This window comes from Notechis scutatus, chromosome 2 (assembly GCF_049901735.1).
Source record: "Notechis scutatus isolate UNSWTSFEM ecotype Mainland chromosome 2, rNotScu1.2, whole genome shotgun sequence".
Taxonomy (NCBI): domain Eukaryota; kingdom Metazoa; phylum Chordata; class Lepidosauria; order Squamata; family Elapidae; genus Notechis; species Notechis scutatus.
In genome coordinates, this window is record NC_142010.1 from 64183453 (window position 1) to 64327631 (window position 144179).

Here is a 144179-nt window from a genome sequence, read left to right on the forward strand (position 1 = left end):
AAGAAAGAAAGAAAGAAAGAAAGAAAGAAAGAAAGAAAGAAAGAAAGAAAGAAAGAAAGAAAGAAAGAAAGAAAGAAAGAAAAAAACTGCATATGAAAAAAGATGGTGTGGAACCTGCTAGGCAAAAAAAATGAAAATGATTATGTTACAAAGTACACATAGAATATTGTACAGAATATACCATATATAGAGAGGAAAATTTGCAAAGGATGCCGTCAAAGAGGAGCAATTAAGCAAAGGAAATGCACAATGGTTTTCATGGAAATTAAAATGGTTAAAAAAGTAGATGAAGATGAATTGAATTAAAAATAAAAGTGTTGCAAGGAATTAATGCTTCTCCAAAAAAAGGCAAAAATGGCTGTTTATTAAGATATACATCTGCCCACTGTTAGAAAGACGGATTGATTGATTCTGAAATTAAGAGAGAAACTTTTAATGATTGTAAGCTGTCCAAAGTTACCTTGAGGTAAAATGGGTGGCCTATAAATTTTATAAATAAAATAAATAATAAGCTTTAAAATAAGTTGAATAAAACAAGAATGGAGTACTTAAGTGTGGTAAAATAAGAGAGATCAAGAATAGATAGATATTCAATGGAAGTGAGCAGAACACAAAAGTGAGTTACCAAAATGAAATGTTAAGGAAGTTTCATCATACAGTGAGGATCAAATAAAAGACAAATATATAGAGGGAGACTAAACGGGGTGAGAAGAAAAATGATAACCGAAAAAGCCAAAAAAGAAGTTGATGATACACTCAAATAGAAAAAGATGAAATGTGTGAAGATGAAAAGACAATGTATGAAATGGTAGAAGCAGAAATGGTTTGCAAACAGAATGGTCCAAAGTGGTACAGTAAATGGTTTTGCTATATAATGATATAACTAGAATTCATTATAACTATTATAACTAGAATTAGTTATATTTCCTGATTTGTAATCACAAACCTTCGGAAAAAATATTTTGACTTAGTATTTATTTCCTTTATGCACTTTTAATCACATTGCTTATCCTGAAAGTGAAAGGAAAGACAGGTATATATGCCATATTCCCAGGAGCTTGCAAAAAGGAAAGATTAACATAGACATGAAGCTTTTATAGAAATCTAAGGGTTTCATAAAAGGGGTATTTCAAGGTACTTAGCAATCAGGTTCAAATAAGATAGGTGGGTCTCGCTTATTGTATCACCTGAGAGACTTCTTAGCTATTAGATTTCACATGAAGAATACAGAGCGATGCTTTCCATCACTCATATCATTATGACAATTAAGCTTCTTATTAAATTGATATTTTGGATCCAATTTATTTTGATTTTGCAGCAAATAGTAGTTAATATGCAGCATGCATGCAGGCAACAAGGCCAGCCAGCATTAGCATTCTTATCAGATAGCCCACATAACATGGCTTTTGTGGTAGCAAATTAAAGGATTAGTGGACATGCTTTTAATGAGAGAAATAACCAGCCATAGCTTTTGAAGCAAATTATTTGAAATGATTTGCAAATGCTAAGAGAATGTGTATGTGTGTATTCAATAAAATATCAGTAATAAAATGTTACATTCTGCGGAGATCCTAGTATTTCACATCCATAAATGCTTACTTGCTTTAGTAATCTAGGCCAAAAGGAAAATTAGTCCAAAACCAACTTTTATTGCATACAAAATGTAAGAGTTGGACTTTGTACGTGCTGCATTGTGCACAAGTAATTATTACCTAACTAGCCTTTCAATAATTATCTTGAGCATCTAACTGTGCAATTTAGCCTCCCTCTGGATTTTGTACTATTGTACTGTAGGTCAGCCTCCCCAACTCAATGCCTTTACAATGGGCTGGATACTGTCATAATATTCAATTAGCTGGAAATCATTTGAGTAACAGGCCAAGGAATGCTGCTTTAAAATGTTAACATGCTTTCCAATATTAATTCGTTATCTATGAAAAAGAGAACTAAAGCATAAGCCTAGTCTTTTTCCCTCTTATTCTATAACTAAGCAGCAGAGTCACCAAACGTGTAACACAGGTCACTGTAAGCCAGGGGTGTCAAACTTGATTTCATTGAAGACTGCATCAGGGTTGTGTCTGACCTCAGGAGGATGGGGAGTGTGGCCAGGGGGCGTGGCCAGCTCAATTTCACTCACTGAGGCTCCATTTTCGGCCACAACAGCCGCCATTAAATGAGAACCTTAAAATATAGGCAGTTAATTTCTATAAAAGCAGTAGAATGTATCAGGTATTTTCACTCTAGCATTTAGTTTCAAAAGGTAGCTAGAAGGAACATACATTTACAAACTTTCTGTTCTACTCTAAAACTATCATTCATCAAGATAAGCTACAAAACCCTCAAACCTCTTAAATAGAAGAAATTAGAAATTTCTGAATACCAGAATTCAGACAAAAAGTTTTATCTCTTCTAATAAATTCATAACTTTGTTTTGAAATCACAAGAAAGCAGAAGTTCTTAGCTTCATTTATGATGGAAGAAAATGAATTATCATTTTTTCTTATTCATCTAATGATTGAAAATACCCTAGCAATTCAGTGTGGAACAGAATATATAAAGAAACTCACTTGAACATATTTAGAGGGAATTTAGTAATTGAGTGAAAACTCAAAGTAGGAGTCTGTGCATTAAAGTTGGAAAACCTGTTTGGAAAATACAAAATTAGATTATAGGTAGGTAGGTAATCATGGGCATAGTTCTTATTATAGATTATAAATAAAATACCAAACATAGAATCTTATTCCATAAGGCATGGGGGTCAAACTTGATTTTATTGAGGGCTGCATCAAGGTTGTGTTTGACCTCGCGGGGGGGCATGGGACGTGGGCCAGGATGATGGCCAACTCAGCGTCACTTGTGTTAGGGGCGCTTGAGCGCTCTGCCAGCAAAAATGGACTCCTGAGGTCTGTTTTGGGCTGTGACGGCCTCCTGCAACCCTCTGCCAGCAAAAACAGTTTTCATTGGCAGAGGCACCACGGGCCGGTCCTTCACTGTTTCCAGGGCAGCCCCATAGGTCAGATCTAAGCACCCCATGGGCCAGATCTGGCCCAAGGGCCTTGAGTTTGACACCCTCTGCCATAAGGCTTTAACAAGTCAATGTTCTAAGCTGTCAGCCATGACTTCATAGCTTGATCTCTAGCATAGTCTCTGTCCAGCATTGTATTGTTTGTACATAGACACATACACCAAATACCAGTATAAACAATTTATTAACCCTTAAACAGTTTGCACACTCAAAAACCTAGATAATGTATGACCTAATGAGTAGGAAAAATTATTCCCCTTCTAACATGTGGAATATGCTTCTCCAAAAGGTTGGCTCATTCTCCTTATGTCTTCCATATTCTCCTGGTCAGGTGAGTCTGGATGACACATTCTAACTACTTCATTCACAGAGAGTCAGCATGTTACAGCTGGGCAACCAATGGATTACAGTGGTCATCAAGGTTAAAGGAAAAATACACTTTAAAATGTGTCATTTTTCCCCCCAACGTTTTTCTTCAAATTTCCCAAATGTCTGTTGGGCAATTTCAAATATTACCTGCTCCTAGCAAGGACAAGCACATCGATTTTGTCTCCTTCCACTGCTAAAAATAATTGAAGCAGACCCTCCAAACCACAACAGTAGAATTAAGATAAAAAGTACAAGAAAACACACTCAAAACAGAAGTATGCACACTAAAAGTAGTAGATGGTAGTTAATGAAAAAAATTATCAATCTTGAGATAATATCTGTGGCCCAGGTTCCTGAAATAAGATATTAGAGTAGAGGTTGTACCTTTCTCTGGAGAGATCAGCTCTTAAAAGGAATGAATATTGAATAGTGATGTGCAGATCCAAGTTCTTCAGTCTTTTCACAAGCATGTTGTGAAAATGCTACCTTGCTCTGTATGTCCTTGATCCAATACTTCTGCCATTTTGTAGGATTCTGGCAATTATACCTTGAGCACTTGTAAAAGAAATAACCCCACAAAAAAGTAGAGATAAATTCTTCTATCAACAGTCAAGCTCTATAGCCCTTGAAGTATAAAGAACCAGATTTATATGCACATCATATCCAGGTTATGTAACAGACATTCAGTCTTCCCTTTTTCCCTGGGAAAAGGAAAATGAGATTCAGTAGAGCAAACTGAGAAGGGATACCACAGTCACTTCAACTCACTGAGGAAGCTCAGCAGTGCTTTGTGGAACTCCTGAGGTTTATCAAGATAGCAGGCATGGCCAGCTCCCAACAACATGACAACTCTGGATCTGGGAATCTGCTGAAGATTTTGCAGAGACTGTACACCCAAGTCAGTATCACGCTGTCCATAAATTATCAATGTTGGTATCTAGAAACATTAAAACATAAATAAATGAGCAATGGTCCACAAGAATTATGTAAATTAACACTAACATCGCTTCCCAGTCACTGCTAAACAATTGCCATTCTTTTCCATGCAACTTGCAAAAAGGTCCTGTAAAATACATCAGCATAACATATCTAGATGCCCTTTCCAAAAGAAGCACTTGAGACAGTGATCGGAATCTGGATACAATGGTCTACTGCAGGGGTCTCCAAACTTGGCAACTTTAAGACTTGTGGACTTCAACTCCCAGAATTCTCTAGCCAGCATAGCTGGCTAGCATAGCTGGCTAGAGAATTCTTGGAATTGAAGTCCACAAGTCTTAAAGCTGCCAAATTTGGGGACCCCTGGTCTACTGCATGGGAATGACCTTGGGAGACAGGAGGAAGAACTGCAAACTATTCAACGGTCAGACAAATAGCAGCTAAATCCATGGAAGCAATGAGGGTGTGGCAAGCATGTCAGAAGGCACCTTTCCTAGTTTCTTAGATTGGCAAAGTGAGGTGGGAAGAGATGTACTGTACTTTCAGACTCTCAACATTCTGTTAATATAACTTTAAAATAAAAGTTAGAGCTAGTACTCTGCAGCCGTCTTGCCTGCAGTACTCCCAAGACTGACATTAATACAGCAGATAAAAAGGGCCAATTATTCTTATCAATTCTAGAAGATGGGATCTTCAATTATTATGGGCCCTTCATCCAGTTGCTCTTGGCTACTCACATCAAGGGACAGAACATAAGGATCTACAAAGGGTATTGATTTCCATCTGTATTTTATTTATGCAATGCATATAGACCATCTTTTACACTCTAAGCAGCTTAGAATAAAGCAAAAAATGAGAAATGGGGAAAAAAACACCACAGCAGCCAGGCACCGTCTAATCTATCATCCATATAACCAGGAGATAAACTATAACCAGTGCTTAGGCACAAAGGCAAGTTCTCAAGATCTTACAAAAGGCCAACAGGGACAGGGACAATTTAATCTCAGGAGGCATGATGCTCCAAAGGGCAGCTGCCGTGGCAGGAATAAAAAGAAATAAATGGTAGGGATTGGTGATGAAATGATATCTGGAGTACTGCAATCCTATGTGTACCATTAACACATGCTTGCTGTATCTGTCATAAGAATTGTACAAATCCAGCAAGTGTCTAGAACAGTCTTTCTTAAGTGGGGTTCCAAAAGAGGTCATAAATGAAAAAAAATGTGTTTTTTTATTACATACTTTGTGCAGTGCTGGTGCTCACTGGGAAGGAAATTTTACATCCTGCCTCTTAGCTGCTGGCCTGTTGCTTTACTGTTGTTGTGAACAGTGTAAAATGAGGATTGTGTGGGTTAGAAGTAAATTGCATTGTGATCTTGGTTGTTTGATCTTTTTTACCATTTTTATGCACAAGTTCCCTGAGGCCTGAAATTACTTCAAGGATTTCTCCGGGCTATAAAGTTTGGGAAAGACTGGTCTATACCATACTGACACAATGATCATGCTACCTAATATCTGCATAGTAGAACTTCTTTCCCCCAGCTTCTTTCAGGCACATAAAACTAGAGAGATTGTCCTTCCTGGCATCACTGTCTACACAACTTTCTCCAAGTTCTGTCTCTCTTTCCTATTTCTGCATTTCAACATACATGAGACATCTATATTATGGGGCCCTATGAGTTTGTATAAAAAGCCCTCTACGCCAGACATCAGATTCTACACCCCCTATGTGTCCTTGAAAGGTTCTGTTCATCCCCCTGTTCCACTTCCTTACTAAAATCTCAAGGAAAATTTAAAACATCTTTTCTTAATAAACTCTAGACCAGGAACTGTACTGTCTGCATTCCCAGGGAGACACATGTTGCTGCAAAACATCTGTAAAACTCACACAGCCCGCAACCCAAGAGTGACTATTTCCTTGGGATGTTAGGAAATAAGGGTTACATATATTGAAAAAGGCCACACTAACTTAATGGAATTAAAGTTTATATTAAATCAAATGAATTGTATTTGCTTGAAATGAATACATGTATTTTTCCCCCCAAACCATTTGTCTTTAAAATAGAAGATCCTCTTAGATTCACTAAGAGACTTCCCCCCCTGCTTTGGGAAGGGAGATGTCGTCTTCCATGCAAATAAATATAATTAGCTTTTCCAGTCCATTGATCTCTTACCTCGACCTGCTGGTATTGTTGAGCTGTAAAATCTTTTGTACCCACTGGTGCAATAGGCACAAAGCCCTTTAGCTGTTCTCCACTAGAAAAGAGGAATGGAATGGAATATCGGCCACTCATAGATGAGCTGATCAAAATGGGCTTCTGAAGACCCAGGTCCTTGAAGACTTGCTCCAGAAAGGAAATGCGGCCTTTTGTGGTCCCGACAGAGGCTGAGCGTGGGGAGCTCCCATAACCTGTTCGGAAACAAACAAAAATTGGAACAACTAAAATAAATAGAATTGGGTAATAATTTTAAGCAAACAATGAGAATCATTAAAACAATTCTAATTAATAGCTTTAGTCATTGACACCAAATCTAGAAATCAAGACATGTATTCTAATTCAGGAGTGTCAAACACGTTTTCATTGAGGGCCACTTCTGTTTGACCTGGGGGGGGGCACATGGCCAAGGTGGGCGTGGCCAGCTCATCACTCAATGAGGCTGTTTTCGGCCATGATGGCCTCCTGCCTCCCAGCAAAAACAGAGCCCGGGGAGGCATGTGTGGCCCACATTGGCTCTAGTTTTGGCCACAACAGTCTCCTGCAGCCCTCTGCTAGGGGTAACGGAGCCGGGCGGGCTGCATGCAGCCTCCCCAAGCTGTTTTCGCTGGCAAAGGATTGCAGGAGGCTATCGTGGTTGAAAACGGGGTCCAAAAGGACTGTGCATGACCCACCCGAACTCCATTTTCGCTGGCAGAGACACCACGGGCCAGTCCTTTGCTATTTCCAGAGTGGGCCTGCGGGCCAGATCTAAGCACCTCGCGGGCTGCCTTGAGTTTGACACCCCTGTTTTAATTCATATCATTCTGATCTTTATAGAGGAGGACCTTTTTTTTTAACCTCCCTCCAGATATGCTGAAATTACAGCTCCTAGAATTCCTCAGGCCACAGATCTGGAGGGTACCAGGTTCAGGAAGACTGTCATAACCAGCAATGTACCACTATCCTCCAACTTTCAAGGGAAAATCTGGCTCTTCTTTCTGATCCTCTAGTCAAATACAACTTAAGAGAAGCTGTGACAAATTTATGTCCTTTCAAAGTAGCATTATTTATTTAAAGCATGTTTAAGCTCCACTACGCACTCCTGTGAGACTGAAATATGCAATAAAATACAGCACTGAATTTTTGCAGAGGTCAAAGTATTCTCAAAGAGAAAAAACTGCATGGCTATGCAGTTATCCCAGCAATCTCTATAGCCTAACTATTACTTCTGGCTTTCTTTTGACTAGTTAAGCAAGTTTCCTCACCCTAGAGCAGCAGCCATTAGAAATTCTTCTAAAATATGAATCATTTATAATGCAAGCTAAACTTTTATAAATTAGCCCTCCAAAGTGATAGTTATAACTCTGGCCTTTGGAACATCTTGCCCCCAGGGGTGAGATCCTCCTCCAATCTTCTGGTCTTCTGGAATGGCTTTAAAACCTGGCTCTGCTGGTTGACTTGGAACCCCGATGGGGGTACACTATACTGGAGGTGGCTGAATGAATGAGAGACAAAAGCCTACCCAGTGCTTTTGGTTTTAACCTTCTGTTTAATTGCTGTTAATTTTAATTTTAAAGCTATTAATGTTTTCGTATTTATGCTTTTCATTAGGCTTAAGGCTACCCAACTCCAGAGAGACATTGAGGCTTACATTATTATAAAGAATAAAAAACAAGGACATCATACATAGCCAGACACCAATTCCAAGCACTGTACAAAATGTACTCAATAGGGACTCAACAGTCACCTTATTCCCAAAGCCTAGAAGAGCCAGGTTTTTAGGGACTTTTCAAAACTATTAGAATGGGAGCTAAAAAGACTTGAGGTGGGGAGGGGGATGCTAAACAAACACAAACCAAACATTTTTCTCCAGGAAAGACAATAAAATACAATAGTATTTGAAAGGGGAAATAAAACTGGCAAATATACTTGGCAATGAAATCTTCAGTGCATGCCATTCATACAAACCTGGCTCACCCTTCTACTTAACAGATGCCAATAACTTTTTCCCCTTATTAAGTAATAAATTACATTCTCCCTGTTATGAAAATAGAACAGACACATTACAAGAGCCTCTACAACTGCTGGCATTTACTCCAGAGAGAGGCAGAGGGATTACTTCCAATGGAACATGCAGATGGAAACGATTTACTAAATAATGCTCATCCCTCTACTTTGGTTTGCTACCCTCATCCAAAATGTTTTCCAAAGCAAGCCCCCCAGAAATGTATATTATTACTGAATATCAGCCCATAAGAAAAAATGAAGCCAAAACTGAAAAGTCAAAATGTTTTGTTTTTTTTAAATGGTTTCACTGCTTACTCTTACCAGGCAAATCAATAGCTATTGCACGATAGCCATTCTCTGCAAGCAAAGCCAGTGTTCCTAGAGTCTCCCATGTCTTGGATGTGAAGGACTGGCCATGCAAGAAGATCACTGCCAGCCTGTTAAGAAAAAGAACTAGCAGCTCATTTCATCTTTTTTTAGTATTCTGATATGAGTAATGTATTAAATATACTTAAGTCCCACAATATTTTATTTACATAGTAAAACAAAATCCCTAAACTAATCTCAAAAAAGGAAAAGAAAAAAAAAGATCATTTCAAAACACCAAATATCTTTCAGGAAAATTAAGAGAATTGGGGTTTTTTTTTAGCACCAAAGTAACACTTGCCTGAAGTGTGGTTGGGGAAAGTTACATGAGATACATGAGCAGTGTAATGAATAAATACAGGTGGGGAAAATAGAAGTCTATTCCATTGTTTATGACAATATTGCTTGGTGGATATGTTGCAATACATCAGATATGTTGCAATACAATCAGTAGAGATCTGGTAATGATTATTTCAATACATCCAATTGCCATCAAGTTAAAGAAGACTAATCTCAAACAATTTGAAGATTTGAAAAAGAGTTAATAAAACAACATGGTATATTATCAAAGAAATGAGATATTTGGCAATCTTTGCAATATTTATTTTCCAATCTTTAAAAGGTTATACACTATAGATACCAGTACAGAAGGAAATACTCAAATTATCAAATAGAAAACATATTCTTAAATAGCTTGGATAATTACAATAATCACTTAATAATAGAAGTGTATGGCAGTCATAGAATAGACAAAACATTTGACGCTCGTAATTACAAATAATTGCGAATTAAGAGAAAGCCATTTTTTATAGATGAAAAGTGATGCTTTTACAAACTTAGAAAATGAGATTGCTTTGTGGCAAATGTGATGAGAAAAATGTATTTAGGCCCCCTGCAATATCCGAGTAATAGTTCTTTCTCTTACTTTATATCCCAAAAAAGCCACAGATTAACACAACAAATGCACAGTAGAAAAGAAAATTCCAGCATCAGCAAGCATGATTCAGCCATGGATTACCAATGCTGAATTACTCTGCACAATGCGGGAAATAAGCTGTATTCTCTCTATGGATCCAGGATCTAGTTACAAATAATAATTGGTTTTTTTGAAAGCTGCACGGTCATAGAAATAGGAGCAGTTTAAGAATCAAATGAGTAATATGACATCCATCTAGGAAGTGCCAAGGAAAATAGATCAGTAAATATATATTTCATCATCTGTTCACTGAAATACAGTAATACCAAAACGGTAACTTTTACTGGAGCAAAATAAATCAACCATTCAAGAGAACGATTCACTTTAAAAACTAAATCACCCAATACTCATCATACTTTTGGTACTCTTTAAACCAACCAGAATTGCTGCCAGTAGCTCAAACTCAAGGTAATGTTTCTATGTACTATTAGAATAGATAACAGATGCTTGAGTGTTATTTGTTATGTGAAGGAGATTTAACTCTTTGAAGTCTCAAAAATCAGGAAGGTAACTTACCTTTCAGTGGAGGAAGCCACATCTTTTTGTACCAACACAGCTTCTCTGAAGAAAACGGAAGAGTGCAAAATTGTCCCTGTTGCGATGGTGACATTTCCAGCATTCTTCACCTCTTCCTCCATGGCCCGTGGTTTAGGGATGTCTACTGAAGCAGTAAATTTTTCTTGCTGGATTGCAGGAAGCAACAGGTAGAGGACAAAAGTGACAAGGATTCCTAGGACCAGCAGCGCCAGCCTGTTGCGGATCAAAGTCATAGTCATCTTTTCTGAAAGGATTTAAAAGAAAAAAAAAAGATCCACTAGGATCAGAGAGTTTGCTATGGTAAGGCAATGAGCTAACAAATACCACACACCACAAAACTGCAGGATTACTGCTGTAGCTTTGCTGGCCGAGGAATTCTGGGAGTTGAAGTCCACAAGACTTAAAGTTGCCACGGTTGGAGACCCCTGGTATATAAGACATGTTTTCTTTCCTCCTCAACCTTTATGCCTTTTTTGGGGAGGGAGGGAAATAATTATGGCTTTATTTGATACAAGAAATCAAGTTTATGGTTGAGTGATTAGGATAATCATATTTCAAGTTCATCTTGCTTATTGTTAGCTATGTTAACTTGTCCTTGCACCAGGGCTTAAATCTTTCAATCTCCATTGTAACCACTGAATTTGGAGATGGTGGGTAGCACTGCACAGTATGACTTAGGGTTAAGAACTAAAACTATTGGTACGCCTCAATAACAGTGCCATATTGAATTGCTATTTAAGATTCAAATTTCTTTTTTAAGCAATAACCAGCTTTGGAAAAATATAGGCAATCACCAGGGCTTCTGGGATGTAAAAGTTAAGAATGTTGGAGTATGATTGGAGAAAGCCAGATTAAAATCCACACTCAACCATTAAGATTACTCGGTGATTCTGATCAGCAACCAAGGGCTACTACAAGAATCAAATTGCATGCAGAACTAATTATAGAACTAAGTACATCATTTTAAAGATGGAGAAAGTAGAGGGTATATACAAACTATAAACTAGAACCAGTTTGGTATAGTGTGGATAGGTCATGGCCACAGGAGACTCTGACTTCTAGTCCCAACTTAGACAGGAAAACCGGCTAGGTGACTTTGGGCCAGCCACTTTCTCTCAGCCCAACTCACCTCACAGGGTTGTTGTTGTGGGAAAAATAGCGAAGGAAAGAGTACTGGTAATTTTGCTGCCTTGAGTTGTATATGAAAAGGGCAGGTTAAAAATAATTTTTAAAAGCCCATCTGTGTCATTTCATGTATCCCACCTGCCTGTTCTTTTTCCTGGTACTCGATGGCAATAGACAAAAACAGCTGCCAATATTAAATCCCACCTTTCTCTTTAGCAAGTAAGTATAAGCTATAAATCTTTTGGAAGGTGGGATATTTCTACCCGCCTTGCACAAATGATCTCTAAAGCCCAGAAGTTGTATTAGTAGGATCCAATTCATAATCAGAAGGTAGTTGTAGAAATTGTCTCATTTCCTATAATGGTTGATGTTTTTATCAGCTGGCTGATTTAAAGAGAAATGCATTCTACTATTTATTGCCAATACTTACTTTCTGCATATCCATGCCAGTGAAAACAATTTTAGTACAAGAATATGAAATAAATCTTAACTATAAAACAGCAACTATTTTCCCTTGTCTCCTTTACAGTTTTAAGACCTACCCATTGCTACAGGAAGGAAGACTCCTACTTTACTATACTTTCCTTTCTCTAAACTACTTAGGCCTCACTGAAGCTCAAAAAGATCTGTCTTTTCTTTTATTTTGCTACTGAAACAAAATTCTGCTAAGTTTACTCAGTACAGAATTAAAATGGCTATGTCTCCGATATTGGTGCTACACATCAGACCAGGTTTTGCAAAACATTTGCCCGTCCTTTCCTTCTAAACCCTTAGGTTTTGCTCCTCCTCTGAGTTTTTCTTTCAATCTTTGTTAATGATACCTATGTCCAACATGTCAAATAAGGCCTTTATCCAAACACAAAAGATAATTAGATTCAATTCACAAATAGTGGAGTCTATGGCCTTTTCCCATCAAAAATATACTGTATTAAACTTTTTACTAACAGAGCAAATTTCACTTTCAAAAGTGAAAGGAAAGCTGTCGAATATCTCACCCAGATTATAAATATCCATGCAAAAGTGCTTACAAAGGAACAATTATTTCTGTGATTTTAAGGAAAATAATTCAGTTTCCAATACGTGAGACTGCCTTAGGTAAATATTTAGGTACCCCTTCTTCTAGCTGACCTCACAATAATTGGGGTTTTGTATTCAAATAGTTCAGAATTCATCATTTTGATGCACAACAGATTTAAAATAGTTTTCCCACCCTTTTAGAATCAGCCAGGCCAAATGTAAGCAATAACCAGGCTAATTATTAATATATCCAATCATCACTACAATTGGGAGATGAATTATTTTCCAGATCTCCTAAACATACTGATCTACATCTACACAAAAGTTGAGTATGCAGCTTTGTGACTTTGTTACTTGCCCTAGATGAATTTGCCAAATCCCACAAGTGAGGTTGCCATTAAAAGATGGACACTACTCTCTCTGAAAGCAATTCCTGCTGGGTCCTATAACAACAATTAGGTAACTAAACGGTGAAAAATATACTGCAAGAATGGCCATACATCTTTGAAGAGATTATCAGTGAGGAAAATGTATTTTTAAAAATCATAGCAAACTAATCATTATGCTTATTATGTACAAACTTGGTAAATATTTCATAAAATCAGTTTTAGGCAAAGCCCATTTGCAGACAAAGTTGAGTATGTATGCAAAGAAGAAACACCAGTCCATTATTTTCTAGCACTATAGGCTATAAGAGTTCTGTATACTTGAAAACACAGTAATGCAAACAAATCTTTGCTAGCAGAATGCCATTTCAAAATCCTTTGTAAATATGGTAGAATTTGGGTACTTAAAGCAAAAAAAAAAAAAAAACCTCTTGTAAATGATGTAATTCTCTAGTTGATTACAACGGTTGGAAGCACCTTTTCCACCGCTGTATCAATAGCAGAATCTTGCAAATGAGTATAAAAATATCTCTCAACCTTTTATGCTTACTAATAAGAGATAAAAGAATCACTGAGGAAGTAAACTCAAAAGGAATCAATACCTCTCTTTCATTAAATAGATTCCGTTAAAGACCCTAAGTCATATATTGGTATTTGCCTATTCAGGCATATGCAATGTGTGCTGAGGAAGATGAAGGCCTTCCAAGAGTACAAGCTTTTCCCAGTGTCTCAGGATATCACTGTCTGAAGTGAAAGCTTGGTTTGCATGCCTGCATATTATGGCACACCTAAACTAGATTTCATTCCACTGAATCTGCTACTATTCATTATCCTTACTTCAAAATAACAGTCAAAGATTTCAAAAGTAATCCTGTCAATACTATACCCAAAAGGAGCAAAGACTTTCTTCTCAAAGTCTGTACTAATTTTTCTCCATTTACCTTTTCGGATTTCATCCAGTAGGTGATCTGCAGACTGAACATCCTTGAAGATGTACATTTTCTCCTGGTACAGAACTTTTAACTTTGAAGGGTACAATACATAGGCCTGAACTCCTTCCTTTAGGAACTGTTGCTTGAGAGCCACAAAACGTTTCCGTCGGGCATATGTCAGTGGGCTGAGATCAGGAAAGAAGGATATCTTGTGTCCATGGAAGTTTGTTGTCCAGGATGTCTTCAGTATTTTCTCCCGATGCCGCAAATCAGAAAGAGTGATTAATACAGTACTACCTTTACCCACCTGGGCATTATTTGCTGGGAGACGGTAAGCACTTTCTATACAGATGGGAACCTGTTTGTCATTTAAATCTAAGGCAGCCGGTAACAGATTTTCTATGAATGGGATAAGGTTCACATTTCTAATGGCTGCTGGGATACCTGTGACCCTCAAGTTCCGAGCTCGCAATTTGTTTTCTAGTGTCTCCAGCTTGTAGTCAGCCACCAACTTTCCTACTGCCAATTCCTTCATTAAAGTAGCATGTTTGACAACGCAGCCTTGAGTAGATACCATCTTTGCTTCCAGGGCTCCCACGCGGTGATCTGTGTCTTCCAGGCGTTTCTCAAGCTTTGCTAAACCAGCCTTGAGAGATGCCAAGGCCTGGCATATGGCATCGCGTTCTGATATTATTTGCTCCAACAACTCCTGAACGGAATTTGCCACATGAGGAGAGAAGTCCGCATCCTGAATTCTTCTAAGATCCATCGTAACCTTTCTTCGACTTTCTTTTTGGATTCTTTGGAGCTATTAGTTAATTCCCACTCAGAACAGACACAACATGTATGCAGAAAACAGCAAAAGCAGCACCATTCCTGCTGAGACAAACTGAAGCTTTCTACTGCCTTTGCTTGGTTTAAGTATAGGAGGACACACCCTTGTTTACCAGGTGATATTTGTTTTTAACCTCAGACTGCGCACACCTACTCATACAAACCCTGTTTCTATTCAAGCAGTTTCACTGGCATGTAACTGTGAGAGAAAGGCATTGTTTAATGGGGTGGGAAAATATAAATTTTACTGGGCGCTTACAAATTCACCAAGGCCTATGAGAGCAAGCAAGAGTTTCACAGTCGACACCATCTTCTCCCTCTCTCTAACTCCCCACAGACTTCTTCCATTGACCCAGCAAGCCTTTCAAAATCCCAACCTCCCATGTTTCAGGCACTTCCGAGAGCCCCAACGCGTCAACCTCTTATTTCTCTCCTCCCGTTTCGAAGGATCTGTCGCACCTGTCGGGCTCCCGCTCTACTCCAACGCCCGGCACCTCGGCCCATGAAAAACACACACACACACACACACACACACCACCTTTTGCATTGGGAACTGGAGGAGGGCAACCCGTTCTGCGTGAGAAGGGAACCAGCCTCGGCTTCAAGGGGAACCGTAAAAAAAAAAAAAAAATGCCCGCTGTTTTTCCCCTTTGACCGCGCGCTTCTCGCAAAATGACCTGACATGCAACACGCGCGCAACCGAGCTTTAATCTCTGCCACGAAAACTTCGGTAGGCCGGAAAGAGACTCCCGCAAATTCTTCCCGACTACCCAGGCGAGGCACGACTCCCTCCCCGGGAGGGAAGGGCGCACATAGGCCGACAGCCACCCTCCCCAAGGGTCTTTCCCCGGCCCGCCCAATGCGGGAGGGCCTTTGTCAGCCGCCGGTCATGGACCCTGCGAACCGAGCGAGACGCCGTGGGAACAAAACGCTCCTCCCTCCGCGGGGCAGGCCGACTGGCCGGCCGACAGTACCTGCGCTTCGCAGCCGCTGCGTCTTCTCTCTCGCTGTCGCTTCTCCCCCCCACGAGCGGGCGCTGCGCGAGCTGGTGACGCGAACTCTTTTCCCTCCGCGACCCGCCAGCCCGGCTCCCCGCCTCTACGCGCCGGGCCCCATCTAGCGGCCAAGGGGAGCCCTGCCACCAGTCCAGGATCGGGAGGCGCAGCTGAAGGGAGGGGGGGGGTGTCTGTCCGCGTGGGAGGCTGGTCCTTGTGTCTTCCTTGGACCCTTCGCACCTCCTCCCAGAGAGTCCCCCGACCCCTCGCCTGATTTGGCAGCGGGCGGGATCGGAGCGCTTTCGCGTTTGAGGCGAGGAAAAATCAGGGCACTTTATTTAAATTAGAGGAGCGAGACTCTTAAGGCGGAGGGCCCCAGCCCCAGGCCCTAGGCATGCCAGAAACCGGGCCACGCAAAGAAGCCCCGAACAAGCAGCGCGCGAAATCATCTCTCTCCACGGAACTGGTGCCTCCCGCCCAAAAGGTTGGGGGTCGCTGCTCTACGATAAGGGGGACCCAAACGGGAAGGAGCAATCTATTCCCATACTTGTTCTCCGTTTATGCCCCTCCATTTTATGAAGGAGCCTGACCTTTTCTTTCTGGTCAGGCTCCTTCTGGTTTTCCAAGTTTTTGAACTTCAGACACCCATTATCCCCAACGATAATCATGCTCTTTCCAATGTAGGCTGGGTAAGGGGCTATCAGAATAGAAATCCAAACTCACCTGTGGACTAACAAGCAAAGAATGCGCACTGCCCTCTGATCGAAACCTAATCAATAAATTATGCTAAGCCATGGTTTGTTCAAAAAGCATAGTGTGCTATTCACACACGCACGCGCGCGCACACACACAAAGCGATGGCTTAAAATCATGGTGGCAGGTTTCATGCAATACACGAAGCCAAAAGCAAATCATATTCAGCATGTTGTATGAACAAACTGTTCACACCAGGAAAAACATCGTTTGGGGGAAAAGAATGTCCAGATGGTGAATATTGGCTGCTTAATATGTGTTTAGGTTGTATCTCCACTTCCACTCCGTCTTTGTATGGCTGTTTTTTCACATCAGGCTAAAACCATATGTAATAAGGTTTGTTTACAGCAATCAGATTGCAGCTGCAAAATTAACATGATCACTAGATGCAGCGAAAATGTCCATAAAACTGGGTATTGTTTAGTACTTGGCTGCACTACAGTGGGTTTATTTGGTTTTAGCTTAACGAAGGTAAAGTAGGGTATGGAAATATAGTTCTAACCAATTGTGATTTATTTAAGATACAATAATGGCTTATTGTGATAAGCAAATTCAGCCTATTTGTAAATAGATACAAGGCCACAAAATACTGTTAGTAGTTTGAACCTTTTCTAATTCTGCACAAATCCAGGTCAGTTTTGTGCCAGGTATGAGAGAAATGGGAAGAGACTGTTTGATTCTATTTTGTTCACTTGCTTAGCAGGTGTTGATGTTATTTTCGAATTTTGATGTATAATAAGGAATAGTATTCCCCAAGGAAAACTTGAACAGTTTTAATGAGATATTGCAATGGAAAAAAGGAGCTGCTCTTAGTATAACTCTTTTCCCCCCTGGAATTTTCTTAGTCATCAGATCAAAGCCTGACTTGGTTACTGAAAATGTTGCTTCTATGCTTGTTGGCAGAAAAAGCATAGATTAGCTAATAGTAAAGATAGATTACCAGTAATTTCTGATATTAACCCAATCTATTTTTTTTTAATGAAACCTGCCCTGAACGCCAGTATATGATTGCCTAAAAATTTTATGCAATACAAATTTCCCAACCAATTGCTTCTTTTTTTCTTCCTTTGACAAGAAACACAAGACAGTCTTTTTCTCTTTCACTCAAAAAAAAAATCACGTAATTCTTACAAAACCCCAGACATTTGCACTTTTATTTAACTTGTGCTTTGCACCACGCAAGAAGGAAGGACTAACAATACAAGCTGTTCTTCAAACATAGCTGAAAAAAACACAGAATGAGCTTAACCTGGCACCAAGTTTGGATATCTATAAGTATTTATAAATTAAGCCACAAGAACTGAGTTGGTTCAGATAAAGAGAATATCTGGTTGCAGTGTTTGTCAATTTATCAATTTTGAGACGTTTGGACTTTGAGCACAGCATGGACCGACTACCAGAAAGTTCATGCCTCAGTGCCACACACATGGTTCTGTGATTGCTTCACATTATACAAAGTCAACAGGATACTAAGGACCTACTTGCTGGCAGTATGCTGCAGCTGCTAGAAAAGCCAACATAGTCCTAAACTGGATTAACAGAATCAAGATCATATGTAGTGTTAGTACCATTTTATAATGTCTTGATAAGACCACACTTGGAATATTGCATCCAGTTTTGGTCACCATAATATATATAAAAAAAAGATGTCAAGACTCCAGAAAGAGTGCAGAGAGAAGCAACAAAGTTGATTAGGGGACTGGAGGCTAAAACATGTGAAGAACCGTTGCAGGAATTGGTTATGTGTAGTTTAATGAAAAGAAGGACAAGAGGTGACATGAGAGCAGTGTTCCAATATCTAAGGGAGTCAACCTATTCTCCAAAGCACCTGAAGGCAGAACAAGGAGCAATGGATGGAAACTAATCAGGGAGAGAACACAGCTAGAAATAAGAAATTTCTTGATAGTTAAAACTAGCAGCTTGCCATCCGAAGTTGTGGGTTCCATCACTGGAGGTTTTTAAGAAGAGATTGGACAACCACTTAGCAATAGCAATAGCACTTCGACTTATATACTGCTTCACAGTGCTTTTCACAGCCCTGTCTAAGCAGTCAGCATATTGCCCCCAGCAATCTGGGCCCTCATTTTACTGACCTCGGAAGGATGGAAGGCTAAGTCAACCTTGAGCTGGTGAGACCCGAACTGCCAAACTGCTGTGCAGCCAGTGATCAGCAGAAGTAGCCTGCAGTACTGCATTCTAACCACTGCATTACTGCAGCTCTGGAAACCACTTGTCTGGATTCGTATAGGTCTCCTGCTTGAGCAGGGGTTTGGACTAGAAGACTTCCAAGGTCCCTTCTAATTCTGTTAGTCTCTTATTTGACCTTGCTCAAGAAAGGGTGTGGAAGACAACTTTGGAAGTCAGTTCAAGGTAACGCCATAAGTGTCCATTAAGTATGGCATATACCAAGGTAATACTCTGTCCCTGCTGCTATTCAGTATAGGCTTGAACCCCCTCAGCTAGGTAATTACAAGGATCGGATACAGACACAAGTTCAAGAGTGGAACTACCATCAACCACCTCTTCTACACAGATGACATTAAGCTGTATGCAAAGAGTGAAGAAGACATCGACCTGTTGATCCACCTGACAGGGATCTACAGTAAGAGCACCTGGATGTCATTCAGACTGGAAAAATGTGGCAGGATGGGAGTCAAGAGAGGGAAAGTTGTTAAGAGTAATAGAGTGAAACTACCAGTGAGTCACATAACATAGACCAGCTAACAAGTACTTTGGTATCCCACCACCATGTAGGAACCAGGATGAGGAAGCAAGGAAGACAACAACTACCACCACCAAAGGATAAGACAAGTCCTGAAGAGACAGTCAGTGAAGATCCTTGCCATGAACACATATGACCTGCCAGTCATCAGCTATCCTACCAGTATAATGAGCTGACCAAAGCAGGACATGAAGACTGCCAATGTGAAGACATGGACATTTCCACTCCCAAATCCAAACACCCAGAATTTAGACTAGGCATACCCAGTTCCTTTAACTGTTCATCATATGTTTTAGTCTCCAGCCCCTATTTCTTATTTCACTCATATGTAAAGATATTAATGATTAAGTTGTTTAACCCAAAGAGAATAGCATGATAGGTATTTGTGTATCTACAAAACATTTATAAATTCAATAGCAATAATTATTTTGATGACAATCATTTCTTTATTACAGCATATTTAAATATTTGACTATGCACATAAAATTATACTTATTTGATTTCTATAACTAGCAATTCATATATACAGCTTTAAAGACTTAATATATTATACGTAAGCTAGCAGTGGTAACATAATGGTACATTATGGAATATCCTTTGATTTCTTCCCACTCAAATGAATTAGAGAGTTTTTAGAAGAAACCTGTGCAGATACTTACAGTCACAAACAGTAGCAATTTGTATACATGTAAAAACGGGCATCTTGGGATACATAAAAGTTCTAAAAATGGCATAAAGGTGCATCCAAACCGACAGAGAACTCTGAGATTTCCTCCCTCGTCTTCCTCTATGAACTAAGATAAGCCAGTATAATGAACTGGCCAAAGCAGGACACAAAGGCTGCCAATGTGCTGTTCTGTCAGCTATCCTTCTGAACCAAATGGATAATTTTATTACTGTATTACTTTTCATTTCTAACCTTAAGCTACAAGTGTTAATACTTATTTACAGTAAAATAAAAATTTCCTATTTCCTAATGTAGACCTAAGTCAAAATATGCAAGCTTTAGCAGCACAGATTCATCCTTGCTGTCCAAATGATCAAAAGGTCAGATACTCATTTTGTGGTCATTAGCTATAACTGGAAGCTGGAGTATTCTTCCAAAATAGTTGGTTTCTGGAGCATCCAAAAATTAATGTTTCAAGCTTTCCGTATAGATTTGGCTTACTCATCCCGTTTAAGGTCTCTGTTTGGATTTCGAATAGCAGCTCACTCAACACATCAAAACTAAATACTAATCTGCAAGTAAAAAGTAATTTTACGATCATGCACTGTATTAAGTTTGGTTTAATTTTCATTGCTTGAATAATTTATGCTAGGTTCACATATCACACTTAGCCATAACATCAGTTAATCCAATGTATGAATCTTCCCTACTTATCCATCAAGCCCAAAACTTTATATTTCAATTGTTAGTTGTTCTTCAAGATATCAAGCAAAACACTTTGTATTTATTTATTATAAATTATTGTATAAAATTATTTGAATTACGTCTGTTTGGAAACAACTTACTCAGACATTGCTTACAAGATTGTTTGAGATGTATGGCAGAGGAACTGGAAGAACAACAGATTTTATTTGCTAAAATAGAGATGGAGAATGATTTGCATATAGATTAGGAGTTTTAAAATTATTAAAAAAAAGTGATATGAAAAAAAGATGTTGTGGAAACAGATTTTAAAGTGCCAGAGTATGATATGGAAAATAATGCCAAAATGGATTTACAAATGAAATCAGTTGATGTCTTAATAATTAAAGAGGACATACAAATAATAAATTGGAAGAGTGATTTAGAAAGCTTTCTTATTTTGGATTTATAAAAGGAATATGGAATCAAGGAAATTCTTTCTGAAACGAAAGGCAGAGGTGTTGTTCAAGTACTTGGAAGGAGACAAAGAAAAATGATAATGAATTAATTTGTGAGTTACCACTTAATAGATCTAAAGATTAAGCTTTTTAAAATAACAATAATATTTATAAATTAATCTGCTTGATTAGGGTTAAAATATACATGTTATGGTCTCTGGTAGCTGTTAATGGAATTTCTTTTGGACTAAGATTAAATGATAAGGCTTTAAAGATTTACTTATAAGTGTTTTATTTATTAAAGTGCTAGGGTTTGATTATAAATTGAATTTTTTTTATTAAGATTAAATTATATGTTAATATTCCTGGTCTTAATAGGCAAGATTAATTTCTTTTGTAATGACTATTGATAAGAGATAAGATATGGGATTAAAAGAGTTTTTTAATTGAAATATTAGAGAAGCTGTTAAATTATCCAAATTGTTTAGCCTTGTCTGAGGGCAAAAATCACTTTTATGTATCTTCTTTTTATTTTTTTTCTTTTCTACCTCCTTTCACTTTTCTTTTTATATTTTTAATAGTTTTTATTCACTTTTATCTTTGTATTTGTAAGTATTAATAACATTATTGTAAAAATAAGAATGACAGAGAGAGGGAAGGAGGGAGAGAGGAAGAAACCCTGGAAGGAAAGATGTGGGGGGGAGGAAAAGGAAAGATGGAAAGGAAGGAAGGGAAAGGAAGGAAGGAAGGAAGGAAGGAAGGAAGGAAGGAAGGAAGGAAGGAAGGAAGGAAGGAAGGAAAGAAAGAAAGAAAGAAAAAAAGAAAGAAAGAAAGAAAGAAAGAAAGAAAGAAAGAAAGAAAGAAAGAAAGAAAGAAAGAAAGAATTTCTGATACTCCCTGCCATTTTTCCACAAGAAATTTAGAAGTCACTCCTGTTCCCATTTCCGCCCCAAGCTGCGGTCATTCTGTGTCTCTATTTAGGTAAAGAAATATCTTTGAAATGATGGCATGGGTTGTTTAGGACTACTTTACAATATTTAAAATTTGTAATATTTATTTGGATTTGAGCTTTTTAAAAAATGACTTAAGCCTGCCTTAGTCACAAAGCCAGCTGAGTGACTTGAGCCAGTCACACACTTTCAGTCCTAAAGAATGAGGCAATAACAAACTACTTCCCAAAACTCTTGCCAAGAAAACTGCAGGTACTTGTCCAAGCACTTGTCAGGGATCAAAAATTAACTTGGGTGTGGGGGGGTGCGCAAGCGCACTCACAACCACATACAAAACCACACACACAAATGTTTCTGTTACAAATAAATATTGGAATCAGAGGTGATATTCAGCAGGTTCTGACCAGTTCTGGGGAAATTTTGAGTAGTTCGGAGAACCAGCAAATACCACCTCTGACTGGAGATTTTACAGTATCCTTCCCCTGCCACGCTCACCAAGCCATGCCCACAGAACCAGTAGTAAAAAAAAATTGAATCCCACCACTGATTGGAAGACATTGTAAAATAATGCAAATACCATATTTACATAGTAAGTGATAATACTAGAACCACTTACCTGCACATTTTATTGAATTATTGTTGAAATAAACGTATTCTGTTCATGACCACTAGGTGTCCCTAGTGTTTGTTTGAACTTTTGCTTAGAAAATGTTGCAACTTTCACAGTATTACTACCTTTTCCCCTCCTTCCTCAAACTTCCTCTAAAAACCTTTGGACCCGGAAGTTCTGGAGAGTGTTAAATCTTTCAGCGATCGGTTTGCATGCCTCTTGCAAGTTAGCCTGTTCTCGAAACTTCACCATTTTGGTTAATTAAGGCAATAACTTGGTAAGTTTTACAGATACCTCATTTGTTGTTTTTTTTCCTCAGCTGCTCCAAAACAGCCGGTTCACGCTTGACAATGGATCATTGCATATATTGTGAAGTAGGTTGCATTGAGAAAAAAATCTTCATTTTATTTGTATAGTTTACTTTATTTTGGACTCCCTATTACAATGCAGTTTATATTAAAAAAAACTGTAGCAAAGAACCCAGGCATGTATGGCAAATTTAAAAAGTTACTGGCTGATGAAGATTGATTTGGTTCTTGAATCTTTCCTTATTACTTTCTTAAAAGAAAAAAAAAGTTCCTAGCTGCTTGCAACAAAACCCAAAATGTCAATGGGAATCCTGTCACACTAACTGCAAGTTTCAGGCAAACGTCTTTATTTCTAATTATTTATTACTTGTTTAACCCAGTTTTGAGATTGCTGATTCCTCAGTGATTCTGAACAGCTTACAGATAAGAGGAAAATACAGATAAAAGGAAAGTACAGATAAGAGGGAAAATACAGATAAGAGGGAAAATACTGCATGTTAAAGGAGAACACTGGTGACCAGAAGAGCTAAAGCGAGCTAAATGTAAAGGGGACCCCCTGTCCTGAGATTGCTTGTATGAAGGTTTATTTGCCCAGCTGGGAAATTGACATTTCTTGTTCTGTCTCTTTGCGGGGGCTTTAGGGGATTTTAGCAGGATTGGAAAAAAATGCTCTTAAAAAATGTTCTTAAATATTTTTATATCTTAATTCCATCCCATTGTTTATAGCATCAGTGTCCATTCTGACCAGTTCAGGCATTTATCTATAACAAGAATCCTGCAGTTGTTCCGTCTATAGGCAATACACATAATACAACCTACAATCCAGTCATTATCAGTACATCTAGGAGCCCTATCCTCTACTTATTTTCTCAGTCCAGGGTTCTTGTATTCTGCAAACAAAAAAGTATTGGCAAAGCTTTGTCATACTTCTTGCCTATTCTTCACTGGCTAGGCAGGTGTCTTGGACATTGCAGCCAGACAGTTATAAAGGCATGTTTATGTCAATTTTGTGTCAGAGTGCCTTGTTGTTGGCTGCACTGGCATCCATCTTGTTTCATTCTCGGACCAAGTGGCTCAAATCTGAACACTGTTACTCACTTGACTGGATTTTCAGAATTACATAACAGCTCAGCAGGTAACTACATGTGAGTAACAGATTTGAATTAAATCCTATTAAATAGAGGTCAGTAGTTCACATGACATGTAATGTATTAATTACCTAGAGCAGACCCAGCTCTATTTTTATAGCAATTTTAAAAATAGAATTGCAGAGGAAACTTTATACAAAACATTTTTGAAAACCAGAAACATACTTAGAACTAACAATTTAATTACTAACTATAATATCAAACAGGTAAAATAATAAAAAAAATGTAAATATCAGACCAGCAAAGGGGAAGAGACTATTCAGAGTGAACATACCGAATCAGTTAAGTATGTCATGTATACATTTAATAACAAAAATTAATCTATTCTTACAATATATTATAAAAATCAATGCCGAAGGCAATCATTGAATCTTTTTTCTGCTCACTTCATGTCTTCAGGCTTCCCCGGAGATCCCAGGGTGATGGCTGCAGTACAGGTGACCGAGGAAACCATCATAGTGGGTGGGCAGACTCTGTTCTCCCGCCAGGCTAAACCTACACAACAGGCTCCTCGCCTTTCCCTCCTGCTGCTCCATGGCATTCGTTTTTCATCAGAGACGTGGCTCAACCTGCAGACTTTGTCTAAGTTGGCAGAAGCTGGATACCATGCTGTAGCTATTGACCTGCCAGGTGGGCTTGATTCTCAGTGGGCAATGGAGATTTGGGCAAAAGAAAGGCAGGTTATACAATTTGATATTTAAGAAGACTGTCACTTTTGCTTCTGTGTCACCAGAAGCAAAAATAAGGCAGAATATATAAAATCTGATTCCAACAAATTATGGTTAAAAATGAGGCTTTGTGTGATACAGCAATACCAAAGTAAAAGAATTATTCTTTATCAGACTAATTATTATATTAACATAATAAATCATGTTTTAGGCTAATTTATTTAATAAATAACTATACACACACATATATATACATTTTATATATATACATATATACACACACACACACACACATATATATATATATATACACACACACGTACCTATATATACACATGTGTATACATATACACACTGTGTGTGTGTGTGTTTTGTTACAATTGCCATAAAATATGCACACTAATTCTAAAATATGATTTAGCTCAGTTGCAACATCAAGCCAACAAATGGATTGTTTTAGGCTAACTTAAAAATGTATATCATGCTTGAACTTCCAGAGATGCAACAGGAAAGTTAAGGTTTAGAGAGACTTCTGATTTTTTTCTGGTCTCATTGTCATGGTATTCAACTTTGTAAGTTCATTTCCATCTTTATGGCGGTCTTATATTATAAAATGGGCAAAATATAGTATGTAAGAAAACATATGAAAGCTGTTCCTTATGTGTAAACCATGTTATATGTTTTTTGGGGTTCAAGGGAAGACATAGATCTCCAACACCCCCCAATGCTTTTTTACATGCAAGGGATATTTGCAATAAAATGCATCTGTTAATAATTCTTTTCTCCAAAGATACAATTTGCTGGTTGTGACTTTTCCTGGATACTCAAGTTCATTCCCTTTTTCTATCTGCAGTCAGTAGCTTATACACACAATAAGCATCCTCATCTCTCAGTGTACTAATTTTGGGTGTCCTCTTATGTTTTTTTCTCCTTAACTTTTCTTAAATTGTGAAATCAGGGACTACCTTCCTTTTATGCTATATTGGTTACCTTATAATAAATATTTAAAGATTGTATAAATATGTGGGAATGTAGGTTTATATAATCAGTAATAGGAGTTTGCAATAGTGGTGAATATCTGTAGCTCAGGTGAGGGTGATAGTAAAAACAGCAATCGGGACCAGCAATTTGGCTGATGCACAACATAGCTGCTTAAGCCCAAAATCAAGTGATTGTGACGGGTTTACCACCTTATTTTGCCTTTGTTTTTAAGCAAAGTAATGGAGTCACTAAGCAAAAAATAATGCCACTTAAGATTTCATTTCTGCATTCTCTATTAATTACTTGTCATAAGCATGAATGGTGATCATGTAACTGCAGGATACTGAGACAATTGTAAATGCAAGGATTGGTTGCATTTTTTTTAATGCTGTCATAACTTCAGTTGGTTGCAATCAGTAACCAAGGACCACAAGCAATGACAAGTGGTAAAATATATGGAAGAACTTAGTTGTTTTCTCTTCTGTCTTGAAGAGAAAAATCTAGTGAGTCAATCCACATAGTAACAAAGCATGGTCTTTGTGTCTTCCAGTTGCAGGGACACATACCTTCACAAAGCCAAGACTTGCAATAGGATGGGGTAGTGAAATAGAACCAGAGGGTCTGGAACAGGATTTTGGAGGTGCTTTCCATCTGAATCTACCTAGCCACAGTTCTCTGTCCACTGAAAGGGATAGACAAAAACATCTTACTGAATGATTTACCACAATTTTGATGGTATATTACTGGGGCTTCAAGTGTCACAAAAATGAAACTTGGGGATTTATAATTTAAATGCTTATATATGGCTCAATCCTCAAACAGAATTCCTAGCCAAATGGAGCAGTTGTCTTTCTGAGCTGGGAATGCTAGGAGTTGTAATCACCCAGCTGAGGATGCTTGGTTGGAGAGGGCTACACATACAGAATATGTGTGATGCAGGATGTCTTGTTTCTTGTGATCCAGGATTCGGCCGCTCTAAAGATGCTGTTGCTCCAGCTCCTGTTGGAGAACCAGCCCCAGGCAGTTTCTTGAAGGATGTCTTGGAGGCCCTGAAATTTGACCAAGCAGTGGTGATCAGTCCATCTCTCAGTGGAATGTATTCACTCCCGTTCCTTTTTCAGCACAATCACCTTTTGAAAGCCTACATCCCAGTGGCACCCATCTGCACAGAGAAGTTCCCTCCAGCCCAATATGCCAGTGTCAAGGTATGTTCGTCTAAAGAAGAAGGGAATTCTGGAGCAGAATCTTCTTTGGTACAAGACATAATTAGAAGGGCTGGGTTATCTCAGTTATGCAACTGGCATTTCACAACTATGCGAGGAAAATGTGGATGGAAGTGGATTTACAGATGTATTGTCAACCTTGCAGGAGTTCATCAGTTGTCCATTAGGGGGCAATGCACACTGCCTTACCCTCAAATACAATACTAATAAGGAAAAGCAGACCTATATTCAATTTGGGGAATATTTATAGCTTTGTGAAGATGTACCAAGAAAATGGGCAATACCATTCTAAAAGAATACTCAGATGGGTTCGGGAGATTCTCTCTGGGTTCCGTTTCATTTTATGCATGTTTTATTACATTAGTTGAATAAGTCCCACATCTGCATCAACAGTAAGAATCTGGTACACCTAAAATGAATTGTAGTTTTGAATGTAGAAGAATTACAATTACTGCGATAAATTTCTGTGAACATTCTCTGACTTTTATCATGTCTCTTGTGAGCGTAGAGCATTTAATTTGACCCCTTTCCAGATTGCTCCCTTTTGGGGATTTTAGTCTTTTCTAGCATGTACCTTTGCCCTTGCGAATCTGATCTGCACATTTTTTTTAGTTAGGGTGATGGTGGGTTTTTGATAATAATGGGAATTCCCTGTAGTCCTGCTGAAAATGTCTGCTGCAGTTACTCTGTTTTGCAAATGTAGAAGAGGTTTGTTTTTGCTGAAGATTTGCATTTCTATCACCACCAGGAAAGGATCATCCTCTTGCTAATACTGATTGGATATATTTATAGCCTGAAAACTGGGCTAAGAGCATGCCATTATAAAACACAGAGAGCAAGTACAAATTAGCTACATGGTTAATGTAGCCACATAAATTGAACAGCAATACGGGAAGGATTTTTTTCCCGGAAGAGAGCACCTGTCTCTATTTTTCATCTGAACTAATTTTTCATTATTAGGATCTAAGACAGGCAAGAACGTTCATTCGTTGATTGAACCAGGCTTGATTTTTTTTCCCTCTCTCCTGCATTACAGACACCAACTCTCATTGTATATGGGGATCAAGATGTCGAACTGGGTGAAGTGAGCCTGAACAACTTGAAGAATTTATCTAATCACAAGTTAATGATGATGAAAGGGGCAGGCCATGCCTGTTATCTTGACAAGCCAGATGAATGGCACCAAAGGCTGCTGGATTTCCTGAAGAACATAGAGTAAACAGCAAATCAGTCAGCACTGGCCTAGTCAACCCATAATCAATGAGAACCTCACCAGTTTTTCTGGCATACACATGTAAGGAGCTGGAATTTCTTCCTGCAGTTCTGTCAGTAACCTGTGTGGGGGGCAGGTTGTTTGTGGACTGTCTAACCATAGTAGACCTAAAACTATCAGAAAGTGTTACATCCAGAATGCATTCACTGATTCATGATTCATTAATTGCATAATTAAAATGACCAGGTATGGTTTTTCTTGCTTGGGTCATGAGATATTTGAAGTCAAATTTACATAAAATAATCATTCATAGAAATGTATTAGGATCTGTGCCTGGATATATTAGGAATTGGTCCTCAGTATCACGAGCCCTTTTGCCAAGATTTTAATCATGAACAATTGTTTTCTAAAAGCTGATTGAGTGCCGGCTGAGATAGATGTAATAAAGGTAAGGCAATGGCTGGGTTTAAGTAACTTATAAACATATGATGATTTAATTGTTTTGACTTAGCACACCGAATAATCTATCCATTATAACATCATGTATGACATGGGAGTGGTATTAAAATTAAAATTCTGGTTTGTTAGCAGCAGTGGCTATGGCTGATTTACTATATGAAAACCAAAATGTCACAATATATTTTTCTAACCCATAGATTCTTCTATAAAGCTAACTTTCATTGACCGCTATTATGTTCTTGTCCTTGTTATCTTTGTTAACAGGATACTTTTTGTTTTGATGACTGGACATAGCGTTCTCCAATTTGATGGATTACATGTATGTTGGGTTATAATTTCCATAATTCTCAGCAGGCTTGGAAACCATGCATGGGAATTGTGCTAGTCAGAATGTATGTGAGTTGGTGTCCATTACATCTGGACATTGAGTAGCAGGTTTGAAGAAAGCTATACTGCAATTTATGCTATTTGAACCACATATTTTTGCATCTGAGTTTGCTTCTTTAGGATGGAAGAACCACATACAGTATTCTGTTACCAGAATCCATAATGGCATTAGAGACTTTGTGAAGAGCACTTGTATTGGGGAAGAATGTATGTTGGCACCATCCTCTGACTTCAATGAATGTTATATTGGGGGATAAATTCTTACTGTCTCCGGCTGTTTTTCAAAGAAAATTGACAAGGTCTATACATAGGTTACATGACACCTCCACTCTTGGAAGCTTGATTTCTTCAAGAATGTACAAGTATTCATAGTGGTAAACTTCTCTTCCACAGATAGTGTGTTCTTGGGCAGATATTTTTTAAAAGTTTTTTAAAAGGTTAGAGGGGCTATTTAATTAGAACTGTGCTTGACCATAGATGTAGAACTAACAGGATTTCTTGGATAGCACCTGTAGTCATTTTAAGGAGAAACTGATCACACTTTTTGAACAAGTGAGTGTGAGCATTCTGTTGCACTTTCATACTTATTCATTTGCTCTCAAAAATAATCAAAGGAAATGAGGACTTCTGAGAATAAGATTGGAGCAGGAAAATTAATAACAATACTTGTACAGGTTCTGCCTGTATTTCAGGTGAACTCCTGCTGTACCAATTTTGATTATCAAAATGTATTCATTTGTAATCAAATAAATCTGATCTATATCTGTTTTTATAATGATTCCTTTTTTTAAAAAAAAAATCTAAATATACCATACTTCTGTAAATTATATTTGGAGTACTGTAGATTTACAACAAAGGTGTGAAAAACTGGTAATAATATTTGGTCTGTGTGGAACTGGTTTTAGTATAACTTGATAGCCATACTATTTTACTTTTTTCAATACTAAATTAAATATGGCCTATAAGAGTATAAATCAGAGGTCTTCAAACTTAGCAACTTTAAGACTTGTGGACTTCAACTCCCAGAATTCTGCATAGCATAGCTGGCTGGAGAATTCTGGGAGTTGAAGTTCACAAGTCTTAAAGTTGCCAAGTTTGGGGATCCCTGGTATAAATCAAAGATAGATTCCACATACATTAACAGATACCAACATCATAAACAAAAGTTTAATCCATTATTTGGACAAAACATTCTTGAAAGTATTGCCTTCTTAAAAGATCAGAAAAGTATCAGCAGCCATGCCACTAAATTCAAGATATGATAGTCCAATTGTAAGCAAAAGAGGCTCTTAGCCTAAGAAACTGAGCAGCTGCCAAATCTTAACTAGATGGTCTTCAAAATTGAAATTAGCCTCAGACAGTATAGATCTAAAATTCTAGAAAGGGACAAAACCTCTTTCTATTGGAGGGGAAATTTGTGGTGTAGCAAGTGAGGATAATTAGAAGACTATGAGAAGTCCTTGTTGTTTTACTCTATCACAGAGCTTTTATCAGTCAAAACTTCAGCAGAAAATGGGAAATCATACTGTAAACGAGAGAATGAATCCGTAGCCCTCTTGATCTGGTTGGTGTATATCTTTCATAGTCCTCAATCACTGGTACAAAGGGCTAATGGGAGCTGAACATTTGGAGTGTCATCAGGAACAGATGGATCTGTCTTATACAATACCAGGTTATCTAACCAGGATTGGGATCTTCTCTGTGTGGAACAAACATATAACATTTGGGATTAAAAAGCCACAACTGCCTTTTGAGTGTTTATGTGGGCACTGTATGTAGATGCTTTTGGGACAAAAAAAAACTTGCATTCCTTTTAAATTTGATTAAAATCAAATTAAATCTGTTAGCACAAGTACTCCTCATGTAACTAACAACATTTATCTTCTCTCATATTCAAATGACAACCTAGTGACAATTTGGGGACAGACTTCAGGAATCGCCTGCAAGACTTTCTAAACAAAAACTCACTCTGCATCAGCGAGGTAGGCCATGTGCCCTGCCTAGGTTGAGGCCAACATCCCTCCACTGTCTTTTCCCTCACTGCATACACAGTCCAGCTTAGTATAATATGAAAGAAAATGCCAGCTCAGCCCTAGTATAAAACCACAAGTAGATTCCTTTAAATTCCTAGGGGATTATTACATTAGCAACCAAGGTGAACAGATGGGAAACAGGTTAAAGATGGCTATTCCAGAGCCACCTGGCCTAGTTCCTTTGTGCTTGTTTTCCCCAGATGGACTGTGGACAGATGGAGCCAGCAGTAAGAAGTAGAAAAGAAAGCTGTAATTGTCACACTGAGCTCTGAGTAGCTGAAGGCCGGCCCGGGATGGCTGTCAAGCATCCAACTTTATCCTGTCAGGCAGAGGATTTGTTGGCAGAGGGTGGGCCAGGCCTGACGGGTCTTTAGTCCACAGCCAGAGACATCCCTTGAAGTCTAGGATCTAAAGCCCTGGGATTGACTGCACCTCAAAGTGCACTGGCATTTCTAAGAAGCTGAGACCTTTAATGCTGAAATGTTGTGGTATGAAAACACATCAAAGCTACTGGAATGTGGAGTGGACTCATATGCAGAGGCGTTGGTGTAAAACGAGTAACTGATGGAAAAGGATTTAAGTCCTACAAGGCCAACCACAGCTATATTGGCCAAAAATATAGCATCGCTATTCATTCATCTTCAAGGCAAAAGATGTTAGGACTTCTGATTTCTGGCCTCCACATGTTACTACACTATCTTTCCAGCCAGCTGCCATAACTAAACTAAAGTAAGACTAAGAGAGATGCTGATAGATGTAATTTAGCAATATCTAGAGGGCCAATGTCCTTCATTTTATTCAAAGCATTCCATAAGACATAAATTGGACAATTTCAAACCCCCTTCTAAGTATCTATTGAAGTTACAGCTTCCAGAATCTCAACAAGCATCCCTGAGAACTATTTAGAAAATTAGTATGACTAGAAAATACCCGTACAAATTACTACTCATCTGTAGCAAATGAAATATTTCTGTGACAAGGCAAGGTAGTTTTTACAACTGGAGAAACATGTTTTACTTCTCTGTACTCCTAGTTCCAGGCCTTTGAACAAGCTCTTTTATGCTTAAACAATATGTGATCATTTTATTTCATGGCAATTCAATGTAACTTATTGCCTTGCATCCAGTCTTGGATCTTGCATTTGATTCTAATGTATACAAATATGTCTGTATTTCTTACAGATTACACATTTATTATCTATTTATGTATTGTTATTTTATAACAAAGTATGAGAATATAAACAAACATTAACTTTTTTCATATTTGCAAGTATGTAAATGTGAATTTTAGTAGCTGCGAAAAAGTAAGGCTTACTGGCTGAATGAAAATGTGGCTTTTTTTTACTTTAGCATTTGAAAGAAGGACCTTACTATAGAAAATCCAGTTAGGATTTCACTTATTGCCTTTCCTTCCTGCATGTCCTAATGTGGTTCTGAGGCTGCCATAAGAAGCACTGGATTATTTCCATATAACAGAACAAAAACAAATATCTAAAGAATCATTACTTCCATCAGTAATCTTTGCCCCAGTAAAAGCATGTTGCCTGCTGCCCCTTCTTTTTTTCATGGTGGTGGGCCCTTGCCTACTGAAAAAGGCTGACAGCATCTGAATGACAACTCAGCCAGAGTTGGCTGTCCCCTCTCTGCAAGTTAAGCCTCCAATCTGCCTCTGTTCATGGCCACATGTAGACACACACACACACAATATCTCATTTCTAACTTCTAGATAGAACCACTGACTTTCTACCTTTTTTTAGTTTAAGAAATACTGTGATTATACTGCTGGTGGTCCACTAAGGAAATTTACAGAAGAAAAATCTTCCCACTGTGACTAAGTAAACATTTTTCCCCATTCACTTCTCTTTCAAGAAATCTTCTGCTATCCAGGGTATGGGGTTACTCCTGAATGCTAAAGTCCTACTTACACAAGATTTGGTGCCACAACAGGTGCTTGGCGGTGAACCCTTACTGTATTCATGAAGCAGACAGATAACAATGGCAATTCCTTCCCCCCTCCACCTTCAGAGCAGTTGTTGTTTAGTACATACACAATTTCTTATGTACTCAGTTGCATCCAGTTCTTCTGTTTGGATAGTTGGTAGCAGCTCACATTACTGTGTAGCTTTTCTCACATCCCACACGAGCGTCACATATCACTGCCAAGGCTGAGCTGACGACTGCTTACTGGTGTAAGCTGCATTCTTCATTGTGTGCTTCAGATTTCTGTGCAGATTTAATTGTGAGTGAATGGGGTGAACTCTACACTATGTGTTCAGAAAACAAGGATGGTGTCATGGAAGTATAAGCCAAAACAACAGATGGGTTTTTGTTCACTCATTATAGAATCTGGGTTGAGAAGAAATTTTAGTTCAGGAGAGATCAATTATCAGGACTTCTGGGCAAGAAATTGTGCAGTATAGCCAATGGCTTCAGCAAATGAGAGCCAGAATAGAAAGACAACTCTTGAATTCCTCTCTAGACAAGGAGAAGACGAAGATCATCCCCATGTGCTCTAGACAGTTGCTCCTTGCAAGGAGACCACAACTCAGTCATTTCCAGTGGGTTTAGAGATTTGGGAGATGAGAAAACACCACTGTAGTCCAAACCATAGCTTAGTGCCTTTAAAAAAAACTTTGATCATATACTTTTCTTAATCACTTTTGGAAATTGCTTGTAAATTTCAGATATTAGGAAATTCTATAATGCCATGTTTTTACTATACCAGGTAAGTTTATTCAATCTTTCATTCAAAAGAAGTTTTATGAAAATTTAAGGACTAGAAAAATCTTTTGGTTTAGAATAAATAGCAAATGGGTAATTAGAACATTGATTTTTTAAAATTACAAACGAAGAAAGGATTTTGAATAGATTATGAAACTAATTATAAGAATCATCCCATGGGAAAATGCTGTTGTTCTGAATAGTGTATGATAAGATGGAATTTGGAAGGTTGGACACTATAGGACACTAGACGGAACTAAAGATGTGGCTTAATGCACTACACCATTGCATAGTCAGATGTCTACCAGATTCAAACCCTCTACTTGAAATTGAACTCACAGAAATTGAAATTATTTTGTAATTTAGATGACTCTATACTTTAAAACTGACATTGGTGCTGGAGAAGACTTCTGAGAATGGGCAGCCAAAAAAACAAACAAATGGATCATTGAATAAATCAGCTCAGAATTGTTTTAACTTGAGGCACAAATGACTGGGTTTTAGACTCAGTATCGAAGATCTAACTTTGTGCAGAAAGCTTTAATGCTGGGAAAGGTAGAAAGAAAGAGAAGAAGAGGACAACTAGGGGCAAGGTGAATGGACAATGATTAGTGCACTATTGGAAGATCTGAAGGACCAATTTAGGAACAGATCATCATGGAGAAAATCTATTTATGTGATCGCTAGGAATTAACAATATTTTGATGGCCCATTATCAGTCAATGAAAAGGTCTTGGTCTTCAGCATTTGCAGGAAGGGATATCTAGAAGCATTATCAGAATGGTGCATAGAGTCCACCTTCAGTTAAATTCCCAAAGCAAAGAGATACAGATCTTATGTCACAACCTCATTTAAAGGGTTTTACGTGACTTCTACCCCCTCCACTTTTACATGGCTTCCAGGGGGTGGAAGTCATGTAAAACTCCATACTTGGAGGTATATGACATCTGACGATATACAAAAATAAAAGTTGTGTTCACCCAACTTCCTTAATTTGATTATTGAGTGAATCCATTTTGTAAGTTTACACTTTCATTATACATTATACAGTGGGTCACAAAATGTTCTAAGCATCAATTTTCATTTGCTGTGCTCTATTTTTTTTACTTACTGGTTAACAATATTATGTAAACCCCAATACATAATACATAACCATTCCTAAAATAATTAAATATATACCGTATATAAAAAGTAGCCCATTTTTTAAAAAAAGGGTTGAGCCTTACATCTAAAAGTAGGGTTGCATATGTGATTTTACCAAAATGTATCATATGAGTAAGAAATCAATATAACACACAGGTTACTCAGATATAGTAATATACGTACTATAAACTAGAAGGCAACACAGTATACCACTTTCAGAACACCTTAAAGCCCAGCCCTACCCGGAGCAGGATAGAAGCAAACCTAAAGAAACCTCTTTTCTACTGTACTAGAGTGATAGTGTCCCTGACGGCAGAAATTATATGGCTTGTTCTCAGGAGAATTTTAATGATCCTTAATAGAAAAATTGGATCGTATATTTGAATGTAGAAGCTTGCAGTCCTTATAAATAAAGCATAGGATGCTAGGAAATCAACTTCTTGTTTCAAGAACCTGGTCCTGTATACTTGGTATTGTCCATGGTACACAAAAAAGAAGAGTAATGCTGCCTTTGTAATGCTTTTGATACACAAGGGAAGACTAATACCCCAGAGGGGTGATGCTGTCTTTCTACACTGAGAGTATACTTACATCTATTCTATACCATCTGCATTAACTCCTCTTTCCCACATTCCTAGGTATAACAATGGATCCATCTCTTCTCAGAGAAACCAGCATATAACAGTCTCTTACCTCTTACTATTTCATAGGGTTGAATGTTTTTACCTGCATGTTTCCTCTGCCCCTGCTGCAAAAAAGCAGGCCTTTATGACAACAGTGGGTAATTTAAAAGATCTGTTGGCAGTCATCTGCTGGCAGTAACACTGCTGCCAACAAATAATTAACATGCATGTGTGAACTGATTGCTCTACTTGCCTTTCTTTCTGTGATGCCTACTAAAATAGATAGGCACATTTAAACAGCAATTGCATTATGAGACAATGCTAAGCATCCAAGTTCCCTTCATTACTTCCCTTGCAAATTGTCAGTCCTTTGCTTGCATTTTGCTAGTCTGGTGCAAACAGCTGGCTATGTTACAGGACCTACTGCACTGACTGAACAATTATACATTTAGGAATGCAAGGTCCTCTGCTACTGCAGTGGGCTCCAGTCATCAGAACATATTGTAAAGTAATAAGGAAACCACTGACATGTTATGAAAGAAATGAAGAAATTGGGAAGTTTCTTAAAATAAGAGCAAATAATTTGCTTAATTTCATTGCAGCAAAAAAAAGCGGGGGGGGGACGGGGAGACTTGGCTTTAATACTTTAGGAAAATAACACATTTATTTCTCTTATGATCAGAGCCATAAAGAGAAACTCTTTCCTCCTAGAGGTGATGGGATCCCTTTCACTGCGTATTTTGAATCAGAAGCTGGGCAAAACTTTGGGAAAGTTTTAATTCTGATTCTTGCCTCGAATGGATGGGGGGGGGGGGTTTCTCTGTTTCCTAACTCTGATTGTAGGACTCTTTCTTTCATGACTGCTGTAGTAAACAAGTGACCTAAAGACCATAAAGGACTGCCACTCAGGGCTGTCTTGATGCATGGGCCTGATGGGCACTTGCCTGTGGGCCCCACAGAGCATACTAATCTGTGTATGTTAACCCTTCAATGCACCTTGTATCATATAAATACCGCAATGTATTTATTACATTTTACTGCATTTTTTTATTAACATGCAAATATATGTTTAATTTTATCGACCATCTACATTTTTATTCCTGTGAGTAGTTGTTGTGGGGACCCCCAGGACACTGTTTTGCCTGGGGGCCCCATAATGCCGTTAAGAGGGCCCTGCTGCAGCTCCATGGCAAAGCTCATGTGGTATCAGCGGAGGGTGCCCTATTCAAAGCCCAATGCCCAGATCAGGTAACAAATGATGGAGGGGAGGCCCTCGGGAGTTGTTGGCAGCTGGAGAGAGAAACAGCTTGATCTGCTGCACATACAAGGGGGCAAAGGTGGCATAACCAACAGCTGAATGATAGACAACACATGGCTTTCCTTTTCAGGACCCATCTACTATAAATGTATTATATATTTCATCAACAATCCACCCTCTTCTTTATATTTCTTTCAGCTGTAAGCAGCTTCTGCTAGATGACAGAATTTATTTTCAGGCAAATTTTTTTTCCAGCCAGGGGAGGTAAGGAGTGATCATATGTCAGAATGCTTATATGGCATCTCTAAAGCACTAGGTGGTCTCTGGTGGGTTCTTGCAATGCAACATCTCACATTTCCATTTAACACCACTTTTTTTTTCATTTTGCTTTTTATTAGGCAAAAAAGCTTTTTCTTTTCAGTCCAGAGCTATTGTTTAATTTAAGGCAGAGAGGTGTGGGAAGCAATCCTCAAATAGATAACATAGTGCAAACCTATATTTTAGTTTGCACTTGAGGACAGAGACAGGAATTCAGGGTAGTGAATAAGGGTTGTCATTGAAACAGTCCAGCAACAGTTCAGGGCATGGCTGCTAACTCTGAGTGGGCGATAAAAGCACCCTGCTTTGTCACCCTCGTGGGCTCCTGTATTTCCTAGAGCCCCGTGAACCATGAAAGCTCTTTCTCACAGCTCAAGATCAGGGTTTATTCAGCGCATGCTTTTCAAGTGAAGGAGGCTATGCAGTAAGAGAAAGAGTCCATTTCAGTGGTGGCCACCAGCTGTAGAACAATCTACTCAGAGAAGCAGATACATTTTGGTTCATTTTGGCACAAGACAAAAAATTTTTTTGAAAGCCCTCCTAATCCATGCTAACATCAAAAATACCTCTGCAACTGTTCTAAACATTTCTTCTTGTTTTTATTATTATTGATTATATTTTAAAAAAAACATCCTTCTGTTCAGCTGTCCTATAAATAGCCAGAAGCATGGAAAGGGCACAGAGTTTTTAAAGGCAACCTATAGCTTTCCTCTGGACTGACAGGAACACAGTGTTCAAAGGACATAGTTTGTGCTAAAGGTGCTGATACTTTCTCTGATGTAAGTCTGCAATGGTTCTGAGGGTGTAAGAACAGTTTTGCCACCTTCCTGAATGTATTCTACAAAAACGGAAAGTATATTACAATAAAACGGCTGTAGTCCATTTCTCTCCAAATGAATAGTGTTCTGGCTCCTTGAAAGGTATATAGGACTTAATTCAGCAACCTCTCCCCAACTTAATGCCTAACCTACCCACCTAGTTTTGGATTTAATCACAATAATTCCCCACAAACATGTCTGGGACTTCATAAATCCAACCATATTATGGAGGTGGGGTGAGTACTAGTTTAGCAGTGTGGTGGAAATCAGGTCGAACTGGGGACACAACCAAGAGATATATTAGCGGAGAGCGGGTTCTTGATCTGGATGGTTTTAAAATGCATTAAATGCTAAAGACATAATAATAAATACAAAACTCACACATTTAAAGGATTCAGCCTATCTTGCTTGAGGATAATCTGACTCACTTTTCCTGCTGGCATAATTGCACGGTATGCACAAAATCACCACAAAGACGCGGTAACCGCACAGCGATTCTACCACCAGGGAACTAGCTTCAACTCCTCTCCCGCCAACTCTTATTGCAGAATTGCATGCGTTCTGTTTTGACAGACAGCAAGCAACCAAACCCATCTGGTTTCGTATAAACAAATTGAGGGGAAAACCAGCGAAAGTGGGAAGATGAAGTATTGCAGGCGCGAGGAGGGCCAGCCTTCCGCGACCTCCAGCTCACGCTGGCTGCAAAGCAGGCAAGTGATGCCCGCTCGCTCCCCAGTTTCCAGGAAAAGAATTCAAACTACAACAGAGGAAGGGCAATCTGCATTGCAAGCGGGGGGAGGGGGGAGAGAGAGAGAGAGAGAGAGAAGGGGGGTATAATGTCTCTGTCCTTGGCAGATGGTCTTACCCAGTGTGCATTGTTCCTTTAGTGTCTCCTTTATCCACTGTAATTGGATCCTGGAGGGAGCCAGCGAGCAAGGGAGGGACGGAGGGAGGCTGGGCGAGATCGCTGGGGGCGGAGGGGAGGCAAAATAGTCCCGAGGCTTTGGCCTGCGCCTCCCTCGCCTGTCAAGCGCTTGATTTCATTGTTCCAGGCTGATGTCACTCCCAGTTGTTACAGACGCTTCTTCGGGTAACAATGTGGGACTAGGAGGCACAAAGGACCTTTCTGGAGATACCCCAAAGGTAAGAGGGAGAGAGAAGTATCTGCGTCGGAGTTGGGGATGCTAAAGGAGCCGGGCGTCTTGGGGGAGCGAGCCCAGAGCAGCACGCGCACCCCGGGCACCGTCGCCTCCAAAGCAACTTTAAGCAGCTGCAGGAGTCGCTCGCTCCCTGCCGCCTCATGCAAAACGCGCGGCCCCTGGGAAGGCGCGCGGCTCCGCTCGGCTCGGCTCGGCCGGCGGGAATTCTAGGGAAGGAAGGAAGGAAGGAAGGAGGGGAAAAAAAGTTTGGCCTCCCACCTGCCTGTGCCCCGTGTTTCCGCGCCAGTTTTGGACCGAAGTTGGAAGCTTTTCTTCAGGGAGCAGTCAAGACGGGGTCCGGAGTTGCGGCACTGGAAGTGGGTGGACTAGTTGTCGGTGCCCGGTTTTCCTCCACGCATACCGCGACGCGCCTTCCCACCCCGGCGCTGTTAGCTCTCCGGTCCTTGCGGGGTTCGGATCCACAGCGCTTTTCAAAATCCGATGCTCCGATGGAAGATCGCTCCCCCTCCCCCCCTCGAACTCTTTAATGAGTAAATCCAGCGGCCTAATCTGGCGCTGCGTCTTCGCAGAACTTTGGCAGGTGCGACCGGTCGCCACTTCTCACGTTCTCAGAGGAGGGGAAAAAGTGTTGAGTTAATTGAGGCGGTTGGAGTCCAAGAAAGGACTATGATCCCTCGCCGAAATTCGACAGTTCGGTCTTGATCTTAATTCCTAGCTCTGGTCTACGTGTACCAAATCTCGCTGACGCTCGGGGATCTTTCATCCTTCTTGTGCCACTCTGTTCTCGGCACCTGCTCTTTTCCTCCTGGTTGTTCCTCTCAAAAGCAGAGTTTTCTGGGTCAGAACCTTCATCCCTCCCTCCCCGGGGGCTCTTTTGATTTTATTAGCTTCCTGCCCTGCTTTATCTGCGTGGTTCCTCCTTTCTCTCACTGGCCAACTTCTTAAATTGTCTGGTGGCACAGATGAGTCGTTAGCACCTTTCAACTAACTTCAGGGCTGTTCCTTTTTCCATAGCTTGTGGTTGCTTACACCTGCCTGTGCACACACACACCCGCACCTCCCAATTCGTATATTTGTTGCCTGTTCATCTTCCTTCCTGTCCTGAGCTTAGAACTGGCATGGCCTATTTCTGTGCTCAGATTGCTATTGTGGTGAGGCCCTTGGGGACAGCTTGGGTGATGAATCTCTACCCAGCTCATTCCATTTGTCACACAACCTCTGTTTCCAGCACCTGCCCCCGCCCCCCTGCACTTTTGGCAGCAGATTGCATTTGTTCTGTACACATCCTTTTGTTCCCCTCCATTACAGAATGCTAGCCCTCTTCCCAATCATTTCTCATCCTCTTAAGAGAAATGGAGGGGGGGGGGCAACAATTATGATAACCAAAAATAAGGATGAAGATGGTATTGGCCTGGAGAGGAAGTTTGAGGGGGGAGGGGAACTTTGTTTCAGCCAGCCTTGTGTTAAGATGTTGCCAAGAAGGGTATATGGTATTTTAGTTTTTGGCTATAAACTCTTTTTTTACTAGCAGGTGACAGTTCTTTCCGCCTGGTGTATTAAGAATGCCACTCCCACAATTCTCAGCCATGCTGGAGAGGGCCACCAATGACCTATCACCATACAAAGTAGCTTATTGTGTCACGTGACCACTCTAGGGCATTCTGTGGGGATAGATTTGTCTCCCCAAAGCTGTCTGACAATATTGTGGGGGAGCCCCTGATATGAGGTCCTAAACATACTTACTTAAAAATAAGTCCCTAATAGTCTTAATTCCAAGCAGATGTTTTTAAAATCAGAGGCATCAATTTTGCCCAAGGTGGTACCTCCCAATTTGTTACAACTACCAACAGCCTGAATGTCTAGCCAGAGCAACAGAATTGGAGAGCGCAAATTTAGGAACGGCTGGAAAAGCCAATTTGTTAAAGAAATTCAGTTAAAGTGAGCTTTTGTTTACTGAAATGTCATTTTCTCCTAAAAGGTGTGTGTGTGTGTGTGTGTGTGTGTGTGTGTAAGTAATTTTTCCATGTTTTCCTTCATGTTGGAAAAATGAAAGTATACAAATTTGATCCTGCGAGCTCCCAGAACAACGGTTGGATTTTATTCCCGTCCAGAATTTTTCTCCCAAGTTAGGGATCTGTAGTTGAAGGACCACTCCAGGTTTTTATGCAGCATGTCAAGAGCCACACTTCAAAAAAAGCTGGGCTGGAGCCCATTTTGAGTGCAGGATCAGGTGTTTAAACACATGAAATGGATTCCTGGAATATCCACAAGGCTTAAGACATCCCTTAACCCTTGCCCTTGCCCTAAAAAAGGGTCATAGATCTTTGGTTCCACCTGCTCAGCAAAAAAACGGTGGAGGGCTACACACAATTCTGGACTGTACCTTTTATAGAATTTTGCCTAACAAATTTTGCCTTTTTAAAAAACACCCCTCATTAAATAAGTAAATAAGAACCTTGTCTCCTAAGGGTGCCTCCTCGCCCTCCCCCACCCCCACTCTTCTGACAATAATCTATTTCATGTGACCAGCTAACTCATCCATAAGGCCTTCTGTTCAGGAATTCTGCAGGGCATCCTCTACAGTAAAAGCCCTGTTCTAGTGGATTTTTCATCCTCTGGTGCTTTTACAGCCTTGATTACATTATCCCAATTCCCCTTTTCTCTTCAAACATTTGCCTCTTTGTCTTGCTAAGATCCACACATCCTCCACCCTTCCCTGTCCATGCAGTTTGGGAACTGCACATCAATATTCAAAGCAGCAATGAGGTCATTTTTCCAAGGGCTTCTCCTCTCCTCCTCTTCACTATTCAGGAAACACACCAGGAATTGTTCTTGAGCTCCAGTAAGAGATCCCTCTCATGTGAAAGCTGGGGTTGAGTGGGGGAAGATTAATGAGAAAGCTGCCCACATAAGCAAGCTTCCATTGGCAGCTTATTAAAACTATGTTATTCTTTGTGCTCTCCAGCTGCATTGGTAGGAAATGGAAAAAGAGTTCTTACTTAGAGTGGCTTTGTAAAAATCAGTGATATGGCCATTTCAGGAAAGTATCAGTGTTTAGCCATTATTAGGAAGATAAAGTAAAATCACTAAATGATGAGGATTTGTCATTTTTAATTGCTTTAGGCCAAGTGTGATTAGAATCAAGCCTGAAGATCCCGTCTCACCACCGCAGCATGTCCCTCTATTGTCATCAGTGATAAAAATAAGTTCTGCTAATACCAATTTCAAACTGGTGAGGTACTACTTTTAAAGTGTTCTCTTCTGAATATTTTCCAGTAGACACATTCATATTTGATTCTTTCCACCCAGTAGAAAGAATTAAAGGCACTCTTTAAAAAAAACCCAGTTGGGAATGATTGGATGTGAGAAATTGTTAGTCGACCTTCATCATAACAAAATCCACATTAACTTTTAGCAAAGTTAATGTTGGTTTTATTATAATGAAGCTAGACCGACTGTTACACCCTGGTTTCATTTCTATATCTTCCAAATAAGGTTCTTATAGTTAGTAAATTAAGGACGCTCTAAAGAAGTAGCAGGATGAGCTAAAGAAGGACAACACTGATGATGTCATGCAACAGGGAGAAATTGAATTTTCTCAGGGGAACAGAATGAGACAATAAATCAAATTGCAGATAATCAAGTTCAGGAATGAGAAATGATGCAGAGCCCTCTTTACCACAATGCAAAGTGAAACCCATTTCTCAGATATCAGATTGTTAAGGAAGCATCTTTTTCCACCATCCGTTCCCATATATTGAGGAACTCTAAAGACTATAGACATTGTTTTGATTGATACTTTTAGCTTTAATAATATCTAAAGCAAACATTCATAATTTGTTAATATGCACTTTCAGAAAATAATAGTTTTATTTGAAAGCTTTTCTTACATGAATGTTTACAGATAATGTTAGATTTGCCTACAATATTTCAGACCAGACTGGAATACTGCCCATAGGTGTTACTAGGACTGGGTCCAAGTTTCTTCAGTTCTGAATCTACTTTGTGGGGCCTGAATGTCCACTAGACTAGTACCTGCCTTAAGGTTATAAATTCATTGTTAGAGTTATTTTTTTCTTTAAAAAGGTGGGGGAGATTTCCAAGAGGTACAAGCATGGTAGAACTTTTTCCCCACTCCTTCCTTCCTTCCTTCCTTCCTTCCTTCCTTCCTTCCTTCCTTCCTTCCTTCCTTCCTTCCTTCCTTCCTTCCTTCCTTCCTTCCTTCCTTCCTTCCTTCCTTCCTTCCTTCCTTCCTCTGGAAGAAATGATGCCCGAGGTCTAATTTATTTTTAGAACAAAAGGTGGCAGATCTATTCACCTTGAAATTCTGTATGTGCAAATTATATACCCAGCACAAAAACTATAACACGAATCTTGTCAGTCTTGAAAAGGATGGGAATACTGCCAGGAGCCTGCTACTGAATGCTACAAAAGCTTGTATGAAATTAAAAATGGCCTGGGAGTCCTATGGGAATGTAAAGATGAAGTAATATTTACTGAATGCATGGGAAGTGAATAATATGACATACATAATAATAAGATTTGTGTATGACATTTAATGTGTACTCAGTACTTCAAGTATAATAATGTATCCTGGCAATATTATTATTGCCATATACAATTGCTGCATACAGTCCAGTGCACAGGCCTGTTCCCATAGCTCAGAGTATTTCTTATAAAAGTAGGTGTGAAAAGCTAATAAGTGAGTCGGGTATGATGATGTATCTTAGAAGGGCTTGATATCAGGCTGCGTGTGATGCCATTCTGAATAGGGCTTGTGGATAGAACAGCAAAGTGCCATTCAGCCAAAGGGCCCTCTAATATAGCAGTGTTAGCTTATCCCAAGATAGATAGATAGATGGATGGATGGATGGATGGATGGATGGATGGATGGATGGATAGATAGATAGATAGATAGATAGATAGATAGATAGATAGATAGATGATATGGATGGATGGATGGATGGATGGATGGATGGATGGATGGATGGATGGATGGACAGACAGACAGACAGACAGACAGACAGACAGACAATATAAGCCCAATGCCAAAATTATTCAGCTGCCGCATTGTCTCACTGTACACTCTGCATCAGCCAGGAAGGCTTCCTGGATTGGCAATTGGTGGAAAATGGGCTAAGCTATTGAGCCTTTTCTTTGTACAGTTGTAAACTAGATAGTTTAACTTAAAACTATGTAGGTGGCAGCTTTACAGCTCAAGGAGAAGAGACTAGTGGAAGATTCATTGAATCTGTGATAGTTTTTTAGGGCAACAATTTGACATTGGACTTTCCTATCTGCCAAAGATTGGCTTTTTCTAAGTTTAGGCCACAAAAGAGAACACGAGGGGCTAAGATAGGCTAAGGAAAAATTAAATCTAAAGTTTCCCTGTCACCTTATTCCAAAGACCTCCCCCAATAAAAAGAAGTTTAGTGTTTAACAAAAAGAAAAACATTCTAATGTGGAGCAGTGAATTCTTATATCCATCCTGTTGATTTTCAGTTGGAATGTCCCGGATATTCTGGTGAGAATTTAAGATTTATTTGCCCAACATCTGAAATAATTTCATCAAATAATGATTTATTATTTAAGAACTACATATAATGAAAAAAATGTGTATTCACAAATTAGAATGTAGCTAGGGAAATATTGTGATCCTGGCTAATAGAAAAAATACTTTTTTTTTAAATAAGAAAGCAAGTTGCAAAACCTGTCCTATTTGTACAATAAATAGATGCAAGAGAATGAAATTAATTAAGACGACTTTGTAACTTTCGTTTTTCCAGGCCTCTTGCATTCATTAATTAGGATATCACAAAACTTGGTTTCCATGATTTTTGTGCATAGTTGTGGATTCTAATACCTGGACTAAGGTTACAGTTTTATTCAGGACAAGTACTGTAATAATAAGATATATAGCTTGGATTATGAGGAAGATAAAACCCCAAATTCCTCTCCCCATAAATTAATTCACCCAAACAATCTAAAGAATCAAATGTCCAAATTAAAAGCAAATCTCTTTATCAAGTTATATAACTATTAAATTGTGATTTGCTTTTTAGGACTTGTTTTTATATTTTTCAGTGATCCATATTAATATTGACTAATAATTTAATGAGCCTGTGCCAGTACTGAGTTTTCAGTAAACCTTCACTACATATCCTGATCATTGGGTAATGTGTGATCTTGGCTTTTCATGTTGGGTTGCTCTTCTTTTTTTATTGAGTTGACTTCACCTTACATAATTTCATATTGCTAATCTCAACAAATATCTAGGATACATTAGAAGAATAGTGATTGAACCCTTGCATTTTTAGAAACCCTAACATAAAAATATTAATCTGATGAGACAGGCAAGGCCTATCTCAAAAAGATTAATATCACATCTCTAACCTTGTCCAGTGATAGACCTTGGATAATCTTGTCTGTGCTGAAAAGCTAGGACAGATTTGGTATGATTTGGTGGAGAGGCCGCCAGAGAATTCCAGAGCCCTGGGAAAATTGAAAAATCACCCCGAAAAAAGCAGTGCAGTCAACTACTTCTGGATTATTGTTAAGGAGAACTATGTGGCTATGTCCATGAAGTCACCAGGAGTTGAGTTGAACTTGAAGAAACTTTAAGCTTACCTATTATTAGGTGTTTGTTTCTTATGAGTCACCTAGATATTAATGTGTTTTTACATAGGTCACTAGTGCACTGGTGCCTACCTTGCAAATTAAGAAAATTTACTTGATTAGGCCTAGAGAAACAAGAAAAGTTAATCTTTTGAGACTTCTGACTCAATAATTAACAGGTTCCATAGCACTTTGACAGCCCACTGGCTGAATGGTTTATGGCTGCAGCTGGATAAAATTCAGTTTTCTCCTCTGATGGTAATCTGAGGGTTTTGAGAGCTGGGTTGAGACCTGGGAGCCAAAGTGCTGTCAATGGATCAAGCACTAATAAGATGCGAGTGCTGATGATCCCTTCCATTGGCAAATATTGTCATTCTTACCATCTGCTGTCTTTTCAAACTGCTGGTTGCTTATACTGTCTGTGGCATCTCTGTTTTCCCTGTCATCTGTGAAATCAACAATAGCCACAGCAGGAGATTTCCTATGAGACAGGCTTACTTTGCCTCAGTTTCTAGAGGCAGGGGTTGGCATTTCTTCCAATCGCCAGATCCATCCAAAGTATGACAATATGAAAATGTGCTTCAAGATCAATCATGTTTGATGCAGTCTAAGCATGTATGCAGTGCTGGGATTCAACTGGTTCGGACTGCTCACCGAACTGGTGTAACCACTGGTTGAATCGCACCACTGCATGTATGTTCAAAAACAAGTTCCATTGATTTAATGTCAAGTCAGTAAGAACTATATGTTTGGGACTATAACCTTAAGAATACCATAGTTCTTTGACAAAGTGATAAGATCATGAGTGAATTCAATTCAACATTTAACATTTCTGATACCCCTCTGGTTTCATGCTGTTATGTATCCCTTTTTGTTTTTAACATTCTCTGCTTGTTCATTATCATTCCACATAACTGAGTACTTTACTTTTCACTTGTCCTTTATTTTTGAAATTTTATTCAGCTGGGAACAGAGCTAAAGCCTATTTTGTAGTTTTCTACTTTCTGTGAACAAGTCACATATTTGGTCCTCGGAATTTCATTTCTGTAACTTTATGCCAGAAATGTAACAGTGACAGTAAAATGCCTATGTAATCCACTGAGCAGTCTTTGTTTTTTTAATCACAAGATCCATTGTCATGGTAAAAATAACTACTTGGATTGTGCGAACAAACGTCTAGGATCTAAATTGACCCTTATAGCATTGACGTTACCGCTGAAACTTCTGAACTAAGCCAGTCTCCATGGTCACCAAAGAATCAGGATATAAATGAGATTAAATGCTTAATGAGGTTATGTTTCAATCACATGTATGGAATTATATTGATTACTTGCTCAGGAAAAGTATTTTGCTATGTTGAACCATGCAAATGGCATGTCATTGTGTGTGATCAGCCAATCTAGATGTAACACCCCATGGAAAAGAAATACGAAGCAGCTTGAAATGTAACATTATACTTTAGTAACAAATGATAGTACATTTATATGTGAAAGTTCAACGTTCTTTAGTCAAAATAAACTCTGTTTACAAAGCTAAGCCGCCTCTCTTATTTCTACTCTTATTTTCTTGTCAATGTATTTGTTCCCTAATGTATAAATCTCTAGCTGCCATTAATAATAGTAAATGCTTGGTATGGGTCAAGAGCATCCATCTGCAGAGATAATGTTAAGTATTATCTTGGCAAGAATTACATTTTTTTATTGCATGACTTTGGAAAAATACGTGCCCTCTGCCAATTGGCTTGTGAGTAAATAAAAGTATAGAAAGCAAGTCCTTTTACAATGAACATGGACTAGGCACAGAAATACAGAAGAACATCCTTAATGGAAAATGAAATATTATGGACCATACAGAATAAGGGGAATACTTACATAGATAAGTAACAATGGTATGATTTTTTTCAACAGATTTCATTGAATTGACTTACATAGTATCTTTTTAACTTAGAGAATAAATAATATCTTCATCTATATTAAAATTTAATCCTCAACTTAGGTTCTCATCTAAAGTTTATAATAGCATTTTGGATTGTTCCCAAGGTAAGGGAATGAATGCATCTCATTTTTAGTTATATGCTTCAATGAAGTTGTCAGTTCCCAGGATAGTTTTGGTCCTATTGAGAACTCACTTAGAATCAGTTCTGGTGTACCTTTGCTATGCAGTAGGCCAAAAAAGTCTCAACACAGTAAATCCCCTTAAAATTACCTTCCACCAAACTTTTGAAGTTGGCATATTTGGAATTTTGAGAACATGTTATGGCCACTAGGCAGCTTTCTTATTCACCAAATGGCTGCCACAGATGAATACAATCATTTATGAAGTACTGATTTACAAGAACACTACCTGAAGCTAGTCCCCCCCTCCCACCGCATGATGCTCTCTACCACCCCCTTATCTTTGTCCTTTTTTCTAGGCAGCTGTGCACACTTCTAAGCAAAGTACTGTACTTCAGCCACTGATCATGCTTATGGTGAGGCCCAGAAGCATCTTGAAAATAAAGGTGATGTTAGATGTGTGTTGGGGGAGGGGTACTTTGAAGCAAGATGGTGTTCTGTCTCATGTAAAAAGATGGCTGGGATAGGAAGACTGATGGGTGGAAAGAAAAGTGTCTACTACCACGTTGGTACTTCTAGATATGACCCTTGAGTCCTCTATTTTGTCCTATGCAGTTTGGAAGCTTTTGTCAATCTTACCACCCTAGAGACACTTGAATTGTATGCCATATTAAATGTCCACTCTACTTTTTTCAAACTTTAGGGTTTGTGGAATTAACATGAATCATTACAAAAAGAACTTTAGGAAATGATGTCCCATAATTTCCTAATGGTCTGTCTGTCTGTCTGTCTGTCTCTGTCTCTCCCTCTTCCCCCCCCCCTCTCTCGGGTGTCAAACTGGCAGCCCATGGACCGGATGCGTCACATGCAGGCCACGCCCCCCCAGCTCCTGAATGGGAAAACCGTCATGAAACGTCATGTGATGGCAACATGAGGCGGCGAGTTTGACACCCATGATCTATCTCTATTAGATTATTGAGATTATGAAGTTAGGGTAGAGTATCTGAATTTAAAATCACAATTCTTAAAATTCTGTTTGTTTTGAACACTCCCAGTTCTGTTGCCTTCCACCTGGTTTTGTATATGGTAAAGATATAGAACGAAAAGCATAATGGAGGTAAGGCAATCATATATAAAATATGTTGATATTGTATTTATCAGTTAAACCATTTAACTTATATTATTAGAATTTCAAATAGCATTCAGTAGGTAAAATTTGAATTAGTCTTTGGCTATTTAGAGTATCATTCTTCTATGACATTCAGAAATTAATATCTACAATCCCAAAACCATTTTTAAAATTATCTTAAAATTTTTGGAACAAGTACAAACAACATTTATCTCCAGGTCTTTCTCTTTTTTCTCCATCCCAAATCATCCTTATTTTCAGCATGAGGATAAATTTGTTCTAATCAAGGAATAGCATAGAAGATTTTATAGAATTAACTATTAAATTATTGATGGAAATTCTGGTAGTGATGAATATATTCTGCAAAAGATTTATCACAAGTTCTAGTGAGTCAAGTTCAATCCTTCTTTCATGAATTATTTATGTTTCATCAGTTCAGACTATCATCAGCAGTTGAAGGATGGTATACATCTACTTCACTGAAAAACAAGGGATTTTTTTCAATCTTATATTAATCATACCTCTTATATGAATCATAAGTCTTTAAGAATTTTAGGAAGGCAATCTAGAATCACTACTTGATGAATCTGATTGAAACTTTTGGCAGATAATGTGATACAAATTATCAAGCACTGAGCATGAAAGTGATATACGGGTGGCATTCCATTCTGTTAAAATTACAATTATGTAAGCTTTTTAATTTTGTTGGTACGGTTGCTAACTTTGTGATTAGGGACAATTATGTAGTTGCTTCAAATGAATGTTGCTAATGAACTATTGTTGAAATTAGATGATCATTCAACTGACTTTCACGGTGAATACTGTTGTTGGTTTATTGTACATTTTTCCCTAATAAGAATTCATGCAGCCTAAGGAATTGATTCATTTTCCATTGCCAATACAAGGTTTCTTAGCTGATAACACTAGAAAACTGCAATGCATCTGATCAGTAACATTTAAAAGTGTTAATTAATTGCTTTGGCTGAAAAAAATGTAAACACTTCAGTAACCAATTATTAATTATATTGGCAATAATTTTTCCTAGAGAGATCACTGAGAAATTCCAGGGTGATAGGAAACAAAAACAATGCAGCATTCTTTGGTATTGCTGCGAAGCGTATGAATGTGTCCATATTATGACTAGGAGAGCAGCAATTTTCATCCTTCCAAGTGATGGCATAAAGTCATCTTTCAAGGCAAGTTTGGGTCGTGGTGATTTCACAGGCACACCTATGTAGTTTTACTGTATTATAAAGTGGTTTTCTTTCAGCTTCATGGTCTAGACCAGGGGTGTCAAACTCAATTTCATTGAGGGCTGCATCAGTTTTGTGTTTGACCTCAAGGGGGAGCATGGCCAGGATACTCTTGGCCAGCTTGATGTCACTCATGTTGGCACCTGTGGTGGCCAGAGCACTCTACCAGGGAAAACGGGCTTCTGAGGTCCATATTTGGCCATGACTGCCCCCTGCAACCCTCTCCCAACGTGGCCCTCCCAAGCTCCATTTTTGCTGGCAGAGGCACTGCGAACTAGTCCTTTGCTGTTTCCAGCATCGGCCAGATCTAAGCATCCTGTGGGCTGGATCTGGCCTGCAGGCCTTGAGTTTGACACCCCTGGCCTAGTCTGTAGCCTTAGGATTTCTTAGCATCTTTCATCTAAATCTATTGCCTTTGGCCCTGCTTAATTTTTAAATATTAATTGACTAGATATGGCCCCTTTGCTGGGCAATAGCATAATCTTCACTGACTGTTTTTGCCAAATTTTTTTTGCAGAACAAAGGCTTGATTTGGTAAGCAAGCATGCTTCTGCTTGGCCCAGTCCAGGCAATCCCCACATTCAGCAGACTGCCTCATTTGAATTAGTGTAAAAATTTTTTTGAATAAAATTGCATAATAGTGGAGTGTAATCAAATTTAATCATAATATATATATCATTACCAACCACATTAGAAATCCAGATATCTGAAGATAAGAAAGAAAGCATATGTGCAAATTTACATAGTGACATAGTAACAACACATGTAAAAATTGCAGAGCATTTTGATTACCATATTTTAAATAATAGTCCAAGGTGGTTTGGTTTGGCTTAAAACATAATCTGAAATAGAGGATTTCTTATTCTGTGTTAAAAAAAAAAAAGCAAAATTAAATGTTTTTCTTTGAAACAAAGTATTAATACAAAGGTTTGATTTCTCCTGGGAAAAAGAAACTAGAGAAAGGGTTATTGGTAACAGCCAATTATGTAGAAAAATACCTGGAAAAAAACCTTCCTAAATACAGGCTAGTTGTCAGTAATTCCTCTGACTGAGAGCATAACTTTAGCTATATAAAATCTGGCATTTAAAGAAAAGAAATTCTATGATTGATCAAAAAGCTTATCAGCAGGAGTGTATCCAACTAACTATTGTCTTCATTTTTTGAAAGTTACACAAATATTTACTGAGATTATATGTTGCCAAGTAAATTAGAGTTGGTTGTAGGCATTTACTACAAACTGCAGTGCCAAAACAACATGAAATCTATATTGTGACATCACAGCATAGTTCCCACAATATCACAATCCTGACCTTTTCCACTTGCATTCCAGGGGTGTTATCACAAAGCATTCACACCCCTCGCCCCCTTTTCCCTACTAAATTTGTGAGAAATTGTAAAGTAATGATTTTTTCTAGTACATGAGAAATAGTTTGCACTGACTGATAAAAATACAACCATTTTTTTTTGTAATGTTCCTCTGGAAGAACAACACTGGAGGTTCAAAATATTTTCAAATCCTTTTTGAAGTAGTCAGTTTGGGATTGTTATTTATAAAAGTAAAAGTAAACTTGGCCATTTTAAAAAATAGATACAGAGAAAGCAATATAAAAAAGAAATTTAAAATATCATATACCCACTTAATTAATAATCATAATACCAAAGCAAATGAAACAAAAATAATTAACTTGCTGAAATTATATGCACATTTAGTCCAGCCCTTTCCAGGAGCGGGAAAGGGTTAGGCTGAAAGACAGTACTGAAGCACTGGTTACACCAGGAAGGAGTGTGAGAAGCTGGAGAAGTACCAGTGCTTGAAGGAAGAACTAGGCAAGATGTGGTGCATAAAGGCTGGAGCGGTTCCAGTCGTGGTAGGAGCACTCAGCGCTGTGACTCCTAAGCCTAGAGAGTGGCTCCAACAATCCCAGGAACAGCATCAGAGCTCTCTGTCCAGAAGAGAGCAGTGCTAGGGAAAGTAAGATCCTGTGCCGAACCCTCAAACCCTCAGCTCTCTGGTAGGCGATACAAGATTGTGGAAGACAGACACATAGGGGTAAGAAGGGAATGGGTTTGTTTTAATTTAATTTATTTATATATGTTTGGTGCAGTGGTTAAGGCACTACACTACACAAAATTGGGAGACCATGAGTTCTGATCCTGCCTTAGGCACAAAACCATCTGGGTGGCGTTGGGCCAAAAAACATTAAGTATACACGCTGTATATCAAATTGCCTATTAGATGTGTTTGTTCTTCTAAAATATGGAATCCATAAACAAAAGGAGGAAAACAAACATCTCATTTTCTGATTAGTAGGTTACAAATGGGGTCTTTGTCTCCCCATTTGGAGGAAGGGGGGGGGTCTTTTTGTCTGTGTCTACTGAAGGAGAAGCAAAGTAAGACTTGCGCCTCTGAGACCAAATTGTGTCTGGAAGCAATGGTACAACTTTCCTTCTCTCCAAGGCTCTGTGTCCCACCGCATGACTTCACTTTTCTAATCCTTTTTTCTAAAGTCTTACCACATAGGAGTGGCATGCAGGGCTCCCTTCTTTAGATGGTAGAAGAAGTCTGATGGCTTGACTATAGCTGTCCAGCCTGCCATAACTTGTCCTTCCAAACAAAGCCCCAGGTTTTTCTGTCACTCAATCTGCCAGGCAAGAATAAGCAGTGGAGTCTAAGTAAGCCCCTTAAAACTCTTTGATAAGACAGTTGCCGCCTGGGACAGCTGAGAGATCTGAAGGGAGGTGGTGACCATGGTTGCATTTACACAGCTGTTGCCTTCTCGCCTCATCCCAGGGTTAACTAGCATTTTCATCCTGCTTTACTTTTGGATTTTCAGGAGGGATTTAATATCATTTATCTTAGATAATCAAAGAGGAAATCATAAGCACCAACCCAAAGCTTTTTGGAATCCCTAGTTCCCCAGAAAAATGATATCTGTGAAATCAGGTCACGTTGGGAAGTACTGTACATTGTCCAGCACTGACGTGCCAGAGGAAAGAGATAGAGAGTGTGAGGAGTAAGATTAGGATTGAGACAGCATGGCAAAGGTTACATAGAGGGCAGTACTAGTTTAAACATGGATTAGCAGGCAGGCACTTATTGAGCATGGACGTTTTGGAATGGGATAGGTTTTTCCACAAAGAAGATAGAAGGAGGGATCTGAGATTGAGGAATGTATTCATTTCATGCAAAAACAATAAAAGCAGCAACAAAAGACAAAGTAGACACGAGGAAGCCTTATCACGAATTGATTTTGAAGATTATTTGGCATCCATGTGTACTAATTACTTTAGAGAAAAGGGTAAGCTAAAATTTCATTTGCCAGCTTGTGCAAGCATGTGAGCTCCCATCTCTGTAGATACTAGGCAGACCAGCTCTTGGCCACATCCAAGTCCATCCATTGCCATCTTCCACCTGGCAAAGCACCTGCCTTGTCTATTAATGGTAGTGCCAACCTGAAATGGAAAGGAAATAGAGGCATAGAGAAAATGTACGCAGACTAATGGTTGGTGCTCCTAGTTTATACCTCGCAAGTGGTACATTCACAGACTCAAAAGCAAAACAATGGCAAACATGGGAAAATATATTTCACAAGTTACAAGCTATTTTATCATAGAATATTTCCAGTGGGAACAGTCACATCCGCAGTCTAAATTATATATTGTATTGATGTTGGCTATAAAAATGGGAGTTGGGGGGCATGTAGTACAAATGAAACCAAATAAATAAATATTTATTACATTTCTTAGTTATCTTTCAGTGTAATTCTAAAATAATATCTCTGTGCATTTTTGTTTGGGAATGAACTCTATGAAAGTTCCCTCTAGTAGCCTTGTGGCCAGATAGGTGATAAATAAATTTAACAAATAAATAAATAGATAAATAAAGTCAATAAAATGTGTAACATTGTGTCAATGTACATAAACAACATTTTTTATACAGTAAAACTTCTAGGGTGTCTTTCCATAATTTATCTTACCCCTGCTTCCTCCCTGATAGAGTGGCAAAGCTTTTATTTCTGCACAGAAATTAGCAAAAGTCATATTTTCAGTTAAAAAGAGTAAAAATTACATTAGTGCCATTTTAATATAAATAGTTTCAAACATGTAATAGGACCATGTGCCTGGTGAGGCTTTGGTTTGGACCTTCTGAAGTCTTATTTTCTACAAATATGTGATCATGACTTTTGACACTTGTTTTCTTTCTGTAAAACATACACGTGACTATAGAACAGCTTAAATGAGACAGATGGGAACCTGATAAATTAGAAGGCACAGTTAGGGTTAGAACCTGCTATAAAGAAACAAATTCAACCTTACCATCACTCATAGTAACCATAAAACATTTGTTTAGGAAGTAGGGAGTGAACAGCCACAATATTTTCTTACATCCACAAAGCTTATTCCAAACACTTCCATTTGTTTCTTTTCTTCCAGTGATTTCTCTACTGTATTCACTAACCCTCGAATAGCTCATCAAGTAATTTCCTATTAGTTATTTTAAATCTTGATCAAGAATTCGGAAATAATGGGGATAATTAGAGGAAGGGGATGGGAAATTCATCACCAGTTGTACATCTGGTCTAGCCATTAGATGACTTTCTACTTTCTTGGCTGAGCAACAATCTAGTTCTTTTGTGGTTTTGTGGAGGATGTGGAGATATTTTTCCTTCTTTCTTGTTCCAACAAGTAAGCAGGGAATTAAAAAAAATATTTGCAACAACAGGATGAAGCACAACTTGGAAAGAGGGATGCTCCTCTGTACAGGGATAGAAAACTTAAACCAATTTCTTGTATGTATTAAACTCAACCTTAATGTTAATATTTATTGTTTTAATTTTTTAATGTTTTATTCTCTTGTTTTAAGTTGATTATAAACCACCTGAAGTTGCTTCCATAATAAATCAATAAATAATGACTGTATCCTGAGAAGCACACACATTGGCCATCTATTTACCATGGTGACTTTTATGGCTGGCCCTAAGCAGTTTCCAAAGTTGAACAATTGAATGACTTGCAAAATACTAATAAACTTGGCAACAAATCCATTCCACCGAGCACAGCACCGCTTCTGACCTAAGACAACATAATGTATTCCGTGTCATCTTCAGTCCCCCAAGGCTTTTCAAACTTGCCAAGTCTAAGCAAGTTTCCAAACAATGGAGGGGAAAGGGCCGCTTCACGATCAAGTTGATTCCCAGGAGGGAAGCCCACAGTAGGGGATACTCACATCAGAGCCCCCTCCTGCCAGCTTTCTTGATGGATGGGGATTTTTCAGAAAGCATTCTTTGCAAAAAAATAATAATAAAAAAAAACATATGATGAGATGATTGCTTTTGTTTACTGAGGACTTTTTGAAACTTTTATAACACCCGAAAAAAAGAAGTAAAGAAAGAAGCAGGTTATTTTTATCTGCCTGTTCTTGAGTGGAACTGCATTATTAAGACCATTCCATTTCATTTTTTGACCATCCTTAATATGACACCATTCATAGGCATCTACACGGTCTACAATATATAAAATAAAAATCTATATAAATAATGCATTGTTAAGAAAAAAAAATCCTGGCTGTTGGTATGGACAGCTTTCCAGACCAAATAGTGTCCAGAAGAAAATTGTTAACTGTTTTTCTAAATAATATGAGGGTGGGAGCACACCTGATTTCAGGGGGTAAATTGTTCCTGTAGGTAAGAATATCCTTCTCCAGATTTCAATCTCTGATATCTTTGATATGGATACCTAGAGACGTTGATCGCAAATGCTCAAAAACGAATGCAGTAGCTACATTGGGGGGCAGGATTTCCATGTCATGAGAAGCAAATGTAGTCACCCTTTCCATAATCATAAAAGTCATGATTCTTTCTATTCAAGCCACGCACACACACACCCGAATCTTCACTAGTTAACTTCCTTGCGTCATGGCTATTTGTGAGGCGGTGGTGGTGAGGCTATTTTTTATTTAGTTTTTTAATAATGGAGAAATGTTCTGTTCAGTACATTCATTATTAAGTTTGGCATCTCATTCAAAATCTGATCTGAAAGAATCAGGACACCCATTAGATGGCAGAAAAGAAATGATCATCTCATGGCCATCCATATTTTTGCAGCTGTGACCTGTCATTTTGCCTAAATCAGAGTCTTCACCACGCACACACTTACTGTAAAGTTTGCTTCATTAATATTTGTTCATTGAAAGCAGTAGCCCAATTAACAGGAGTATAGAGAAAAATTGGTGTATGAAAAGAGTCATTTTGATGTCCCAGGTCTTAATTTGTGTGCTACTTCTCTTCTTTCCTGATCAAAGAATTGATCTTTTGCTTACATTATAAGAATTATGCACCACTACAGGTAGTGTATCTTCTTTAATGTAGCTGTATTTTTAATCTCTTTCAACTGAAACTAACTTTACCTAAGTCATAATCTAAGAACCTATTTCATTATCCATAATAATGTTCTCCTTTCCCCAAATGCACACTTCTTCTTGCAAACTGTTACTGTATGCATGCACCTAGGAGTGCAATTAAACAATTTCTATGTTTATTAAAGGAAATAATTAAAAACAATATTCTTTTCTTCCTATGTTCCTGTGGGAGAAAGCATGCATATCCAGAAAATAAAGATCTGTCTGAAGATATTAGAAACCAGTATGGTTAATAAATAGATTATTGGATCAGAAGGAGAGAGAACAATCTGGATCAAATGAACCTTACTAAACAGGAGACTCATATTGTGCTGTATTAGCATACTCCAAACCCTCGCAAACTGATTGGTCCAGACGGACAGCGACCTAACACTTTTTAGCTTCATCTGTTTTGCAGAATTGTTGTGAAGATCAAGTGGAGGAAGGAAAGAATGCACAATAAATATAAATTGACATCCTGTTATCTCGTTAGCTAAAAGCTGCTTTTAAATTTATGTCTAAAAATATAAAATATGAATGTTCCTAATACATATGCTCATTGGAGAGTTAGATTAGTAGTGGAAAACCAAGGTTTGATTGACAGGTGAACTATAATATCAGCTATTTTCATTAATATTGCTCTCTTCACCTGATATTTGTTTATCAGGATTAAAATTCCAAGCTGTTTTTATCTAGCTTGTGCCATGTCCTCCCCAAAGACCTAAGCTGGATCCTGTAAATGTTCTCATTTTATTTCCTTATATCAGTATTGTAGAGACCATGTGTATGAAGGTTTTTAATTGTTCCTCCTCAGAATGATTTATTAGGCTTGCAGTAAATTATGATAGTAAATTAATAAAAATAATTCTCAGAATATTCAACAGCAAAAGGCAAGTAGCAAAAGGCATCTCATTCTAGACTTATTAGTGTCTTTCTAAAGTTTTGCAGGTGGCCAGCTAAATGGGTAGATAATTGACCCCTTTTTTCATTTTCTTCTATAAATATTTGTTACAATTTCTAAAGCTCCTGAACAGAATGAAGCTTGTAAGACAAAACATGTAAAAAAGAAAAGCCAGCTTTACAAGGTCTGCAAAAAACTGATATTATTACACATTTAATAAATGTATCCTTGAATTTACAAAAAAGACTATAATGGTGTATTACTTTAAACATAGAGATTAACTGTAAAAATAGAGAGATATTATGATCTATGCAAAGGCTATAATAGTACTACAGCATTAATTGTAACCTATTCCCTTTGCAGATAAATACATGTAAAGGGTTTTTCAAGTGCTTTTAAAAAAGATAATGAGACCTTAGTCTTTCTGAGCTTGGCAGGAAGAATTTCTAAGAAAAGGGAGATGTCTTTAAAAATAAAAGCTCTGCTTTAAAACAAGATGACAGCTCAGTACATTTGAATTCAAACAATTAATTTACTTTGCAGTCTAGTTTCTACATTGTACTCAGAGAAAGGTCCTCCTAAGTACTTTGCTTGACTGATTGTAACAACTCACTTTAAGATTATGTTACGTGGTTTTAATTTAAGGAAATTTCACATCATTATGACTTGGAGTTTTTCTGTATACTATCTTATGAGTATAGGATATGAGTATATTTCTGGGTTTTTTGAACCCAGAAATTAAAAAAAAGCAGATTTATTCTACTTATTCTAAATCACAGGACAGTTGGAGGTCTCAGCTGCAAAATTAGGAGCAAGCATCAAGATCCATCAGTGGTTTTAGAATAGAGATGATGGGGAGGGGATATAAGAGAGACATATAAAACTCCCTTCAGAAAGTAAATAGGAAGGATTTTTTTCCCTTCCTCTCATTGAACTTGATATAGGTCTTTCAACTGAGCTGAACAACAGGAAATTCAGAGCAGATTAAAGCAATGCTTCCTCATGGATTTTGTTATTTTTAGATTAGTGTTTCTTAGGTTTGATTCTACAATCCCTAGATACTCTCAGGGATCTGTGAAATTATTGCCAGCCTATATTGAAAAATACCATATTGAAATTCCATCAAACAACGGTGAAAAGTTGCAGGAGTGAATATGTCAAATTTATTTTCTTAATACAATACTTATCAATAAATATAATCCACACAAACAAAAGCTCTTTGGGGGTCCTCCACAATTTTTAAAAGTGGGAAAGGGTTCAGATACAAAGAAGTTCAAGAAACCCTCTTCTAAATGTAACGTCATCCATCCATCCACTTCTGAAACGATTAAGAGGCAAATTCATAGAAATTAAGAACCAACTGTTACCAGCCTTAATAGTTTTACGTGATGGCCCCACCATAGCAGTTGATACAATAAGAAAAGAGAAGGGCATTATGGGACTCAGGTGGTTTCACTTAGCTTCCCAAGGGCATCTCATTATCAGCTCTACTGGCTTGACCTGAGTCAGCGTGGTTGTTTCTTCTAATCCGAGGCCATCTGGAGTTACCTCAGCACTTATCTCAGTACTTGTTATTTGCCTGAGAGACAGTCCAATAATGTGGCTAAATCTACTAACATTTACTGTTTATTTATTATGGCATTCATACTGTAATTTCTGGAGATCTAATTCACAGGATCAATCCCAAAAGGATTTATTCTGATGGTCCTGAAACAATTTCTTGGAGAGGGTTTTTGTCTGTATATTGTCATATGGAGAACCCTGTAATGTCAAACCAGATTGTCTCTGAGGCCAGGAGTTTCAAAATAGCCCTTTATCATATACTCAGTCCTATTTTTAAGTCCTTGGTTGCTTTGTTGTTGTTGAGCACACAGACTGGAGAAATGCTAAATCTTTTGTCCTTCTGCAGTTTCTTTCTCTTGTCTCTCTCTTTCTCTTTTTTTCCCTCATTCTCTGCTCTGATATTATCGGATGTTTCCAAAAGGGGGGGAGCATTGAAACCATACTTTGTACACACTACACACATACATCCCAGATTCAAAATGACTGCCAAAACTTTTGAGTAAATTGCTAATATTTCCCTATTTATATATTGATCATGTGGAAGCAGACAGGCACCCAGACAGACAGACGGCATCAATCTCTGAAGTAGCATCAGTTTTCCTAACAGCAAGCACTACTGGACTGAGCCTCTTAAGGGGCCTTTCTGTAACAGTTCAGATCTTTCTCCCTCTTGGTAGCCATATTGCAGTTGACAAAAGGTTTTCTCATCTACAGCAGAACATTGGCCGATGCCCCACCCTTGTTGGTAGGCGTGCTTGGCTGGGGCCACTGGAAGAAAAATCACTTAAGCATTAGCAAGCAATCAAATATATGAAAGACGACCACTTAGCAGCTCTTCCAATGCCTTCCATTAAGCTGTAAAGAAATAGTGAAGAAAAAAAAAGTACCATTTCTTGATTCCATGCCAAAACCTGCATCAATCTCTGCAAATGTTTTTCTCTCTCTTAACAGCCTCTCCCCAGCATTTACTTGTATTCAGTCTATCCTGTAAATTGAATTCAAGGGAAGTTTTTGATATATATTTTGATACATCTACACAGAGGAGGGGGCAGGGAGAGAGAAATACACCTATTCTCAAAATGAGACAAAAATATTTGTGGAGGTTCTGCCATCTTAGACAAAACAAGATAAGTATTTTGAGAAAAGAATAAATATCCAGCATTGCCTTGCATCTAAGGGCTTTGCTTTGTAATACCATTGTTGTGAGATCCATCTGTAATACGGTGGTAGAATTAGCCATGCTCTATACATAACTCCAATGGGATACATAAAAGTATTAGGATAAAGATGGGCTGAAACAACCACCAGGAATCTTTGCAATATATTAACACTTTTTTTCAGGCCATTTCTCATAACAATCATTTTTGGCAAAGCTGAAACTGAATGCATATAGTTGTTCCTTTCTGTGTGTCTATCATCTATTCATTTATATTAATCTTCCTCCAACCTGGCACCTCATATAATTCCCCAGATAGCATAGTCAGCAGAGGGATTTTGGAAGTTGAACTACAATACATCTGGAAGACCTCAGCATAAAGCTGATATATCTATAAACAGGTCACTTGATTTTTGTCATGATAGATATCTGGGGCCAGATGCCATCTTATCTAAGTAGAGATATGTGCATGTAGGAAGCACTTGCAATCATAAATTGGAAATCTTTTTTTTTACCGGGGGATGGGTGGCTCTCATTGCTAAACAGAACCATCAGTTTCTTCTGCTTTGGTTTTTATACGTGGATACTAGCTGGGAAAAGAAGGATCTCAAGCAAGGAGCGAAATGTATCTTTGGATCTATTGTCCACAATTTAACTTCATAATGCTTGCTTTCAGCTATGGAAAATTATCATTCCTTTCTCATCAGGGAGGCATAGATAGATCAATATTATTTATGGAGTAAGGAGGATAGGAAGGAATAGTTGAGCTGAATGTAAGAATGAGACTGTCCTCATAATTAACCTTCCCTGATGCATCTGCAGATACAAATAATTCTATAGACTCTTCCTCTTCAAGATACATTTGGAGAAAAAACTTGTCGTACTTGTATAAATAGCTATTCAAGACATAGTTTGTAGAACAAACTGAACTGACCTGGTTCATCCATAATGCCAAGTCATAAAGCACGCTTTGCAAATTATATCTGTATTCACATACCATATTAGGTCAAAACCAAACAACTATAATTGTGACTGCTACCTATATACCTGGTGGGTTGGTAAATATGTGTTGGTGGATGAATATAATTCCATATGTATGTACTTGAATAAATATGGCCTCCCAGACTGCAGTTGGCTTCACCACTCTATTTTTTTTAATGTACACGGATTGTAATATTTCACAGATCAGATATAGATATGTGTTTCCATTAGTTTTCTCCTTCCTAATGGCTAAATAAGCCATGTTTGCTTATGTGATGTTTCCTTTCATCACCATTATCATTATTCTTCAGATGCTCTGAGACAGGAGTATCAAGAGATATTGCATAAAAGCCAACCCCTTCTTACTAACATTTGACTGAACCCTGGTAAGACTGAATGGCTTTGGGTTTGCGAGGATCCACGACTTTGTCATTTTTTACTCTGGGTGGGGTGGCATTCCTCAGAAAGACCCAGTCTGCAACTTGGAGGTTCTCCTGGTCTCGTGGTTTCCTTTCAAGGAACAGGTGGCAATTGTGGCTAGGAGAGCCTCTGCACAATTTTGTGCTGTGTCCCAGTTGCGGTCTTTCCTGGACCAGGATTCCCTGCGCTCAGTCATTCAGTCCCTAGTCATCTCATGACTGGACTATTGTAATACACTCTACATGGAACTCTCTTGAAGAGCATTTGGAAGCTACAGCTGATGCAGAGTGGTAGCACAGGGAGTTTTGGGGGCCCCAAGAATGGCTCCTTTAACAATACTGCTCTGTGAGCTGCACTGGTTACCAATTTGCTTTTGGGTACAATTCAAGGTATTGGTGATCACCTTAAAGGCCATACTTCATGGCATGGTTACTTGAAAGTCCGTCCCATACCACTCGTGCCTGTAGAGGAGGCGTGTTGCGTGTCCCGTCAGCCCAAGTACTCCAGCTGGCAGGGTCAAGGAAGCGGGCCTTCTCTGCTATTACTCCTGCCCCCTGGAGGTTGGCCCCAACCCTCCTATCTTTTTTAAGAGCCTAACGACGTGGCTGTGCCAGTCAGCTTAGGGCTCCAGTGGGGGAACAGCACAATGGAGGTGATTGATTGAGTAATAAGAGATCCCACCTCCTCTTCCACTCTGCTCCTGCCCTTTGCATGTGTCTTTGATTGTAAGGTTTGATTGTAAGCTATGCTTTAATTAAGATGTAACTGTAAGCTGCCCAGAATTATCCTGTGTAAGATAGGTGGCCAAATTTATAAATCAATAAAATACTAACCACCCTTACCCCTCCAACTTATGGAACTGAAGCAAGGTACCATATAAGGCTTTTTATTTTTATTTTTCTCTGTGCATCTGCAGATTTGCCGACTTCAACACCTTCTAGGCCCAGGGTGCTGATTTCCCTTAGAAGCAAATCCATGCATTCCTACACCGTGGCATCACCAGATAGGATGAGTGGGTCAGATAACGGATTGGATGAAACAGAACTCAGCATTACTCTCACTCTCCGGATGCTTATGCATGGAAAGGTAAGTACTTTAGGACTGCCATATTAGGCTTTGCTCTTAGTTTATGCATAGTCAGTAACAAATCTAGCACGGGACAGAATATATATATATATATATATATATATATATATATATATATATATATATATATATATATATATATATATATATATATATATATATATATATACAATAGAAAATAAGCACCGCCTGGATGAACACAAAAATGCAGTTCTGGAACACACTTCCTCACTAGTCCAAACATGGAAGCCACAGGTCATAGCATCAACTTCAATGGCACCAAAACCCTGGCCACTATAGAAAACCAAACGAATCATCAGAGAAGCCATAGAGATTGAAAAACCAGAAAGCATGAACAGAAGAGATGATTCCACCAGGCTGTCAATCATTTGGAAGCCTGCACTCACAAACAAAAATTCCCACCACAAGCCAGGCAAACACCTGGGCACAAACAGATCCCCTGATTCCAGCTCAAACACACCCCAACCAGGCACCCAGATGAAACCCAGCTTCCTAACTAATGATAGCCGTCCATTTACCCGAAGCCAAGCTGCACTAAAGGCCTCCATTAAAGCAACACAATGCTGCCAGCCAATCAAGATACAAAAAGAGCCAAAAACAGACAGAAGATATTAGAGACACCAACCAAGCAGAACACAGCAAACTCCGAGACCAATAAACACAGACCAAGACTCCCAACCAATCAGGATGAAGAAGAAAACCATTCTGGCACAGCAATAGGCTGCCCCAAATTCAAATCTGAAACTACTGTAAAAGTCTGACTCACAGACGGACACAATACAGAAGCCTGATGATGGCAGATGAGATTCTGCTGAAACGTTGCTACAACTTTAAAAGAACTACAATGACGTGGGAAAATACCCGAACCAAGCCGAACACCATACATGTAAGTACCCGCGAAAACTTAAGAAAACATATATATATATATATATATTAAAGTACTACAGTACCGTTCAGTACAGTACTTGTGAATTAACCAGTTAAAGCAAAATAGTGGGTTAAATTGCCAAGGTGACAAGATTAATAGAAATTCAACATTATTAAAAGATCTAATAGTGAAGGGGAAGAAAAAGAATGATCATGAAAGGGAGAATAACCCTTTCATTTAATTTGTTGAATCATGAATGACCTTTATGGGGTGGGGGATAGAAGGTGTGCAATTGCATCCTCATTTTCCAGCCAAAAGTATATGTTCAGGCATTGCATCTTACAGATTTGGAGATCTTTTATAACTCCATTTCTCTTGTCTCTGCAGGAAGTTGGCAGTATCATAGGCAAGGTAAGATCAATGCAGATCACTCTGTGCTTTCGAAATTCCTTTGCTCTACATTCTAAGAGTAATTGCCTTTATTGTCTTTAATCCTACAGAAAGGAGAGACTGTGAAGAAGATACGAGAACAGGTAGGTATTATTGGAGAGGGGGGAATAGCCCAAGTGCAGGTGATCTGCTATTCCAGTGTTTCTCAAATTCAGCAACTTTAAAAAGTATGGACTTCAATTCCCAGAATTCCCCAACCAACCAATCTGGGAGTTGAAGTCCACACATCTTAAAAGTTGCTGAGGATGGGAAACAGCTATCTATTCTATGGTTCTAGCTGTATGAATTCCTAACAAAAGTGAAAATCTGTTGGGAAAAAGGAAGAAGGCAGAATGAGGAATGTGCTAGAAAATATGGAGAGACAGAAAGCAGGATCAATCTACCCAAATATTGTAGTCTCTATTTTTCTGAATGTAGTTCATAATTACTGTTTTCTAAAGTAGATTCTGAAATAATGAATATACTTCCCTCTAGCCCAGAGATCTCCACAAGTCTTAAAGTTGCCAAGTTTGGGGACCCCTGCTTTAGCACCTCATTGTCATTGAATAAACGTAAACACTTGTAGATAAGATCAGTATTTCTATCATCAGAGATGCTTTAATACTATATTGCATGAACCAGTGGTGGGATTCAATTTTTTTACTACGGGTTCTGTGGGTGTGGCTTGGTGGGCGTGGCAGGGGAAGGATACTGTAAAATCTCCAGTCAGAGGTGGTATTTGCTGGTTCTCCAAACTACTCAAAATTTCCACTACCGGTTCTCCAGAACTGGTCAGAAGCTGCTGCATACCACCTATGGCATACCCAATGATGGTGCTCTTTCCTTTCAGAATTGCTGTCCCCCTTTTTGTTTTGTTTTTTGAAGCTTTGCATCATGTCTTTATTGATAGTTAACTGCCGTTGTTGGATTTGCCACTTTTATTTCAGTATTAATCTAGGTTAAGCTCACAATGCAAAAGATTTCATGAGAAGAGGACTGGAAAATAAAAATGAAACAGAATTGATTATCTATTTAGATACTACATTCTATGATGCAATAGCAATAGCACTTAGACTCGGATGGGCTGCTACCGGATCTCCCCAGTTCAAGCGAACTGGTAGCTAATTTTATCATTTTTAATAACTGGTTCAATGAACCAGCAAATCCCACCCCGCCCATCCCACCCTCCCCTCTTAGGAGTCTCCACGTGGCCCGTTTTGGATGCCAGGTAAGTGCAGGGCCCGCACAGAGGCTCAGGGAGGGTGAAAAATGGGCCTCCGGAAGGCCGGGAACGGGCCCATTTCGGGCCCATAGAGGGCCTCTGAATAGAATAGAATAGAATAGAATAGAATAGAATAGAATAGAATAGAATACTTCATTGGCCAAGTGTGATTGGACACACAAGAAATTTGCGACAAAGTTATAGTCCTACAGTCACAAGTGGGAGGGGATGGGTGATAAGGAGTGATGAGAAGATTACCAGTAATGGTAGTGTACACTTTGTAAATAGTTGAACAGTGTTGAGGGAATTATTTGTTTAGCAGAGTGATGGCGTTTGGGAAAAAACTGTCCTTGTGTCTAGTTGTTCTGGTGTGCAGTGCTCTATTAGCGTCGTTTTGAGGGAAGGAGTTGAAACAGTTTATGTCCGGGAGGTGAGGGGTCTGTAAATATTTTCACAGCCCTCTTTCTGACTCATGCAGTAAACAGGTCCTCGATTGAAGGCAGGTGGGTAGTAATTTTTTTTTCTGCAGTCCTAATTATCCTCTGAAGTCTGTGTCTGTCCTGTTGGGTTGCAGAACCAAACCAGGCAGTTATGGAGGTTCAGATGATAGACTCTGGAGGCCAGGGAGGCCGTTTCTGCCCTCCTGGAGGCTTGAGTAAAGCCTCCAGAGCCCGGGGAGGGTGAAAACACCCCCCTCACCGTGGTGCAGGAAGCCAACTAGGCCACGCACACCATGGCCATGTCCCCCAAGCAACTGGGCAGAGAATCAGTTGCTAAAATGTTTGAAGCCCACCCCTGCTTAGACTTATATGCCGCTTCACAGTGCTTTACAGCCCTCTCTAAGTGATTTACAGAATCAGCCTCTTGCCCTCAACAATCTGGGCCTTCATTTTACCCCTCCTCAGGATGGAAGGCTGAATCAACCTTGAGCCTGGTGAGACGCGAACTGCCAAATTGCAGGCAGCCGGCAGGCAGCAGAAGTAGCCTGCACTACTGCATTTTAATCACTACACCACCACGGCTCTATCAGCTCTAACCACTGCGCCACCACTGCTCTGATAGGATACTATAGGTATGAAGACCATTGACTTTTGAATTTATCCTCTCTTGAAATGAGAGGATTTGATTCCCAAGTGGCAGATTTATTCAGTTGTGTCCAATTTCTAGGGATTTCCTGGACAAGTCCCTGCAGTTTTCTCAGCAAGGTTTTTCAGAAGCGGTTTGCCCTTGTCTCCTTCTTAGGGCTGAGAGAAAATGAGTGGCCCAAGGTCACTTTGTGCCCAAGGTGGGATGAGAATTCACAGTCTTGTGGTTTCTAGCCTGATGCCTTCACCACTACACCAAACTGTTTTTTTAGCAGATACCTCGCAGACAAATGCAGGGATGAGAAAAAGAGACGTGAGCCATGAAGTCCTTGCTAATAATTTAAATTCAGACCAGACTCCCCCAACAGACAGAGCCTATCTCTTCTGTTTCTCAGCCACATCTGCAGTATGCAGATAGCGTCCAGCTACTTGACAGACTATTGGGGTGTTTATGAAACATTTTGTACGCTTGGTAGAAGTGTTGTATAAACAGTTAGAAAACCTAAAACGTATTTTCCATGATTATTCCTGGTTTGCTGTGTCTTTAGAGTACTGCCCGGATTACCATCTCGGAAGGATCCTGCCCCGAGCGGATCACCACCATTACAGGATCCACAGATGCTGTTTTCAGAGCTGTTTCCATGATTGCCTTCAAGCTGGAGGAGGTGAAGTAGCTCCAGTCTCCGTCTGCTGCATGTTGCTCCCAGAGCAGGTCTTACTTGCTCACATTAAGTATAATTGTGGCACTAAAAAAATCTATCAGTTTTCCATTAAAGATAGAAGCTTTCCAGTGAAGGCTGGCATTGGCCATATAAACCAGGGATCCCCAACCTTTTCGGCGCGCGGCCCGGTTCCGACATCAGCTGGGCGCCGCGACCCGGTTACCGGCGTCAACTGGGCGCCGCCATCTTTTATGACGAAAAGGCGCTTCGGTGGCGTCACCGGAGCGCTGTTCGTCATAAAAATGGCGCGGCATCTTTCTGGTGAGCTTTTGGGTAGAAATGGCTTTCTACCGGAAAAGCTCACAACGCTGCGCCACTCATCTTTTATGACGAAACAGCGCTTCGGTGAGCTTTCTACGGAGCGCTTTTTCAAAAGATGGCGGCGCCCAGCAACCAGCGGCCCGGTAAGGGTTGTTCAGCGGCCCGTGCCGGTCCGCGGACCGGCGATTGAGGACCCCTGATATAAACCATGTCTAGTTATTTAAGAGCCTACAATGGTTGTTGTGTCTATGATCAAATGGTGAGACTTCATACCGTTCCTGCCAAAAAGAAGGAAGAGAGTCATGCAATTTATTTTTGAGAAAATTGATTTTCTAGTGGTGTTTTGAAACAGGAAAGTTCTTGATAAATTTCCGGCACGTACTGTATCTCGTTAAATTAGTAAGGTTAAACAACCATTTGTCATGATATATATGCACTTCTCTTGGTGTATATAATTTAAGTATCCCTAGGAATTCAAAACGACTATTAAAGCCAATGGAGGTGATGTCACTGTATTTACATCTCACCAAATTATACCAGACAGAATATTATTTGGATGACATCAGGTACAAAAAAACTGAATATCATCTAATAGTGGATCTTAAAAATTAGGAGAGAAGATCTAAATTCTTAGGATTTTTTTTTTTTACCTATAATGGGGGTTCTAACACAAAACGCTGCATACTAATAATAACTAAATGTGACTTTGAAAGGATCCCTTTGCACTTGAATTGAATACAAATTCTTTTATTTCAGGACTTGGGAAATGGAGCAACCAATGAAGGTACCATTTCCAAACCACCCGTAACACTGAGGCTGGTCATCCCAGCTAGCCAGTGCGGCTCACTCATTGGCAAAGGTGGAGCCAAAATAAAGGAAATTCGAGAGGTAGAGCCTTCAATCATTGCATTTTGTTCACTTGAGGATTATTGTTACTTTTTAATTTTTTTATTTTTTGTGCCTTTTTTCCTTTCTAGTTTCATTGCTATTGATCTTATACTCCCAGTGCGAACGGCTTAAATCTCAGAAGCCGGCTTGCACACTTCTTTCTTGTTAAATAAAAACAAACAAAATTTACAATTTTTTTTCATTTGCATTTCTTTGTGAAAGTCAAATGAAATATTTTGTTTGTACGAGAAGCCATAGCTATGTCGGGGAAGAGGTATCACAAGAAGCATTTATATCTCTGAATAAATTAGCTCCTTCAACAATGCCGTAATAATCTCGCAGGATTAGAAAGTGTTCCTGACCCAGCTCCACGTAAGTAGAGGCTGCTGAGAAAAACAGAGTATTTGTTCATTCCAGACAACAGGTGCTCAGGTCCAGGTGGCTGGAGACCTTCTGCCCAATTCCACTGAAAGGGCTGTAACAGTCTCTGGGATACCAGATGCCATCATCCAGTGTGTGCGACAGATCTGTGCAGTTATACTGGAGGTACAGCTTTTGTTTACTCTCATGTGTTGGGCGAGAATAACACTCTGCTCCTTTGTGGAGAAGTGGGACTTTGGGGCTTTGCGTTCAGAGGCACTCCTTGGATACTTCAAAACTTGTATCCTCTTGGAGTGCCATTGTGATTTTTCCCCCCCATTTGGCCACTGTATGGATACCAAGATAACTCAGCCCCATTGCAGATATAATTTTAAATGAACAGCGGCGACAGCAGTGCATGTGTATTATGAGCTGCCCAGAGTTGATTGTAAGATGAACAGCTACTGCATTTCTCCGAATATAAAACCAGGTCTTATATTAATTTTTGCTCCAAAAGACACACAAGGGCTTATTTTACATTTAGGTCTTATTTTCAGGGAAATACAGTATATAAATGTTGGGTGGGAGAGAGAGAGAGAGAGGGAGGGAGGGAGGGAGGGAGGGAAGGAAGGAAGGAAGGAAGGAAGGAAGGAAGGAAGGAAGGAAGGAAGGAAGGAAGGAAGGAGAGCACACCCTCTTATGCACATGCACTTTTTTATTTGCAAACATTTTTACTATTAATAATCTGCTATCTAGCTGTTTTTCTACTCTAAGGAGAAAAGATTATCATTCCTGAACCTTTCTTTTCTATTGGAGTAGCGATTTGATTGGTCAGATGGTCTATGAAGAAAGGTTTAAGTATACCTCTAGCACATTACTGTTAATTCCTATTTGCAGCTGTCAGACCTATTTCTTAGGAAAGCAAGCAAGCAAGCAAAAAAAAGGCATTTACATAACTGTTGAGTCAGACATTTCAATGAGTTAAGTATCAAGTACCCTCTTCTAGATACCGTGCTTTAGGATTTCAGGCAGGAATCTTTCTCAGCACCTTCTGAACACCAATCTGGTGCTTCCTTTCTGAGTTGTTTGCCTAGAAGACTTCTTGCACATTGATTGCACAGGAGAAGATGATTTCCATAGCAGAAATCTTGGAATAGTTTTGATTCATCAAAATCTGCAATTTGCTGGACAGCTATGTCAAAGATAGAGTTCCTTCCCAAAGGACATAGAATAAGTAGCAACGTTTCTTACTCTCTTGTATTCTCTTCCTTTAATTGTCTACTAGGGGCAAGAGACTAAAGATGATCAAAGATGATCATTTACTTTTCATATCCTGCCCATGTCTGAGATTACTCAGCATTACCAAATGGGAGTTAGCTAAAAATATCCCCTCTTGATGTAATGCCAGAATGCCTGTTGTATGACAGAAGGCAGTGCCTGTTGGCATTAGAAAGCAGCTTGGGGTACAGAAGTATATAATTGTGCAGTGATACTTCCTTCTGATACTTCCTTCAGTCACCCCCAAAAGGTGCCACGATTCCTTACCATCCCAGCTTGTCCTTGGGACCGGTTCTTCTGTCAGCCAATCAGGTAAGAGACTTTTAAGTAAACTATCAGTAGATTGTTTTGCCAAGACATAAAGAGGCTTTGGGTTCCTCTGTTATGATAGCATTAATGGGAAGAGGTTTGAAAGATGGGAGTTGGATGGGCCAGCAAAAAGACACTGGGAATGAAAGGCGGGATGGTGAGAAGTACTAAGAAGAGGTTGAGCAGGCCAGCAGGAATGTGGTGGGAATCTGGGGGGAAATGCTGGAAAGGGGAATTAATGTACCCAAACCAGCTTCTGCTTGATATAGATAATACTCCCAGCATAACTGGGATTTGGATTGCCATTTATTAAGAGCAGTTGTGATACACTATTGGGAGGGGGAGCTTGACTGTTTACAATACGTGTGCAGTAGTGGAAGTGGTCAACTATAAAACCTTTCCTGGCAGGCAAACTGGCAAGGTTGCTATTTTCTCCTAGGGTTAACTCCGAGAATGCTCTCTACCACTTTTAAATTGTATGTTTGTTTGCTTGTTTGGCATTGGTGGGAATGCTTCCAAAGAAACCACTGGATACATTTTTATCTTCTGGGGCCGAAATAGTTTCTTGTAAATGAAGAAGATGTTAGAAAACTGGTTTGTCAGGCTTGAAAAACAAGGTTCACATGTGAAGGTTCAGTTAAGCTGATTTATTGCTATGACCTATGTACAGAAATCTCAACTAATGATCAGCACCTGGTTAGAGTTAGGTAAGAATGAATGGCACTCAAAGACATTTTGAAGGAGGTTTGGAACCTCATTTGTGGCCACACCTTCATTTGTGGCTACATAGGGATTCTAGGCTGATCCCTCTTTTAACTCCGCCCTTAAGTTCTGCTGTTCCTTCTCCTACATGGTGCTTTGTTTGCAGCATGCCAACTTCCATGTAGAAGAATCTAATCAAAAAGAGTCCAGGTTGAGTAAAATACCTATGATCTCACTTATGTTTGACGATAGAGGGAAATGGGCAGCATATAAATTAAATAAATAACATATTGTTTGCCTGGGAGACCACAAAAGGATTTTCTTTCATTGGAGCATCCTGATAACCCTGAAAGGAACCCCAGTGGTCCCCATCAGTCCCTGAAGCAAGAGAGCTGACCATGCACTGAGCAAGCATTTCTTACGTCTTTATAAGTCAGGACAAGCCATTCTTAGGAAGAGATTCTGACTAGAAGAGTGAGGTTTAAGGAGTGGTTTCAGAATTTGAGGGGGGGGGGCAGAAAGGAAGGAAGGAAGGAAGGAAGGAAGGAAGGAAGGAAGGAAGGAAGGAAGAAAGAAAGAAAGAAAGAAAGAAGAAAGAAAGAAAGAAAGAAAGAAAGAAAGAAAGAAAGAAAGAAAGAAAGAAAGAAAGAAAGAAAGAAAGAAAGAAAGAAAGAAAGATACAATCAGTTTATCAACTTTCCTGTCTATGTCAACCCCAGGTTTTAACTATTCGTTTATTTTGCATGATCACCAATCTCACAAAAAACAACTTAATGGGGGGCATACAGCAATCGAATAAAACAACAAATACAAATGCAACAGATATAAAGATGTAACAATCTACATTAAAAGATAAATATTATTTTTAAAAAATACAAGTATACAATCCCTAAGCAGAGAAAGGATAAAGATGCGCACCTCAGCAAAGAAGAAGCCATAGAAGCATTCTCTGGTTCCCTGGGAGCCCCAGGATTGATAACTAGATCTTGAGGGAGTTCCGGAACATCATGGATGGAGCTAGCCTAATATTTGGGAGAAAGAATGTTTCATAAGGGTTAGGGTTAGACCATGGCAGGGAAGATAGGTCCCTAACTGATGGTACCCATAGCATGTACCCATTTCTTTCTTATACTAGCATTGAAATCAATGGTGGGATTCAAATTTTTTTACTACCAGTTCTGTGGGTGTAGCTTGGTGGGCATGGTAGGGGAAGGATACTGTAAAATCTCCAGTCAGAGGTGGGATTTGCCGGTTCTCCAAACTACTCAAAATTTCCGCTATCGTTTCTCCAGAACTGGTCAGAAACTGCTGAATACCACCTGTGATTGAAATCTTAGTACAGTCTAACTGCTAATAGGAGCCAAATAAAAGCAGAATAAGCCATAAAAGAGGAAGAAAAATGTTCGTCACCAAAGCTACGTAATAACAATTGACAATATAATCCAGATTCGGAAGTGTCATAATTTCAATTTCTCCCAGACAGGATTGTCATCTGAACCTATAAGTGCCTAGGGAGAAAAAACAGAAATTAGTGTATTCTAGTAAGTCAGTTTGTAGGGATTTCAATGAGATTTTACTATAATTTTGAACAAAATCCATCACTGTTTTGTTTTTCTTACATTGTTCTACACTGATGATCATAATGCACACAGTATTAACTTTAATATCTTTTTATACTGTAGTACAACTGAGAAACATTAACTTCTGTTTAAAAATTAAAACATATTTACCAGATGGCCAAAGATGTATGAGTTGATGCACAAAAATGCTGAATGACTGAATAAATCAAATTACTACTGCATATAAATGCTTTTAGTAAAATGAATGAGGGTGACTTAGTCTCACCCGGTGACAAAGCATTGATATATATTCAACTTTTTTTGGTAACAATCAGCATTAATTGTAAAGGTGTAATGGTGTGGGTGGCCATTTTAAAATAATATGTAGTAATACTTAACTCTTCTGAATTTTAAACTCAGAGCATCTCATTTAATTTTAACTCAGATAAAATAGATCATAAGAGGAGAATTTAGTTTTTAGAACAAACTAAAAACTTAACACATTAGATATGGAAATGGCCATTTTTTTGTAAATGAAAAGACTTGTTGCGTTGCTCAGGCCATTTAATCAAGCTTGGAAAAGAACATTTGTTTTGGCTACTCTTTACAAAATGTATTCTTTTGTACTGGTCTATTGAATCTTACGTGTTCAAGGGACAAAACTACACAGTTGTCCCTGCATGGTTATAAAACTTGTGGTAGAATTTCTTTAGCTCCTTTGTTTTTATAATGTTTTTATAATTGAGAAATCATTGAACGTATTAGTTTCTAGGGCAAGGGAGTCAAAGTCGTGTCACCACATTGTTGTCACATGACGTATAGTGACTTTCCCCCCCCCTTCACTAAAACGGGGGTGGGCGTGGCCACTGCGTGACGCATGCGGGCCGCGAGTTTGATGCCCCTGTTCTAGAGCTATGCATTGCTTTGGATTCTGTTCCAAAAAGGCACTTCAGTGTGCATAATGGTTTAAATGCAGCCCCTGCCGGCAACCATTTAAAGTAACCGAGTCTTTCTCTAGCAGCAAGAAAGACTGAGTCTCTACCTAGAGTAGCATCAGAAGGCAGCTCTGCTTTAAAGAATGGCAGGCAGGTGCAATGCTTGCTTGAACACTGAAGTACCTTTTTAAAATCAAATGGGAAATGTTGTCCAGTTCTCTAAATTTCCAGGATATCTACTTTTGTTTTGTTGCTGTTGTGGCTTTTTTTCCCCCCTGCTTGCAACTGCACCTGCCACTCCTCCCCCTTCCTTGCTTTTCTCTGTGATTTTCTTTCTTTCTTTATTCTTAAGCCCTTTCTTTAATAAATGGACTTTTTAAGGAGGCTCTAATATATTTTCTCCTTTTTGTAGGGATTTTCCATGCAAGGACAATACAGTGGAATATCTCAAGCTGAGGTGAGTCCAGCTGACAGCCTATATTGAAACTCCAGGTCTTCCCCTATGTAGGTCCTCATATCTTGTTTTTGGTCTCTGGACTTGACCCATCCTATGATTTTTTATTTTTTTTATTTTTGGAAAAGATTATAGAAGCACCTTTCCAACCAAGTATATTGGCCTCTCTGTAGTGCCTGGAGATCACAGACAGATCTTAGAGGCACTGTATTGAGGTCAGCTATTAAAGGCTGTGGCAGAATTTACAAAATAACAGACAAAAGCATTTAGAGTGACTTGGTTTTAAGCAGTCAATGAATCTTGACCTTCAGGAAAACCTGTCTTTGTATCCTTAGTGGTAACTGTGTTTAAGTGGACAGAGACAACCCCACAGCTATAGCCAGAATCTCATTTAAAATTAGCCTGAACCATAGTGAAAAGGAGCCTCTGCTGTTATGAGATGGATAGCTCACGATTGCTTCTTAAAAGATATCTTCATAAAAGATTACTACTCTGGACTTACTTGAAACAGTAATACAAACACAGTGGTTGATAGTTTCATGGGTTCCTTTTCACATACAGCTAAAATGAAACACAGTTTTTCCAGCCATGAAAAAATCTTGAGCTTTAAGAGACCCTCCAAGATACTGTCAAGAACCACTTATATAGAATTGACAATATTTATATTTAAGGGTTCTCTGTTGTTTTTCTTCCTTCCTGTTGTGCAGGTGACAAAATTGCAGCAGCTTTCGGGACATCCTGTCTCATTTTCATCCTTGGCACAAACTCCATCTCTAGTTGCAGGTAAGAGAGTTGGTGTAAGAGTTCTGTGAAATGACCAATCCCAGAATCCTCTGCATCACTATCTGTCCTGAGATTAGATAAGGCTGTAGGATCTCTGATAATCTCAGATTTTTATTTACAAAGTAAAGATTTTGCAAATATACTTTTTTTGCCAAGAGAATAGACCAGGGGGTCAAACTCAAGGCCTGCAGGCCGGATCTGGCCCGCAGGTTGCTTAGATCTGGCCGTTGGATCAGCCTGCAGTGCCTCTGCCAGCAAAAATGGAGCGCACAGCCCTCCCGACCTCCATTTTTGCTGCCAGAAGGCTGCAGGAGGCTGTTGCAGCCAAAAAAGGAGTTTGTGGGGGCTGCATGTGGCCCTCCTGAGCTCCATTTTCTCTGGCAGAGGGCTGGAGCAGGCTGTCGAGTGATGTTGAGCTGGCCACGCCCACGCCGGCCATGGCCCCCGAGGTCAAAAACAGCCCTGATGCGGCCCTCAATGAAATAAAGTTTAACACCTCTGGAGTAGACAGAAACATATTTATAAATACCCCTTATTAGTAGTAATTTTTCACCCAAGAAATATCACTCAGAACAATATAATGTGAATAAATAAAACATTATATTCCAAACAAAAATATGTAACTTTTATTAAAAGGTACACAGTATTTTTATTCGAGTTACAGATAAGCCTATGGAGTCATTCTTTCATGTCATACCTTTAAATCGCATAAAATAGGCATAAAAATGAATCTGCATTAAAATGATTTTTACAGATCAGGCAGAGGAGTGGTAGCAGATATGATATTGGTATTGGTAACTGATATTAAATCTAGTGAATTGTTAAGGATTTATTTGGGATATAAGTGCTAAAAGAAGAAACCAAAAGAATTGTGGAGAGCATTTGAGAGCCTCTGTCAAGATACTTACGTTTCTAGCCTGAAATTTTATAGCAGCCTGCCTCAACCTCCCATCCTTTTAAGAGTGAGCATTATCCCATGTTAGCAAAGGCAGACTGGCTGGATGAGTATTATGGAAGTTGTGGAGGATGCCAGGTGAGTAAGGCTTTCTTGTATGGAAAAAGAAAGCATCTAAGTAATAATAATAAATAATTATTGGGGAAACTTGAGTCAGAAACATAAATAGGAAATGAGTGTATAAAAGTACACAGTTGGTGAGGTAGCTTTGTTGGAGTAATGATAATTCTTTAATGTGCACCTCAATTTTTATACATAATCTCCAGGACAGTCACCCACTTATTAAGATGCTTATAGAGCCCAACTGTAGATCACTTGGGTCATTCTCAGTCGGCTTGAAAACCTGTAATTGATTGTGCAAAACACAGACATCTGGATGACATCATCTACAGCAGGACAGGAAAGAAATATGGCCAGAGAGGGAGGGAGAAAGCTGTTAATCCAATTTCCAAAGTGGTTCTCATCTTCTAGAACACTCGGTGGCTATTTCCTCAGCACTGACCAGAATCCTAATTCATAATAAGTCATGGTGTGTTGAATAAATTGCAGTACACTGGGTTCATACATAACTGAAGCAGAACCTGTAGCTTACAGAGAACAATTATTGCACTCACTAAAACAGGATAAGCTGAAAGCCACATTACAGCTTAGCATTGTTTAAAACCAGATGTTAAAAATAAGTTATAGAGCACCATCAAGTCAGTCCTCTGTTAAAGAGGAATATTTTGCAAATTCACCTTAATAGCCAGTAGTATTTTTGTTTTTATTAACTCTTTATTTTCAATATATCCATCATTATAGCAATCTTCAGGTTAAAATTCAGAGGAGAGGAACAAAAGAAATCAGCTCAAGAGCCCAAGTATACACTCTTTCTCAATGTCTCCCATCTTTCTCTAAATACAAACAGAGACAGAGACAGAGAGAGAAGGAATAAGTGATTTTGAATTTCTTGGCCCAGGGCTGTTAAACTCCCAGCCCACAGGCCAGCTGTATCATGTGCTGGCCACGCCCGCACCCGATTTAGCAAAGGGAAAAAAAGTACCGATACGTCATGTGATGATGCTGTGATGCCGTGAGTTGGACACCCCTGGCTTAGGCCTTTGTATGTCTTGGGCACCAATTGAAACTTTGCCGGGATACAGATCAGGAACCTGTATAGTTGTTGTAAAGATGAGATCTCTTGCTATCTATAGCAAATCTTGAAAAGCAGCTTTGTGGCAGCAGTCAGAACCAGCAAATGATTTCGAGCAGTTTTCAAAGGCAGAGCACATACTGAGCACATTGCAGGAATCCAAGTGAGGTATAACGAAGGCACGTATCATTCTGGCTGGATCTGATATTGCTGAAAATAGTTTTAGCATCTTTGTTCTTATCACAGAAAAGCCATTAAGCAAAGAACAAAGCAACAGCTTACACAATATCCTTTGGTTTTGTCCTAATGTAAAACCTATGCCCAGGACAGGAAGCCATCACCCACACAAACATAACAAAATAGATTAGCTCCATATGGCAAAAAAGTGAGACAAGGCTTTTCCCTTATTTATTTATTTATTTATTTATTTATTTATTTAATTTATTTATTTTTAATCTACATCCTGAATATATACTGAGGGAAACCAGACTGGAAAAAGATGAATGTGGTTTTAGAATTGGAGGAAGAAACATCAATAGCCTTAGCTATGCTGATGACACAACACTACTCGAATAGCTGAAAATGCAAATGATTTCATTGCACAGTGGCTTTTCCTGTGACACTTTATGAGAATGAAATATTTGCAACAACTATACAGGTTGCTGATCTGTATCCAGGCAAAGTTTCAAGTAGTTTGAAGAAGTAGGCAAGAAAGAGTACTGATATTTTAAGTCAGTGATTTTGGATGGCCAAAAAGACAATCGTGGCTCATAGAACAAACCAAGCTACAGTTTTTATTAAAGAGACAAATGCCCAGGTTCACATAATCATATTTTAGACATATCTGAGGCTCTCTTGAGAAGTCTATAATTTGGAAAAAAGTGAAAAGAAACAGAAGACAAGCAGGTGTAGGAACTCAAGAAGTAGTGGGTGCAAGCACTGTTATAAGATTTGAAAGTCTAGGCCAGGGAGGGATCATCCTGTGTGGTCACTCCGAGTCAACATTGAATTGATGGATTCAGTTATTTCAAGAATAATTAGGAGCTGAGCATCTGGATGGAGCTACAAGTCCAAAGTTGAAGGGAAGGAGCTCAGATAAACGATGCACAACAATAAGAAGCCTTCTTTTGGGTTTTGTCTATTCATTCATTGAACTTGGCTTTTCCAAGTAGCCCCTGTAAAAATGCAGCAAATCCATGCAATTGAACCAAAACTCTTACCATCTGAATAAGGACAAGGATTGTTTCTTATGTTGATAAAAGAGTATCTGTAGCCAATGGGTTCTGCATCAAGCAGGAAGAGGCAGGGATAGGCTGGAATTCCACCGGGACTATCTAAAATTAGTCCTGTGTAATGTGACCTAAGTGAAATGGCATAAAACAAAAGCCTCTTCTTTGAGCTGCTGATTGCTTTGCAAGAGCTGGGAAGCCATCCAATCCTTTTTTGTGTCCTCCCTTCTTTTTGTAACTATGGTGCCTAGAAAGGATCTTTAAGATGCTAACGTTTCAGTTCAAGCTTATTCTAGGGAGGGCACGATTATGAAATAGCCATTCAAGGAATAATTAAGGGGGGGCGGGGTAGGCAAAGGGCCCCAGTAATTCTCTGTCTTCTTTCTCTCTTTCTCTGTAGGCCTGGATGCAAACTCTCAGAATAGCTCTCAGGAGTTTCTAGTTCCCAATGATGTAAGTCAGACTTTGATGTGAGCTGCCTACTCTGCTGGGTTAATGCTGTGGTTGGTTTGGTCTTTTGTTTGCACTGTTGTAATTGTACCCACTTCCGTTCCTCCCATTTCACATCAGTATAAAAGCTCATTGGGCATAAATCCAGACCCTTTTTCATTCCTTTCCTCTGCTCCTGTTCACCAAGGTCTGTTGAGAGGGACTCCATTCCGATAAAAGCAGAAATCTACTCCCCAGCCAAATCTTTCCCAGTAAAGGGCCAAGTTTTGCTGGGCAACTATGTCAGAATCAAAAAATCCAAATTCTGTTATTGTTGCAATTGAGAAAACTGCCTTAACAGCGGGTCCAGCTATTTTTTTTTCAACTGGACTAATATTGTTTACTCGGATGGATAGCAGCTCTGCAGAGTCTTGGATAAAGAAAGGGCTTTAACTTCATCTGTTATACAATTATTTTGAACTGGAGTAACCAGTTAATGATTTAGGAATTGTCTTCTTGGGAACCTTGTGTTCTGCCACAGAAGTATGGTCTTTGGGTAATATAGTTAGTTAGCAAACAGCTTGGGAATTAATATGCCAACCTTCTACAACAAGCACAGACAACTTTTTAAATTTATAGTTTTTAATTGTAATTATTTTTACCAGTAGCTTTCAGGGCTTGTAAAAAGTGTGTTAGGATACAGTGATTTCATTAGACTTCAGAAGACTTGAAAATTCAAGCTCTTTTTTTTAATTGGCATTGTGTGGCTTTTTTGTTTTAAGATAAAATGGGTTTTCGAGCCTCTTAAACATTTAACGTACCTATTTTAAGAAATTAGTTTTGTCCGGAGTTCTTGAGAGGCAATGCACAGCCTAGGTTTCAGGGGTAATATGCTCTCAACATAAAATACTTATTGGCAAATAGACTACAGCAGTGATTCTCAGACTGTGGTCTGTGTAGTCACAGGGGCCCCGCAAAGGCTTGAAGAAATAATATGGTTTAAATCTTGAGTTAAGTCTTGATTGCCCATGCCATGGTCCATGGTTACAAAAGGTAATTAAAGGAGGTCCGTGATGAAGAAAAGGTTGAGAACCACTGGACTACAGTACTGCGGTTTTTTTTTTTTACCAGTGCCAGCTTCTGGGTGGTAAGGAAGGTAAATTCAAGGACAAACTCATGTAGGGTGCATAACAGGCATCTTGATGAGCAGTGTCAACAGTATTAGTTTCTTGTGGCAAAATCCTATTTCAGACAGAGTTACAAATAGCACGTCCATCAAAAAATCCCCCAGTTACAGCCTCAACCAGCTCACCCACCATATGATGAGAATCCTGAAGGATCTCAGGTTGTAGCCCCACTCATTCAGGAGTAATATTTCCTGTCAAAGAGAAAACACAGATAGTCTGATGCACAAACAGCAGCTCTATCTTGCCTGGGTTCAGGTCTAGCCTAGTCTATCCCATCCAGACTCTGTCTGAGGACAAAACATCTGTAGCATAGCCCAGAGTAGTAATACAAAGAAGACGTTCATGTAGATATCCAAAAGGGGGGGAAGGGAAGGAAAACAAACTCTATGGCATGCCACAGGAGAGTAACCACTGGGTTAACTCTTCACTATATCTGCCAAATGGAACCACTGTGAAATGGTGCTCTCAACCCTCACAAACAGTCTGGAAGGACACCTTGAACTCAAAGGCCTCGAGGAGGAGGAGAAGAAGACTAAAAGTAGGGCATTCCACCATCTGGAATCTGACAAAGATAATTAACTTGAGTGACCTGTGTTACCTCTATCTCAGGTCTAAGCACAGAGAATACAGTTTTATAAATAACACTGCTAAGACAAAGTAGCAGGTGGAAAGCCAGTTCCTAAGCTTAGTAATGCTTAAAAGTCCAAGCTTCATCACCTTATCTAAGACAAATGTTTTAAAGAATAACGCAGTCTATACTGAGGTGGCCATACCACAATTTGAGTTTTAATGCTAATTGTGCTGCCTCGTCTTTCATGGCAGCCTGACATGGCAACGTGTAACTTAATAGTTGTACCATGAAGGGATTATCTGGAAATAATTGAATCTTCAGACATTAAAGGGAATAAAGATTGTTTTGCGTCAATAGTTACTTGAGTTTGGATCAGCATTTGGCTTTTTCCTTTTTTTACAAGGTTCAGTTGTCATTGCGGTTGTAAAGGAATGTAGAGATGACTTTGGAAGGGAGTCTGCTAAGGGAAATGAAACAACAACTCAGTCCTGAGAAAGTGAGAAAGAATCTCAAAATAGTCCTGTCTTGATTCTGTTTCATGTAAGAGGGGAAAGAGATAAAGTCTTGTAGGCTTTCATGATTCTGTTATTATACCTTACCACAGTAACATAGCACTCCTAGAATCCTTGTGGGGCCCGTTTCCTGTCCTGGCCTACCTCATAGGACTAGCAGTAGTGGACAAAGCACAGTAATCACACAGAAAAGTCCTAAGAGAGAGGGGTGGAAAAGATGTATTTTAAACCCACTTTCCCATAACTTCAGAAGGCTCACACTCACTCCTCCCTGGGAGCAAAAGCCAGAATATCAAGCTAAAAGGAGAATGTGCCAGTTGCTCACCCACACAGCCAACCCAGCTGCAAGCCTGCTCTGCAGATACCAGCAGAATACTGTTGGGGAAACTGAAGACTTTATTCAGTCATTTTTGAAGGCAGGAAGCATGTGGGTAGTCAGCAACATTGACCTTTACATAGCGCCCCAATTTTACATGCACAAGAAAAAGAATGATGGAATATTTTGCTCAGAGAAAAAGGTCTTACAAAACAAGCTGCACTGCTTTATTATTGTAGGTCAGTTCCTGCCACAGTCTGGTAGAAACCTGAACTACATGACTTAATTATTTTTTCCTTTCCCATTCAGTCTCTCGCTTGTCTAATAGTAGGTGGTTCAGTCCAACAAATCTTTGTCGCTGAATAGCTTAAACAGCACAATCCTGGGGACTCACTCAGCTACAAACAGGATTGATGCTGTCCTTTAATAACATTTGAGTTTGAATCCGTGGCTTCTAGAAAAGGACAGTGACCTCTGGGCTGATGAACCTGGCCACTTCTACATTAGATCCATGTGCCTCCTGACTGGTGATGGCCATACAGTGGTGTGCCATTGGTCAGTGTGGTGTGTTTCTTTGAGGGAATGGTGGCACTTCCTGCCTTGAATATAGTGTCCTCTCTTCAAAAAGCCTTCACTGGACCCAACTGTCCTAGGCAATTTTCATACAGGTTCCAACCTTCCCTGGAATGTTGTGGAATGTCTCTAGATTATAGTGTCAGTGGCCCCTGTAAGATTCAGATTATCTGGACTTATTTCAGTCTGGTTTCAAACCAGGGTATAATATCAAGATGGTGTTAGAATTTGTTGATAACTTTGATGGAGTCAGAACAAAAGGAGCTGTAATCGTTCTGGTTCTATTTAATCTCTTGGCAGGTTTTGATACCATAAATCATGGTATCTTTTTGGATTGCCTGAAGGGAATAGGAGGTGGAGAGAAAGTGTTCCTGTAGTGGTTTTCCTTTCTCTGTGGTTGGGTTGAGTCAGTGTTGACAAAGAGGGATAAATTGAGCCAGAATCCTCCCTTTAAGTGGGATTCTTAAGGTTTGGTGTTCCCATCTTTCCTGGTTAGCATCTTCATGAGGCCACTTAGTGAGGTGATCTGTCATTTTGGGGTCAAATTATCTTGGTTTAGGGGGTAGCCAAATGATATTGTCCATGTCTAATTCTAGTATGTGGAGGTTGTATGATCCTGGCTTGGAAAGGATGTGCTTAGGGTTATCTCTGACAAGACAGAGTAGTGTAAATATTTGCACCTCTTGAGTCTGGAGTGGTTTCATCATTAATCCCAAATAGGATTGTACTCCCCTCTCGAGGATTGGTGCTAAAATTTGGGTCTTCTTGGACTCATAACTTTTGCAATTGGAAGTTGTAGCTAGAAAACTTCAGCATAATTTATATAGTGTTCCACTTGTGGCCATACTTAGACTGGGAGGCCTTAAGACATTCATGTTTTGATCATCTTGTAGACTCCAGTAATTCATTGTACATGAAGCTGCTCTTGAGGCTGCGGCTTGTCCAGAATGCAACAGTGTGAGCAGTTTGGAGTGCCATGGTATCCCCCCAAAATAACCTTCCCACGAGCTACAGTGATAGTTCGACATGCAGTTTGGGTGCTGGTTAACATGTATCCTTCACGGCCTAGGACCTGGTTATTTGAGGAATCATCTATCTCCAGTAGTCTGCCATATTCTGGATCCCTGTAGATAATTGATAAATACTTGATTAAATAATCATCCAGTTAGACCCAGAAGCAGGCCTCTGTCATGCAGCTGCCCTCTGGACACAATTTTCTTCCAGATTTATAGAGCTCCACCCTGGCCTTATTTAAACAAGCCCATAAAATCTGACTCTATCCTTAGGCCTCAGGCTACATTGGATGATAGGTTTCTTCTATTCTATTCTATTTATTCTATTTTGATCAGTGGAACATCTGTTTCTGAATGTTACTTTTCTTTTTGGCAAGGCATTTTTTTGATTATAGTGCTGTAACCAGGTTGTGACAGATTGGAACGGCCTATCGATTCCATAACTGTAACAAGGGCATTGCAGCATTTATTTGTATCTTGGGGGTTTCTTGTCTAAAAAGTAAACATTACTGTAAATAAGGCACCAACAGCCCCGTTTCTCACTGCAAGAAATCAATCACTTAATGAGTCAGTATTCTCTATGCAACTTAGTTCAGCTGTTTTCTTGACGGATGAAATTCCTCGCACCCTTCCCTCCTATAGATGATTCCTCTTCTTTGTCCCCCTTAGCTCATTGGCTGCATCATTGGCCGGCAGGGGAGCAAGATTAGTGAGATTCGGCAAATGTCTGGAGCGCACATCAAGATCGGGAACCAGACAGAGGGTTCTTCCGAACGTCATGTGACCATCACAGGCACACCAGTCAGCATCACTTTGGCTCAATACCTCATCACAGCCTGGTAAGAGCCAATACAGCCTCTGGGGGGATGAGGCAGGGAGGAAACCTCATTTGTCACAGATATATGCAGGTATTGCTGTGGCTTCCTCCTCCTGTGTCTTAAACCCTGGGACTTTTAGATGGATAGCTTTGTAGGAACCAAAAGGCACTGTTTGCTATGGTGGGTGAGTTGTTAGTTTCTGCAACCATTCTGCCTTTTATTTAATAAAGAGGAATGTTAAAAGGTAACATCCTGCTGCACTCCCACAAGTGTCAATAGTTTTGCACATTGTCTCTCCAGCCTAGATGACAGCCTCCAATCTTTGAATTTCTCATGAGCCAGCCTAAGACTATTATCATTAGCTACAGTATTTTGGGCAGCTGCCTCTGCTTTCCCCTCAAATTCCCCTTGCAGCTGCAAGTACCGATGCAGCCTTCAGTTCTGCTCAGAAAGGACTCTTGTTTTCAGTGTGGAATAACTGCCTTTTATCCACAAAATAACAACACTTGAATGGAATACATGAAAGGATATTTGCGATGGTGTATCACAATCTGGCACTTGAGATGCTTTAAGATTTGGAGCAGGAAAATAACTGTTGCTCTCTTTTTGTGCATTATGGCCACTAGGGTACAGGCTGATAGGACATGGCCTGCTTCTTGAAGAACGCGCTTTCCTGTTTATACAGTCAGTTTTCTTATGGAAATCATTCTGGCACTTATTTTATATATTAATATCTTTACATATTCAAAATCGAAGTAAGCTAAATTTTATCACCGCTGCCGCTCACCGCCTTCAGCTTCGACAGGTAAATTGGTTTCAGGGTGTGAAATTCAGGTATTGATTCAAGCCATTAGTCATGGGTCCAAGACACATAAGTGCCTGAAATACCTTGGAATGCTTTGATTATATAAACAGGAGCTACTAAAAGTATAAGATAACTTCCCTCAACATAACCGGCTCTGAACACTGATTGAGGAAATAAGCTCCTTTTATCACAGTCAAAATTCCTTTTTTCCTGTAAATGGATGATCATAGTCCTAGGGGGATTCTGGAGAAAAAGATCTTACCCAGATGCTGAAATGCTTCAGAGCACCTTGTTCACTATTTCTGTGTGTGTACCTATTCTGTTGCACATGTCATTATGCATGCCAGTAAAAACACGTCTTTTCTGTGAATGCATATCCATATCCATAACCATACTGTTATATATGTATTAAGCAAACTATACATATTAACCCATACCTATGCATATTATGCTGTGTGCAAGCTTGTTCCAGCACACATTGGTACATATACTTCCAAGTATATGTCCACAGATGTCTGCATTTTTATATGTAAATGGGCATGCATGCACAGGTCTCATTCTTTCTCCCTTCTTGTTCTTCAGTTTAGAGACGGCCAAATCTACCTCCCAGACGCCCCCCGTTGACCTCGGCATGACTTTCTCCCAGCCCCTCACCCCTTCGCCAGCCCCAGCGCTGACAGCAATGGCCGCACCTCCCCCAACCTTGCTTGGTCCCCCCTATGCCATCTCCCTCTCCAACTTCATCGGCTTGAAACCCATTCCCTTCTTGACACTGCCCCCTTCCTCAGCCACGGGGCACAATGGCAACCTTGCCACCTACACGACCAAGATCTCCACAGCCAATTCAAGCAAGAAGGGTGAGAGACAGAAGTTCTCCCCATACTGAAGCAGGAAGGTGGGGCTGTGGGGCAGGGAGGGGAAAATTTGGGGGGGGGGGGCCCTCCCATGCTTCACGAGATGGCATCAACATCAGGCCACTCCAAAATGAGGTTACATGGGGGAAGACTAAATATGATGTGAGAGGCAAATCAATTGTATTGGAAAGTAAGGAGATGAGAGAGAATATAACCACGGCAGCTGTTGAGAGCAGTGCTGACTTAAGAGTCAAGAGAGAGAACTGGTTCTTCTCCATAGTTCCTATTTGATCCTAGCTGAGAAGTCTGTAGTGATTGAGACCATCTAAACTTAAACTTTCTCCTCCGTTGGACAATTACACACGCAAAGTGTTATGATTTCTTACCTTCCATTAAACATACCTGATCTCCTTCAGGAAACGGCTTCTCTCACCACCTGATTTCCTGTTGTATTGTTGGGAAATCTAGCAGTTTTCTTAGAGAAAAATTGAATCATACACAAATTCTCTATTTCAAATTGAAGGCACTGGAGGTCTTGGGAAAGTTCTTAACTCAATTGTGGGAGTAGATGAAGCTTATTTGACCAATGGTAATGATAGAGTATATGCTGTGCCACTGCTATATCTCATGGATGATTGTTTTCAGTGGGGGAAAATGGAAAAACAATCTGACTGATAAAGAAGAAAAAGGCATATAGGATTTATATATGGCGCAACATACCAAGAAGCAAACTTTTTGGTTCTCTGTTCTAAGTATTTCTCTCTTGATATGAAGCTGCTTATGTATCTCATTCTAACTATATAAGAATCTCAAAAATTTTTTAAAAATCATGGCTGTTTCTGACAAACACACAGGGTTCTGAATTTTTGCTTCCCCCTAAAAGCTGGCTGGAATAAAAAGAGACTGAAAGGAGTAACTTTTACCAGAGGCCCTCTCTTGTTGACAGGGAGTTGCATAGCAACCATTGGCATATTTGGCTTCCCTGCTAAAAACCTGGGCAAAGGCTAATCAGATAGTGTAGTGTATTACTAAATTTGAATCTGCAGCACTGGCTGCCAATTCTATTTAGTCTCAGTGGAAGACACCTACTGCATGGTCTTTTTTATGGCAGATACCTCAGGAAATCTCTTCTTAGCGGGTCATAGAATAGCTATCATGCCACTGAACGCATCTTTGAATTTATCTTATCCTCATGGGATGTTGTCTCCAATGAGTACTTACTAATACTGTTCAATTCCTTATAGTTCAGCTCTACTCAGCTCTACTTAGTCATAAAAAAAACCCCTGTTTACTCTTAAGCATAGGAAACTGCCATTTAATAACAAGTCCAACTACCAGCCATCTCTGGTTCTATGTTGTCTCCTATGTTGCTAGCTGATAGTGACTCTCCAAGGTATCTGACAGAGAATTTCCCAGCTTTACCTGGAGATGACAAGGATTACATCTGGGAGCTTTTCATGGCAGCCTTAAGGAATGAGTACATGCTCCACTATCCCCATTCCCTCTGATCTATTGTTACTGGGAGGGCACTTGTCAATGCAGATAAATTCATGTGAGTGAAGAGACAGGAATTATAATTTATCCTGACCCTTCTGTCTAAGATAAAGTGTCACCCCAGAGATAGCCAACCACGTAGCTACATTTGGTAATTATCTCAATAAACTGAGGTCCTGTCTAGCAGGAATTCAGCGTAGCTTGCTCCTGAGTAAATAGTTACAGGTTTGCAATGTACAGAAAGTATACTGCCAAGCCAAGGATTTTACAACCAAGTTCCTAACTGGTTATAAACAGTATAGCTTCTCCAAAGTGACTCAGACTGCTGACTCAAGTTGGCATGTTGTATTTCTTTATTCAAATGCTACAAGGTGAATAGCAAACTGTTATCTTTATAAGGTATTGGATGGAATGTGCTTGATTCAGTGAATCAGGCTAGAAAAGAAACTGAACTTGCCTTTTGCTCTGCCTCTCCCGTGGAACCAACTGACTCATTAGCAAAGCCCAGGGCTGTGTGTAGTGTCTGCATTCAAGTAAAACAAAAACAAAAAAAATATTTAAAATTCTGCATGCACGCAACCACATCCTGTGCCATAAAAAGTTCGTTATCTGACCTGTATAGCCTATGCAACTACGCATACATATGTCCTTTGTGCATGGTAATTTTGGGAGAGGAATGTTTGTTTGTTTGCATTGTACCCAGATTTTACAATTCATGGGAGAAGCAAGAAAATCAACCTGCCCCTTTCTAAATAAATGCTAGTTCCCAAGCAGCACATCCTGTGGGGTTTTTTTGTTTTTTTTTTGCTGGATTCCTCCAGGAATCACAGGTTTCACACAGCCCTGATTATGTTGAGCTCACACAATTGGGTACGATGCCAAAGGTGTCTGGGGGAAAAAAATTAACCAGGCTGACTCAAAAAAAAAAAAAATCAGGATAATTGGGTTTAAGGATATCTGCAGATGCGGAGCGTTGAAAGGCAGTGGCATCTGTTTGTTGACGAGATTATTTCATACCTCCAGCTTTGCAAATATACATTTTGGAAGGTATAGAAAGGCCACCATGCCTGTGAAGTCATTGGCTGTATGGTGGTTAAAGGATTGCCATCAATGAAGAAATGCTGTAGGTTTACAGATATAAAATTCTCAGATGGTGTAAATCAATATGAATTCCAATATTTTGATTTCACAAGAAAGGGGAGGATTGGAGCAAAAAGCAAAGCGGGGGGGGCGGGTATTCTTATAAATCAATACAACTAGTTGTCCGTTTGGCATTATACCCTGGCTGGTACAGATCTCTTTAATTTCCCTCTATCACTTCCCGGCAAAAAGCTCTCATCTTTTCTTGCGGCTCTGAGGAATTTCCCTCCTACCCCATAATCCTCTTTGGCTTATCTTTGGAAATGCTGTACATATAATTCTATATTTTTCCTCCTTTGTAACTTATCATTGATTTAATAAAAATATAAACTTTGTCAACTGAGAATTAATTGTTGTACATTTGAGTCAGGCAAAACCCAGAAAGTATTAGCTGGCCACTGGAATGATTAATAAAAGGGGGAGAAAAAAGGAGATTTTATAATGTTTTATCTAAGAACACAGTGAAGGCTAGCATTGTTCGTTTTTTCTTTTCCCTGGCAGCTGGACTCCTGCCTTTTGACAGCCAGGAAATCAGCAGGTGAAACTTTTCTTGTTGTCTTGAATGCTGGAGGAAATATTGTTGATTAAATTTCCACTTGACACCGATACTATGTTCACAGAAGACCTGCAAAGGGGCAAAGATACATCTCTAGAACATGTCATTAATTCAGAATAACCAACACATCTTAGTTATGTTTTGATTCATGGAAAAATATATCAGCGACTCAAGTTCATCAATCATAGAAACTATAAGAACAAGTATTTCTAGATAAGCTTTAAAGATCAAGGTTAACCTGTTGCATAACAGGGGTTTCCACAAATCCGGACTCTACGGCTTTGTGCCCATAGTATGCTACACCGTGATTATGATTTGTTAAATAAAGAATTATTGCTGGCGCACACTAAGCCATATACTGTAACTTGTAACTACAATGAATGGCTCTGTCTTATGATCATGGATCTTGATCATGACATTGTTATTTTTTTAATTTATTTTTTCAGCAACGCAGGATTGCTTGGGTTTTTTGTCTGTTTAGCAATAGTAATAAGACTTATATACCACTTCACAGTCCTCTCTAAGTGGTTTACAGAGTCTGCATATTGCCCGGAACAATCTGGGTCCTCATTTTACCGACCTCAGAAGGATGGAAGGCTGAGTCGACCTTGAACCGATGAGAATCGAACTGCTGAACTGCTGGCAGTCAGCAGAAGTATCCCGCAGTATTGTATTCTAACCACCAGGGCCCTTAGTACCAAGATGAACAACTTTTAAGCAAAATGTTTTCCACAAAATGTGATTTAAGCTTAAAATATTCAGCAAAAATCCAGATGGCCATTAGATGGTATTGAAAGGATATCGGACATTCTAATTCTTCACTGTTATCCTGGTGATTGTTCAAATATTTGCAGCCCAGATATACTGACCCTAATAGTTATCCAGTTCAGAGCAGACACAGATGTGCTTTCAGTCCATGCAAAGTGCCAAAACACATAAGCTGAGAATGTACAACTGGTTGCAGATCCAAGCCTTGTGCTAGACAAATTGTCCTGGTATTGTCAAAACATTTATCTGTATTAAAAAGAATAGAATGGATATTGTACAGCCCTTGGTATTCTCCTGCACAGATTGCCATTGGTCCCATGCTAGCTTCCCCTTTAGCTCCAGCAAAAGAATTCATTATGGCAGCATTCCCACTCTCAGTAGCAGCAAAAACCCAGCAGTAGTGACTCCTTTAGTGAATGGAAAGGGGAACATTATGTAGACATACGTATCCAATGTTCTAGTCCCTTTCAGAGCTAGCCACTTAATGTGGTATGCAAAAAAAAAAAAAAAAGGTTTAAGGAAACAACCGCTTCATGCATTGCATTTTGTTCTTTAAACTTCTCATCTCTCTCTTTTTCAGGAACTCTGCAACTCTATATAACCACAAATTTTTCCACCTTCCCTTTTCTCTTAACCGAGCCATTTTTTCTTTGTGTATTTATTTTAATGATAATAAAGTATTAAACTTGGATGCCGCCCATCTATCAATGACTCCGGGCAGCTCACAAGAAGGAAACAAGAAAAATATCAAATCAGTAGAACATTAAAGATATAGAAGATGGCAAATGTAATGAAGCGAGGGTCTCATTTTCCCTCACCAAAGGCCTGGGTGAAGAGATAGATCTTCATGGCTCTTCTAAGCAACAGTGGACTGGAGTCTGTCAGACCTCAAGGAGAAGCTCTTTCCAGAGGGCAGGCATTGCTACAGAGAAAGCCCACTTCCAGGATCCTGATAAATGACATTGTTCAATCAAAGGAACCTGGAGGCCACCAGCCCTGTAGAGTAGAATCAGCCAGGCAGATGTTGTGGGAGGCAGGCAGTCCCTTAAGTGTTTGTCTAATTTGTATAGCTCCCCATCTCCCAAGTAGGTGACTCTGGGCAGGGTACAACAAAATTAAAACAACAAGTATCTAAAATCATTATCATTCACAAATTTAAAGCATTAACAAACTATAAAGGCAGCTAAAGCAAGATTAATCAATGAAGGGATATTAATAGTAAAGGTTCCATCTCATTGGTTTACTTGTCCCTTGATATCCCCAGGCCTGCCCGCATAACCAAGTCTTATGGACCTCCAGAAGCCTAGAAGTGATGAGGTTCTTCTCACTTTAGGGAGTGGTGTAAAATTCCACATGTGGGAACCACAGCAAAAAAAAAGGCCCATGGCCTAGGACCCACCAAATGTAGCTGCCCGTTCTGTTAGATCTGGTGACGTGGCTGGATGAAAATTGGGGTGAGGCTGTGCCATGTATGCTTTAAAGGTCAATACCAGCATCTTGAATTGGACCCAGAAGCAAACTAAGAACCAGTATAGCTCTTGCTGCGGAGGGGTAATGTGTGCTATACATTATATAACTACTCACACTGCTGCATTTTGCAACAGCTGAACTTTTTCAAGTACTTTTCAAGGACATCCCAATGTAAAGTGAATTGCAATAGTCCAACCAGGCAATCAGCAAGGCAAAAATGACTGAGTGGGGCCCCTTGAACCAGGACTGGTACAACTGGTGCACAATATGAAGTCGTTCAAAAGCTCGCCTAGCCATGACTGCCACTTGCTCCTTGAGCAGAGTCATAGGTCTAAAAAGGCCTCCAAGTTGCACACAGAGTCGGTTGGGGGAAAGGCAACCTCATCCAGTACCAAAGCAATAACAATAGCACTTAGACATCTACTGCTCCACAGTGCTTTACAGCACTATTTGAGAGGTTTATAATGTCAGCATATTGCCCCAACAATCTGGGTCCTCATCTTACTGACCTCAGAAGGCTGGAAGGTTGAGTCAACCTTAAGCCAGTCAGGATTGAACTCCTCGCTGTGGACAGAGTCAGCCTGCATTACTGCATTCTAAGCACTGCACCATCACAGCTCCTGGTGATATAGAACCCAAATTCACTTAGTCTTGCCAGGGTTCATTTGATGTATGTTGTTTCCCATCCAGACCTTCACAGCCCCAGACACCAGGATAGGATGTATCATATAATTCACCAGGGACCAAGTATCACCAAGATTATAATCAGCATACTGACAATACTTTATTCTATGTCAACAGATATGTTCACTTAGTGGGCTCATGTAGATGTGGTATACGGGAGGGGAAAGTAATCCCTGTGAGGCATCACACAACAGGCCAAGGGTGGGAATGTAATCGCCACTAACTGGAATGGACCCCATAGAAAAGAAGTGAACCTGTACAACTGTGTACTTCCCACTTATAATCCTCTCAATTGCTCCAGGAGGATACCACGATCAAAAGGAAACCAGTATCAAAAGCTGCTGAGAAGTCAAGTAAGGCAAGGATAGACACCCTACCACTGTCTTGTCTTTGCCAGAGGTCATCCAAAAGTGCAACCAATGCTGACTTTGTTCCATACCCAATCTGGAATCTGAAGGAAAGGATCCAGATAATCTGATGCATCTAGGATTTGCTGAAGGGGTTACACAACCATCTTCTCAACCACCTTCCCCCAAGGGAAAGTTGATTACTGGGCAAAAGTCCTGCATTGTGTGATCCAGTAATTGCTTCTTCAGGAGGAGGCATATGAAGCCGCCTTAAAAGGTAAAGGAACAATCCTCTTAGTCAAAAATTAATCACTAGCTAGGACCCATTCACACAACACCCTCTATCTACTTTCATGAGCTAGGAAGGGCATGGATCTAAAAAGCAAGTGACTGAGCCCATCATTCTAAGGATCCTGTTCACTTCCTCAGATCCAACAAATTCAAAACTTTCCCAGATAACCAGGCAAGACTACCGTAGGCATCTCCTGAAGACCAGCATCCAACTGTGAGCATATCTGAGCAATTTTGTCCAACAGATGCTGAGCAAATTCTTCCACCAGTCCCTACAAAAGGTGTCAGTCTGTGCTCCATTCAAAATCCAAGAAAGAAATACTTAGACTCCATAGATTAGAGAAAAGAATTCTTTTACTGAAGAATGAAATGGTAGCATCAGGTAAAATTCCGAATCTGAGAAATTAGGCGCGCAAACCACATATACAAAGTGATGGAATTGTTCCCACCCCCCAAAGTTCAAAAGATTCTTCCAATTAAAAGTTCTGGATATGATCATGTGGACATCTTCAGGTGGTGATGAGGCCTCTGTCCGTTGACCTTGGCATATTTTGATAAAGATTTGCAGCTGTGCAAAGGAAAGAAAGCTAAGCGAGAAATAGAAAGCTAAAAGCAGGAATTTATACTCCCTCCCCCCACTCCTCATTTATACAACACAATAATGTAACACCTCCAGCTCTCTTCCCAGACAATTCCCCCTCCTCCCCCTCCCCGTTACTTATGGCAGCCAAAAGATGCAAAGCAGTAGCAGAAGATCTTGAAGGCTGACAAAAGGTTTCCTTGCTCCATTTTACTTAAGAGGGCTGATATCACCCCAAACCGGTCTGTGGGGTGGCAATCTGAAGGCACAACACGGGCAGAATAGCATTGCCACTTCACTGTCTTTGCTGCTGAAAGACAGGCCTCTTGCTATTGTAACTGATGGTCTAAATCAGGTTTGCACTTAGTTGAACACCAGTATTGTTCTAGACATCTCCCATTTCATCTCCCTCAACTCATCCATAAATCATGAAGAATGACAACATTTGCGAAAGGGGAGATGTCACATAGACATGATCCAATCCAACCCCTCAATCAACCCTGTATTCCAAACAGCAATAAATTTCAGAAGGACCATCTAGCAATGCAACTGGAACAACCCCCAGCTACCCTCTGAAATCTTTCTGGGTCTATCAGTTGCAAGGGGTTGACCAATCTAATGGATCCAGCCTCCCTGCAGTGGATTGCAGCTTCAGAGAATCCCATAGTAATCAAGACATGATCTGACTATGACAAAGGGGACACTAATAGCTCCACCAGCAAAAGATCACATAGCCACTGCTCTGACAGGAGCACCAGATCTGGTGTGTGACCACGGTCCCATGATGCCCATTGCCATAATGGTAGCCATGAACTCCTGAGCGACCTCAGATTCCACTCCAAGGTAAGGCAAATTGAAGTCCCTCAAGACCATTAGTCCAGAGAACAACAACAACAACCAGGAGGTGGACTCAAGGAGCTCAGACAGTCAGTAGCAAGCTGGAAGCCAGGGCTACTGAAAGTCTGGTATCCAGGTATCAAGGAGCTGGAATATAAAACTGATATAAAACACTGGTCGAGTATTCTCTGGGAGTGGCCCATTCCTCATGTCCTGCCATATTTCCTATGCCCATAACCTGTACCAGGTTGTATGCCATGTAGGGCTTTATAGGTAACCACCAACATCTCGAATCACATTCTGAAACAAACCAGCAACAGTACAGTTTGTGAAGCAGAGATGTTACATGGACATATTGAGACATGCCAATTACTGCTGAGGCTGCTACATTTTGGACCTGTGAGTTGACTAGCGCATTCATGAGGAGTGACCCTTCCATGGTGCACCAGGCAGAGTTGTGCAAAGATCTTCCTGGCTATAACGAACACCAGCTGCAGATCCAAGGAGATCCCCAGATTGTGTACCAACCTTGAACAGCAAATTGTTACCCTCATCAAGAAAGCAAGGTCTAAGATGGGATATCCTCAGATCTGGGTGAACCAAACACTCCCAGCCATTCTGCCTTAGTAGGATGGAGGAGATATATTTCTCCCCATCCAAACTCACGTGGCCTCCAGGCCCGAGGTTTTAACAGCCATTGTCTGGCCCAGAGTCAAAAGATATAACTGGGTATCATCATACGTCAATTCAGCCACTCTGGCTTGTTAAGCAAATCATGGCTAAAGCTAAATGCAGCTCAGCATGAGGAATGAACCTTTTCAAGCTGGAGGAGTGGAGATAGAATCCTCTATATGTGTGTTTCTATTACAAAAATATGTATTTCATAAGGATTTGCTTTAAATACAATAATATGGGATTAAGTCCTGAGGAAGCACTATAGAGAAACCTTTGTGGGTACAGTTTACTTCCATGCATCTTTCCCACATGAAAAGACAGGAGAACTCTGCAGTGCAATTGCGTTAGCATAGAAATCCTATAAAATAGACACATACATTATTAACTTGGGAATTTTCAGTCATGTTAGTCTTGGGGAACGTTCCCCAGACTTCCTTTGATTTGATATCTTTGCTTTTCTGCTTAAATAAACTAACGCAGAAACCCAGGCATTCCTTTCATAAAACCACTTTTGCTGGTCAAAACTAAATGTTTGAATCAATATAAACCAGGGTGGGGTGGGGGGATACAGCCTATGCAGCTCCCAGAAACAGCAGAAGCAGGAAGAGCCTTTCTCCCCAGATGCCTCCAAATTATAATTCTAAAGAAAAGTTAGAAAGGGTAAGAGTTCTGAACTACATCACGAATAATCTTATTTACTAAGGTTTCATATGGAAAATAAATGTCAAAATACGTAAATGTTTGACACAGCACTGTTAAAAATGTAAATGGATATGCACTTTGAAAATAAATAAAATAAAAACAATAATCTTATTTACTGTGTGTTAATTCATGTTAATTACATGTGATTCATTTAATCACATTTACTCTTCATTTTAAATCCAGCTGACTGGGTTTGGAAAGCAGGTGGCTTGGCAAGCCACTTAACACTTTTCCTGAAGTTGTGCTCTCCTGTTACAAAGTGAACTCCAAGTGAAATGGCCAAGATGCCACACACAAGTATGAGTGTGATAACACTTGTTAAGATAAACCATTTCTTTCTTACACAGGGTAGCAAGCTAGGGCTACAATTGCAGCCATGAAAGTTACCGATGCCACTGTGAAGGGCATGATGGCAGTCTAATAGAAAATATTTGTAGCTCAGAGTTGAACTATGGGGTCCTTGATGCTCTCTGAGCTTGGTGGTTGTTGTTTTTTTGCAAACGTTTCATTATCCAACTAAGTAACATCATCAGTGCTGAAGGGATAATGAAACGTCTGCAGGAAAACAACTAAGCTCAGAGAGAACGAAGGGTTCACACAATGATGGTGGCCATTTGCAATTCAAACGGCACATTCATACTATGAGAGCCAATTCCTGATTAAAACATGATAAATGAGGAAAATACTATCAGAACATAGATGCCATGCAATAAACAGCATTGGCACAATGCCTGTTACCCTGACAAAAGTGCTAAGACTGCAAAAGAAGTGGGATCAAGGAATTCTGGGAGTTGCACTTCCAACAGATAGAGAACATCATGCTGCAGGTGGCTGCCTTACTTTTCTTTCATTGAAGATTCTGACTGCATATATGAGATCTTGCATGCTCCAATATTGTGACTCCCGTGGAGTCCTTGGTGCACTCCAGCTTGGTTGTTTTCTTGCAGATGTTTTGTTAAACAACTAGTTAACACCATCAGTGCTAGCTAATATCAGGTGATATTTCCTAGTTGGGTAATGACATGTCTGCAAGCAAAGCACCAAGCTCAGAGAGTATCATGGGCCCCTCAACAACTCTTAGCTACAAATATTTTTCTTTATTGGTATAAATATTTTCTTCTATTGGTTGTGACTCAGGCAGTTCATCTTTTGTTATCAGTCATTGACTCATTCGTGTCCCTGGATGTGCCTCAACAAAGAGGATTCTCAATAAAAGAGCTTTAAAGAAAGAAAGCCTCTCTATCTGTATTCTGCAAAAAGAAGTATATTATAATAAATCACTTTTAAAAGTACCTGTTGGTTCTTTTTATTATCACGTAGCCCATTTTCCTTTAGATTCTTCTTTAGGCTACCCAAATCTGACATATTCATCAGGAATTGAGAGAGAAAGTATACTGTTCTTAACTCATTAGTAAAGGTAGCTACAAAGTCCTCACAATTTGCCAACACTCCTTTATGCCACAGGAAAGAGAAACTAGTGAGAAATAATAAATTGAAACAACATTTTGGAACAGCTTTATTTGTTTTAAAATACCTGGGAGAAAGAGAGAATGTGTATTTCCAATAAATATACTTTCTATTGCCATTTCACTCTGCCTTTCTCAAGGCTTGAATTAGAGCAAGGAAGAAAAAGGACATTTGTCATATTGCACTGTAAATAAGGCTTAAGAGAGAGAAAGAAGAAATGAGGTTTGTGGCTGTCATTAAGGGATTGGCTACCCAGTCGCTGCAAATCCAAGGTGCTATTTCTATTCTGTACAGGGAATACCATTCCAGATAATAAAACATCAAAGGGAAGAATGGCCCACATGCTTTTGGGAGGTACCCTTCAAAGGGCATATAAAAGTAGCTGGATCAAACTAAGAGAAGAAGAAAACAAATCTTGCAAAATTAAAAAAAAAATGCCCCCGGCATCCCATTTCCATATCTTTTGTAAGTTTTCTTTGTGAGAGACCCCCTTCCCCAAACAATTCTGTTTTGAACTGAGATAAAACAGAAGCAGCCTCTCCATTTCCAGTCCACTCTTGAACGACTTTGGAGAAGGAAGAAACAACTTTTCTTCCTGTGCTTTCCAACGCTAAAAGGCCATAAAGAGAGGATCTTTCACCACTCATACAGCTGCTGTTTGCAACCATTTTGTTATTTTGATGGAGGCTGCCAAAGCTCCTTTTTCAGAAGTCCTTGGACTTCCCCAACTACAATTCTTTTGCAGCCACCACTTGTTATGGTTCACCAGCAGCAGGTGCAGACGGCTGAGGCCTTGGAGAGCGAGGCCTTGAATGAGGGGCCTCGTGTGATGCAGGGATGGGGCCAGGACCATCAGGGAGTGGAATGTTGCCTTTGGAGATTGTGGAGGCTGGCAGCAGTGATGAAGAGGTCCCTGAGGAGCCTGTGCCCAGTGCGCATGTGCGCAGGGCTGTTCAAAGGAAAGAGCAGCTGCAGCAGCATGGGTGACTCGGGATTAAGGCTGCAAAGTATCGGCCCCTCCCTTAAGAGATAAAAGCCAGCCTGAGAGACTGGGATTCTTTGCAGGAAGCAAAGAAGTTCTTGCTCTTCAAGCAAGATGGACATTCGGACTATCCTGGTTTGTGTTTGGAGACTTTGTTTTGAATATTTCTTGGCAACTTAATCTAGTGTTCTTGGCAGCCTTGCACAACCTTGGCAAGGCTCGTTCTTATCAGAGACAATTAGTTTTCATAGTTTTCTTTTAACTGAATGAACGGAATTTGCAAAGAAGCATTAAAAGGTTTTGCTTTTACCTCTGTTTGGTATTTGTTTCCTTGGAACAAGATTTGGGTCAGAACACTGCAATCATGGTGGTATTAAATAAGAGACAGAACTCTACTGGTCCTGACAGAGCCACCCACTGTGTATGAAGGCAGTCTGGGTTTATTCCCTGCCCTCTTCAGATTAAAAGAATCTGCTCTCTTAGACAAGCAGATGCCAGTAGAGTTGCCAATGGAAACTCTAAGAAAGGGAGAGAGTCTATTTCCTTTTTTTAAAAAGTATCCTTAAAAATGATACTTTTTTATGTTTTTATAAAAGGATACTATACAGATAGTCCTTGACTTACAGCCACAGTTTGAGTCCAAAATTTCTGCCGCTAAGCAAGAGTTGTTAAGTGAGTTTTGCCCCATTTTACCATCTTTCTTGCCACCATGGTTAAGCAAATCACTGCAGTTGTCAAGTTAGTAACATGGTTATTAAGTGAATCTGGTGTCAGCTTTGGAAGCCATATTCCACGCTGCCACATAGCCTGAGAAGTTGGGAGGGGGGTGATTTCAACTGAGTAGTTCTAAGTAGACAAAACAAAATTATGTTCTTAGTTCAAGGTTATTAAGTGTGGCGCAGCAGAGAAAAAGGATCTTACAACTGGGACAGATCGTGATTGGTCCATGTGATGTGATGATGGGAGAAAAGGGGGTGGATTGTAGTTTGGGACATTGTGGGAAGTCCAGGAAACTTTTAGCTTCGAGATTCCACAGATGTGCCAGGTGCTATTCTAATAAAGGTACTTTTGAGATTATGCTTGTCTCGGAGTTACTGATTGGAATGGAGGTTCCCTGGAATGCTGACATCTGGCTTAATTGACTTGACTTGTCAGAAGGTCGCAAAAGGGGATCAATCACATGACCCCAGGACACTGCACCCATCATAAATAGGAACCAGTTGCCAAGCGGCTGAATTGTGATCACATGACCATGGGGATGCTGCAATGGTCATAAGACTGAAAAACAGCCATAAGTCACTTTTTTCAGTGTCATAACTTGTGAACGGCCACTAAGGAAATGGTTGTAAATCCAGGACTACCTGTATCTTCCGTAGCTCTTTATATCCTTTATTCATTTCTATGACCAAGGAAGTAAAGTATTTGGGTCACAGACAGAGAAAGCAGAAGAGGCAGTCCTATGATCCTTGGCTCATAAATGGGACACCAAGCTGGGTACAAGCACAGAGGAAACTGCAGAAGGAATAGCACTGGCAATAGCACTTAGATTTAGATACCGCTTCACCGTGCTTTACAGCCCTCTCTAAGCGGTTTACAGAGTCAGCCTATTTCCCCCAACAATCTGGGTCCTCATTTTACCAACCTCGGAAGGATGGAAGGCTGAGTCAACATGGACTCTGGTAAGATTCGAACTGCCAAATTGCAGGCAGTCAGCAGAAGCAGCCTGCAGTACCTCATTCTAACCACTGAGCCACCAGGGCTCAATGGAATAGCAAGATAAACCCTAGTCCTGATCTGATGTCCATCCATATTTTTCACCCTGCTTCTGAGCAGCACCAACTCTGTCAGAGTGTATTCATTAACTGGTAGAGACATGGTTAACAAAGTCAGCAAGTGAGTAAGCATGGCAACAGACCGGCCAACGGGAGCTGACATCCTGGGTATGGTTTGGCTCTGTGTGCTTTGCTGAGAATTCAAAACTGAAACTGATATCTGCTTTGAACTGCTGCTGCTTGCTGTTTGTGCTTATGTTACGTTGAAAGAAACTACTGGTATTGTAAACTTTACTTCAATATGTTTATATGTTTATAAAGAAGTTAATGATCCTGCTGAACCAGTCATCTGTGTGTTTTCTGGACTTGAATTTCTGCTGCAAACTCTAACAAACTCTGCTGATCAAATCTACTTCTTATAATGAAGCTAGACTCAGTAAGTACTGGGAGATGTATTTACTCCTTTTATTCTCATCTAAATTCATCCCACGAGCGGAAAAAGGACCACAATAGAACCAGATCTGGGCCAAATGATGGGCAATTGGCATGCCACCACTGATGCCCTGGCAAGGCTGTCCCTCCCTATAGACATCAAAGGATTCATCAAATAGGTCAGGACAGTTTGAATGAGTCTCAGTGATGTGGCTGGAGGTTCCCATTAGAGTGACAATTCTACATTCACATCGATTTGATACTTAAAAGTCTGCTTTTGCACAGCTCACTCTTCTAATACAAAGCTCCTTCAGAGACAGAAAAATCAAACAGAACTGCTCAAAAATCTCTCAGAACTGCTCAAAAATCTCTTCAAAGAATTGTTAAGATACACATAACACATTCTAGATCTTGGATCCTCAGTAAGAGAGGATTAAAAGAGAGCCAAGGGGGTCTAATTTGGAATTTCTATCTTAGTGCATCTGGAAAAATAAGAGTTAAAATAGACACAAAGTTGGGAGTGATTAAATGGCTCGTAAGAGTAGGTTAAAATGATGCACTTCCTTTGTGCCAAAAGGCATTCCAAGTGAGCTGGTGTTAATCTGAAGAGAAAGCACCAGAGCTTGCTTTAAGATAAGAGAGTGCGGCCACTTCCGGTTTGTCGGCTTCGCTAGCGGCAGGGATTTGCGATCCTGCGCGATCCCTGCCGCGCTAGCCATTTTGGTGCCTCCGATCCATAGATCTGGAGGCTAAGGTTGCTACGAAGAAGCAGCCGAAGATAAGGAGGAGCTGGTGAGGGGTTTGGGGTGTTGCAGGCCCCCTTCCCAGCCGGCAAAAACCCCTTTCCCAAGACAGTCGAGCGGCGGTCTGTAATGGCCGCCTCAAAGAAGCCGGCAGCTGGGTAAGACTGAGCAGGAGGAAGAGAGGAGAAAGTGGTAAAGAGAAAGTTTTTGTGGCTGACCCAGGACTTTAAGAGGCGTTTAATCCTGAGAACGATGGTTTTCTGAAAAATACTTTGTTTCCAGAGGAGGATCTCAAGCGGCAAAACTGAGTGCTGAAAGGGAAAGTTTACTCTCCTTCCTTATGGAATCAACAAATGGCCATTGAGAAACCTGTTTGTTGTTTTTTATAAAAGGTAAAGACTTGGCTTCTTGTTATAAGTGGGAAGGAAGAGGACAAAATATATATATTAAGATTTTGTTGGAGGAGATGCCTTGAAGATCTTGAGACCAGAAATTAATTGCAACAAGGTTTTAAAATACACATTGGAGGTTTTTTCCTTTCCTTTTGATACCTTACCAGGAAGAGAAAGTGAGAACTTTGTGTTTTGTTTGGACTGATTGACTCTCTCTGGAATTTTGGGGAATTGCTCTAATTTTTGAAACACTTTGGTTGCTTTAAGAAGAAGAATAAAGAATGGCTTTATCTGCTGATGAACTTAGAGAATATGAAGAAAGAAAGGACGCTGTGAAAAAGCCTTTCTCTCTCTAGAAATGGCGTTTGTTAATTATCAAATACAACAACAGATGGAGGAAATGAAAGGAGAAGAAGGAGAAGAAGAAGAAGACGCCATCTTCAATGAATTTAAAAATTTAGTTAAGAGAGAAAGGAGAAAGAAAGGAAGGAAAATGAAGGACTTAAGATCTAAAAAAATACTTAAGAAAGGAAAAAATAAGATGCAAAATCAATTCAATGTTAATGTTACTGAGCAAAAGGAGAAAGGAATACAACAGAGAGGGAAGTTGGAGGTAAAAAGGTTAGGTGGGATAAGAAAGGAAGGGAAAAGGGAGGAAAAGCCACAAAGGTATAAAACAAGATGGGAAAAAGGAATTTTTTTAGGGATAAAGGGTAATGTATAATTTCTTTAAAAAGAAGATTCTGCAAGGTACATAAGATGGTATGGTAGTATTTGTATTAGAAATAGAAAATTAGAATGTTATAAGAATCTGAAATGTTTAGTAATGATAGATTTTAAAATTTAACAAAAGATTAAAAAGAATGTTTAAAATATTGAGTTTAATTGAAAAGACTAATTTACTGTTGTTTTGATCTTATTATAAATTCATTATTGTAGCATTTGTTTTTGAAATAGACAATTGGAAGGCTATAAGATTTAAAATTTAGATTTATTATTTAATTATATTAATTATTGTGGACTTACTATTTTTTTTTCTTTAGAGACTAGTAGGTTGAATGTACTAAGCAGAATCAGATTGGGTATTAGGTGTTATTTTAAATATTAATTTAGGGGAGGATAGAAAGGCATCATACCTTGATCAGGGATTTCAGGGGAAAAAATTTTCTTTACTTGCTGTAGGGAATGAGATAAATGGATAATTTGGAAAAAATGGACAAAAATATAAATATAATGAATTAAATTAAAATGAATTAAATAAAATAGAAATAAGAAGAGTGAAAAGTGGGGAGAAGTTATATGGAAGATATAGAATGGTAAATAAGATAGGTAATGGCATACAAGATGAGCACGAATTTAATTGAAGTCCATACAAAGAGAGGTAATCTGGGGCCAAACTACTTTCTTAAAAGAAGTTTTATATTTTTGTGTTTTGTGTGTTTATGTTTTCTTTGAGAATTAATAAAACCTCGGAGGAATGTTGGATGAGAATAATGTTAAACAAGACAGAGAGGAATGAAGATGATGGTTATAAACTGGATAAATATAGAAAATTAATAATAATTAATGAAATTGAATAAGAAAAAAGAAATAATGAGAAATTTGTTGAGAGATATCTATATGGTTATATTGAAATGGTGAAAAATAGAAATGTATAAAATAGTATTCTATCTGACTTGTAAAATTAATAATGGAGAGGTTTGTGTACTTAATGGATAACGATGGTTTATTTGTCTTTAAAATTAATAAAATTTGTTTCAAAAAAAAAAAAAGATAAGAGAGTGCCTCCTTCCCATTCCCATATTTAAAAAATGCAAATATTTGCATCAATAGGAATGGAGGCATCACTCAATGTGGCCTAGGGTCATCACATACCCTTGAGCTGGCACTGGAAAATACGCCCTTGATTGGTTTGATGTGACATATAGCGAGTTTCACTTTTTCAAGGGCATTTGCCTAGAAGTCTGCATTAAGATATAGATGTAGGTGACTACTGTGGTTAAAAAGTTAAGTTTACCTAAAATAAAAAATTGCACAGAATATACTACTTTTTAAAAGGCTTGTAATTATTAACAGTTCCTCTCTGCCTTGAAAAGTGGCAGTTACCACCTGTCACCCATACAAATCTAAGAATACTAATAGTTGCTTATTTGAAACAACCAACACAATAATCAAAGGGATCCAATCTTTCTTTGCAGTATGACGATTTCTGCCTTCCGTCTTCATTCATAGGCAGTCTAGATTAACCTGCGATTTGGAGGGGAAGTGGAAAACTTAGGATATAGGATGGCAGTTTGGATTTGTGAAAATTTCTCAAAAGAAATGGAATTAATTCTCAAGAGATCTTTTTTCAAGGTTGTCTTATTTTACTTTTCTTCAGGATTAGTTCTGAATGGGGAAAAAATAGAATTGACACAGAAGTTTTCTGCAGTTTAAAAAATTCAAGAACCACCACAAGTATAAAGGTTTCTGCTTTTTATTATAAACCTCTGTATTAGAACTTTTTCCAAGTTATTATTGTACAAGAAACAGACAGTAGTTCTTATATGCTGAATGTCATTCAGAGAACATTATCTTATTCTTCTGAATTCTTTCCCAAATCTGAATGTTCTCTCTACAGCACCAAATTATTAAAAATTAGAACTTTATACCTTTCTTCTTTAACTATGGGAGCAAGAATAGCTGTTTTATCGGTGACATTGACCATAATCATATCCACAAGTCTGTCTTCTCCCCTTCGTCATACTAAAGAAGTCAAAGCAGTCTATCACTGGCCTGTATTTTTGGAGACTGGGCAATTCTGTTCCACAGCATTGGGGCACATATTATTTTCTTAAGGACAAAGCGACTTTGCCTTAAGCATACAAAGCAAGCAAGCACTGCATTATAAAACTAAATCTGCCCATTACACTACGTGAATAGGAAGAAAGACCACCCTTGGTGCTGACTTGGGATTAATTGTATTTTAGGAAAGCACTTTGGAGGATTTTCTGACACCCTCCTCCCCCGCACATATAATATTTTCTCTAGAGCCTCTGCAAGTATTGTTAAGGTGACAGGTCTCTGCACACAGCTATCATAGTGAGTTCAGTACAATTGCTTATTAGTACGACTGATACTTCTGAGTCATCATTTAACACTCTTGCTAGCCACTGGAAAGAAAGAGGATGCTGACAACTCATGTAATACATTTCCATTTATACTTAACAGAAAGCCATTGCTCAGCTGACAATCCTTCCCATAAGGAAAGCTTGTTCAGTATTTTCAGTGCAGGAGAAGATAAACGCCAAGCCAGGAAGAAAGAAATAGGGAAATGACAAAAGACACAACACAGCATTCTCTCTTCAGTTGGTTTCTTCTGGGATTTGTCCTGGGATTCTGAATCCCAAAGTAGTTTGGTCCAAAGTGTTCCTGGGGCTGGAATTAGCATAGCTGGAATGGTTCTCAAATGTACAACTCGTCCTTTGAAGGAACTGTAGGAAGTTCTCATGAATAGAGCCTTCTGGGCTGGAGATACAAAAGTCCTGGTTCAGAGGCTTGCTGAGGCAGTGTCGTCCCATCTTGGCCAGCTCTTCCCTGATTTGACGGTTTAGCAATCCATAAAAGAAAGGGTTGATCGCAAAGGAAGAATAGGCGAGCCAGGTCACAACTATTTCAATGGAATCCGGGACCGAAGGGGAAGAATGGAAGGAGCAGTGGAGGTGGAAGGAGAAAAAAGGAAGCCAGCAGCCGAAAAACTGGCCTACGATCAGCACCAAGGTCAGGGCTGCTTTATTCCCACCAAAAAAGCGTTCAGGGGACACCCTTGGAGGCACATTCCTGGTCGTGATGATGGTCACTTGACTATGGATGGACTCTGACCTTTGTCTGGGTGCAGCTGTCCAGGATGGGACAGGAACGTGCTGCAAGGATGCAATGCGGGCCACTTTGTAGATGCTACCATATACAGCAAAGATAATTAAACTGGGCACTATGAAGCAGAGAAGGCTGAAGATTATCACAAAAATCTTCTTGTGGGCTCCAGGGCTCCAGTTAACAGTGCATTTACTGGCACTGCTTGCACCATTGTCTTGGGGCCAGCCTACTAATGCCAGGGCAGCAACCAGCATAGACTTAATCCAAATGAACACCACCACAGTAACGGCCAGCCCAGTGGTCATTTTGACTTCATATCTCATGGGATGGACAATGTAGTAGTATCGTTCAATGCTGATAACAGAGATGGTGAGGATGGAAGCACTGATGAAGCAAACATTCAAGAAGATCAGTGTTTGGCACTCAGCGATGCTGTACAAAATTTTGTTGAAGCACGTGGAACTGGAGATGATCCCCAGGGGCATGATGAAAATTGCTGACAACAGATCTACCAGGCAGAGATGGCAGACAAAGATGAACTTCCTCAGGAGAGGTGTTTTGAGAATAACAACCATAACTGCTGTGTTGGCAACCAAAGCAATGACACTCAGCATAACCATGAAGAAAACACCAACAGCCTCCTGGAACTGGGATACTCCAAAAGCATCAAGTCCATGAGTAGAGTTAATCCTAGTTCTGTTTACCATCATTTTGAGGAAGTCTTATTTCCAGGCAGCCTGGCCTTTAACAAGAAATGCTGGGGGGATGCCTAGCTTGCATGTCAATATGGCTGTGTCTTTTTCTAGTATCTTTCAATTCCTGTAGAAGAAATTTTAAAAAAAAGCATTAACCAAATCATGAGTGGGATAGGATGAAATGAAATTTCATTGCCTTCAGTGAGATATCTTGATTGCTTCACATAAAGGCTCTAATAAGCTAGAGATTGGGACGCTGCAAAAATATTTGAAGGTGATGGAAATCACTGTATAGGTACACAGATATGGTCTTGAAAGAGGAATTCAACAATCCTTATCTAAGCATCACTTCAACTCCAATTAACAAGAAGAGGTGAGGAAAAACTTCAAGGTTGCCCTACCTTGATTCTTTTTAGTATAATAGAGGAGGGTGAAAATCTTTGTCTGGCTTTCAAGATTCTCCTATTATATTCTACTGGTATAATAACCAAATTCTAATATTACATGCAGTCTGTTTTTTAACCTAGTTAACTTGAAAGACTGAACTACTTCTATAGTCTTGCTAAGAAAATCACAACTATCCATCTGATACAAAGGCTAATTTTATACTACATATTAGGCTGCAGGGTGTATACTTTGTCATTTGCCAGAAACTGGTTGCGAGAAACCAGTTCTTTGTGAGTAACTTATGTGACTTAACTTAACCACATTAAGTATGATTTATTTAGATTTTGCATTATAGCAATTTGGGTTGGATGACCTCAGACATAGAAAACAGTAAGCTCATGCTTACATAAACTGTTCTCCTTTAGGAAGTTGACTAATGCAGGCAGTTAGAAAATATGGATTATAGATTTCTGTTGGGGCCCAACAATTTCCCTCTATTATTGAAGCACTAGACTATTTGTTATTTTAATTACTACACCAGCTGTGACTTTCTCCTTCCAGCTCAAAGATAATTGAGGCAATTAAAATGGATCCTTTCAGACAGTTACTTATGTAATAAGACTCATGACTGCTGAGATGTCCTACTCACTGTGTTCAATAGTTTATTCTCAGTTTACTGTTCACTCAGTCTTCAGTTAGTTGTATATAGCTTGACATTCTGAAATAGTATGGAGAACTATACGGCAAATGTAACTGCATATTTTCTTTTATAAGCTGTGCAACTGTTTATTTGATTTTAAAAACAAGATTCTAGCCTACATTACTAATTAAGACACTAGCCTATAGAAAATATCTAATGAATTTCAAAATCCATCTGTAATTTTTTTTTCAGGAATTCAGAGTTGAATTTCAACTCTCTGTCCCTTCTCATAAAAGCGCAACATAAAACACTATTAAAGTGTTGAAGTCGCGGGTGGCCCACAAACCTAATTTTTACAAGAGGTTTGTTGTAATTATAAGAAAAATTCCAACTGATTTCCTACAATAACAAGCGTAGGCACTTTATTTGTGTTTAACACCAGTAAGTGTGACATAGCTGCACTGAATAAGAAAGTTAATTTCAACCAGAGATTTCTGAAGCTGCTATAATTCTTCAGTTAGCTCCATTGTAGTACTAACTTTTACATTGATCTTTTAACTAGTGCTAAAAAACTGATCGCATGTGTGAAATGAACTGTCCTAGCATATAATACTCTGTGATAACTTTAAAAGTGATGGGGAAAAGCACTTGGAAATGTCAATGGCAGCAATAAGAAATGGTTTCTAAGATTCATTTTAAAAAACCTTTTCTTTTGAAATGTGACCTCCTTAGTGACTCTGTGATGACCTCTGAGAGACTTACTACACCATCTATTGCTCCCCACATCAAAATCTTGCCTTTTATAAAACTAGAAATACTACTCCATTTGAGGCAGTATCATTGCTCATTTGGGGCGTGTGGGGGGGGGGGAGGAAACCCAGATTTTGCTGGGCTATATTTGGTAGACGTGTGGTAAAAAGGAAGGAATGGTTCATTAAAGCATGTCTGGAAATACAAACTTCAGGTATGTTTAAAAGAGTACAACTCTCCTTGTGTCTAAATAGCATGGCCCTAGAACAGGGATGTCAAACACAAGGTCCGCAGCCCACATCCAGCCCCAATGTGGTCAGATCCGGCCCGCGGGGCCGTCCTGGTAAATGTAGGGGCCAGCCCATGTTGCTTCAGCCCGTCTACCCAATGTGAAGAGGAAACATGCCATCAGTTTGGGGAGTGGTGTCCACCCAGTTGGCCACACCCGCACCGTCAACCATGCCCTGTGAGTGGTGTCAACCTGGCCATGCTCACCCAGTCAACCATGCTGAGCTGGCCCCCTGAGGTCAACCACAGCTGAGATCAACCACAAGCCCTCAATGAAATTGAGTTTGATACCCCTGCCCTAGAAGATAACACCCTGTGACAGGGGGAGAGCTGATGTGGCTGCACCAGTCTCAAATGGTTAGACTGGGCTGGCCTCACTCCCAGGGGTCAACGGTAAAATTGCTGTATGCTGTTGGTTACTTCAGGAGGGGGGATATTACATCATAATTAGAATAGTTAAAAAAGGCTTGAAGGTGTCTCTGGTATGGGTGGGGTCAAGATCAATGTGGCATCATGAGGACATGACAGAAAGACATCATTACCCAGGCAAGTCCAAGTTATAAATTGAATAAATAAATAAATAAGTGGTAAGCACAAAAAGGGAAAGGCCCATTGTCTATGAAAGTTCATGTTTTATGCTAATACTTTGATCTGAATTAATTTGGTGCTTGTAATGTCAAAAGGAGATTCCATCCTAATTTTTACAAGTTTCCTCTTGAAAGGAAAGTGTCTGCATTATGAAGTCATTGCTTGCACAGGGATAGATGTTGTGCCAAGAATACTACTTGCAGTTATTCACTGCTGCTTTCATTTCCGTTAAGAGATCAGGAGGGAATTTCCTGATAAACTTTATCAAGTTTATCGGCAAGGAACGGGACACAATTATTATTTCCAACACTGCTATCTCCTGGAAATATATTGCTAATTAGCTGTTATGAGTTTTATCTCCTGGACTGAATATTGACTTATTCTGCTTCTTTTCCCAGCATTCAAGTAAGTGTTCATAGCAAGTTCTTGTTCAATTTTTCATACAACAACCAGCCTATTAGATAAAAGATATTGACTGGTCCCAAATCACTTAATGAGCTCAATGAGGAAAGGATTAACTTAAACCTGTCTTCCCAGTTTCCAAATAAACTTCATTTGTTTTCCTTCTTGCAACTGTTCTCCTTTTTCTGTCATTTTGTTCACTGTTTTTTTTTCTGTATCTTGTACAGAGGTGGATTCATAAACTGTACAGATGCAGATAGATAACTCAACAAGACGTCCATAACAAAGAACATTTATTGGTTCATCAGGTATCCTCATAACTCACGTTTGTTACGAAGTTCTTCTTTTATGACCAATCCTTTGTATATCTGCCTTGTAGTAAAAGATGGTTATCTCCTAACCCATCTCATAGCAATAGAAAGAAGGTGCCATGAGTTAAAGAGTTCAGACAAAGAATGAGGAAAACTTCCCCCAACCCCTCGAGGGTCAATTTAGTGACCAATCAGGATTACAGATGTGGCCACGTGACATGAACTACATTTCCCAGGATACCTTTAACTACATTTACCATGATGCATTCCCTTAAGGGGACAGCTCATAATTCCTAAGTAACTATCCAATTCCCATAGGCTTGCTGGGACAGCACAGTTTTTCTTTTTTCCAATTCTATTTTTCCAAAGTTTGACATTTGACACTACCAAAAATTCTATGGCCCATATTCAGACTCTCTCATCATCCTTAATAGCTTACAGTAACGCTCCCAATCTTTCATCCTAGTACAGATCATGCTTTTAGATTTACCTTCATTCTTTTATCATTTGCATGGATGAATAGGCTTAAATTTTGTCACAGCCACGGGAAAGTCTATTTTTTCTTTCTTCCATTTTACCTGTTAATTCCCGCTCTTTACCCTTTACTCCTCTTCTGTCCCAAGGTCAATCTCCCATTCACCATGTCAGATCGTAGACATCTAGTACTTCTTCTGCCTTTCATCAATCAAGGCTTCTCCCTAACACTTTTTATTATGATAGGGAAGGTATTTATTGTGACAGGGAAACTACAAGACAGAGTTATATCCATTTCTCTTCTAACGATAAGGAGTGTCAGTATCCACTTTGGTGCATTTAAGTCAAAATAATACAAGTGCAAAAAAAAAAAGCCAGTTTTAGCCCAATATTATTCTAGGCAAGTTAATAGCAGTTCCCTTGCAAGACTCAACAGCAGTTTGGGCATGTAAAATTGACTGTTCTTTCAGCACCACCTCTTTCTATTGATCTTCTTGGTCCTTGGTCATATAGTCTCAGGCTAGGTTAACAAGTGGGGGAAAAGCAGAAATCATTTTATTGTGTGTGTGTGTGTGTGTGTGTGTGTGTGTGTGTTGAGTACAAAGGTACATGAAAAATGAATAGAAATGCAAAGAATAGCATTGGAAGCTTAAAATAAGGAGCAAACCACAAATATCCTTGGAAAAGGCAGGAATAGACCATTTCCGTATGCTGCCAAAATTCCTTCACTGAGGCATCCATCAAGTCAAGGATTCTATTCAATATTTGATTGACTTATATCCCCTGGCATTTTGACAGGCATTAACACACTGATACAACATGGGATTATTTCAGACACTTGATTCCTAGCACCAGGGTGGTCACTACCCTTGAACCTTAAACCATATGTTAAACCATTACTACCATACACACCTGACTCTTCCCTCTTTTGGATGTTTGCTTTTTGACAATAGAGGGAGTTGGATATTAAAGACAGAATGGCTGAGTCCTCATTAGAGCTTCTGTTCCAGACCAACTGTTCCACATCACTTCGAAATATTATTAATCCTGATTTTTGTAGTCTATTATACCCAGTATTCTCCTGGTAATGAATTTCTTGAGAGCCTGATTGTTGCCTTACAATAGCACTCTTGGAAGTTTTCAATTGTGACTCGTTCTGGCATGGTAACAGCCTGTATAAGTGGGATGCAAAGGAGTATTAAACTTTAGTCTAAATACTCTCATTGAAATCTCATTGAAACATCTCTATTAAGAAAAAAATGCTGAAGATCTAGAGTCTGGGGCTTGGGAAGAAGACATATTCATCATATTCTGAAGAGGCAATCCATGTTAAGTTTTCATTTTAAAACTTAAATAAAAAAGCAACTTGCCTTCCTAGTGGCAAATGAACTGTACTGGAAACTTTCTTCAATTATAATTCACATTTCTTCTGAATATCTTCCTGCACTGCCTGACCCTATCTACTTTCTTTCTTTTTCTTTGCTGATAAACAGCCATGGAAGAGAGTTATGACATCTTAGAGTGAGTTCAGAAACTCTGTATCTCTATCTATGGCAGCTATGAGACAAAGGTTCCCCACAAGTCCAGAGATCCACAAGAGCATTAATTTTGAAACCCACCAAGAGGAAGAAAAAACTGTTGGTCTGAAACAAAGAATTATTTCTCTTAGATTCTTTTAGATCTATAATTGTAATTCCTGTTGTTGTGAAAGTAGAATCACAGGCCTATTAGGGACTGTAGAGATCTTCTAGTTCAACCTCCTACCCAAGGCAGGAGACTTTATACGATCCCAGTCAAATGGTTGTCCAGAGTATTTTTGAAAATCTCCAGTGATACAGTACCCACAACCCAAGGAGGCAAGTTATTCCATTGATTAATTGTTCCTCACTATTAGAAAATTTCTTCTTATTTACAGGTTGGATCTCTCTTTCGCCCATTAGTTCTTGTCCTGCCCTCTGGTGTTTTGGAGAATAAGCCAATCCCCTCTTCTCTGGGACAGCCCCTTAAGTACTGGAAAACAGTTATATGTCGTCCCCCCCCCCCCACCCACAACCCTTCTCTTCAATAGGCTAGACATACCCAGCTCCCTCAACCATTCATCATATGATTTAGCCTCCAGACCTTTTAGCATCTTTATTGTTCTTCTCTGCACACTTTCTAGGGTCTCAGCATCTTTTTTTGTATCATGGTTACCAGAACCGGATGCAATAGTCCAAGTGGGGCCTCACCAGTGCAGCATAAAGCAGTATTATTACATCTCATGATCTTGATGCTATCTCTCTGTTGAGGCAGCCCAGGACTGAATTGGCATTTTTTGGCAGCTGCAGCACATTGCTGGCTCGTACTCAAGTGGTGACACCTAGATGTGTCTCACTGTTGAGTCAGGTACTGCCTATTCTGTACCTATGCATTTAGTTTTTCTGTAATATAGATCCTGTTCATACAATTGTTCACTACGGTTGCTTAGAGTATGATTTGCCTTAAAACCTTCTTTTTAGAATGCTTTTGAGCAGTACATAGACAATAGATCTGGTATGTAAACTTATCAGAATTATCTCCCACTTTGTTAACCCTAATTTTGCTTTTTTTTACTGGACTAACCAAACCCAAGCAATTTTTCAAGTCTCTCCTAAGATGAGATGAATGCTTTGCCACCACCTTCATTTTCATAGTTCTTGACACTTGTTTCAGTTAAAACTCTTCCTTCTTTAACAGAGGTGAGTTTTCTAATATAAAGACTTACTCGGGCCTTATACAAAACCTCATTCATAAATACATTTGTCTTTTCTGGAAGTCAATAACCTAAAACATACTATAATTAAAATAGGAAAATGTGAAAGAAATCCCTTTTTTGTTAAAAGCCCAAAGACCCATTTGAAATAAAAATAGGATTTTCTTTTCATTAAAAAAAAAAACTTCGGATGATCCCCATTACTTCCAACTCAAGGTGCTTCCAAACTGATAGCTTCATATCCATCCAAGAGGAATTTGCAACCATTTTCTTTCTTTGCATATTATTTGGAAGAGTGGGGTGGGGGGAGCAGCTGAGAAAATAGATCACAGTTTTCCTGGAAAACGTTGTGATCTAAGTACATTCACAGTTCTGTGAATAAGGTCGAGACCCTTCACCATAAAAGTCTACTCTGGAAAACCCAGCCATTTTCAACCTTCCCAGAACATCCCATGAGGAAGTGGCTTACCAAACTCCAGTTCACCATCAGATTCTTTTGTGGCCAGCAGGAATGCCAGATTTAGTTTTCTTCTGATCAGTGAGCTCTTCATAGCTGCCTGACATGGTCTAGAACCACTGAGTGGTATTCAAAATTGCTGTCTCAAATGTTCATCTTCCATGGGCAGCATGCCGGTGTTGTAACCAACACCTTTAAGGGGAACAAGGACTGCTGTCCCACTGCTTGCAATAACCAGCTTTGTTTGTGGAATCAAGGTTCTTTACTGCTGTAGGAGAAGCAGTTACATCTTGAAGACAGGCTGGTGAAGATGCACACCTTTGAGAAGGTGTTCCATATTCCCAGTGTTGTTAGGTTCTCTGCAATTGGAACAGGGCTGGGTAGAGTGGTTGCTGCTGTAACTCCTGCAGTAGCCTTTGCTGATTGTTTCTTCACTGTAGATGGCACAGGCTGTCACATCTGAGCTCTGCGTGGCCTTTTAAAGCACTTGTCTATCATTCACAGAGAGAAATCTACTGGGTCCTAAGGGCCTCCTACAGGGAAACAAAATTGCAGGTTGCTTGATCCTGATTTTATCGGAAGAGATGGAGTCTAAAGGCACAATTCTCAACTCAGCAGGCAAGATATATTGGGTATGAATGCTCCCTTTAGTCAGAAATTATTGTAAAAAAAGTGAATTATTGTCCTCATAGGGTGCTGGTGGTAGAAAAAGGAAATCAATGGCATTCTTTCTCAGTTTCCAAAGATCTTCACAGTGTTACCAAATATTCTTAAAAAACACAGCTTTGTACTGACAACTATGAATGTGTTTTTTAATCTTGCTCTGGCTTTGATGGGAGACTTGACATATATAGCCATGTCCCTCAATTTATTTATTTTTCACATTTTTGAACCACCCATCTCCCTCAGACACATACATTAAGTAACTGATAGCTTTTTTTTTTCATTTATTATTCTGCATGACTTAAGAGTAGGACCAGAGAGTCTGTGCCTTCTAGAGATTTTGCTACTCAACTCACATTGGCCCCAATTAACATGGCTAATGATAATGAACATTGTAATGTTAGCTATCTGGAGGTCCCCAATATGCTTACAGTAATGCTGTCTGACAGGAGAAAAATCACTCTCAATCATGATAGCCATAGAGGTCTTTATTTATGGATCATAGAGGTCTTTATCCTTTATCCATGGATCATGAACCTATCAATAACTGCTATAATGCTTGACATGTGATGTAAACCTGTCACTCCCAGACCCAGATATATGTTACCAGTACTAGTTGAATAAGCCATTTTTCCTAGCTTCCTTCCCTACCTGTATTTTAGAGTTTTTAAAATTACTTTGTGAGTGAGAAAGAGAGAAAGAGAATTGAGAAGCAGGCAAACTACAAAGTTCTTGTCTCCAAGAATTCTTCTGAGTTCAAACTGGGCCTCAAGCTACTCCAGTAAATCAAAAGAAAAGGCAGCTGCATCTCAATGTTTTTTTCCTGAAACTGTCCAAAAAGGACAAAGGCAACTTTAAATGGGTGTTAGTGGGGACTCATCAGCTCAAGAAGATTGGCTTAAATAGTATTTCTGGATTTCTATGGTCAACAGAGAATTAACCAATTATGTTTTAAGTTAAGAATCATCCAATTAGTCATGAATGAAGAACATTTGGCTTGTGTTCCTCTAACCAGAAAAGATAAAATGAAAACATTTTGGGATCTCGGGTGGTGATTTCCTATATCGCATTGCCTGAGACAATCTGTTTGGAAACTTGTTGGATCAAATGAAGGGACTGGTTAAATTAATACTACTATCCCAGAATAGACAACCAGATGTTTTAAGGAAGTTAAATAACCTGGGCATAAAAGCTACAATTATCTCCTGCTGTGGCTTCCAGACATTGGTGTTCAGTTGCCTTCAACCTCCAAATCAAGAGCTCTAGAAAGCTGGGATTACTAGTGCCACTGGGGTGGCATATGGAAGTCAAGGCACACAGAAGCCAAGGTGAAACAGCAAATTCTGGAGCTCACCTCCTCCTGAGCACTGGATCTGCTAGCTGTTGAAGGCATTTTGTCTTCCAGTCCTTGCTTTGAAAAGCAGTTGCACCATTTTGATTCAGGTATCTTTCTTAGCATCTCTGCCCCCAAATCCAGAGAGCTCTTGGAGCATTGCCACTATTTTGTTGCAGTGGCAAAAAAAAAAAAAAAATGCTGCCTGAAGTTCTAAGATCTAAGTATAGGATATAAAATCATACATTGCAATGTCCTACCTGTCAATGAATACTTCAGCTTCAACCATAACAACACAAGAGCAAACAATAGATACAAACTCAAGGTTAATCGCGCCAAACTTGATTGCAGGAAATACGACTTCAGCAACAGAGTGGTCAATGTCTGGAATACTCTACCTGACTCTGTGGTTTCTTCCCCAAACCCCAAAAACATTAATCTTAGACTGTCTGCTATTGACGTCACCCCTTTCCTAAGAGGTCTGTAGGGGGCGTGCATAAGCTCACCAATGTGCCTACCGTCCCTGTCCTATTGTTTCTTTTTATTTTTCTTATATGTATCAATTTCATGTATCCATAACTATGTTTATACTTATTCCTGTTATAATTGCTAGACAAAATAAATAAAATAAATAAATAAAATAAGTTTAACAGCTTAGTCAATAAAGCAGGTATGTGTTTCCTCTGAGGCAATAGTTACTGCAAGTCCCAGGAACATCCAGTCCCTTTTCTTTCTTAGACGAGAGAGTCCTCCACCCAGTCCTTGTTCATCCTCCTGAGAAAAAAGTTCACTCCATTCTCGTGACAGGAGCAGGCTTAAACACCTCCTCATATATTTCTGTAATTCCCAGTTGAAAACATGTCCTGATTGTGCATCGAGGAGGGCTGTGTGGAGAGAGTTTCCTCCTTTAAATTCCTGAGAGTCTACCTCAGCGAAGATCTTACCTGGAAAATCAACACAACCCAGGTGGCCAGAAAGGCCCAACAGAGACTCCATTTCCTTAGGGTCTTTCGAAAGAATAAAGTGGAACAATGACTGATGACCTCCTTTTACCAGTCCACAATAGAAAGCATCCTCTCATATTGCATTACAGTGCGGTATGCTGGCTTGACAGCCGTGGATAGAAAGACATTACAGAGGATGGTAAGCATAGCACAAAACATCGTGGGCTGTTCCCTGATAACACTACATGACATCGCTAGGGCCTGCTGCCTTAGAAGAGTGAGAAAAATTCTCAGGGATGACTCACACCCCAGTCAGCACTTCTTCACTCTCCTACCATCGGGTAGGAGATATAGAAGCATAGCCAGCCACACCAACAGGCTGAAGAGCAATTTCTACTTGTGGGCTATCAGACTTCTGAATGGAAAATAACTTCATGTCAACATAGTATGATAGACTTGTGGGGCCGGCGCGTTGTGCAACAAGGTCACATAGTGTAATAAGATTGGGACTGGGTTAGGGACTTCTGTCCTCACTGTGAGTTGTGTTGGGGGTACAAGGAGGGAGGTTCAACCAATCTCATTGTACACATGTTGTACTCTGATAATAAAGGTAATAATAATAATAATAATGTCTGTCATTTATACAACTTGTCGCAGAAAAATTCAGCCCTAATTTAGAGGCTCCTGTATCCATGGTCCAATGTAATGAACAACACGGGAAGAACACAAATGGCACTTATTCTTCATTAATCATGTGTACAATTCAGAGAAGAGTTATAACTCTCTCTGTATGATCCACAAATGATGGTACTTTCAGCTAGGATGACGCAGGACACAGACTATGTACACATTGCTTTACCAACACAATGCCTTTGGCAGTTTAAATACTATTTCCTTGACTATTTTGCCATTGATGATTTAGAGTGAGTGAAACCTGGAAAACACTTTCATTTATCTAAAGAAGAGATAATAGAAAATGGAACCAGAATACCAAATATCGTAGACAAACAAGCTCTCTTTGGTTGCTGTAAGACACAGGTGATCTGCTGTTGTTGGTAACAAAACAGTTTTAGCTAGGAGCATTGAATGGGATTTATAGTGCTAGACCAAGTTCTCATATTGCGGTAAATCAAATTGTGGTTTTACTTTACTTTGGTTTATTTATATGAGACCAGCTACTCGTGCTTTATAGTTTAGTGTGTGATTTAGTTTTTAAGATTTATTTAGGACTGGATCAGGGCCCTATCTATGTGAACACAACTATCATTACCAAGCTACGGCTAATGGCAATAGTATACAACTTTTTATTCTTATATTGATCTTAGTCAGTAGAAAATCCTCACCAGGACTAGTAGCAAATTGATAATTCTTAATGAGTTTGTCTAAATTCTGTTTAAAGCTGTCTAGGTTGATAATAATTGTCAGCACATCAATAGTATAGCTTACTTAGACAAGTTGATATGTTTCATCACATATTCTTCCCCTTAGCCTTCTGCTAAAGTAAAAAAAAAAAAGAATATATTTTGCAAATTTGCTGCAGTCTCCTATCAAGGAAAAAATTGCAGCTAAAAGTTTTTTTCTACAATGGGCTAGTTTTCTCTTTGGGGGCGGGGGTTGAAGGTTTTCTGCTTTGGCTGGAATTTATTTTTATAAAAAAATAGAATTAAAGCTTTAAGTAAGTCTATTCCTGAAGTTTAAAGTGATACAGCCCAAACATGAGCTGAATCTTTACAATAATTGAAATACTCCCCCCCCTTTTTTTTTAAATAGAGATATGATACTCTTAATATAATGAATGAGGTATGTTACACTAATTTTTCTACGGGTGTTTGTATATCATTTGCTACCTGGTACCAACATTGAACATATGCAAATCTAGGACACTGTGTCATAATGAAACATCGTTAGATTGTTTTTCAATGAAGCTGAATAGTGGCAGTTTTCATTGGAATCCAAACATGAAAGCACCTATCCCAAAGCACTAATTCTAGGGGTGGGCTGCTGGGGGTTCGCAGGGGTTCGGGAGATCCTCTAGCTAAGATCCTACACAGTTCAGAGAACTCCCAAATCTCACTCCTGGCTGGCCCCGCCCACTCTGCCCCTCCCCTCCCAGAAGTCCCCATGTGGCCCGTTTTGGATGCAGGTAAATGCAGGGTGTGTGCGGAAGCTCAGGGAGGGCAAAAAATAGGCCTCCTGGAAGTTTGGGAAGGCCGAAAATGGACCCATTTCTGGCTTCCAGAGACCCTCCAGAGACCGGGGAGACTGTTTTCGCCCTCCCGGAGCTCAAGAAAAGCCTCCGGAGCCTGGGAAGGGCAAAAATGCCCCCCTACCACCATGATGCAGGAGGCCAACTAGGCCACGCCCACCCTGCAAAACATTTTTGAAGCCCACCCCTGACTAATTCCAACAATCATAAACACATCTAGACAGATAGCAACATCAAATCATAGGGAGAGGTTTGAATCCAAATACTTCTCCTTTCAAAAATTTAGGGGCTGATCACAGTTTATTTAGGAGCTGTGATTTTGAAAGAGATGGTATAATTCTGGCTTTCAGCTGAATCACATCTTGTGGTTGGGTTGGGGTTTTATTTTTGGTCAACTACAATTACTAAAACCATTAAGTTTTACCTGCTATCGGGTAGAATGTGATCCTGCACAATCAAGTCCAAACAGAATGTTTCCATGCACACGTATAGGCATAGGAAAAGACATCGGTATATTCAATGCATGCATGATCAGTGTGCTGTATTAGCATACTCCAAACCCTCGCAACTGATTGGTCCGGACGGACAGCGACCTGATTGGTCGAAACCCCGGCCGTGATTGGAGCGCTAAGAATCTACCGCGATTGGCTGTGCCGATCGCGGGAGATTCAAAGCGCTGCCATTGGCCGCCGAGCCGCGAGCCAGCCCTATATGAAGGGCTGCCGCGGCTTGCATTCTCTCAGACTATTCCTATTCTAAATAAAGAGCTGAACTCACTAGAATGGTCTCGTGTCTCCTTCGACCCGATCCACCTCAGATCTAACACTGGCGACGAAGGTGGGATCGTGAGACAAAGAGACCACCAGCACGTGGCGAGGCGGCACACAGCAGCAAGCAGAATGGCCGGCATCAACTCACCACCCGCACCCTTCAATCCCGCTACCGAGGACTGGGAATCCTATACCAATAGGTTCCAGATGTTCCTCGAGTGTAGCAACCTTAAAGATGCCAACGGTCACAAGAAACGGGCCGTATTCCTCGCACACTGCGGGCCGGCAGTGTTTAAGATGGCCAAAGCCTTGGCCAAGCCGGAGGACGTCAAGACCATGGAATGGGGCGACCTCGAGCCCCTGCTACGAAGCCACTACGCCCCCGTCATGCCCATCCTCATCCGGCGGCACAAATTCTACAGACGGGACCAGCGCGAGGGCGAGGGGCTTGGCGACTTCATAGCGGCACTACGAGATTTGGGCGGCCTGTGCGAGTTCGCCGACCTGGACGAGGCCCTGCGAGACCGCGTCGTCCTGGGACTCCGAGACCCCATTCTCCAGAGCCGCATCATGGCGAAGGGCGACATCTCCCTCGCCAATGCACTCACAGAGGTAGTCGCGGCTGAAGCGGCCAAGAAATCAGCGGCTCGGATGCGGCAATCGAGCATCACGCCACGAGCAGCGACCGGCGAGACGACACTGAACCCCGAAAAGCGACCCGAGATCGACCACCGGAACGCAACCACACACCACGGCGACATTGACTCCTCCTCAGGAACCAAGGACGACGAGGAGGAAATCCACCGCCTGCAAGCAGCACGAGGGCGACGGGAACCCCAAAGTCGTAAGTCAAGGTTCCAGTGCGCCGGCTGCGGAGGCGATCACCCCCGTTCAGACTGCCGGTTCCTCGACGCCGTTTGCCGACAGTGCGAGAAACGGGTACACATCGCCAAGGTGTTCAGAAATAAAAAACACTACAGCCCGCGGCGATGAGATGGCAGCCCTCGCAGACAAGAGAACACCCCCACCAGGTACCGAGACCGCCAGACGGAGAGCCGCTGGAGCCAAGAGGGTCGGAACAGGCGGCTCAACGAGGCAAGGCAAAGGGAAGAAACACACCAGACCGTCATCGTCGGCCATTCCTCCACAAGAGACGCCAGAAAGGTATACGTGACGGTGGGGATAGAAGACCAGCCATGCGACATGGAGGTGGACTCTGGGTCCTCCCTCTCCATGGTCTCATGGCACACCATCAAGCGCCTGGTTCCCTCCATCCGCCGTAAAGAATTAGAAGACCAAACACTAACCCTCAAGGACTACCAGGGAAACCGCATCCCTGTAGTTGGCAGAGGCCACTTTAAAGTCACCTTCAAGAGCCACACCGAAGTGCTACCCCTGACCATTGTCGACCAGGATCGGCCGAGCCTGTTGGGATTACAGTGGTTCGCACCCCTAGGCATTGAAGTAACCGGAATCCACCGCACCGCAGAGTCGGACTGGGAAGCGGCGCTCGTGGAGGACTTCCGGGAAGTTTTCGACGACAGCCTAGGCAAGTACCGGGGGTCCCCTATCTCTTTTAATATAGACCCGAGCATCGCACCAATCCGCCTTAAACCCAGACAAGTGCCATTTGCACTCAAGCCCAAGATCGATGAGCAGCTAGATAAGCTCATTGCGCAAGGGGTACTGGAGCCAATCGATCATGCCAGGTGGGAGACCCCCATAGTCACCCCCATCAAGCCAGATGGGTCCGTGAGAATTTGTGGGGACTATAAGGCCACCCTAAACCACACGCTCCAGCAAAGCGCATACCCCGTCCCAGTAGTGCAGCACCTTCTGCACTCGCTGGGGGGAGGCCGGATCTTTGCCAAACTCGACCTGGCGCAAGCCTACCAGCAACTGCCGGTCGATGCCGCAACCGCCGAAGCCCAGACCATCGTAACGCACCGGGGGGCTTTCCGTTGCAACCGGCTCCAGTTTGGAGTCAGCGTGGCACCCGGGGTCTTCCAAAGCCTCATGGAAAGACTCCTCCAGGGCATAGAGGGGGTGGTGCCCTATTTTGACGACGTCTTAGTGGCCGCGAGAAACGAAAAGCAACTAGAAGCCCGGTTGAGGGAGGTATTGAAGAAATTCAGAGACTCGGGGTTTAAAGTCAAGAAAGGGAAGTGCCAGTTATGGGCTGAGAGGGTCGAATTCCTAGGGTACCTCCTAGACAAACAAGGGATCCACCCCACGGAGAAGAAACTGAGAGCCATAAGGGAAGCGCCACGACCCGAAAACAAAACGGAACTGCAGGCTTTCTTGGGACTGTTAAACTTTTACAATGTCTTCCTACCTCAAAAGGTGACCGTGGCGGAACTGTTGCATAGGCTGTTAGATAAAACAGCCACCTGGACCTGGGGAGCACGGGAGGAGAGCGCTTTCAACAACACAAAGAAACTGCTAACATCTGACGCGGTACTAATCCAGTACAGCGAGACTCTGCCATTAATGGTAACATGCGACGCATCGCCTTTTGGGATCGGCGCCATCCTCAGCCACCAACTACCAGATGGGAGGGAAGCACCCATCGCCTTCTCATCAAGGACATTTTCAAAGCCGGAGTGGAACTACAGCCAGCTTGACAAAGAGGCCCTAGCAGTCGTCGCCGGCGTCAAGAAATTCCACGGATACCTTTACGGTAGGACTTTTACAATCATCACGGACCACAAGCCGCTGCTAGGGATCCTGGCAGGGAATAAGGCCACACCGAACATTCTATCACCAAGAATGACAAGGTGGTCTGAGTTCCTGTCAGCATACAACTACCAGCTGATCCACCGACCCGGGAAGGACATCACCCATGCAGACGCCCTGAGCCGCTCACCCTTGCCCGATCTCGAAGATGACCCGGCACCCACGACAGAGGTATTTCAAATAGAGACAATACCCAACCCACTAGTGACCGCGCCAGACATTGCCAGAGAAACAAATAAAGACAAGCGGCTGGCACGAGTCCTAAGCTGGGTTGGAAAAGGATGGCCGGAAGGGGACAGGGACGAACTATTCAGACCCTTCCGAAACAGACAAACTGAACTCTTTACCGAGAAGGGCTGTATACTTTGGGGAGACAGAGTGGTAATCCTGGAAACATTGCAAGAAAGGGTATTGGGGATGCTGCATGAGGGGCACCCAGGGATGGTTAAGATGAAAAGCCTGGCCAGAAGCTATGCATGGTGGCCAGGCATGGACAAACAGATCGAAACCTGGGTAGCCAAATGCAAACAATGCCAAGAGTCCAGACCCAGTCCTCCCGCCGCCCCAATACATGAATGGGAAACACCTAGAGGACCGTGGTCTCGGATTCACATAGACTTCGCGGGGCCAACCAAGGGGCACATGTACCTTATCATAGTAGATGCTTACTCCAACTGGCTGGAGGTAAGCACCATGAAATCAACCACAATGGAGGCGGTAATAAGGAAACTGGGCAAACTCTTTGCCACACACAGCCTGCCAGATATAATAGTATCTGACAACGGGCCCCAGTTCACCACACTAGCGTTTGAACAATTTCTGGCAGGCCAGGGCATACACCATGCATTAACCGCGCCGGCAAATCCGGCGGCGAACGGACGGCCGGAATGCATGGTCCAATACACAAAAAAGCCATACAGAAAATAGAAACAACCAACATACAAGATAAAATCAATAAAATGATCCTCATCCAACATATTACACCGAGCGCAACCACAAATAGAAGCCCGGCAGAACTAATGATGGGCAGAAAACTACGATCAACACTAGATAGAATGCACCCCACATACACCCCTGACAAACCCCCGGGTTCCTCCAGCAAGCACAGAAAATTCAACATAGGTGATGCCGTATATGCAAAAAACCTATCGGGGGAACCACTCTGGATACCAGCAACGATCACCCAAGTAACCGGCCCCGTATCATACCGACTAGAAACAAGCGACGGGAAAAACTGGAAACGGCACATTAACCAACTAAGGTCCAGAATAGCTAACAACCATACACCCGAACAAGAAACTAGAAGGGGTGGGGGGAAATGGAAAGCGTTAAAGAAAGAGGGACCCCCCTAGCGCAAGCTGAACAACCCCCACCCGGAACAAATAACCCGCAAATAAAACTACTCACCAGTAAACATGGGACCAACAGAACAGGCAACCCCAGAATCGTCACCGGGAAGGAGCAGCCAGGCCAGTGCAACCAGCCTGGAAAGATCCAGCGGAAATAACAGAGACGGCAGCTCAACCAGCCCGGGTAGACCGGGAGGGAGCTACCAAGAAAGGCCCAGCCCAAACTTCCAGGCGGTTCCATCCCTGGGAACCAGAGCGACAGAGAAGGCCTCCGAACCGGTCGACAACCAAACGAGAACTGAGCTGCGCAGGTCAACTAGACAGGTAAGAAGCCCTGCCTACCTGCGCGACTACGTCACGACGCACCGACAGAAGAAACCAAGAGGGGAGGGGTGTGCTGTATTAGCATACTCCAAACCCTCGCAACTGATTGGTCCGGACGGACAGCGACCTGATTGGTCGAAACCCCAGCCGTGATTGGAGTGCTAAGAATCTACCGCGATTGGCTGTGCCGATCGCGGGAGATTCAAAGCGCTGCCATTGGCTGCCGAGCCGCGAGCCAGCCCTATATGAAGGGCTGCCGCGGCTTGCATTCTCTCAGACTATTCCTATTCTAAATAAAGAGCTGAACTCACTAGAATGGTCTCGTGTCTCCTTCGACCCGATCCACCTCAGATCTAACAATCAGGGCCAGGATAAAATATAAAGGTGATTGAATCAAAATGTACATAAGCTTGAATCAGCACAATTGATGTGATTACTCCCTGTGTTTTTAATAGTTTCCCTTTCTATCAAATAAAAAATCACAATTGATTGACAACTTTGGGGGAGACTTTTTTTTTAAAGAGCTGGGTCCATGCCTGTGGTGGGGCCTTGGAACTCTGGCTGTGGACCTCTGAGGTGGATCTAATCTTGGTTTTGTCTCTATCTGTTTTAATCCATTTTAGCTTTTAATCGCCCATCAACAAAAACAAAAAAATTAAAAAAAGTAATCTCTAGCAGCTATTTGCAGCACCCCAAATATTGATTCCGCCCTGGCTATTTCTAAAGCTTTCAATTTCCTTGTAACACGACGTAGTGATAAGCATGGTTCTCCGATGGCTTGTCTTCACTGGGTCTGCCTTACCTCTTTTTTCTCTTATCACTTATTTGCATGTAAGAAGGCGTGTTCCTAGGCTTTCATGTTTGCTTAATTAATTAAATGTTTGCACAGCACTTGGTGAAAAAGTGGTTCAAAGAAAACAGATGGCACTTGCTGCTTTGTTTCTTTCTGGCAGCACTTGATTTGGTCGAACCCTGGGGTTCAGATTGAAAGGCTCCTCTTAATAGGCAGTACACAGCTACCAGCTCACTGGACCGACTATTTAGCAATTAGATTTAACAGATTATTTTAGCACTTTTAAAATATATTTTACGTTGACTGAACATTCAATGCTCTCACTGAACACAGCACATCAAATATGTATGATGTTAACAGAGGACAAAACCTTCAGCTGGCCACACTACTGTCTAAGTAGTTTCTATCCAAGTCATGGTACTTTCTTTGGGCTGTCTTTAGTGGCTATATCCCAATGAAAACAAAGAGTAATTATTTAGCAGGTGGAACATATATGAGGATGAGACAACTAAATCCAAGGAAATATCTGTAGTTGCTTGATGGTGCCAGAACTGAACCACTGTTGAGATAAGTCATCATTTATTTGTAGATATAATGTGCTCTAAAAGAAATTGGAAATAATGGTGAAGTTAGGAAAACTGTGGCCAAAGGTTCACTTCTTCCTCCATGCACATTCAGGTCTTTGAAAGAAGAAGAGAAATATAACTGCAACTTCCTCCTTGAAGTATTTGCCAGGGCTTTTTGACTTCTGCAGTTGCACATATCCAGAATTTGCTATTTGGGCCATTTTCAAGGTACCAGGAATGCAACTGAAAAATTTGGGGGCACTATAAGCAATGCCCTGTATTACTGCTGAGCCTGACAACAAAGGGCTTTGCCTCCTTTCCTTAACCATGGGGCAGCCACGCCTCAAAAATTTCTTGTTTTTTACCTTGTTTGTATTCTATTGCCTTCATCTTGTCTTTGACTGATATCTGAAACAACTTTAAATTGTCCACTGCTCTACTGTTATTGAAGCAGTGTTTTCACCTTACGAAGCCAACAACCTGCTTCAGTTCAATCATGAGTACACCCTGGGATACTTCCCTGACCATTTTAAAGATGATACCATCAAATCATGTATAGGATCAACTCACCAACTACTGGCTGCTTTAAGCAGGGGTAGACATATTCCCTACCCACCAGTTCTTGGACAATGTCTTTCCTGCAAGACTATTCTGGTTTGAGCTGGAGAAGACTCCAGCCCTTGGTTCTCACCTCTTTGTCAGATCTCAGAGCCAACGCTTGATTCAGACTTAGTTTTGATTGGGAGATCAACCTAGATAGCCATTAATTGGGTGTGGGAGCAGGGCTGCTCAGCCAATCAGGAGGCCTGGCCCTCAATCTGGAGATTTTCCTACACCCTCTCCAAAGTTTTAGCAGTTTGAAGTGGCTCTTACTGACAGAAATTACTAAATAATCTTACTAAATACGGCTAAATTCGACATCATATTTGTCTGTGAAACATGGCTCAACGCATCTCTCCCTGACTCCATTACTTCAGTAAGAGACTATCATGTTTACCAATCCGATCGTGAAATCCGTAGAGGAGGTAGTGTTGCTATCTTCTATAAAAAGTCCCTACATCTAAAAACCATCCAAGTTACCCAAGAGCTTGCTCTTCCTGAGGCCATCATCTGTGAACTGACCTTAAATATCACATTTTGGTTCTTACTATGTTACAGAGCCCCTGATTATGACATCGAACATGCAAACAAGCTAAATACACTACTAACATGGGCGGCATCCTGCCCACACACTTTTATCTTTCTTGGTGACTTCAATCTACCTTATATTAACTGGACCCTTAATGAATGTACAACTGAACCCATACATGCAACCTTCTACAATTCTGTAACAAATCTGGGACTGGAACAACTAGTAACCAACAATACTAGGCTTAACAACTGCCTTGATCTCATCTTCTGCAATAGTTTGAATTCAATTTACGGAATACAAATTAAAGAACCCTTTTCCAACAGTGACCACAACATGATTGACTTTTGTCTCAACATACGTCCACACAAAAATCATCACAACGACAAAATCCCCACTTATAACTTCAAAAAAGGCAACTATGATCTTATAATCAACCATCTCTCTTCCCTTGATTGGCAATCTCTATTCACTGGATGCAATACTATTGAAGACCATTACAACATATTCTTACTAGAAATCAAACGAGCCATCAAACTATATGTACCAACAACAACTCCCAAAACCAGGAAAAACAGATTACCCAAAACAATAAGGAAGCTTCAATCCAAAAAGAGATCACTTTGGCGAAAAAACAAATCTGGTCACATTGCCAACTTCAAAAGCCGATACAAAAATCTGTGCCACCAGATAAAAACTGAATGCACTAATTGTCACATTAAACAAGAGGAAATCCTTCTACGCACAAATTCCACCCCTGCTTTCTACAATTTTGTAAACAACAAACTAAAAAACTCAAGGTCCATCCCACCCCTGAAAGGACCTAATGGCAAAGACTGCAATGATGACACCATCAAAGCTCTTTAACACATTCTTTGGCTCAGCATTTGTAAACAGCAATGGATCATGCCCAGTACTTCCTAGTCAAACCACAGACAATTACAATGATCTAATACATATCGATTTTACAGAAGACCTTGTTGAAAAAGCACTGTGCAATCTAAAACCATCTCTATCTATTGGACCGGACAGAATATGTGCCTACTTCTTAAAAAAGCTACCCATTGCCATAACCGAAGCTCTAAGCATAATCTTTGAAAAATCTTTCAGGACCAGCTCCTTGCCAAAACTATGGTCACAAGCCACGGTCATCCCCATCTTCAAAAGGAGAGACCCCAGCCTAGTTGAAAATTACAGACCAATCTCCTTATGCTGCGTCACCTGTAAAGTCATGGAATCAATTATTAACCAATCCATCATCCTTCACTTCGAGACAAACAACCTACTCTCTAATAAACAATTTAATTTCAGAAAAAAACTATCCTGTAATCTGCAACTCTTACACTGCAAAAACATATGGACTACACAACTCGATCAGGGCAAAGCAATAGACACAATCTACATAGACTTCTGTAAAGCCTTTGATACACAACAAACTACTACTAAAACTAAAATCTTATGGTATCTCTGGACACCTACGTAACTGGATAGAAGCATTCCTGTCAAACAGACAACAAATAGTCAAAATTGGGAGCATCCTATCAAATTCTGTACCTGTCAACAGTGGTGTCCCCCAAGGCAGTGTTTTAGGACCAACTCTCTTCATACTCTACATAAATGACCTCTGTGATCATATTAAGAGCAACTGTGTTCTCTTCGCTGATGATGTAAAGCTATTCAACACCACATACAATACTACTACCCTCCAAAAAGACCCTGACTATGTATCAGAATGGTCAATCAAATGGCAACTTCAAATCTCAACAAATAAATGCTCTGTCCTACATATTGGCAAAAAAAAATAGAAAATAAAATACAAGCTAAATAATCAAGACTTAGTTGAGGATCCAAACTTTGTCAAGGACCTTGGAGTACTCGTCTCTAATGATCTGAGTGCTAGAGCCCACTATAACTACATAGCCAAAAAGGCATTAAGAGTTGTTAATCTAATCCTATATAGCTTCTTCTCTGGTAATATCACACTACTAACTAGAGCATACAAAACTTTTGCTAGACCTATACTTGAATACAGCTCATCAGTCTGGAACCCATATCATGTATCTGATATTAACACAATTGAAAAAGTCTAGAAATATTTCACAAGAAGAGTTCTCCGCTCCTCTACTCATTGCAGAATACTTTATGCCACCAGACTTGAAACTCTAGACCTAGAAAACCTTGAACTACGCCGCCTCCGGTCCAATCTAAATATAGTATATAAAATCATACATTGCAATGACTTACCTGTCAATGAATACTTCAGCTTCAACCATAACAACACAAGAGCACACAACAGATACAAACTCAAGGTTAACTGCACCAAACTTGATTGCAGGAAATACGACTTCAGCAACAGAGTGGTCAATGTCTGGAATACTCTACCTGACTCTGTGGTTTCTTCCCCAAACCCCAAAAAACTTTAACCTTAGACTGTCTACTATTGACCTCACCCCCTTCCTAAGAGGCCTGTAGGGGGCGTACATAAGCGCACCAATAGTGCCTACAGTCCCTATCCTATTGTTTCTTTTTATTTTTCTTATAAGTATCTATCTCATGTATTCAAAACTATGTTTATTCTTATACCTGTATCTTGTAAGTGATTGACAAATCAAATAAATACTAAAAAAAATACTAAATAGGTGTCTCTGTGTTTAAGGGATTGTGTAGGGCTGCTATAGGGAGAACCAGCTCTGATTCCTGCTTCACTGGACAACTGTCCTCTTCTCTTAGTGCTAATTAGCTGTTTGTTGGGCTCCCTTTGAACTTTAGTAGAGCAGTAAAACTTCATGTTCCACAGTAACCCAACTAACAGCTCACCAATGGAGGAGCTGGGAGCTGCATAACACTCTGTCTTGTGTTGCACCATACATCCCATCATAAACCAACAATTAGTGAGGCTATATAAGTTTTATTGATTTATTGATAACATTTAAGATATGTTTTATTGTTCTTTTTTATTGTACACCGCCCAGAGACACCTTTGTCAGATGGACAGCTTCATAAACCTGATAGGTAACTAAATAAATAAAGCCAGGAGTGCATTTTGACAAATGGCTAAATAAGCCCTTCTATCAAAACTCCCCTGCTCTCTTCTCCAGTCCCCCTCCCCAGAAAGGACCGTAGTTAGTGAATACTCTCCCACTGTCTAGAACAGTGATGGCTAACCTATGACACGCGTGTCACTCGTGACACGCCGAGGCACTTTGACTGACACGCCTGTTGGTGTGGGGAAAACCTGCACATTTAGAGGCTGCCTGTGCTCTGCTCCAATCCCTGCTCCCTGCTTGTTGCATGGAGGTGTGGTGTCACCGCTGCCGCAAGATCTTTGCAGCAGAGAACCAGTTTTAACTGCCATAAACTGAGGTTTGTCAGTTTCATTACCTCAGGAACGCTACAGGAGGAAAGGAGATCCATGAGGTTCACAGCCCTGTAAGGTGGCCTTCCGATCCCCACATCCTGCACCTGCAGCCCTGAGACCAGGTAGACGAGTTTCACAGCCCTGTGTGATCATCCCAGCCTAGTCCGTCATAAACCAAATTATTGATATTTCTTGAAATGACACATGACCCGAGGAAGGCTACACTTTTTCCCGATTTTCGACACACCAAGCTGAAAAGGTTAGCCATCACTGGTCTAGAAACAGTTTGTGAGAAGGAAAGGCAAAAAATACCAAGCCAAGCCACTAGTTCCCTTCCTTTACTTGCTAAAGACAGTACCGTTTGCATGATAAACCAGAACAGACAGGACAAGGATGGTTGCAGTAAGAACAGCCAGTTTATGCTGATAGTTTTCTTCCAGCTAAGCAGGGACTAGTGGATAGTAGTCGTTTAAATTTAAAATGAGGAAAGGGACTTGTCCTCTAATCCCTTTTATTTTATTGTTTTGTCAGAGTTTGCCCCTCCATTACTGAACCATGAAGCCAAGACAGGCAAACCAATTCACTACCATTCCCTTCCATCTTTTGTTTGTTTAGGAAAAGACAACATATGCAACTGATAAATCAAAGATAGGCATTATTAAGTTAGAGCTCTGGGCTCGAAATCATAGGCTTAAAAAACTAAAAATGATTGTTTAATGTTAAAGGAAACAAACTTCAAGTTTGTGGGATCCATTTGATTTATTATATCTCTGAGATCTAGCTATCAGAGATGGAAACCCAATCATCGTGGAAAAAAGGGCAGCTTGAGAAATGGAAACATACATAAAATTAAGAAACTGGGTTTGCGGTCATATATCTTTCAAATCATAATCCAACAGTCAAAACAAGCCTCCTGTTCCATTTCCTACAACTCATAGATCAATTTTTAAATTGGCAGTAGAAAAAAAAATTCACATAGCAATTTATATGCATGTGAACAGCACATGCTATGAATGACATCATGCAATTAAACAGCTGGATTTTCCTAAAGCAAACGAAGTAATGTGGTCTAAAAAAGAATAGGACTTTTACCTCATTGTTCATTGCATGGAAACCTTGACATTTAACATATGGTACAATGACATTCAGAACTGATATTTCCACTCATTTTGCTATTAAAATGTAGGTTATTTTTTTAACCAAAAGTCAAAAATTGTAATCTAATATTAATTGGCTTTATATCTCTCACCAGTCCATGGCTTATTTTAATTGAGTTTTGCTGTTTAAGCTTGTGTGGCTGGATTCACACTTTGCATTTTCATAAATTACAGTTTGCAAGCCACTGGCAGTTTGGGCTGGTTTCAAATCTGTAACAATGCTAAGCCATATAAATCACATTTTCACTTTGCATGAATCCAGTAATTTTATACCAAAACGTATTGGTAGAAGGAGAATGAGACTTGATACTCTTAGATTTGATATTGTATTTATTTTAGTGCTCTTGGAGACAGTATTTTTCTTGCCTTCCTATTAACTTTGCTTCTTCTAATTTTAGCAGTACTATTCTGTCTTTTGTAGCGTATTGCACACACCGGCTAAAAAGAGCAATAATAGAAGTAAGACCACAGAAAGTCAATAAATGCCTCAACACATGAAGGTTTAATACCAGCCACATGCTTTATAAATATTTTATGCATTCAAGTCATGCCAGACTCTTGGCACTTCTATGGGCCAGATCTCTCTACATTTTCCGATTTTGTTACTATTTTGAGCTATTACTTTTCTATGCTCTGGCTGGTGTCAGCTTTGATGATGTCCAGTCACTGTATTCTTTGATGGCTTGGTTTCCTTTTAACGTTAATTCTTCAAAAACATAATTGCTTTCTCCAATGAATTCCCTTTCATGACATGGCCAAAGTAAGAGATGCAGCTTCATGATTTTGCCTTCCAGTGACATGTTATGCATTCCGATATTTGCTTGTTAGTCACCTTTGCTCTCCAGGGAATATTGTGGTGCAGGACCTTCTCCAATGCCATAGCTCTTTACACATTTTTTAAAGTATTCACATCAGAAACACAATCTTTACATTAGGTGGATAGAATACATTGCCATTGAGTTACTCAGTACATTTTTCAATGCAGAATCTGTATCCCTCTTCTGCCATTTTGACACACAAACACGACCCCAAACATATTTGTCACAAACTCTTATTTGCAACTATAGCTGTGGATTAAAAGGGAGAGGGTTTAAGTGTCCAGGAATGGAACTTTATGAGGTTTATTATGACAAATGGCAATCTCAGATTGTGATGAGCATTTCCAGATACCAATTTTTTTCCTTATTTCTTGAGATACATGAACTTCTTCTGCCATAAAATATTCAGAAGCAAATGATGTTGCATGTATTTCCAAGATACTTGATTCCTTGCAACCTCCAGGAAACATCCTTACCTTTTCTTTCCCTTGCTTCCAAAAAAGAAAAGAAACTCCTGTTTCCAATTCATCCCGTTTTTCTAGGTCTGTTTGTTCTTCCATTAGAGGAGCTGCTTTTTATTTTTCACTCCTCACTAGCATTTTATTCTATCTGACCTAAGCAGACCTCAAATGCAATTTTGCTGGCATGCTATTTCTAGGTTTGCTCTGCTGTATTGATCTGGCACAACGGCAGAGGTTTTTTTTTTTAGATTGTTCAGTATACTTTTAAAATAATTTTAAAAGTCAATCTTCCTCTGCTTTACCTCTACCAGGAGGGATATTTTGCAAACCATTGGACACATGTATATAAATACATGTGGGAAAATATATGGACTATGTATATCTATGTATGCAAATGCTAAAATGTTCTTTGTATCTTTGTAATGGGAAAAAGGCTGACTGATAACTCACAGAGCATTTGAAATTGTGGGGACAGTGACTCGGGGACTAACAAATTGTAAATAAACAGATAAACAAATAAACAAATAAATAGTAAATAGAGAACACTGGGTGGAATTCTCCATGCTCAGCCATTGGTTAGCATAGATTTGCAAGGCGTATCAAAAGACATTTTTTTTTTTTTGCAAAACTTCAGAGACATAAAGATCATAAACAAAAGATGGATATGTTTGAGATCTGTAGATGATGAAGATGATACGGAGAAATTACGTGTTTATTTTAAAATAGAAATTATTATCTAACCAAAAGGCTGTGGGAGGGCAGAACTCTCCATCGTGCTGGTTTGTTTTGGTTTAGTAGCACGTAGGTTTCATTGAGGGAACAATGGATGACAAGAGACCACTTGTTATGAGATACAACTTGTTGCAAAAGAACAAAGAGTAGTATTCTTCTTGGCATGGTACCGATGAGGGCAGCTTGTGAGACACTGTGCTAATTTAAGCTCTGACTTCTGTCACATCCGTGCCTGAATTGATAATAGTGCCACTAATGGATGAAACGTGAACCTCTCATGCAATTTAGTTTCTATCCTTTGCAACTGCTAGAATGGGGCCATATAAAGATGATTAATGCTAATCCTTTTTGATGGGTGTGATGTGTATTTCTGCCTGTTGAGTAGATAGACACAGCAAAGCTTTCTGATGACATTGTACAAAGAAAGTGTACTGTTAAAACAATTGCTTAAAGCAATATAAATTTCCATTTTTAAACTGCGGTACTGCTGATTTAAATACAACTTCTGTATGAGAGCTAGGTGAGCAACTGTCCATTAAACTAGGCCAGTATTTCTCAACCTTGGTAACTTTAGATGTGTGGATTTCAACTCCCAGAATTCCCCAGCTATGGTGGCTGGTTGGAGAATTCTGGGAGTTGAAGTCCACATATCTTAAATTTGCTGAGGTTGAAAAACATTGGATTAGGCAATACTATACTTTGCTCCATGGACCAACACTTAACTCTTACAGCACAGTATCTACAGACTGCTGCTTCTATCAGCCTCATTAAACAACATCTCCTTCAGAGGCTAAGATTTCACTCAGCAGTTCTTATCACCATTAATCAAATGCATAAAATGGCCTTCTAAAATAAAAAAAGGATTTTTTCCCCCTTCTAGATAAGGAAATTAGAAGGGTTAAATATTGTCTTTCTTTCAACATACACATCTTTGTTGTTATTCAGTCGCTAAGTCGTGTCTGACAGACCCCCCATCCTCCACTGTTTCCAGTGGTGGGATTCCAATAATTTAACCAGATCGCCCAGGGTCAGGTTGGCTTTCCTGGGAGGTGTGGCTCATCCCCATCCTCCAGCTCTCTGCTGTACATGCGGGACAAGCCTCCCGCGATGGCCAGCCTGACCCTGGGTGAACTGGTTGTTAAATTATCTCCCCCCTGCTATCCAAGTGGATCCTGGGTGCTGTGCTGCAATGGAGAAACAGGCAACGGAGCGGTCGGCATGAGGGAAGGAGGAGGAGCAGGGAGAAGAAAGTGGCAGAGTGGCCTTCTCCTTCCCTTGTGCCGGCTGCTCCGTTGCCAGTTTCTCCATGGCAGTGTAGTGCCCAGGATCCACTTTGATAGTGGGGAGGGTGGGCAATTTAACAACTGTTTCATATGAACCAGTGCGAACCGGCTGAATCCCACCACTGTCTCTCTCAATCTGCCCAAACTCATGCCTACTGCAACTGCATTGATAATACTATCTAGTCGTCTTATCCACTGCTGTCTTCTTTTCCTCTTGCCTTCAATCTTGCCCAACATCAGGGTCTTTTCCAATGAGTTCTCTCTTCTCATTTGGTGGTCAAAGTATTTGAGCTTTAGCTTCGGGACCTATCCTTCCAAAGGACAATCAGGGTTGGTTTCCTTTAGTAGTGAAATATTACACATACTTCAAGCCTGTAATTGTTGCTTCTCCTTGTAGATACATGAAAGTTATAGTGATACTACGGAGATGGGCACTATATAACATATAGATACGAGAAATGTGGTGAAACTGTGATAGAAATGAAACATATTCATCATAGATTTAGAGAAAAGCTCTAATGGCCACGCTACCTTATTCAAGTTAAGTATATGCCATACTAATTTTTCTCCTACCTCTTGTATTTCCCTTTAAAGGAAGAGACAAACTTTGGAAAGAAAAATATAGTTATTCCAGGCTGACACTTTCAACTCTCAAACTATGCAATCAATGTAATTGTGGCCATGATGTCTGGGAATTCTCGGAGCGGCAGTCCCAACATATCAGCAATTGAAAACATTGCAGAAGGCTGACTGACAAGTAGGATCAGGCATCTGTCACTGTCCTCACACATCCCTCTAATGCCCATTTCTCTCAAATTCCTGCAAGTAAAGATTTCCGGAGGAAGACGGTGTAACAAACCTAAAGAGGATTTTGCAAGGAAAAAAAATGGAAAAAGAATACCATCACAAATGCCTAATTAAAATAAAACTAAAACTCCATGTGATTACTCTAAACAGAAATAGTGGAGATGATCCTCCTTTCCATGCCATTCACACATTGGTAAGAACAGTGATGGCTTTATTCAGGGATTGCAGAGAGAATAGAACATGCAGGAGTGTACCAAAGCCTGCCCCCTTTTCTACTTACTTTTAATTTCAGTGGTGTCTTTTTTTCCCCTCCCTTCTTGACAGCTCTAGCAAAAATTCTCACGTCTGCTGTTAAGTATGTGCAGCAGGAAGTTCTGAACTTATATAGCAATAGCACTTAGACTTATATACCGCTTCACCGCGGTTTACAACCCTCTCTTAAGTGGTTTACAGAGTCAGCATATTGCCCCCAACAATCTGGGTCCTCATTTTACTCCTTTTACTCGGAAGGATGGAACTCTGAGTCAGCCTTGAGCCTTGTGAGATTTGAACTGCCAAATTGCAGGCAGCCGGCAGGCAGCAGAAATAGCCTGCAGTACTGCACTCTAACCACTGTACCACCGTAACTGATATATGAAGGGAAGAGAGTGAATGAAACTTTTAGTAATGTGTAAAGCCATTTTTCTCAAGAGCATCTACATTGTAGGCTAAATATCATCAAATTAAATCTGTTGGACCATCTAAGACAAAAAAAGGAAAAATGGTTCAAGAGAATGCATATGCCTAGTAGCGTAACGTTGGAGAAGAGGAGATTTAACCCAACCTTGTTCTTCACAAACAGCTTGCTTCATCATCCTGGCTCTTAATTTGTACCAGATCTTATTAACAAATGAAATTTAGCAAGAGTATTTAAACATGACCGTATAGGAGAAAATACAGAAGGATGACACCAAGTCAATTTAATAGAGTTTTTTTTATTTTTAGACTATTCGGATCCAAGAGATTTCCAAAAGTCATTAGCCCTTGTCGTGATACCTTTTATAGCAACAGTCTGGCAATGATTTCATCTTTGTTTTGCTGGACATCCACGGAGTCCTTATCTGCCTTACGGAAGCCACCATACTATTCAAAACAAGACAGTCACATCACACTCTTCTCTGCAGAACTAGAAGCCATGATTACTGAATGAACTCTGGATGGAGAACTGGGGAATATAACTGACCAACTCAAGGCAGGTTCTTAAGATAGCCACTCAGCGCTGGAAAGACGAGAGCCAGTAAATGGGTAGAGTCCAGCAGAAAAAGCAGCCCCTGAAAAGCCTCAAAAACGAAGCTGGACCAGATAGCGGATGCGACATTGATTCTCCTGGTAGATCAAGTACTCACTCTGGCTGAAGTGGCTGTTTTGGTACTTAGTCATAACAATGGGCTTTCCTTGTGGTATCAGCACTTTTTTCTCATCCAGGATAAGCTCTTTATCGCATGCAGGGTCTGAAGACATGAAAGCAAATGCAAATTAAGACATTGAGAGGATTAGCAAGAGCTACAAGTTATTAAACTGCAAGTCTTTAAAACTTACCAGGTTCGGTATGGCCACAAGCCTGGACGCTATCGTAACCCACTGGGGGCTGGCACAATGAAGAGTCATCTTGAGTGATGTAATGTACCTTGCCCAGGGCCACTTCGGTCAGGAACATGATTCCCTCCCGGCTGGAGGTAGTGCCCACTGCAAAGAGAGAAAGGAAGACAGTTGTTCCTCTGATTAGATATGGAAAGGGAGCTACCTATCACCAGGGTTTGAGTCTCCTACGCTACTGAAATTCAGGTTTCCATTTCGTTTTGGGATCACGACCAGATTTTCCTGCAACCAAAGACCCTCCAAATACAGTGCATTCATTCATGTTAGATAAACATTTAAGGTTTTTACTTGGGTATTCTACTTCTTTGCTCTAAATGGAGATATTTCACATATAGCCCTTGACCTCTCCAAGTGCATACTTACTGCCTCCTAAGGAGGACATCTTATCCACCTTGACCTTTTCCCACTTGAGAAAGAGTGGAATGAATGTAGTATAGATAGTAAGAGGTTGAAATGCTAGTTCTTAGACAGCTGTTTTGCATGCCCTGCACACTTCCTGTTTATTAAATGCTGCAGTTTTCCCAATTAGCACATAAAGATGGCTGTAGAAGGATATATTTTCAAATGCTGGTTCCTTAGAAGCCAGCTTTACCTGCTTTGGGAAAATGCCATTTCGAGGTTCTCAGTTGTTGGCCCATGAGATGGAGACAAGATTTATTAAGTTATATTAACCTCATGGTCAGAATTAGGCAATCCATGGCCTGGCCTGACCATACCCCACTCTGGTGCCATCAAAACCTGACAACAAACAGCCTGTTGTCTGTGGAGATTTTCAGTCACCCAGATCATGGTTATCCCAGAGGTATTTTTTTGTTCAAAAGGCAACTGGATTGTTTTTTTCTTGAGGAGGAGGAAGAAAATGTTTCACTTCTTATTCAAGAAGCTTCATCAGTTCTGATGGCAGGGGAATGGAAGGATAGGTACTGACAATTGAGATTGAATGGTGCTCAGATAGAAGGATAGGTTCTGATAGGAAACTGGGGATGGAAGGATTGTATTTCTTTGCAGTCATCTGGTCATTAGCACTCTCTGAGAGTTGTTGAGACCACTGAGGCCTCAGAGACTGGCACCAGACTGGCACCAAATGATTACAAAGAAATATAATCCTTCCATTCCCTCTTCCCTCATCCTATCAGAACCCCTCCTTCCATTCCCCCCTCCATCAGATCTGATGAAGCTTCCTAGATGAGAAGCAAAACGTTTACTTCTTCTTCCTCAAGAGAAAAACAGTCGAGTTGCCTTTGGAAGAAAGAAAGCAGCTTTGACAAAAGAGCTAGCTGTTCAGCAGAATGATTCCCCCTCTTCCCAAGTAGGCCCAGAGTGATAACCAGAGGTCTACTTTTCCTTTCTTAAAACTTATACATTCCCTTAAACCAGGGCTGTCCAACCTTGGCAACTTTAAGACTTGTGGACTTCAACTCCCAGAATTCCTCAGCCAGCAAAGCTGGCTGAGGAATTCTGGGAGTTGAAGTCCACAAGTCTTAAAGTTGCCAAGGTTGGACACCCCTGCCTTAAACCATGTGAAACCACAACAATGAAATTGAGTCATTTTGCCCCTGAATTTTGGCCTGCATGATTAAAGCAGCAGTCCAAAAACTGGGAGATCATAAATTCTAATCCCACCCCAGACATGAACCCAGGTGGGATTTCTGGGGAAGAAATGGCAAACTGAAGACAGGTCTGCTAAAAACAGAGCTGACAACTGCGGCAGAATTAAGACTCAGTGAGTAGACCAACACTTCGTGATTCCTCTCCAGACAAGGAGAGCACCTGAAATCACCCTCAAATGCTCCAGACAGTTGCTCTTCACAGAAACAGTGGTCTCCAGTGGGCTTAGAGCTCTGGGAGATGAGGGAATAGCCATCTTGCTCAGATCACAGTTGCGCCTTTGAAAGGACACTGGGTTCACTTACTTCCTTTTCTAATGCCTTTTGGTTGCTAACTAATTGGTTCAGCTGCTGGGAACTTTTGGATTGATATGTTTTATAGCAGGGGTCCCCAACCGCCGGTCCGCGGACCGGTACCGGTCCGCTGAACAAGTCTTACCGGGCCGCTGGTTGCTGGGCGCCGCCATCTTTTTGATAAAAAGTGCTTGGTGAGCTTTTCCGGGTAGAAAGTCATTTCTACCGAAAAGCTCACCGAGCGCTAAGCGCCGCCATCTTTTTGATGAAAAAGTGCTTCCAGTGAGGTCACCGGAAGCACTTTTTCGTCAAAAATATGGCGGCGCCCAGTTGATGCTGACCGGGCCGGCGCCCAGCTGATGCCGGTACCGGGCGCGGCATAAAAAAGGTTGGGGATCACTGTTTTATAGCATTGGTTTCCTTCAATCCTTAGTGAAAGAAAATTTAAATACAAATTTAAGAACAAAAAACAATCTTTTTATTTAAATAAAACAGCAAAAAAGTGATTAGAATTTTGATTTTGAAAATGGATTTGAAATAAGATTTTGGAATTGTAAGAATCCTTTCCATGGGCAAATGCTTTTGTTTTTAATTCTTTCTTTAAAAAAAATATAGGATGGGGCTTTGAAGTTTGGATACCAGAGGAACTTGAAGGAACTAAAGATTATAATTAAAGAACACTTAAATTTCACGTATTAATACAGAAATGAGCTAAATATTTTAACATTCTACATATTGAGGGATATTTTTTTAACACTGACTTCAGAAGTTAATTTTAAGACTATCTGCCTCTATAGATAGACTTGTGTTTAAAAGATGTTATGGAAGAAGAACAAGTTTTACTGGAGAAGCCTGAGGCTGATCTGAAAGTGGATTTAAAAATGACAGGCTACAAGGATGATATGGAAAAACATGCTAAACTGGACATACAAAATAAACTGACTTATGTATTAATAATTAAAAGGGATATACAAATTAGAAACCAAGAGAGTGACCTGGATAACAAAAGAAGCTTGTTAAAGTTTTGAAGAATTTGTGAGAAGACACAAAGAAAAAATGAAAATGAATCAAGTTCTAGGACATTATTTGAAGGAATTAAAGAGCAAGATTGTAAAAATAAAAGGAAGGAATATAAAGTTAGTTTATTTTATCAAGATTAAAATAAATATGTTTCTATCTCTGGTAACCCTTTTGCTGACTGGAACTAAAATGATGAACTTTTAAGGATTTGTTTACAGATAAAAGATGGGATATGGGAAGAAAAGTTCATTTGTTGTATTTTAAAACAATATGTTAATTTACTAAAATTGTTTATATTTGTGATGAAGTCATTTCTTTTAAAATTTTAGTTTTTTCTTTATTATAGTCTTTTTCTTTTCTATTTTTTTCTTTACTGCACTTTCTATTTTTTCATTTTATTATTTTATTTTCTAATTTGTATTATAGTTTTTGTCATTCATAATAAAATTATTATTAAATTTAAAAAATTAGGCATGAACCCAGTTGGATGACTTTGGGTCAGTCACTCACTCTCAGCTCTAACAAGGAGATAATGGCAAACCATTTCTGAAATCTTTTCAGGAAAACTGCAGGGATTTGTCCAGTCAGTTGCTCAGAGTCAACACTGATTCAAAGGTACAAAAATGATAAAACAAGTATTATAGTTGGGCATAGTTAACACAGAAGTGATATTGGGAGATAAATTATTATTCCACATGAAAGAAAGTGACTAGCCCAAGCACACTCTGTTGGCTTGTGTATAAGGTGAGACTAGAACTCATGATCCCCTGGTTTCTAGCATGATGCCCTAACCACTACATCAAAATGGCTCTTATATATAGTCCCAGTGTATGCATGTTTGTGTGTGTGTGTGTGTGCATGTGTGTTGTGTGTGTATATATATATATATGGTATTCAGCTTTTTCGGATATTTTCCCATGTCATTATAGTTGTGCTTTTAAAGTTGTAGCAATGTTTAAAAGCACAACTATAATGACGTGGGAAAATACCCGAACAAAGCTGAATACCATACATGTAAGTACCTGCGAAAACTTAAGAAAACACACACACACACACATATATATACACATACACAGTATGTGTATCTATCTATATCTATATCTATACACACACACACACACACTGTATATATACACATATACATACATATGTATGTGTACACACACACAGATATATATAGGGGAGAGAGAGAGAGAGAGAGATTTGTGTATGTGTGTGTAGTTTAGCCACTACATCAAATTGACTCTGTTGTCTCTCCTTCCCTTGTGTTACTCTCATGAAGCAGTAGCGAGGAGAGTTTGCTAACAATGGTAGAGCAGCAAATGGTAGAATAATAATGAATGTGGCCTCACCATAGCCTGCTGATTTACTGTTCTCAGAAGCAAAGTAAATTCCCTTGCCAACACGGCCACCGGAATGGGGCATGATGCGCAAGCCACTCTTCAGGATGGCAGCAACGACAGCTATGTTGGTCCCATGCCAGAGTAGGCGCCGATTTCCCAAGTGGTCATGAGTCTTAAAACGATGGCTCTGTTTTGGAAATGAAACAAGAGAACCGAGCATGTAACATCTTTGCTCCTATTCAAGTCATATTTGAATAAAGGAAAGGTAGAAAGCCAAACATGGCTTTCCCATGTCAGTCTGCTGTTGAACTGCAGACTCATCTGCACACTTGATGGTCATCCCCAATGTATATATAGAGAGAGTTTTGCTACTGCATAAAAGAACAAGATTCCTAAATAGTAAATGGCCTTGTTTTTATTCTGCCAATGGATACATATAGTTCTTTAAAGTCTTGATGTCTCACAATCAAAAGTGGTCTTATTATCTACCTGATAACCACCACCCCCACCAAAAAAAAAAGTCTTAGGAGCTAGATCTGGTCAGATGGATTGCAGCGCTTTTGATCTCAATCATTCTTTTGGTATCTCAAAAATATTTGTGCCTCAATTGGCACATGCCCTGAGAATCAGAATTACCAGGAGTAAAGAAATATGGCCTTAGTTTTTTTGTATCAGTTCCGATTATATGTTCCTATGGGCAATCTTCCCCAACCTGGTACCCTTTAGATGGGCTGGAGCAACTCTGATTCCTTCAGCCAACATGATCTTAAGGTAGAAAGAAACAAATCTCAGCCCTCGAACAGACCGGAGAAAGAGATATTCCTCTTTGACCTTACCTCACCCTCTCTGTTGACCTTCCAAATATTCATGATACGAAGCTTTTGGTAAGGGGAGCTTGTCTGCTTCACATAGGTTTCAATCAGCTAGTAGGGTAGAGAGGAAGAGAAGTAAAGAAAGAAAGTGAACATCAAAGAACTGAGATAAATTGGAGAGTTATTGCTAGCTGTAGAAGAGGCTATTCCACGTGTTGTCCTTTGTCCTTTATTCATGTGTTCCTGTATTGTCCAGTCTCAGCTGTTTGAGTATTTAAAGCAAATAAGAAACAACTTGTAGGGCCATCTTACCTTATAGTCCTCAGATGATGAATCCACTAAGGTGAGTTCACATTTCAAAAGCCCATAGTCCTTGTCCAGGGGGTGCAGAACTTCTTTCACCATTTCCTTCTCTTCCTCTTCCTCCTCCTCCTTCTTTTGAGCTTGTAAACTCTGGGCCAGTTCAATATCTGCTAGGACCTACCAATAAAGTAAACCAGTCATCACCAACACTGGGGTGCAGTTGAGATGCAGATGGAAGCAGTAATCTCACATTTGGGCTGTTATCCTGCATCCATTTCCAGAACAGCCAGTCCTACTGAAACTAAGAGGGCAATTGTTTGGAATAAACACATTTAGGAACACACTACCAGCAATGAATTGAACTAGTTGAATGCATGCATCTGCTGGCTTGAAAAGAATAACAACAAACTTCTTTTTTAATTCAAAATTATGTTTTAGGTATTAGATTTATATCCCATTTTTCCTCAAGTATACAGCACTCCTTCCTCCAAATTTTCTTCAGCACAATCTGTCAGGTAAGTAGGGCTAAGAACTAGTGAGGTTTTATGCCTGAGAGTAGACTTCAACTTGGATTTCTTAGTACTAGTCCAATTTCTTAACCATCTATTATCTTGATCCTATACTGTAGAGGTATAGATATATAATCTACAGCTCCGTGGCAAAATGTTTCATTAATTAAGCATCTAGCTGAAGAGTCTTATCATTTGAGAAAGGCAAGGCCAAAAAGTTGGCTTTTTTGTTCAGGCTGTTTTGTCTTTATGTGTCTACAAACTTCAAGTGATACAGTAGCTTTCTCTTCCATTATAAAGCACGTCAGGCTATGTTATTACCACTGACCTAGATATGTCCAAGGACAATTATTAGAAAGTGCTCATCTTATTCAACATTATATTTCTCTTTTTTAATTTAGGGCTAATATGGACACAAACAGGCTACGATACATGAGATAGAAGGGTGTGAAATACTAGAGCTGTATTTCACAGGATGATTACATTCTTATCCTTTAAAGAAAAAATTCTTCTGTGGTTAAGAAGCCTTTTGAAAAATGTGGTTTTTGTTTCACAATCAAGAACTACAGAAACATAGTGGTGATGAGATGTTGCCCTTGGAGAAGACAGGGCCAGAATTATCGCCTTTTTTTTCAATTTGGGAGTGCTTTAGTTGGTGTTAGGTGTCTAGGGTGTTATTTATGCTTTAATTACAGTAAAATATAGTAAAATACAGGTATACAGATAATCAGAGTTGGAAGAGACCTTATAGGTCTTCTAGTCCAACCCACTGCCCAAGTGGGAGACCCGACACCATTTCTGACAAATGGCAGTCCAATCTCTTCTTGAAAGTCTCAAGTGATGGCGCTCCCACAACTTCCGAGGGCAAGCTGTTCCATTGGTTGATTGTTCTCACTGAACAAAGTTTCTCCTTATTTCCAGGTTGAATCTCACCTTGTTCAGTTTCCATCCATTATTCCTTGTCTGGCCTCCAGGCGCTTTAGAAAATAGATTGACCCCTTCCTCTCTATGGCAGCCCCTTTGTGGAAACCCTTGACTTACAATAACAGTTGAGTCCAACATTAATGTTGTTAAATGAAAGATTTGTTAAGTGAGCTTTGTTCCATTTTACGACTTTCCTTGCCACATTTGTTAAGTGAATCAGTGCAGTTGTTAAACTAGTAACATGGTTGTTAAGTGAATCTACTCTTCCCCATAGACTTTGCTTGCCAGAAAGATGCAATCGATGGTCACATGACCCCAGAACACTGCAACCATCATAAATAGAAACCAGTTGTCAAGCATCCGAATGTAAATCATGTGACAATGGGGATGCTGCAACGGTCATAAGTGGGGAAAATGGTCAGAAGTCACTTTTTCAGTGCCATTGTAACTTCGAATGGTCACTGTTGTAAGTTGAGGACTACCTGTAGTATGCTTTTTTAAAAATTACCAGAAATTGGTAGAAAAGCATACTATCCTTTAATATGTTGAATTTCAGCTGTGTGATTATAGAGGAACTTGAGGGCAATCACAAAGGAGTTAAAAGATTGAACGAAGGATTGCCCACCTCTTTTTAAAAGCATAATATAGAGTATGATGTTTACAGCCACAAAGAAGCCCATTTGTTACTCATTTCAGTTCTCTGGTTTTGTCAGCTAGCTTGGGCATCCCAAGCCAACCAATGGCTGCCAGGAGAGGTTAATAAAGATAATGCAAAACTGTCATCAATGTATTGAGTATCACAGCTTAACCACATAAAATTTGGATAGAAATCTTCCTGACTGACAATTCAAAACATGATAAAAACTGAAGGTTGGTCCCGTTCTGAGAACTCCTTACCAGAAGCATATCCTTCTTAGCTTGGACAACTTCTTGTGTGTTGATGGATGGAGGCCGACTACGACCAAAGTTGTGGGGAATAATGGTATAAAAGCGGGATGAAAGTTCCTCCAGTTGCTTCTGGGAAGGTAGTTGCTTCTTTAGAGCTTCTTCAAGAGTTTCCAAAGCCTCAAAGCCTTTGGCAATCTGCTGTTTGCTCAGCTTTCCCAGTGGCATCTTCTTCACATCTGACAAACACAAGAAATTGCCATACTGATCAATCTAACACTTCCAGGATATTTACAAGTCAGTGGCTAAAGCCATCAGGATTAGAATACCATCTGCAATTGAAATCTGTGCCCTTTATAGTACACTGAGCATTAACAGTGATTTCCAAGTTGGACATCATATGTGAAGAAAGCCAAGAGAAGAATCTGCGCCACAGTGGCGCAGTGGTTAGAGTGAGGTACTGCAGGCTACTTCTGCTAACTGCCGGCTGCCTGCAATTTGGCAGTTCAAATCTCACCAGGCTCAAGGTTGACTCAGCCGTCCATCCTTCCAAGGTGGGTAAAATAAGGACCTAAATTGTGTTTTTTTTTTTAATTTTATTCTTTAAAAACAAAAAATACAAAAATCTCATTTCCATTAACAGTTATTGTGTCATTGCATATACATGTTTCTTATTTTGTGACTATACATTATTTTTATCCTTATCCTTCACCCATTCGTACCACCTCTCCCATGTCGCATATTCTCTATCCTCTTTGCCTTTCAGTTCCATAGTGAATTTATCTAGTTCAGCACAGTCCATTATTTTTTGAATCAAAACTTCATCTGGTGGTATTTTATCACTCTTCCAGTTTTGTGCTAACGTGATTCTTGCTGCAGTTAAGATGTGTACAATAAGGTATCTTTTATCTTTACTCAAATTCCCTTTAGTCATACCTAATAAAAATGTTTCGGATTCCAATTTTAATTTATATTTTGTAATCTCAAAAAGCCATCTCTGTATTTTCTTCCAGTATTTTTTGACCTCTATATATTGCCACCATATGGAAAAACGTTCCTTTCTTTTGTTTGCACTTCCAGCATTCTGGTTTCAAGGTTGGATACATTTTCGCCAGTCGTGCTGGCGCTAAGTGCCATCTACAAAACATTTTATATTGATTTTCTTTGAATGCCGTCAACAAAGTCAGCTTCCAGTTCTCGGTCCAAGTCTTTTCCCACTCATCCAAATTTATATTATGACCCACATTTCTCGTCCAGGCAATCATTGGTCCCTTAACAATTTCCTCTTCTAGTTCTACCTCCAGTAAATAATTATATGTTCGTGTTATAAATTTTATATCCTTGCCTGTCAAGATTTGGTCCAATTTTTGTAAATCTTTATCTATCCCTAGCTCCTTTACATCTTTCTTAAATTTAGCTTGAATTTGCAAATATACCCACCAGTCTAATATTATCCCTTGTTCTTTTAGTTTATCCAGTGTTTTTAATTCCCCCTGTTCATCTACCAATTCTTTATATCTAATCATTTTTTTAATGTCCCTTGTATTTGAATATAATATAGCTTCCGTAGGTGAGATCCAGTTTGGTCTTTTCAAATAATGCTTTTTTAAAATTTTCTCCCATGTTTGTAAAAGTAAGTCCCTTATCAAATGTCTATGGAAATAGGAGTGGATCT

At 40.0% G+C, this 144179-nt stretch overlaps 5 protein-coding genes across 15 annotated transcripts in view; 2 read left to right on the forward strand and 3 right to left on the reverse strand.

The window, feature by feature from the left end:
* Window positions 1-3190: 3190 nt before the first annotated feature.
* Window positions 3191-24525, reverse strand: ABHD14A (abhydrolase domain containing 14A). 3 transcript variants are annotated; one of them, XM_087954932.1, is made up of 5 exons: window positions 24387-24525; window positions 10394-10658; window positions 8857-8972; window positions 6505-6740; window positions 3191-4331 (listed from the first exon to the last, which is right to left on the reverse strand). In XM_087954932.1, exons 2-5 carry the CDS (start codon window positions 10651-10653, stop codon window positions 4149-4151), a joined length of 795 nt encoding a protein of 264 aa, XP_087811058.1. In that variant the 5' UTR covers window positions 10654-10658; window positions 24387-24525; the 3' UTR covers window positions 3191-4148. The 3 variants fall into 3 exon arrangements, with proteins under 3 accessions (XP_087811058.1, XP_087811057.1, XP_026529029.2); XM_087954931.1 differs by lacking the exon at window positions 24387-24525 and adding an exon at window positions 15683-16008; XM_026673244.2 differs by lacking the exon at window positions 24387-24525 and adding an exon at window positions 13884-15687.
* Window positions 22725-29699, forward strand: ABHD14B (abhydrolase domain containing 14B). 2 transcript variants are annotated; one of them, XM_026673248.2, is made up of 4 exons: window positions 22725-22821; window positions 24400-24630; window positions 26613-26854; window positions 27909-29699. In XM_026673248.2, the coding sequence occupies exons 2-4, from the start codon at window positions 24423-24425 to the stop codon at window positions 28089-28091; spliced, it is 633 nt and encodes a 210-aa protein (XP_026529033.1). In that variant the 5' UTR covers window positions 22725-22821; window positions 24400-24422; the 3' UTR covers window positions 28092-29699. The 2 variants fall into 2 exon arrangements, with proteins under 2 accessions (XP_026529033.1, XP_087811064.1); XM_087954938.1 differs by lacking the exon at window positions 22725-22821 and having other exon boundaries at window positions 24390-24630.
* Window positions 29700-38754: 9055 nt separating this feature from the next.
* PCBP4 (poly(rC) binding protein 4) lies at window positions 38755-94474 on the forward strand. Of its 6 annotated transcripts, none has more exons than XR_015747538.1 (17): window positions 38817-38987; window positions 48033-48119; window positions 62391-62560; window positions 63837-63860; window positions 63950-63982; window positions 66734-66850; window positions 67925-68056; window positions 68474-68602; window positions 69932-70006; window positions 73612-73656; window positions 74361-74436; window positions 78153-78205; window positions 83023-83192; window positions 84559-84833; window positions 87966-88002; window positions 89369-91861; window positions 92355-94474. XR_015747538.1 is itself a non-coding variant. In XM_087954933.1 (14 exons), the coding sequence occupies exons 2-14, from the start codon at window positions 62450-62452 to the stop codon at window positions 88004-88006; spliced, it is 1281 nt and encodes a 426-aa protein (XP_087811059.1). In that variant the 5' UTR covers window positions 38755-38987; window positions 62391-62449; the 3' UTR covers window positions 88007-89479. The 6 variants fall into 6 exon arrangements, 2 of the variants coding, with proteins under 2 accessions (XP_087811059.1, XP_087811061.1); XR_015747539.1 differs by having other exon boundaries at window positions 48033-48089; XR_015747537.1 differs by lacking the exon at window positions 48033-48119 and having other exon boundaries at window positions 38755-38987.
* An 8163-nt stretch (window positions 94475-102637) lies between these two features.
* On the reverse strand, window positions 102638-112174 carry GPR62 (G protein-coupled receptor 62). Of its 2 annotated transcripts, XM_087954939.1 has the most exons (3): window positions 111753-112174; window positions 109465-109724; window positions 102638-104836 (listed from the first exon to the last, which is right to left on the reverse strand). In XM_087954939.1, the coding sequence occupies exon 3, from the start codon at window positions 104725-104727 to the stop codon at window positions 103507-103509; it is 1221 nt and encodes a 406-aa protein (XP_087811065.1). In that variant the 5' UTR covers window positions 104728-104836; window positions 109465-109724; window positions 111753-112174; the 3' UTR covers window positions 102638-103506. The 2 variants fall into 2 exon arrangements, with proteins under 2 accessions (XP_087811065.1, XP_026529018.1); XM_026673233.2 differs by lacking the exon at window positions 109465-109724.
* Window positions 112175-134123: 21949 nt separating this feature from the next.
* The window catches only part of PARP3 (poly(ADP-ribose) polymerase family member 3), a 51751-nt gene continuing 41695 nt past the window's right edge, over window positions 134124-144179 (reverse strand). For both annotated transcript variants that reach the window (XM_026673252.2, XM_026673251.2), the window contains 6 exons: window positions 142517-142743; window positions 140196-140363; window positions 139908-139994; window positions 139081-139258; window positions 134748-134894; window positions 134124-134659 (listed from right to left, as the gene is read on the reverse strand). In XM_026673252.2, coding sequence (XP_026529037.2) covers window positions 134490-134659; window positions 134748-134894; window positions 139081-139258; window positions 139908-139994; window positions 140196-140363; window positions 142517-142743 — 977 coding nt within the window. In that variant the 3' untranslated portion in view covers window positions 134124-134489. The remainder of the gene's footprint in view (window positions 134660-134747; window positions 134895-139080; window positions 139259-139907; window positions 139995-140195; window positions 140364-142516; window positions 142744-144179) is intronic.

What these genes read in the sequence shown, in the direction of transcription:
- ABHD14A (XM_026673244.2), bottom strand. Translation starts at nt 14,643, where the DNA reads ATGGATCTTAGAAGAATTCAGGATGCGGACTTCTCTCCTCATGTGGCA. An exon ending in GTGGCTTCCTCCACTGAAAG is followed by an intron (nt 8,973 to 10,393) that starts GTAAGTTACCTT and finishes TTTTCTTAACAG; the next exon opens with GCTGGCAGTGATCTTCTTGC. An exon ending in AATAGCTATTGATTTGCCTG is followed by an intron (nt 6,741 to 8,856) that starts GTAAGAGTAAGC and finishes GTTTCCGAACAG; the next exon opens with GTTATGGGAGCTCCCCACGC.
- ABHD14B (XM_087954938.1), top strand. Translation starts at nt 24,390, where the DNA reads ATGTCTTCAGGCTTCCCCGGAGATCCCAGGGTGATGGCTGCAGTACAG. An exon ending in TGTAGCTATTGACCTGCCAG is followed by an intron (nt 24,631 to 26,612) that starts GTGGGCTTGATT and finishes CTTGTGATCCAG; the next exon opens with GATTCGGCCGCTCTAAAGAT. An exon ending in CCCAATATGCCAGTGTCAAG is followed by an intron (nt 26,855 to 27,908) that starts GTATGTTCGTCT and finishes CCTGCATTACAG; the next exon opens with ACACCAACTCTCATTGTATA.
- PCBP4 (XM_087954933.1), top strand. Translation starts at nt 62,450, where the DNA reads ATGCATTCCTACACCGTGGCATCACCAGATAGGATGAGTGGGTCAGAT. An exon ending in AGTTTCTAGTTCCCAATGAT is followed by an intron (nt 78,206 to 83,022) that starts GTAAGTCAGACT and finishes TGTCCCCCTTAG; the next exon opens with CTCATTGGCTGCATCATTGG. An exon ending in CAATACCTCATCACAGCCTG is followed by an intron (nt 83,193 to 84,558) that starts GTAAGAGCCAAT and finishes CTTGTTCTTCAG; the next exon opens with TTTAGAGACGGCCAAATCTA.
- GPR62 (XM_026673233.2), bottom strand. Translation starts at nt 104,727, where the DNA reads ATGATGGTAAACAGAACTAGGATTAACTCTACTCATGGACTTGATGCT.